The sequence below is a fragment of the Dendropsophus ebraccatus genome, chromosome 4, assembly GCF_027789765.1.
Source record: "Dendropsophus ebraccatus isolate aDenEbr1 chromosome 4, aDenEbr1.pat, whole genome shotgun sequence".
In the NCBI taxonomy this organism is placed as follows: Eukaryota; Metazoa; Chordata; class Amphibia; order Anura; family Hylidae; genus Dendropsophus; species Dendropsophus ebraccatus.
This window is the reverse complement of record NC_091457.1, coordinates 152818499-152937512: the sequence shown is the minus strand read 5'-3', so window position 1 is coordinate 152937512 and position 119014 is coordinate 152818499. Positions and strand designations below refer to the sequence as shown.

General features: G+C 45.5%; 3 protein-coding genes across 8 annotated transcripts; 2 read left to right on the top strand and 1 right to left on the bottom strand.

The window, feature by feature from the left end:
- The first annotated feature begins 13501 nt into the window (after window positions 1-13501).
- On the top strand, window positions 13502-55599 carry WDR47 (WD repeat domain 47). Of its 3 annotated transcripts, XR_011362679.1 has the most exons (16): window positions 13502-13815; window positions 22560-22726; window positions 23836-23919; window positions 24840-24924; window positions 26584-27386; window positions 33352-33481; window positions 35777-35955; window positions 37335-37589; window positions 38838-38895; window positions 41595-41758; window positions 42232-42401; window positions 44648-44818; window positions 45025-45156; window positions 46591-46809; window positions 49090-49434; window positions 55548-55599. XR_011362679.1 is itself a non-coding variant. In XM_069967481.1 (15 exons), the coding sequence occupies exons 2-15, from the start codon at window positions 22569-22571 to the stop codon at window positions 49230-49232; spliced, it is 2748 nt and encodes a 915-aa protein (XP_069823582.1). In that variant the 5' UTR covers window positions 13502-13815; window positions 22560-22568; the 3' UTR covers window positions 49233-49913. The 3 variants fall into 3 exon arrangements, 2 of the variants coding, with proteins under 2 accessions (XP_069823582.1, XP_069823581.1); XM_069967481.1 differs by lacking the exon at window positions 55548-55599 and having other exon boundaries at window positions 33355-33481; window positions 49090-49913; XM_069967480.1 differs by lacking the exon at window positions 55548-55599 and having other exon boundaries at window positions 49090-49913.
- On the top strand, window positions 53691-88082 carry CLCC1 (chloride channel CLIC like 1). The gene is made up of 16 exons (XM_069967971.1): window positions 53691-53741; window positions 56199-56337; window positions 58775-58795; window positions 60837-60916; window positions 61982-62119; window positions 64139-64246; window positions 71250-71360; window positions 74704-74928; window positions 75708-75848; window positions 77263-77353; window positions 78380-78477; window positions 79357-79503; window positions 80235-80804; window positions 81446-81917; window positions 84068-84197; window positions 87258-88082. The coding sequence occupies exons 1-15, from the start codon at window positions 53691-53693 to the stop codon at window positions 84175-84177; spliced, it is 2502 nt and encodes an 833-aa protein (XP_069824072.1). The 3' UTR covers window positions 84178-84197; window positions 87258-88082.
- Window positions 88083-89131: 1049 nt separating this feature from the next.
- On the bottom strand, window positions 89132-118602 carry GPSM2 (G protein signaling modulator 2). Of its 4 annotated transcripts, none has more exons than XM_069967475.1 (16): window positions 118497-118602; window positions 113863-113915; window positions 109948-110226; window positions 103134-103355; window positions 102603-102738; window positions 101491-101633; window positions 100361-100484; window positions 97587-97702; window positions 96735-96890; window positions 95260-95368; window positions 93449-93578; window positions 92252-92322; window positions 91710-91889; window positions 90710-90872; window positions 90354-90571; window positions 89132-89676 (listed from the first exon to the last, which is right to left on the bottom strand). In XM_069967475.1, the coding sequence occupies exons 3-16, from the start codon at window positions 110007-110009 to the stop codon at window positions 89509-89511; spliced, it is 1998 nt and encodes a 665-aa protein (XP_069823576.1). In that variant the 5' UTR covers window positions 110010-110226; window positions 113863-113915; window positions 118497-118602; the 3' UTR covers window positions 89132-89508. The 4 variants fall into 4 exon arrangements, with proteins under 4 accessions (XP_069823576.1, XP_069823578.1, XP_069823580.1 ...); XM_069967477.1 differs by having other exon boundaries at window positions 109948-110024; XM_069967479.1 differs by lacking the exon at window positions 109948-110226.
- Window positions 118603-119014: the final 412 nt, after the last annotated feature.

Here is a 119014-nt window from a genome sequence, read left to right as displayed (position 1 = left end):
CGCGCCTGCATGAGAAGAAAAAAAACAAAAACTAAAGGGTCAGACCTAGAGATGAGTGCAACTGAAGCATGATCGAATCGGATCATTCAGCATTTGGTTACCGGTGACTGAAGAAGTTGAATGCAGCCCTGAGGATTCTGGGAAAATATAGATACAGCCTACGGCCCATGGCTGCAGTCGGGCCCATCTTTTTTTTTTTTTTATTCAGATCCCAATAGGACAGACAGAATACCAATTAGCATCATGTCCAAGTTGTGAGGCAAAGGAAGTGAGAATACAGGCATAAAATCAGGGTGCCAAGAAATCCAGGTACAATACACAGGAAGAGTGTCACACTACAATACATTGGGTCCACCAGAGATAATCTGAAGGCCACCTTTCGGTCACCGCACTTATTTTGTTTAAAATAAGTAAGAAAATATACTATGCACCCATATATGGTGACCCCTCTGTGCAGTCTCCATATAGTAGTTGGCCCCCTCTGTGTAATTTCTCCTATAGTAGGTGGCCCCCTCTGTGCAGTCTCCATATAGTAGTTGGCCCCCTCTGCTCAGTCCCCATATAATAGATGGCTACCCTCTGTGTAATTTCTCCTATAGTAGGTGCCCCCTATGTGCAGTGTCCATATGGTAGGTGGCCCTCTCCGCTCAGTCCCCATATAATAGATGGCTCCCCTCTGTGTAATCTCTCTATAGTAGGGGCCCCCTCTGTGCAGTCTCCATATAGTAGTTAAAAAAAAAAGAAAGTGCAACAGTGCCAGGACTTGCAAGTACCACACATACTTCCTCCAGTGTGTACACGATAAAAACCTGTTCTAAAGATTTTTTTAAAAAATTAGGTTCTTAGCAAACTCTCTGATCAGTGTACCATCTCAACATGTTCCATATAGTAGGTTCCCCCCCCCCCGTGCAGTGTACATATAATAGATGGCCTCCATTGTGCAGTCCCCCCTATAGTAGATGACTCCCTTCTGTGCAGTCCCCTTATAGTATATGGGGCCCCCCCTCTGTAAAGGACCCTATAGTAGATGGCCCCCTTTGTGCATTCCCCCGTAGTAGAAGACCTCGCTGTGTGCACCACGATAGTGGATGGCCTCCTCTTTGTAATCTCTATAGTGGTTGGCCCTCTGGGCATCCCCTATGGTAGATGGCCCCCTCCGTGCATCTCCTATAGTAGATGGCCCCCCTCTGCGAAGTCCCCTGTAGTAGATAGGCCCCCTTTGTGTAGTCACCCTGTAGTAAAAGACCCCTCTTCTGTGCACCACTATAGTAGCTGGGCCCCCCTTTGCATCCCCTGTAGTAATTACCCCCTCTGTGCAGTCCTACTATTGTATTAGCCTCCATGTGTAGAGCACATGAAAATACATGGGGGAAAAAACCTCCATCGCTGTTGCAGCTCTCCTAGCACACTGTCTTCTGTTCTTTCTTTCGGCAAAGACCGTTTTTTAGCGAAGCTACCTGTCCGAAGCACTCAGTCAAGTGCATTTGCATCTTAGGGCCACGTTCACACAATGTATAATATCATTAAACAACTGCCGTTTATTTAATCACTGTGGCTGATCAATTTTCTTACTATAGAGTCCTGGCCGCAGTGTATACACTATGTATAAATTGTGCCCGTGATTTCATGTGGCCACACAGAAAACTGACGTCATTGAATGGCAGCCACACCAAACTGACAGGGCAGACAATGTAAAGTGCGGCTCCGGCCGCACTTTACATTGTCTGCTATGGGTAATTGGAATGCAGGCAAACCCAAATGTGCCCGCATTCCAATTAAAAAGAAATTAAGAAGTAGTTCATCCAGCCGGTATTGCAGTACTTGCCAAGGTGAACTTAACTGCCGTGTCACAGAACGGCCGCTGTCATACCTTGTGTGAACCCGGCCTAATGGTGCGCTCACCCAGTGATCCAGGACAGGTGTCCTGGACACCTGTTGCGACCCCTATCAGGGGCCCACCCACGGATCGGACCGGTGGGCTAGTCTGACACAGTACAGGAATGCTAGTGAAGGTTTACAGAGACCAATTGCAGGACTTGACCAACAAAGCTAAGCTTTGACTGTCCAGGAATTGTAGTTTTAGAACACCTGGAGCGCCACGAGTTTGACATAGGCCTTAAGATCCCATTCACATCACGTTTTAAGCTTGTTGTGTCACTATATGTCGGCGACCTGTCAAAATCAGTGTTACCGGTGGGCCTGCTCACTTTAGTGGGCTGAATGATGACTACACAGTCCAATTACTGATCTGGTTTCCTTGTAAAATCATCAATGAGGTAGACTGGATTTTCCCAGGTTGCCAATGTATAGTTAGATGTATAGCTGAAAATGTGAATGGGGCCTAATTGTAAAACAATTAAGTAAATTATTATTTTCTTTTATTCAGGAATTCGTAAGAAGTGATTTGTTTGAGAGAGATTGAGAAAATTGTTCAGCTGTTAGGAGCAGTGAAGCAATAGAGCGGACTCTATTATAAGGCCTGGATCTCCTCTCTAAAGTGAGTGACAGGCTGCTGAGTATACATGCCTATGTAGCAGCCTGTCAGTCACCGGCCTGAGGGATGGGGGGAAGCGGTGAGAAGCAGGCACAGCGCTCTTACTATGAATACAGCGCTCTCATGCTGGGTTGTAGTCACCTTGCAGACAGAAGGACAAGACATGTATGCTATAGAATAAGGGAATCCATCACAAAGAAGCAATTACTCTGGAGATCTTTTCTCTTTGGCCTAAGGTGAGAACTTGTAAGAACAGTTACTTCAACATCATGACATCACTCACTATGTGCGTCACACCTCAGCATTATAATAATACCACTGAGCGTGCATCGCGCCTCAGCCTCGTGATGTCACCATCTATACACATCACACCTCAGCATTATGATGCCACCAACTATAACCCGTCATACCTTAGCATTATGATGTCACCATCTATACACATTACACCTCAGCATTGTGATGTCATTAACTATACACATCATACCTCAGCGTAATGATGTCACTAACTATACACATCACACCTCAGCATTATGATGTCACTAACTATACACATCACACCTCAGCGTTATGATGTCACTAACTTTACACATCACACCTCAGCATTATGATGTCACTAACTATACACATCACACCTCAGCATTATGTGACTAACTATACACATTACACCTTAGCGTAATGATGTCACTAACTATACATGTCACACCTCAGCATTATGATGTCACTAACTATACACGTCATACCTCAGCATTATGATGTCACCATCTATACACATTACAACTTAGCATTGTCATTAACTATACACATCACACCTCAGCGTAATGATGTCACTAACTATACACATCATACCTCAGCGTAATGATGTCACTAACTATACACATCACACCTCAGCGTTATGATGTCACTAACTTTACACATCACACCTCAGCGTTATGATGTCACTAACTATACACATCACACCTCAGCATTATGTGACTAACTATACACATTACACCTTAGCGTAATGATGTCACTAACTATACATGTCACACCTCAGCATTATGATGTCGCTAACTATACACGTCATACCTCAGCATTATGATGTCACCATCTATACACATTACAACTTAGCATTGTCATTAACTATACACATCACACCTCAGTGTTATGATGTCACTTGCTATACACATCACACCTCAGCGTTATGATGTCACTTACTATACACATCACACCTCAGCGTTATGATGTCACTTACTATACACATCACACCTCAGCGTTATGATGTCACCTACTATACACATCACACCTCAGCGTTATGATGTCACTTACTATACACGTCACACCTTAGCATTATGCAGAGACTAATCACACACAAAGAAAATCTAAACAACATATTCACAATCTATAGCATAAAAATGAAACTCTGTCTGTCTGTCTGTCCCAAATAGACTTCCAAAAGCCTGAACCGTTTGACCCCAAATTTGGCCCACAGATACATTAGGTGCCTGGGCAGGTTAGAGCGAAGGTCCCGTCCCCGCCAGATGTACAGGAGGGGAGGGGGAGGGGGAAGAGCGGCACCCCATAGAGATGAATGGGAAACACACAGGTGATATAATTAGCTGCAGCAGCTTGCCAGCAGAAACGGCAGTTGGGAGCCTTAGCAACCAATAAGATTACTGCTTTCATTTTCACAGGGAGCAATGGTTGCTAAGGCAGCTGCCTCACAACATCCACAGAAATAACTGGTACACCCCCTTTTAACACCACCATATCAGACCTAACCAATACCACCATACTGTGACTGGATAACACCGCCATACCAGACCTGACCAATACCACCATACTGTGACTGGATAACACTGCCTTACCAGACCTGACCAATACTACCATACCCCCCTTCGAAAAGACACTAGATTTTCTGGCAAGTCTGAACAGGAGGTGGAAGACTAGAAAAATTTAAAAAATTAAAAAGTTGTTTCCTCCCCCCTGCTCCCTGGTGCTGCTCCCATGCAAGGTGCTGCTCTAGGCAGACCACAAGTGCCTAATGGTAAATACGACCCTGCAGGTATACAGGACACTACAGGTATACAGGACCCCAAAACTATACACTACAGGTGCACGGGACCTCCACCACCTATATACAACAAGTATACAGGACCCCAAACTATACACTACAGGTATACAGGACCTCCACCAACTCTATACTACAGGTATACAGGACCCCAAACTATACACTACAGGTATACAGGGCCTCCACTGGCTATATATTACAGGTATACAGGACCCCAAAACTATACACTACAGGTATACAGGACCTCCACCAACTGTATACTACAGGTATACAGCACCTCCACCAACTTTATACTACAGCTATACAGGACCCCCAAACTTTACACTACAGGTATACAAGACCTCTACCAACTATAAACTACAGATACACAGAACCCCCAAACTGTACACTACAGGTATACAGGACCCCCAAACTATATACTACAGGTATAGAAGTCCTCCACCAACTATACATTACAGGAATACAGCACCTTCACCAACTATATATTACAGGTATACAGGACCCCCAACTATACAGTACAGGTATACAGGACCTCTACCAGTTATACACTGCAGATATACAGTATTTCCCAAACTATACAGTACAGGTATACAGCTCCCCCCCCCAATTATACACTACTGGTATACAGGACCTCCCTCAACTATACAGTACAGGTATACAGCCCCCAACTACACACTACAGGTATACAGGACCTCCACCAACTATACACTACAGGTATACAGGACCCCAAAAGTATACACTACAGGTTTACAGGACCTCCATCAACTATATACTACAGGTATACAGGACCCAAACTATACACTACAGGTATACAGGAACCCAAAACTATACACTACAGGTATACAGCACCCCCACCAACTCTATACTACAGGTATACAGGATCGCAAACTATACACTACAGGTATACATGATCCCAAACTATACACTACAGGTATACAGGACCCCAAAACTATACACTATAGATATACAGGAACTCCACCAACTATATACTACAGGTATACAGGACCCTCAAACTATACACTACAGGTATACAGGACCCCCAAACTATATACTACAGGTATAGAAGTCCTCCACCAACTATACATTACAGGAATACAGCACCTTCACCAACTATATATTACAGGTATACAGGACCCCCAACTATACAGTACAGGTATACAGGACCTCTACCAGTTATACATTGCAGATATACAGTACTTCCCAAACTATACAGTACAGGTATACAGCTACCCCCCCCCCCCCAATTATACACTACTGGTATACAGGACCTCCCTCAACTATACAGTACAGGTATACAGCCCCCCAACTACACACTACAGGTATACAGGACCTCCACCAACTATACACTACAGGTATACAGGACCCCAAAAGTATACACTACAGGTATACAGGACCTCCATCAACTATATACTACAGGTATACAGGACCCAAACTATACACTACAGGTATACAGGAACCCAAAACTATACACTACAGGTATACAGCACCCCCACCAACTCTATACTACAGGTATACAGGACCGCAAACTATACACTACAGGTATACATGATCCCAAACTATACACTACAGGTATACAGGACCCCAAAACTATACACTATAGATATACATGAACTCCACCAACTATATACTACAGGTATACAGGACCCTCAAACTATACACTACAGATATACAGGACCCCCAAACTATATACTACAGGTATAGAAGTCCTCCACCAACTATACATTACAGGAATACAGCACCTTCACCAACTATATATTACAGGTATACATGACCCCCAACTATACAGCACAGGTATACAGGACCACTACCAGTTATACATTGCAGATACACAGTACTTCCCAAACTATACAGTACAGGTATACAGCTCGCCCCCCCCCCAATTATACACTACTGGTATACAGGACCTCCCTCAACTATACAGTACAGGTATACAGCCCCCCAACTACACACTACAGGTGTACAGGACCTCCACCAACTATACACTACAGGTATACAGGACCCCAAAAGTATACACTACAGGTATACAGGACCTTCATCAACTATATACTACAGGTATACATGACCCCAAACTATACACTACAGGTATACAGCACCCCCACCAACTCTATACTACAGGTATACAGGATCCCAAACTATGCACTACAGGTATACAGGATCCCAAACTATACACTACAGGTATACAGGAACCCAAAACTATACACTATAGATATACAGGAACTCCACCAACTATATACTACAGGTATACAGGACCCTCAAACTATACACTACAGGTATATAGGACCCCCAAACTATATACTTCAGTTATACAAGATCTCCACCAACTCTATACTACAGGTACACAGGACCCCAAACTATACACTACAAGTATACAGGACCTCCACCAACTATGTACTACAGGTTTACAGCACCTCCACCAATTTTATACTACAGCTAAACAGGACCCCCAAACTTTACACTACAGGTATACAAGACCTCTACCAACTATAAACTACAGATACACAGGACCCCCAAACTATACACTACAGGTATACAGGACCCCCGAACTATATACTACAGGTATACAAGACCTCCACCAACTATACACTACAGGTATTCAGGACCCTCAAACTATAAACTACAGGTATAGAAGTCCTCCACCAACTATACATTACAGGAATACAGCACCTTCACCAACTATATATTACTGGTATACAGGACCCCTAACTATACAGTACAGGTATACAGGACCTCTAACAGCTATACACTGCAGATATACAGTACTTCCCAAACTATACAGTACAGGTATACAGCTCCCCCCCAATTATACACTATTGGTATACAGGACCTCCCTCAACTATACAGTACAGGTATACAGCCCCCCCAACTACACACTACAGGTATACAGGACCTCCACCAACTATACACTACAGGTATACAGGACCCCAAAAGTATACACTACAGGTATACAGGACCTCCATCAACTATACACTACAAGTATACAGGAACCCAAAACTATACACTACAGGTATACAGCATCCCCACCAACTCTATACTACAGGTATACAGGATCTCAAACTATACACTACAGGTATACAGGATCCCAAACTATACACTACAGGTATACAGGACCCCAAAACTATACACTATAGATATACAGGAACTCCACCAACTATATACTACAGGTATACAGGACCCTCAAACTATACACTACAGGTATACAGGACCCCCAAACTATATACTTCAGTTATACAAGATCTCCACCAACTCTATACTACAGGTATGCAGCACCTCCACCAACTCTATACTACAGGTGTACAGGACCCCAAACTATACACTACAAGTATACAGGACCTCCACCAACTATATACTATTGGTATACAGCACCTCCACCAACTTTATACTACAGCTATACAAGACCCCCAATTTTTACACTACAGGTATACAAGACCTCTACCAACTATAAACTACAGATACACAGGACCCCCAAACTATACACTACAGGTATACAGGACCCCCAAACTATATACTACAGGTATACAAGACCTCCACCAACTATACACTACAGGTATTCAGGACCCTCAAACTATAAACTACAGGTATAGAAGTCCTCCACCAACTATACATTACAGGAATACAGCACCTTTACCAACTATATATTACAGGTATACAGGACCCCCAACTATACAGTACAGGTATACTGGACCTCTACTAGCTATACACTGCAGATATACAGTACTTCCCAAACTATACAGTACAGGTACACAGCCTCCCCCCTTCCATTATACACTACTAGTATACAGGACCTCCCTCAACTATACAGTACAGGTATACAGCCCTCCCCCCAACTACACACTACAGGTATACAGGACCCCCTCAACTATACACTACAGGTATACAGGACGGTTGTTTGAAGTTTTTAGTTTATTTCTAATGTGCATAAGCTACAATTTACATAAACAGTGCAGAACTGTCTGGTATATAGGGGCATATAGGGCTACTGGCGATTTGCCCTTAAACAAAAAAAAACAAGGACATAGATTGGCCTCCTGGGCACCTTAGAATAAATCTAATTAACACACTGACACTTTATACCCGGGCAGCACCGGGTACATTTTCTAGTAAACAATAAGCAACAGCTTAAAGCGAATGTACCATCAGTACCGGTCTATTAATGAGCACGGTCCAGGCTAAAGAGGGGCGGGGTTTTCCCCTCCCACTGGGGGCAGGCCAGCCCACCTCCAGTGCTTCAGCCCGGGCCTCCCCGCGCCTGCGCCATTCTATTCATGTGCAACAAGCGAATGTACTAATGGTATATTCGCTTTAAAAAATGACTTTTTCTTTTTACAAAACCATTTCATTAGTTAAAACTGGTTAACTACATTTACTTAAAGGAGAAGTCCGGCGAAAATTTTTATTTAAGTATTGTATTGCCCCCCAAAAGTTATACAAATTAACAATATACGCTTATCACGGGAAATGCTTATAAAGTGCTTTTTCCCTGTACTTACTACTGCATCAAAGCTTCACTTCCCGGATAACATGGTGATGTCACTTCCTGGATAAAATGGTGATGTCACTTCCTGAATAACATGGTCATGTCACTTCCTGGATAAAATGATGATGTCACTTCCTGGATAACATGGTCATGTCACTTCCTGGATAAAATGATGATGTCACGACCCAACTCCCAGAGCTGTGCGGGCTGTGGCTACTGGAGAGGATAATGGCAGGGGGATTCTCAGTGTCCCTCCAGTGTCCTGTGTCCCTCAGTGTCCCCCTGTCATCATCCTCTCCAGCAGCCACAGCCCGCACAGCTCTGGGAGTCGGGTTGTGACTTCAGTATTTTATCCAGGAAGTGACATCATCATGTTATCCAGAAAGTGACATCACCATTTTATGCAGGAAGTGACATCACCATGTTATCCAGGAAGTGAAGCCTTGATGCAGAAGTAAGTGTAGGGATAAAAGCACTTTATAAGCATTTCCCATAATAAGTGTATATTGGGGATTTGTATAACTTTGGGGGGGGGGGCAATACAATACTTTAATAAAAAATTTTGCTGGACTTCTCCTTTAAGATACAAACTCAAGACAGATAAATGAAAAGTAATGTGTTCAGGACAATTTTTTTATGTAACTCTTTAAGAAGTTGTAGTGCCAAAATAATACCATAATATAGAGATCATATAAATAATCACATACTTTAAAAGGGGTACCAGGCCTGCCAGAAGGGGTTGTTCACTAACATTTTTTTTCTTTCAAATCAACTGGTCTTAGCAAGTGCCAAAGATTTGTAATTTACTTCTATTAAAAAATCTCAAGCCTTCCAGTACTTATCAGCTACCGCATGCCCTGCAGGAAGTGGTGCATTCTTTCCAGTCTGACACAGTGCTCTCTGCTGTTACCTCTGTCCATGTCAGGAACTGTCCAGAGCAGGAGGGGTTTTCTAGGGGGATTTTCTACTGCTCTGGACAGTTCCTGACCCCAGTACACAGAAATTAACATAAAGACATGGGGGTCTGGTGTGAAGACCTATAGAAACAGGACATTGTCGGCAGAAAAAGACCCCTAGTTTATCTAGTCGGCCCTTTTAGTATTTCCCTTCTTATTATCTTAGGATATATATATGTGTATACCAGACAGGTTTACATAAGTTATTGTGGTTCAGGGATGGGGAATCTTCGGCCCTCCACCTGTTGCAAAACTTCAATTCCCATCATTCCTGGACAGCCAAAGCTTTGCCATCCCTCTTGTAGATTTACCAACCACATCTGCTGGAAGTTTATTCCAAGCATCTACTACCTTTTCTGTAAAGTATTATTTGGAAGTATGCCTAAAAAAAGCGGATAGAAGATAGGAAATATGGGTTAATATTCCTGCAGATGGAGATTCAAATATTGAAAAGTTAAAATAATTCAGATACTCTGTGTTTGCATTGTCAGTTCTGTGTTGTGGTCACAGCAGGTCAGCACTATTGTTTCATAAACCTCCCCCTATGTATTCCACTGTGTATTGAGGTGCGGATTGTATCATATTTTACGGTGTGTAAGACAACTGGGCACATAACAAGACCCCCGACTTTTAGGGTGCCTTCACACACACCGGATCCACATCGCGATCCGCTGCGGATCCAGTGTCAGTGCATCCCTATGAGAATACATACCCGCTGCGTGTACGTAAATTAACCCCTGGCGGCCGGAGCATACATCACCTCCTGATGTATGCTCCAGTCGCCTGGGGGGTTGACTTACATACACACAGCGGGATGTCAATCCCACAGCGAGTATATATTCTCATAGGGATGCACTGACACTGGATCCGCAGCGGATTTCGCTGCGAATCCAAAGCGTGAAATCCTCTGCGGATCCGGTGTTTGTGAAGGCACCCTTAAGAAGATTTTCAAGGGTTCAAAAGTCGTCTTATAGAAAAACACTGGGAGGGTGGACAGGTAATGTATTAACTGCTTGGGACATCGCCGGCCGCGCATTGCTATTACATGTAGCGATGCGTGGTTAGTAGCTGATGATCAGCTGATCTTTGTCTCTGTTACATGGAGTGATAATCAGCTGAATTTCAGAATTATCACTCCGTGTAACAGGGCCCTTACTGACACTTTTCCCGCTCATTCAAAAAGTAACGCTCATAGATTTCCCTACTGTAGACTGTCATCCGGCAGATGCACACACAGGAAGTCCAGGGTCATGACTAAATAATGGGAGCTGAAAACATTGCGACCAGTCTATAAGAAAATCCTTACAGGGGGCACTTGCAATGCGCCTACCCACATTACATGGACACAGACCCACTTGATAAAAGTGTCAGCAGCTATTTCTTGGTCTGTGATTTTTATGAACTTCTAAAAATATGCACTAATTGCACTTACAAAGAAACAAGTATCTTTGAGCATTATTTTGGCAAATTGGGTGGATTATATAGACACCAATACGTTATGTTCCACCTAGCTAACTGTGAAGTGCGATCAGTTATCCCCACAAATTATTATGTTGTATGTAGAATGCAGGGCATACACTATAATGGTAGTGAGTATCGCAGCGGATTTCCTGTGAAACTTACTGTGTGATATCTGCTGCAAACTTGGTACGTGTAAAGGACGTAAGGGTCCTATTCCACGGGCCGATGGGGGCCCGATCAATAATGTAAATGAGTGCCGATCTGCTAGATCGGCGCTCGTTTACTGGGCCTATTACACGGCCCGATAATAGTTTAGCGAGGGCTGCAGGGACATCGTTACCGATGTCCTTGCAGCCCTTGTTTAAACACCATACATTACCTAAGCATGTTGCAGGGCTTCTCCTGTGCTCCTTCTTCCTCCTTTTCCCGCGTGCAGCAGCATCTTCGCTACGGCGGCGGTGTTGGCCTGTGTTTGGCTGAACGGTCTGTTAGCCAATACAGGCCGCGCCGAAGCTGCTGCTGGTTGGTGCCTGATGATTTTTGGTTTGAACCTAAATAAATGATCAGTCGATGACACGATCATCGGCTGATCCTTGTCTCTATTCCAATTCGGGCCAATTTGGCTGATTATCGCTATGTGGAATAGGGCCCTAAGTGTTGTAGTTTTTAGCCACATTTATTTTATGCAACCTTTTAAAAAGTTTCAGCTCAATGGGTGGCGTTAAAAACAAACAAACAAAAACGCAACAAAAAAAGTAAATGTAAAAGAATTTACAAATTCATTATAACCTGTGACAATATGATACCATTTTGATAACTGAGCTGGCATGAAGGAGAAAAAATTGCGGACAGATGTAAGGGTATGTTCACACTGAGCAAAATCGGTGGAAGTCCTGTCTCTATGAGAGAGCTTGCGCACCTCCGCTCTCTGAACACTAACATGTCTATTTTGTAATTCATTGAATAGCGGCAGCATAAAATAGACATTGCAGACAATGTAAAGTACGGCTCTTTGGGTACCTTCACATATTAACGGATCCGCAGCGAGATCCGCTGCAGATCTCTGCCCTGTATACTCTATGGTCAGCCAAACTCGCAGCAGGATGGACATCCCGCTGTATGTCAGCAGCCCGCCCCATTAATGCTTCCCCGCCGCCGGAGTGTATACATCACCTGCTCCAAGCTCCGGCTTGCTTCGGGGTTTCCCGGCACGTACCGCTTGGCCAATCAGTGCGCTGCCCCGCCGCAGTGCACTGATTGGCTGAGCGGGACGTGAAGACGCCGGGAGCCCCAAAACAAGCCGGAGCAGGGAGCAGGTGAAGTTTACGCGGCGGCGTGGGGGTTAATGTCCATCCCGCTGCAAGTTTGTCTGCCCATAGAGTGTACAGGGCAGGGATCTGCAGCGAGAAATCCGCTGCGGATCCGTTACGTGTGAAGGCACCCTTTAAAGCGAAATCTGCTGTGATTCCCCTCTGTTTAAATAGGAGTACATACTCGCAACAGAATTGTCATCCTGCTGTGAGTATGTAAGCAAACTTGCAGCGTGAAATCCGCTGTTATTCCGTTATGTGTGAAGCTACCCTTAATCTGCTGCGGTTATCACGTTGTGGATTCAATCAATATAAACACAGGTACTTTCTTGCAGCTACAGCGCCACCCCTGTCCCCAGGTTGTGTGTGGTATTACAATTCAGCTCCATTCACTTTAATGGAACTGAGCTGCAAAATCTCACACACAAATTAAAGGCACGAGTGACGCTGTTCTTGTAAGTCTGGATAATTCCAGTCTGAACATAAAGTGACTTAAAAACCTTGTTGCTCATAGCAACCAATCACCACCCAGCTTTCATTTTACCAAAGCAGTTTAAGAAATGAAAGCTGAGCTGTGATTGGTTGCTATGGGTAACACAGCAGTTCAGATTAGTAAGGTCTAATAGGACAGGCTAGGGTTTTTGTTGTTGTTGCCCATAGCGACCAATCAGAACCCAGCTACTGCCCTGGTAAAAATGAAAGCTGTTCCGTGATTGGTTGCTATGGGCAACAAAGGCAGTTACTCTTCTACATACACAAACGCTCTGCATCCTCTAGCCTGTGTGTCACGTGACCGCCGCTCCCTCCCTCGTATCCCCATGATGTGAGCCACGCCCTCTCAGGCAAATCTACAGGCAGCTCCGGCCGGGGTCCTCACACAGCGCACGGTGATTGGTTACCGGCGGGATCCGCTTGACAACCGCAAGCTGAGAGAAAAGAGACGCAGAGACAAGGGTGGTGCGGCCCGTGTGTACCGGGAGGAGCGCTGTCTATACCGGAGACTGGCTGGGGGCCCGGAGACCACGGAGCCGCCCGGGAATCTGGGACACCGGACCGTGAGAGAGGAGAACCAGGTACCGGGAGACCGTGACATCCCCATAGAGGGGGATGGGGGATACTCGTCACCTTGTGGGGTGTCATCCCGCTTAAAGGGGAGATCCATTCACAAGGACACTGATATGGCTGGCTGGTTCTGGAGTTCCACTTTAAGCGCATAGATTTGTCACTTAAAGGGGTGATGAGTATCTGATTAGTGGGGTCCAGTCATCAGGGGAATGGGGGTCCCTAGTGAATAGCATCAGGGAACCCCTGTTATTATTGGGGGGGATCCCAGCCCCCTTGAAAGAGTCATCACCCATTGGGGATAGATAAACCCTTTAAAATCTGACAAAATCCTTTAAGGATCTACAAACTACAACTCCCATCATTCTCTAATACAAGCATAGGAAACCTTTAGCTGGCTGGCTTGTTATGGAGTTCCACTTTAAAGCCTTTAAGCGCATAGAGTTGTCACTTAAAGGGGTGATGAGTATCTGATTAGTGGGGTCCAGTCATCAGGAGAATGGGGGTCCCTAGTGAATAGCATCAGGGAACCCCTGTTATTATTAGGGGGGATCCCAACCCCATTTAAAGAGTCATCACCCATCCTGTAAACGGGATAGATAAACCCTTTAAAATCTGACAATCCTTTAAGGATCTCCAAACTACAACTCCCATCATTCTCTAATACAAGCATAGGAAACCTTTAGCCCAGGGATGTGGAACCATTTGCCTTCGGCTGTCCAGGCATGATGGGAGTTGTAGTTTTGCAACAGCCGGAGGGCAAAAGATTCCCCATCTCTGCTCTAACATATAGAGAGCCATAGGGTAGGGGTCCACAGGATTCATCTGTCAGGGACAAGGCATGCTGGGAGTTGTAGTTCTGCCATAGGTTAGGAGTCGTTGTTTCACAAAACATCTGTCAGTGTAGGGGCATGCTGGGAGGTGTAGTTTTTTTCCCCATGGACAAGTGATTTATGACCTTTGACCCCATACCTCCCACTATGTCCTGTCACTTGACAGATGGCCACTGTGTCCTGTGGAGCAGTGATCCCTATCCTGTGTCAGGGTATGATGGGAGATGTAGTTTTGCAGCTGTTTGGGGGGGGGAGGGATACTCCTCTTTGGTTTGGCAGGTTGTGGGGGCACCTGGCATCTCTTTGGCACTTCGTAGGTAGACATCACCGGGCACGGCGCGGGGTTATAGTGCAAACTACGGCGACTATACAGGATGTATGTGAGAGCATGGGCTTCCATATCAATGGTGCTAGAAAGCTCTGCGCTGTACCAAAGGGGTCAGGATGCTGTGTAGAGATCAGTCACCAGATAGATATGTGGATCTCAGACGTATCACATCATCCTTTAAAAAGGGATAGTCATAGCAGAGATGGAAAACCTGTGTCCCTCCATCTGTTGCAAAACTACAACTCCCATCATGCCTGGACAGCCGGAGGCTGTCCAGGCATGATGGGAATTGTAGTTTTGCAACAGCTGGAGGGCCACAGGCTCCCCATCCCTGTCTTAGGGTACGTTCACACTTACCGGATCCGCAGCTGATTTTCACACCGCATCAAATCTGCACCATCAAATCTGCTGCGGAACCTGTAGGTGTGAACGCACCCTTAAAGTGATAAATTTGCAAGGATTCTCCGCCAGATGGGGGGTCCGACCTAAGAATATAGGGGGGGTGCAGTACTGATTCTGTACTGTGGCCCCTTCATCGCTCCTATACATAAAGCATCATCCTGACCACCCAGCTGTTCAGGGGTCTATTAACATGAATGGGGGGTCTGCTGCAACTCCATGCACAGCTCTGTGGTTAGGGGGCGCCGCTGTGCTGGGAAAGGCTGTAAAGGAGCATTCTGGGAGTTGTAGTTTTGCAATAGTTTAGAGACCATCGGTCCCCACTGTACAATTGCCATGATGGGAGATGTAGATTTGTGGTGGCCACTGGTTAGGGATCAATGATCTGCAGGCTAAGGGCCCGTTCACACTACAGAATCAGTGCCGAGAATCCGTTCAGGACCCCAGTGCGGACTTAACGCTGATTCCTGCCTATTAGCTGTTGGAATGGGCGGGCTCGCGCGCCTCTGCTCTCCGCGGGTGGGGGTTCTGCATGGAATTTCGGCGCCGATTCTGTAGTATGAACGGATCCTTAAGGAGTTGTAGTTGTAGATCATTGGTTTACAGCAAGGATGGGGGGGGGGGGTCCTCTGACTACAATTGCCCTCATGTCTGGACATCCAATGCCGTAGTGGTCTACAGACGACCGTGACTGTGTCTAGGCATGCTGGGAGTTGTAGTTTCGCTTCAGCTGAAGATCCACTGGTCTATACAATAATCTTGGTCAGGGAATATAGCACCTGCAGAAGCCGTTGCCTCGTACCATTAGGCATCATCACAGGTGGTCGGCACCTTAGGGTGCGTTTACACAGACAGATTTATTTGACAGATTTTTGCTGCCAAAGCCAGGAACAGACTATAAACAGAGAACAGCCCATAAAGGAAAGACTGAGATTTCTCCTCTTTTCAGATCCATTCCTGGCTTTGGCTTCAAAAATCTGTCAGATAAATCTGTCTGTGTAAACGCACCCTAAGGGAGCTTCATGTCCCCGCAGGTAATAGGAGCCATTCCTGTGACATCTTTCAGAATTGTATTGACGTTAGACTAGGGAACCTTGGCTCTCCGGCTGTTGCAAAACTACAACTCCCATCATGCCTGGACAGCCAAAGCTTTAGCTTTGGCTGCCTGGGCATAATGGGAGTTGTAGTTTTGCAACAGCCGGACAGCCAAGGTTCCCTACCCCTGCGTTAGATGAACACTGGGTTTATATCCCAGACTACCTACAGGGGGCGCCCTGCCAGTCTATAGCACCTCATACTTTGTAGTGAATGATAACCTTTTTCCCACTTAGCTAAGTGTCATTATTGGTCAGGTGGGATGACGCCATGAATATCGTTTAACCCTTCCCCGCCCGGTGTGTACCGTCACTATATAGAATCCCCCTCGCCCCTCTTCCTGATATCACATGTTCCCATTTTTTGCCCCATTATGCTGCTCAGTTCCTCCATTACATACAAGGGAGTGACCTAGCTGCCAGATAGTGAGCTGCTGTTGTTTATGAGGATGAGGGGCCTGTGTGCCAGATAGTGATCACGCCTTCAGATGAGGAGAGGAGGGGGGGGGGGGGGTTTGAGTGATCCCACCCGCCCCCTTATATCTTCCCCCGGCTGGGAAAGGGATCCGGGCTGAATGTCATTTCCTTTGTTGCCTGTGGTTGGGGAAGGGTTCACGGCTGAATAGGATGGGGATGGGGCCTCCTATCCAGATGGGAGAGGCAGCCTGTTCTATTATTTATCAGCCCCCCGTGTCTGGGCGGCAGCCTGCGTGTCTCCCGTATCAGCCCCGGGCACTGAATGTAAAGTGCCGGCTGGTGGCAGCAGGTACTGGAGAGTGACGGGCGCTGGCACAGTGACAGGCGTGCATAGAGGGCTCAGCTGCAGGGGCTGTCCCAGTACCAGAGGGGGGAGTGTATTCATTTACATTACAGGAGGTGGTCCATCATATCCCCTTACACCTCCAGCTTTTGCAAAACCACAATTCCCATCATGCCTGGACAGCTGAAGGCTGTCCAGGCATGATGGGAGTTGTAGTTTTGCAACAGCTGGAGGGCTTCAGCCTTACACTATATGTACAATAAACCTGCCCATAACCATGACACCAGAGAGCAATAGCCGATCCATATATGAGCTAATGGTGATGGGGTCTTATTTATATCATGGGAGAGAGAACATCCTTGTATATGAGGAGGGGGGTATACGGCTACTAAAGATTAGGCAACACAGTGCCACCCATTGGGTTCTAGTTACTTATGTAGGAGAGCTTTGTTATATTCTGGGGTTATTCAGGATTAGACAAAGCGCAGCTGCTCTCTTGCAGAAACAGCGCCACCCCTCTGTCCTCTGGTTGCATGCGGTATTACAGTTCAGCGCCATTAACTTTAATAAAATTGAGCTGTAAAACCTCACACCCAATCTGAGGACAGGACACAGGTGTTGTTTCTGGAAGAAAGTAGCCATGTTATTCCAAGCCTGGATAACCCCTTTAAGGTGAAGCTATGAGATATAGTTAGAATAGTGTGTTCAGGGTTTGTAGGGTGCCCATCCTGGCAGTCGGGGTCTCTTTCCTCCCCTCTCCTCCTGAATAAGCAGAACCATGGTGCGTCCTCTATGGTTTTTGCAGCCTCCTCTGTGCCTCTTGTTTACCAGGTCGCTGCTGTATGGAGAACAACAATGGACGAATTCCTGCACTGTCACCTGTCACAAAGCGTCACATAGCAACACGGGTGGAGAGTACACGGCGCTGAGTATATGGAGAGTACACGGCGCTGAGTATATGGAGAGTACACGGCGCTGAGTATATGGAGAGTACACGGCGCTGAGTATATGGAGAGTACACGGCACTGGGTATATGGAGAGTACACGGCACTGGGTATATGGAGAGTACACGGCACTGGGTATATGGAGAGTACACGGCACTGACTACATGGAGAGTACACGGCACTGACTACATGGAGAGTACACGGCACTGACTACATGGAGAGTACACAGCGCTGAGTATATGGAGAGTACACGGCGCTGAGTATATGGAGAGTACACGGCGCTGGGTATATGGAGAGTACACGGCACTGGGTATATGGAGAGTACACGGCACTGGGTATATGGAGAGTACACGGCACTGGGTATATGGAGAGTACACGGCACTGACTACATGGAGAGTACACGGCACTGACTACATGGAGAGTACACGGCACTGACTACATGGAGAGTACACAGCGCTGAGTATATGGAGAGTACACGGCGCTGAGTATATGGAGAGTACACGGCACTGGGTATATGGAGAGTACACGGCGCTGGGTATATGGAGAGTACACGGCGCTGAGTATATGGAGAGTACACGGCGCTGAGTATATGGAGAGTACACGGCGCTGAGTATATGGAGAGTACACGGCGCTGAGTATATGGAGAGTACACGGCGCTGGGTATATGGAGAGTACACGGCACTGGGTATATGGAGAGTACACGGCGCTGAGTATATGGAGAGTACACGGTACTGACTACATGGAGAGTACACGGTACTGACTACATGGAGAGTACACAGCACTGACTACATGGAGAGTACACAGCACTGACTACATGGAGAGTACACAGCACTGACTACATGGAGAGTACACAGCACTGACTACATGGAGAGTACACAGCACTGACTACATGGAGGGTACACAGCACTGACTACATGGAGAGTACACAGCACTGACTACATGGAGAGTACACAGCACTGACTACATGGAGGGTACACAGCACTGACTACATGGAGAGTACACAGCACTGACTACATGGAGAGTACACGGTACTGACTACATGGAGAGTACACAGCACTGACTAAATGGAGAGTACACAGCACTGACTACATGGAGAGTACACAGCACTGACTACATGGAGAGTACACAGCACTGACTAAATGGAGAGTACACGGCGCTGAGTATATGGAGGGTACACGGCACTGGGTATATGGAGAGTACACGGCACTGACTATATGGAGAGTACACGGCACTGACTATATGGAGAGTACACGGCACTGACTATATGGAGAGTACACGGCACTGACTATATGGAGAGTACACAGCACGACTATATTACACACACCTCTTATTGATGGGTAATGCCACACTTCTCCTATGGAGGCGCTGTAGAGATAAGTCATAAGGAAAGACATCACAGGTGACTCCCCATGGCACAGCTTGGGTTGGAGATCACTTGTTTACATAATACAATGGCCACCTGGTCAGGGCAGGATGGGAGTTGTAGTACTGTAGCAGCCGGAGAGTCACAGATAGATTACTTGTCTAGAGAATACAATGGCAGCCTGTCAGAGCATGATGGGAGTTGTAGTTCTGCAGCAGGAGTAACTCCAGCTTTGGTATCATTATAAGACCTGATGGTTGATGCATTGGATCTTGCAGCCATGCTGTTCTCGTATTCTCTATTCTCTCCAGTTGATGCCCCCCCACCCCCACACCTTTTCTAATACATTCGGCCTGCAGAGATCCAGCCATGTTCGGCACCTCAGGTCGTTCACACCCAGATACAGACGCTACATCAGCGCATCATGAGGCGGCGGGGCGTACACAGCTCTCGGCTACAGCTTCTCATCTTCTCATTTATGTCCTGCGTCCCTGAGCTGTATACACATCCTAATCCTACAGTATACAGACCTGCTTTATCCAATGATCACAGTGTTTTATTATTGTCAGTCATTTGTGCAGGCTATACCCCCTGAGGCTGGGTTCACAATAATTTTTTGCAGTCTGTTTTTTGCAAAAAAAACCAGATGAAAATAACAGATCCATTTTGATCCTTTTTTCCATTGACTTCCATTATAAAAAAAACAAACAAACAAATCAAAACGGATCTGTTTTTTTAGTGTACACAAAAACGTGGTCGACCTCGTTTTTGTGTTAGTTAAAAAAAAAAAAAACGGATCAGTTTTGGAAGTCAATGGAGAAACGGATCAAAACGTATGCACACAATTGCATCTGTTTTTTCATCTGTTTCTCATCCGTTGTTTGCAAAAAACGGATTGCAAAAACGTAGCGTGAAACCAGCCGGTGCTAGAATACAGGTGCTATAAGGACTGTTATCATATTACAGTGTAAATGCATGGATCTTATTTTTAATAATAATAATAATAATAATATTAGGAGATGGTCAGTTTTGTCCACCCCATCTCATCCCGTGGTTACTGGAGCTTGTACAGTCGAGAGGATAGGGGATAACAAGCTGATCGGTAGGGCTCCCACTGCTGGAACACCATCAATTCACACAATAGGGACCATGGTTTACCCCGAATAAATAGTGAGCACCGCGCATGTGCGGCCGGCCCATTCATTCTCTATGGAGCAGCCTATAATGTTTGGTTGCTCCAAAAATATCCCTTAAAAGTGCATAACATCCAGTGCGATACCCAGCAGTATAGAATCACATATTGCTGGGTCTCACTATGAACACGGAGTGGGAGACGTCCCCTGATGCCCCAACACTCACATGATTTGGTGCGGATTTACCACTGCATTATATCTGCAGCATTTCTGCTATGTGGGGACATACCCTATGGGGTGTTTTTGATTTTAATTTATTTTTTTGCACCGGTGAGAACCTGTGTATATGGCTGACTACTTGTTCTAGTCCCTACAGTACTTTGCTGCAGTCAAAACCAAGCGGGGGGGGGGGGGGGGGGGGGGAAGCGTGGCGAATGGAGCAGTGTTTACATTTTTTTACACCTTGATATAAAGGGCAGATGAGAACACCCCTTTAATGTCCCATCCCATCTTTGCACTCTGATATCTGTCTGTCTCTGTCTCTGTCTCTCTCTGTCTCTGTCTCTGTCTCTCTCTCTGTCTCTGTCTCTCTCTCTGTCTCTCTCTCTGTCTCTGTCTCTCTCTCTCTGTCTCTCTCTCTCTGTCTCTCTCTCTCTGTCTCTGTCTCTCTCTCTCTGTCTCTCTCTCTCTGTCTCTGTCTCTGTCTCTCTCTCTCTGTCTCTCTCTCTCTGTCTCTCTGTCTGTCTCTCTCTATCATATATATAAAATCACACACACATATCACACACACACACTTGTGCCTTGGATTATGAGCATAATTCGTTCCGGGACCGTGCTTGTAATCCAAATCCACAAAGCACATTTTCCCATAAGAAATCACTGATATGCAGACAATTGGTTCCACACCCCAAAAATAGTTATTTTTTTTTAAATTCTGAATAACATGTAGAACAGATGAAACAAACATTTAGCAACAGCTGAATATGTGATATTATAAGTTACTGTACACTATAGCAATCAGCATGTGGAGTACAATGTATAGTAACTGCATAAACCTGATAATACAGTTTGTAGATACAGGAAGGAATTGCAGATCCCCATAATGCAGTAGTGTAGTACAACAGGCTAGAATAGAGAAGCAGGGCTGTTGTCAGAGGTCTGTATGGTCACATGACAGCAATGGGGAAGGGTGTGTGTTCAGCATGGACCAAATCAGGAAGTGAGAATCACAGAGCTGTGCAGGAGGACAGTGACAGCAGCAGTGTATATAGGTGAGTGTAAGTACAGGCAGATTATAGCAGCAGTGTATATAGCTAAGTGTGAAGGAATGAGCAGGACATGGGCATATTATAGCAACAATCTCTGTCCAGGGAGAGAGGGATTAAAGCTATGAAGAGATTACCTCCACAGCAGGCCCCAGCCTGAAGTTGATCTGCTATGATTTGGAAGGTGAGGGAGACTTCCTGGGTCAGAGTACAGGGCTGTAGACCCCGCTATGCAGACCATGCCCCTCCACTACTTGCTAATATATATATACATATACTCTGTGACCTAATGTAGGAGGCCGGAACTGCCAACATGTTTGTTCCATCTTGCATTAGATCAGCAGGAAACAATAGACATACACTCATCTAGCTCAGGCCCTTCATGTTTCTGGCCTTTTTAAAAGGCTGAAGGCAGAAGATGGATGGAATTAGTCAGGTACTTGCAAGGATTTCCATGGCATACACCATAGTAACATTACCATGAATGCAGCCTCTTTTTTTTTTTTTTTTTTTTTTTTTGCTTTCTGTAAACCAGAGGTGTCACCTGGCGGCCATCAAGCTGTTGCAAAACTACAATTCCCATCATGCCTGGATACTTGTCCTTCCTACATGACTGATCTCCTTTTCTCCTTTCAGACCACCACCATGACGGCTGAAGAGACGGTGAATGTGAAAGAAGTCGAGATCACAAAGCTGATATTAGATTTCCTCAATGCCAAGAAGCTGCACATCAGCATGCTGGCCCTGGAGAAGGAGAGCGGCGTGATCAATGGCCTCTATTCGGATGACATGCTTTTCCTCAGGTTTGTCACAATATGGAATTGTTTTTTTGTAGCATGATTTAGAAATTGATGTGGATCCCATGTTGACTTAGGGAATCAGCACCGAAATTCTGTGTGTAATCCCCCAGTGCGGAAGGCGAATCCAGCCTTCCATCTGTTTGATGCTCTCCTCATCTCTTCCCGCGCTCTCCATGTCAATTTCTTGAGTGGAGAGCAGAGGTGCGCAAGCTCTCCCATAGACAGGCAATGGCAGACTGAGGTAAGCAGGAATCCGCGGCCGAGAGTTCTGCCCCATTTACTCTGTGGGGCCGTTACAGACAATAATCGTCCTTTATAATAGAAGGCAACGATCAGCCGACATAAATGATGTCGGCTGATCTTTGCTGTCGTTTGTCTTTTAACATGTTGAAAGACAAATGGCTAATATAGCAGTGATCTGCTGCCGTCGCTGGAATAGGAGCGCGGCAGCAGACCGCTGCTATTTGCTAAGGGCTGCCCGGACGATCAAGCAATCACCCGGGAAACCCCCTGCACGCTTAGGCAGTGAGCGGGGAATGAGGAGCAAACAAACACTGACATCACTCGTTCGCTCCTCTGTCGCTTCGTGTAATAGGGGCTTTACAGTAAAAGGTCACACCAGTAGACCAGAAGATAGAAAACACAAAGCTGCTCAGCCTCCCTGCCCTGACCCCCCACCCCCACCCCTGGTATGACTTTTGCAGGGGTCATAGAGGTTACAGAGCATGCTTACAGGTGTGTCCCATACAAAAAATGGGTGTTTGTGTCAGTAATGCTGCAAAAAAAAACAATTTGGGCAAGATGGCAGCCCCTATAATGTACAAAAATAAGATTCTAAAAAAAATTATATGTATTTATTTATTTTACAAATGAGAATGTGTAGTTTGGAGACCCTCTTCCACAGACATGGGAGGATGTGGCTGGCGTTTTCAGGTGAATGGCCGGCTTTAGCAGCGAGGTGTACAGTCTTAAAATGTTTGATTTCTGAGAACATCAGACAGAAGGTACATGGAGATATCTAACCATTTCCTGTAATACGGCTGTGATCAATGCGAATGTAATGTGATGTTTCCTAGCCGGCTGCTAATGTTCCTCTCTTTGATATCCCACAGGCAGCTGATACTTGATGGGCAATGGGATGAGGTCCTGCAGTTTATCCAACCACTGGAGTGTATGGACAAGTTTGACAGAAAAAGGTAATTTCAATTGGTAAAATAAAGAAATGTTGTGTTGGAGGATGTATGCGTGTTCTTATTTACTTATTGTATACCTGTCTGTCTCATTGCCATATATTATAGTCCAATTCCTAGGAACACTCATTTACCCATAGGAATTATTGATGGGGTTAATTTGGTACTTCAAAGAATTTTTTTTTCTTTCAAACCAACTGATTTCAGAAAATTTGGCATTTACTTCTATTTAAAGATCTCAAATATTCCAGTACTCATCTGCTGCTGTATGTCCTGCAGGAAGTGGTGTATTCTTTTCAGTCTGAGACAGTGCTCCCTGCTGCCACCTCTGTCCATGTCAGGGACTGTCCAGAGCGGAAGAGGTTTTCTATGGGGATTTTCTCCTGCTCTGGACAGTTCCTGACATGGACAGAGGTGGCAGCAGAGAGCACTGGAAAGAATACACCACTTCCTGCAGAACATACAGAAGCTGATAAATATGGGACAACTAAAGATCTTTACATATTAGTAAATTACTAATATATTTAACTTTATATATAATCTATATAACTTTCTGATACCAGTAGAGTTGAAAGATTTTCGCTGGAGCACCACTTTAAAGGGGTTCTTCTTGACTAGAAAAACACAGCTACTTTTTTTGCAAAAACAGCGCCCCCATGTCTTAAGGTTGTGTGTGGTATTACAATTTTACAATTCAGCTACATTCACTTCAATGGAACAGAGCTACAAGTCTATTTTTCTATCTACACCTCATATAGCTATAAAAATGTAGGATCTAATAAATTGGTGTGCTCTAGATTTATTTCACCATCCATATACATGTAACTATATACATTTTCAGTGACCAATATACACATTATAAGTGTCTATCTTTTGACATTGTCAGCCTATTTAATAATTAAAAATGGATGTTTTTTTCCCTTCAGGTTCCGGTACATAATCCTGAAGCAGAAGTTTTTGGAAGCGCTGTGTGTGAACAATGCCATGTCAGCAGAAGAGGAGCCTCAGCATGTAAGATATGATGAGCTCACAATGTAGGTCTCTCCTAGAGCTGCCCTTGGGACACGCGTTCTTCTCAGACGCCTTCTGTTCTATAGCGGAGTAATTACTTATGCAATGTTCTATTAAAAAGAGAAAACAGATTCCTATCCCTTCAGAAGCCGAGGAATCAAATATTCATGCTAATTCAGCCCACGTAGTGGTGGAGGTTTTCTTTTTACATCCCACGTGCAGCCCCTTATATACAGGCAATAATATCTATCTATATCTATCTATCTATCTATCTATCTATGTATCTCCTATCTATCTATGTATCTCCTATCTATCTATCTATCTATCTATTATCTATCTATATCTATCTATCTATCTATCTATGTATCTCCTATCTATCTATCTATCTATCTATGTATCTCCTATCTATCTCTTTCTATGCATCTCCTATCTATCTATCTATCTATCTATCTATCTATCTATCTATCTATCTATCTATCTCTTTCTATGTATCTCCTATCTATAAAAATAATAAAAACTTCTTAAACATTCTTCCAAGTTCAGGATCAGATTTTTGAATATTTGTGGCCGTTTTACTGTTCGTTCCCTCACTACATTATGCCTATGAGGAGCTTTAGCTATATGAAGCTTTTACTAATGTCATGAGCAGAAGTTTCCAGCCTGTCTGTTTCCAGTGATCGGGTTTCTTCCTCCAGTTACCCGTCTGCTACATTACTTGAGCTGGCCGTACATCAGGGACTTCAGGGGCTTTTGTTCTATATGAGTTGTTGAGGTTGTCGTTTAGGACAATAATAGAACGCGTAGAGGATGATTATCACTGACGAGCTTTCATTCAGCAGATAACACTGTTCTGCAGCCAAATTGGTTCAGAGATGAGAACAGTTGGACTTAACTAATTTTCTGGAGATGGAAAATATGGGGTTGTCCAGCAAAATGTATTTTCTTTCAAATGAACTGGTGTCAGAAAGTTATACAGATTTGTAATTTACTTCTTTTAAAAAATGTGTCATGTGTAACACTCATGCCTGATATAAAAAGGTGCCAATGGCTGGAGTCAGCCTTTATAGCCAATCAGTCTCTTAAAGGGGTTGTTCAGCGAAAATCTTTTTTTTTTTTTTTTTTTTTTTTTTTTTTTCAATATCTGAGATCAGAAAGTTATATAGATCTGTAATTTACTTCTATTACAAAAACTCAACATTAGCTGCTGTATGTCCTGCAGGAAATGTTTTATTTTCCTTCTGACACAGTGCTCCCTGCTGCCACTTCTGGCTGAGACAGGAAATCTGTCTCGGTTTTCTAGGAATCCCCATAGAAAACCTCTCCTGCTCTGGACAGTTCCTGTCTTGGCCAGAGGTGGCAGCAGAGAACACTGTGTCAGACTGAAAATAAAACAACATTTCCTGCAGGACATACAGCAGCTAATAAGTATGGGAAGACTTGAGATTTTTGAATAGAAGTAAATTACAAATTTATATAACCTTCTGATATCAGTTGATCTGAAAGAAAAAGATTTTCGCTGGACAACCCCTTTAAAGGGAAACCGTTCGCTAGAAATCACATAGGCTACTGCTTGTATATGAATAGTAGCATTGACAGTAATGGCCTCTGGCTTGTCCGTGACTGCAGCAATGTCAGTGATGATGTCCTCTTTTCCTGCAGCTGGAGTTCACGATGCAAGAAGCGGTGAAGTGTCTCCACGCCCTAGAAGAGTACTGCTCCTCCAAGGACGACTACAGTAAGCTTTGCCTCTTGCTCACACTCCCGAGACTCACCAACCACGCCGAGTTCAAGGACTGGAATCCCAGCACGGCTCGCGTGCACTGCTTCGAGGAGGCCTGCGCCATGGTAGCGGAGTTTATTCCCGCCGATCGGAAGCTGAGCGAGGCGGGATTTAAGGCCAGTAACAACCGTCTGTTCCAGCTCATCATGAAGGGTCTCCTGTACGAGTGCTGTGTGGAGTTCTGCCAGAGTAAAGCCACCGGAGAAGAGATCACCGAGAGCGAGGTCCTGCTGGGGATCGATCTCCTCTGCGGGAATGGATGTGATGATCTGGACCTGAGTCTCTTGTCTTGGCTTCAGAACCTCCCACCCAGCGTGTTTTCTTGCGCCTTTGAACAGAAGACGCTGAGTATTCATGTCGACAAGCTCATGAAGCCCAGTAAAGCCGGCTATGCGGATCTCCTCACCCCTCTCATCAGCAAACTGTCCCCCTATCCATCCTCCCCAATGAGAAGGCCGCAGTCGGCCGATGCCTACATGTCACGGTCATTGAACCCGGCCCTGGATGGTCTCACGTGTGGGCTGAGCGGACACGACAAAAGAACAGTGGAGCCTGGGAGTAAAACGTCGCCCATGTCTCACTCCTTTGCAAACTTCCATTACCCTGGAGTACAGAACCTCAGCCGGAGCTTAATGCTGGAGAGTTCGGACTGTCACAGTATCTACGAGGAGTCTTCAGAAAGGTATTCATTAGACAGAGGCTTAAAATACCAGACCAAGAAGAGGCTAGTCACTGCTCCCTGCCTTTTATTACAGTCTCCACGTGTGATTGACATGTAAAGAAAATTATATGTATGAGAGGATGACTAAGGGTGCGTTCAAACATACAGGATCTGCAGCAGATTTTATGGCGCAGATTTGAAGCTGCAGATTTGCTTCGAATCTGCAACTTAAAATCCTGGTGTGATCCGCAGCAGATTTGATGGTGCAGATTCGATGCTGTGTTCAGTTATTTAAATGAAATCTGCTGCGGATCCGCAGCAGAAAATCAGCTGCGGATCCAGTAAGTGCGAACGTACACTAAGGGTGCGTTCACACCTACAGAATCTGCAGCAGATTTGATGGAGCTGATTTGAAGTTGCAGATTCAAAGCAAATGTGCAGCTTCAAATCTGCGCCATCAAATCTGCTGCAGATCCTGTACGTGTGAACACACCCAAACACAGATTTGTAAATGACTATTTAAAAAGCTTCAGTCTTCTAGTAGTTATCAGCTGCTGGATGTCCTGCAGGAAGTGGTGTATTTTTTCCAGTCTGACACAGTGCTCTCTGCTGCCACCTCTGTCCATGTCAGGAACTGTCCAGAGCCAGTAGCAAATCCCCATAGAAAACCTCTCCTGCTCTGGACAGTTCCTGACATGGACAGAGGTGGCAGCAGAGAGCACTGTGTCGGACTGGAGAAAATACATCACTTCCTGCAGGACATACAGTAGCTGATAGGTATGGGGAGACTTGAGATTTTTCAATAGAAGTAAGTTACAAATCTGTATAACTTTCTGACACCAGCTCATTTGAAAACCATGTTCTTTCCCCTTTAACGGAGCGTTCACACCTACAGGATCTTCAGCTGATTTTCTGCAGCAGATTTCATTTAAATAACTGAACACCGCATCAAATCTGCTGCAGATCCTGTAGGTGTGAACGCACCATCAAGGGTTATTCCCACCTATTTCCATCACCTTTTTTACCCATAGGGGGCAGCCACAATATCCAGATACAGAATAAGTGGAGCGTGTGGGGGAATTATAAGACGACCAAGTAAAGACTGTCTGAGAAATAACAAATAGAATCCAGTAGAGAGTTATAGCCTTTACATACATAGTATGATGCCAGCTGGTATTCAGTGAGTATAGCAATGTACTGAGCCGGGGGCACACGAGTATTCTGTCCCTTCCACCCCACTGCCAATCCTCTTTTCCTATTCTTTGTGTGGTTATCCATTATTCCTTATATATGGATTGCTTCTACCCTGCCTGTATGGGAGGGACCAGAGACCGAGCAGTAGAGCCGCAGTATACTGCAAGGCTAAGAAAACTGCATCGGAGGATGGACTCTCATGCTCCAGACTCCATGGTAAAATGATGTGGAGACTATAGTTATGGCTGCCAGAGGAAGAAGCAGAATGAGGCCGCCTTCACACATCAGTATTGTTTTATTTGTCAGGGTCCGTTGTCTGTATTTTGCTAAAAGTTGTTCATAATGTATCCGTATTTTGCGGATCGAGTTAGGTCCCTTTCATACCTCAGTATTATACGTTTTGTGATTTTGGACAGTATTGTACTCGTTTATATTAATGGACCCTTTAGTTGCTACAGTTCCTTAAAAGGGCCGTGATCCATGCCACAAAAATACTGTCAAGCCATTATACTCCATGTAGTTGCAGCAGGGATTACTTATGGCCCTATTCCACGGAACGATTATCGTTCGTTTTCGGACGATATCGACCGCTACGGACGATAATCGTTCCGTGGAATAGAGTGCAACGATCAGCCGACATCGTTCATGTCGGCTGATCGTTGCAGTTGCTTGTTTTTCAACATGTTGAAAAACAAGCGACTGATATAGCAGCGATCTGCTGCCGTCGCTCCGTTGAATAGGAGCATCGACAGCAGACGCTGCTATATCCTATGGGCTGCCCGGACGATCTAGCGCTCCCCCGGGCAGCCCCCCCGCAGCTCCCCGCCGCCCCCTCCCACACTCACCCGCTCGCTGCAGCCGCGTTGAATAGCTGCGGCAGCGAGCGGCGAACGAGGAGCAAACGAGCGCTGACAGCGCTCGTTTGCTCCTCCAACGACCCGTGGAATAGGGGCTTTATTCTCTATCAGTACAGACGGCTGTGGATGTACTTCTGTAGTGCTGTCCATAGCTGGGTCTCTACTGGGGTGTAATTGGGAGCTTAAGTTGCCTGAAAATAAAGGCAAAGGTAACAGATCTACAAATTGCACATACGTCAGGCCATGAGCTTTTTGCAATTTTTGCACGGACCCATTGATTTGTATGAGTTGTCAGATCAACTAATTTGCAGACAGTATTATACTAATATGTGAAAGATACCTGCTTGCTGGTATCGGCCAATATCGGCCATTACGGCCAATAATCACCCTGTAGAATAAAAGGCAACGATCAGCCGACATCGTTCATGTCGGCTGATCGTCGCAGTGGTTTGTTTTTCAAAATGTTGAAAAACAAACGACTGATATAGCAGCGACCTGCTGCCGTAGGCCTGTGGAATACAGTGGCAGCAGCAGACGCTGCTATATGCTATAGGCTGCCCGGACGATCTAGCAATCACTCGGGCGGCCCCCCTCCCGCACTCACCTGCTCGCCGCCGCGTGGAATGGTGACAAATGCTGACAGCGCTCGTTTGCTCCTCCAGTCGGCACGTGGAATAGGGGCTTTAGTGTTGTATACAGTCTTTGAACACAGAAATGGGTCAAGTGACTATGCCCAGCTACAATGTATTTTCTTACTGCTGATGCCCGGTGCAGCAGGAATGTGTATATATATATATATATATACGTTCCAGGCGTGAAGGGGTTTTAGGAAAAAGGAGTTGAAGGAGTTTTAATATGTGTGGGGCCGCGTCGGTGTGATCAACCGAGCACACATTAATGTCCCAGGAGCCGGGCAAAATGACAGGCAGCAGCCATAACATAGCTGCCTGCCATTAACCCCTTAAACACTGTGATCTATGGCAATCTCTACATTTAAAGGGGTTATCCAGTGCTACAAAAACATGGCCTCTTTTGCACCCCTCTTGTCTCCAGATTGGGTGGGGTAAATGGAGCTTAATTGCAAACCGCACCTGAACTGGAGAGAAGAGTGGGGCAAAAGTGGCCATGTTTTTGTAGCGCTGGATAACTCTTTTAAGGGAGACAGTGACAGGAGAAGTACCTGTCACTGACCGGGACCCCCACAGCTTGACTGCTGGGGTCCCATCACTTTCCCTGACAGTCAGGGGTATAATACTTACCTCCATCCTGTCGGTTCCGCATCTTCTCATAGAGTCAGAGTCAGACTCTTATGTCCAGATCGCAGATCATACTGATCAGTGCTATGTAATGATTGCATATATAAGTCCCCTCAGGAGACTTTTTTTTTTTTTTTTTTTTTTTTAAATGTAAAAACTTTTTTTTTTCTTTACAAACATGGCAAAACCCCTCCCCCGTTAAAAGTTTAAATACCGTTTTTTCCATTATACAAATCCACATAGTTGATATCGTAGCGGATGGAAGTGAAAAGCGTAAATGAAAATTGGGGGGGGGGGACAGGATTTTTAAAAAAAATATATATTTTGGAGAAGAATGTATGAAAAGCGACCAAAAACTTCCATTTACACCAATATGTCACCAAAATAAACTATAGATCATGGTGCAAAAAATGAGCCCCAACCAGCCGTGTAGGTGGAAAAATAAAAGCGTTATGGCTCTTAGAAGGTGGGGAGGACAACGCTGCTTCATCGTGACCTGGACATCCGGGCATCAATCACCTTTGTTCATGAAGGGGTTAATAGTTTCTTTTATTAATGAACAATAATGCAAATTGAATGAACACAAGAGAAATGTAAATCGGATGAATATCTGGTGTGACCTTTGCCTTTTGCATCAGTTCTTGGTCATTTTCACATAGTTGTGTTAACTCATTCCCGGCCCCATTGCGCAGCTTTTAGAGGAGAAATAAGGCTGTGGGTGGAGCCTGGGGGGGGCGCTGTGGGTGGAGCCTAAGGGGGCTGGGGGTGGAGCCTAAGGCCAGTTCACCCGGAGCAAAAGCAGCGGAATTTCAGGGCTAAATCTGTGCTGAAAATTTTTCCCATATACATGCTGCAGAGACAATTTCCATGGAGATCAATGGGAATTCCGCTCTGCAGTTCACACAGCGAAAGTTCCGCGGCGAATCCGCTTTCTGCCAGAGGAATGGACGTGTTCATTTTTCCACTGGCAGAATCCTATAGAAATCGACGGGGTTTTGATTTTCCTCTGTGAGATTTTTCAGCGCGGAATTGTTAAAAAAAATAAAAATTCTAAAGACAACTTTGCAACACATGGGGGGAGATATATCAAGCATGGTGTAAAGTGAAACTGGCTCAGTCGCCCCTAGCAACCAATCAGATTCCACCTTTCATTCCTCACAGACTCTTTGGAAAATGAAAGGTGGAATCTGATTGGTTGCTAGGGGCAACTGAGCCAGTTTCACTTTACACCATGTTTGATAACTCTCCCCCACTGTGTATTAAAAACGGCCGATGTTCATCTGGCCGATTCTTTATTATCGGCCGAATAAGCATTACTTCTCAGTCACACTTAGTCGCACTTAGTCAAGCATTAATTCTCAGTCACACTATGGCTGCAAGACAACCACACACTGTGTGTGAACTGTCATTTATTTCTGGCCGCTGTTTGGAAAAAATGGCCGGAAATAATTGACATGTCAATTATTTACAGAGCCATATTGAACAACGCCATTTGTTCAATACACTGTGTGAACGGCTGTTGTTTCAATTGATTTCAATGATGATCATTTAAAAATTTTTTTTTTTTTTTTTTAATTACGGTCGTTTGTTTTAATCGGCAACAACAGCTGCTCTTGTCATAAAAAATACACTGTGTGAACATAGCCTTAGTCCACCGTTACATTGTTCAGAGTAGACAGTGTAAGATAGGGATTTCTTACTGCTCTGGACAGTTCCTGACATGGACAGAGGTGGCAGCAGAGAGCACTGTGTCAGACTGGAAAGAATACACCACTTCCTGCAGGACATACAGCAGCTGATAAGTTCTGGAACACTGAAGATTTTTAAATAGAAATAAATTACAAATCTACCGTGTTTTCCGGCGTATAAGACAAATTTTTAACCTTGAAAAATTTTCTCAGAAGTCGGGGGTCTTCTTATAGGCCGGGTATGGTTGCCGCATACGGTGGGGAAGCTGAAAAATGGCTGCAACCCCTGTAAAAAAAAAAACACAGACAGTTAACTCACCTGTCACCTATTCCCAGCAGCCGCTCATCTTCAGTCCCGTTCCCCAAAGCTCTCCCAGGCAGTCGAGCGTCTCATTGGAGAAGCTCGGAGACACTCGCCTGCCCGGGACAGCTTCGGGGATCTCTGGTGCAGGCAGTGTACGTAACACTGCCTGCAGCGGGAACGGGACAGAAGACAAGTGGCTGCTGGGAACGGGTGACAGGTAAGTTAACTGTTTGTTTGTTTTTTCCTTTAACTATAGTTAACCCCTGCCTGACCGCAGCAGAACTACAGTGAGTAAACCCTGCTGCGGTCAGGCAGGGGTTAACCTTTTTTCAGCATACAAGGCAAACCCCTGACAATCTTCTTGAAAGTCAAGGGTCGTCTTATATGCTGGAAAATACGGTATATAACTTTCTAGCACTAGTTGATTTGAAAGATTTTTCCCCGCTGGAGTACCCCTTTAAAGCATTTTTACTTTGCAGCATCTTTACCACACTTGCCTGTGTTTGCATTTACAGTATAGAAAAAATTAAATAAATCAATCTTTTGAGCCTTTCTATAATCTTGACTTATGGGATTTCCCCTTTAGAAAAAAAAAAACCCTGAAAATCCATCGGTAATTTTGTGCATTTGATGAGATGTAATAAAGTTGAACTTTTCAGCACATTTCATCCTTCTCTCTCATTCCAGCAGAAGTGAAACTCCTCAGGAGAAAGACGCCCCGGGCAGCAGTGAGACAGTGTGCCAGAACCTCAGCTCCGGGAATGATTTCCAAGGAGCGGCAGAATGTGAGGAGCCAAGAAAGCCGGAGAGGAATGAGGTAATGCTGTCCCAGCGCAGCCATTGTATATTGCTTCATGGACATTTTCCATAGCCGGAGAGAAGCTAGAGGGAAATGGTGGCAGGTGTGCAACCACAGAGGTGTCTGCTCTTTTTTTTCTTTTTTTTTTTTTCATATTAGCTTTAGATCTGCTTTTGGCATAATGTAGACCAGGGGCAGTTTATATTGTGGACGGGTCTGGGGCACCTGGAGCAGGCACACATCTGTCCAAACTGCGCACATCTGATCTCATACAGCATACTCAGGTGGGCCCCAAGTAATGTGCAGCCCCCAAGCTGTCCTGGGAATCCGGGAAGCTTGTGGTGAGCACAAGATTTAGTTGCGTGTGCGCCTTTAAGGGGCATGTGTAATTAACAGAGCACTGACAGGCATCCTGCATCTGTGACACGTGCTGCCTGTGCTGGAAGCCAGGGGAGCATGTGGGAGGTGAGGGTTTTTTGTTGTTGATTTTTTTCCTGCTTTCTATTTATCTAATTTAGAGGTGCTGCACAGGGGACCATGGACTAAGGGGGGAGGGGGGGGGGAATGAACAGATGGCCATGGACTAAGGGGGTGACGGACTGCACAGAGGACCATGGACTAAGGGGGGGGGGAACTACACAGGGGGCCATGGACTAGGGGGGGTACTGCATAGGGGACCATGGACTAAGGGGGGTACTGCACAGGGGACCATGAACTAAGGGGGGGGGGGCTGCACAGAGGGGACCGTGGACTAAGAGGGGACTGCACAGGCGGCCATGGACTAAGAGGGGACTGCACAGGGGGCCATGGACTAAGAGGGGACTGCACAGGGGGCCATGGACGAAGGGGGTGACGGACCGCACAGAGGACATGGACTAAGGGGGGGGGGGACTGCACAGGGGGCCATGGACTAGGGGGGGTACTGCACAGGGGACCATGGACTAAAGGGGGTACTGCACAGGGGACCATGAACTAAGGGGGGGGGGAACTGCACAGAGGGGACTGTGGACTAAGAGGGGACTGCACAGGCGGCCATGGACTAAGAGGGGACTGCACAGGGGGCCATGGACTAAGAGGGGACTGCACAGGGGGCCATGGACTAAGAGGGGACTGCACAGGGGGCCATGGACTAAGAGGGGACTGCACAGGGGGCCATGGACTAAGAGGGGACTGCACAGGGGGCCATGGACTAAGAGGGGACTGCACAGGGGGCCATGGACTAAGAGGGGACTGCACAGGGGGCCATGGACTAAGAGGGGACTGCACAGGGGGCCATGGACTAAGAGGGGACTGCACAGGGGGCCATGGACTAAGAGGGGACTGCACAGGGGGCCATGGACTAAGAGGGGACTGCACAGGGGGCCATGGACTAAGAGGGGACTGCACAGGGGGCCATGGACTAAGAGGGGACTGCACAGGGGGCCATGGACTAAAGGGGGGGGGAACTACACATGCGGCCATGGACTAAAGGTGGGGGGAGGGACTACACAGGGGACCATGGACTAAAGGTGGGGGGAGGGACTACACAGGGGACCATGGACTAAAGGTGGGGGGAGGGACTACACAGGGGACCATGGACTAAAGGTGGGGGGAGGGACTACACAGGGGACCATGGACTAAAGGTGGGGGGAGGGACTACACAGGGGACCATGGACTAAAGGTGGGGGGAGGGACTACACAGGGGACCATGGACTAAAGGTGGGGGGAGGGACTACACAGGGGACCATGGACTAAAAGTGGAGGGAGGGACTACACAGGGGACCATGGACTAAAGGTGGGGGGAGGGACTACACAGGGGACCATGGACTAAAGGTGGGGGGAGGGACTACACATGCGGCCATGGACTAAAGGTGGGGGGAGGGACTACACAGGGGACCATGGACTAAAGGTGGGGGGAGGGACTACACAGGGGACCATGGACTAAAGGTGGGGGGAGGGACTACACAGGGGACCATGGACTAAAGGTGGAGGGAGGGACTACACAGGGGACCATGGACTAAAGGTGGAGGGAGGGACTACACAGGGGACCATGGACTAAAGGTGGGGGGAGGGACTACACAGGGGACCATGGACTAAAGGCCCCTTTCAGGATTATTGGGATTAATTGACTGAATGATACAAAAGTCTAAGGAGGGAGTCCTGGCTGTGCAAGGTGCAGACCAGGCAAAAAGCTACAAGTTTCTGTGTTCTCTGTTTTTTTTTTTCATTACTAACCTCTGCTATTACTGCCATCTTGTGTATTTGTTCTTCCTCCATAGATTGACATTTGCTGCTTCTACCATCTTTATAATGTAGTTTTGATGTTTTTTTTAGTTGCGGGACTCTACAGAGCAGTTTGAGGAATATTACCGCCAGAAGTTGCGCTACCAGCAGCACCTGGAGCAGAAGGAGCAGCAGAGGCAGCTGTACCAACAGATGCTGGTGGAGGGGGGAGTCAACCAAACCGAGGAGGCTGAGCACCCCCAGAATCTCACTGAACAGTTTCTTAATAGGTAAGATGAACTAATAGGGGAGTGTCATGGTATTAAGGGGTATTCCACTTTAGAACACTCTTAGCAGATAAGTGTCAAGTTTTGGGGGGGTCTGACTGTAATCACAAGAGCGGGGCCTAAGTCTCACTTTGGTATGGAGTAGAGAGTCTTACATGTGCAACGCTGCTCCATTCATTGTTATGGAGCTGCCAGAGATAGCTGAGTACATGGGGTTGCAATGCACATGAGCAACTTGCCGTGCCATTCGAAAATAAGACTTTGGTTCCCATTCTAAAAATTGTGGGGGAGGGGATGTGCAGTAGGGCGTATTTTATTCACAGAAGTTGAGTAGACTCCCTCCCCAGAGATCAGTGGAGCTGCATACAGAGCGCTATCTGGCCGATAGGTATGAGGTATATGACGGCCTCTTAACTCCTTGTTTTTGCAGGAACAAGGAGACAGTTATTGAAAATGTTTGGGTACTTTAAAGGGGTATTCCATTCATCACCCCTTCTGGAGACCTACAATCAATTCCATACATGTCATTACCTTTTCAGTCTCCTTCCCCTAGTTCTGAGCTGCTGCTTTTAGCTGAAGACACAGAAAACTGTGTGTGAGCTGTTCTCTCCGCTCTGGTTTCCCTCCTCCCCCTCAGAGATGGCTCATGTAAACAGCATCCCTGGCCGGCTGTATGTGCACTCTGTAATGCCGGGAGGGTTAGAGCCATATTACACAGTCTGACCCTGCAGTGTAAGTGAGTGCTGATCCACCACATCGGTGTTCTCTTACCGAGCCTATACAAGACTTGATAATCGTGCAGGTGGGGCTGTATATCTACCATGCAGCCCAGGGTCTTTACATGAAAAATAATAAAGTTTATACTTCTTCTACCCTGTTGTCCTGCAGCCCTCTGCCTGGGTTCATTCTTTTGAACGGACGACGGAATCCGCCCGTTCATAAAATGGAGTCTATGACACGGGCGAAAACGCGCGCTCGTCACAGTCCGCCGGCGGCTGTGAGCTGCGGAATGCACGCTGGGTTATCCGTCGCCATTCCGCAGTGTGCACGTACCCTTAGTCTCCAGGAGAGAGGATGATTCAACATGTATTTTAGCTGAGTAGACTACCCCTTTAAGCCTTTGACACATGGATAGAAAACCTCTAGCTCAGGGGTAGGAAACCTTGGTTTCTAGCTGTTGCAAAACTACAACTCCCATCATGCCTGGACGGTCAGAGCTTTAGCTTTGCACATGTTGAGTAGTTTAGTTTGCTACACATCCATAGATTTCTGTCGGTAACATCTTTAAAAAAAAAAGCTGAAAAAGCACCAAAAACCTTCTAGCAGCTGTGTGACCGTATTCCTGTATCTTTAATACTTGTCTGTCTTCCTTTTCCTTGTAGGTCTATTAAAAAGCTCGGAGAGTTGAACGTTGGGATGGAACCCCTTAGTGAAGAGATTCCGGCAAAGAGCCAACCACACAATGGGCCCCGTGACAGCAGCTCATCCGCCACCAACGGGCCCTCACCTATAGTGAACTCTTCTGTATTAAGGAATTTGCCCGATGGGCAGAATATAAATACAAGCACCCCCAGGAAACGGGGAGTCGCTCCTCATATACCCTTCCCAGAAGAGTCGCCAGTGTTTGGAAGTACAGGGTTAGTCAGAAATGTCAGTATGATAATGGGATATCACATACTGTTACAGAGAAAGGAAATATGACTGTGGATGTCACAGGTGTCAAACTCTGGCCCTCCCGCTGTTATAAACTACAACTCCTATCATGCCTGGGCAACCAAAGCTAAAGCTGGAGGGCCTGAGTTTGAAACCCCTGCTGTATGTGATGAGAATAAAGGAACAATAAGGAATTGATAGCTGGGAAAACTTTTTGGCCATACACAGTAAAATCAGCCAAATCGATTATGTAATGTGTATGTGAGCCTCCTATCACTTCCTCAATAGCAGATGATGGGAGAGAGACTGGTCAGGCATGTCGGCTTTCAGTATGCTGATACTTATGTTCTCGAGAAATAAGCCTACTAAGAACTAATGCACGCTAGGCATGAGTATATGGGATCGGGCTGTGATCTTACGTGTATGACCAGCTTTACAATACTATTAGTTAGATTGCTTCAAGGATTAATGTAATCTCTGAAAATGAAAGCCGCAATAGCAATTTGTAACCTATAACAATGCTGTGCTGATGCCAGGTCTACTTAGACTCCTGCAGAGCTTCCCGCATATAGCATATGGGAGGTATCAGATGAGAAACGACAGGACCCCCACATCCCCAGTAACTACTACACAACTCTTTCCAGATCCCTCCTCACTGAAGTTGAAGTGAGGACTACTACTCCCAGTAGTCACAGCATTGTTTCAACCCATGTACTTGCGTTGCGTCTAGAACATACTCTTTCAGCGCATTGTCTTACTGGTAGACGACCGTAGCCTGTATCAGGCGGCATTCACGTCCATGATGGACGATCCGCAAGTGGACTGTATGTCTTGGAATTAACTCTTAAGCTTTTTAATGGAACTCTGGGCATCATGATTTCTTATGATGATGGGAGCTCTGAAACAGTTAAAACTTCGTGCTACTGTATTGACACTGCCATGTCAGTTCAGCAGCAAAGAAGTTAAGCTGTTTCAGGTCTCTCAACATCACAATAAATCATGATGCCGAATAAAAGGTCAAGAGTTCAGTTGGCTTGCAGACCGTATATCACAGACACGTGGACGCCATCTTAGTTAGCCTCTTGCAGTGAGACCCAGAATGCCCCAGTGTAAAGTGTACGGTGAAATCTGATCGGTGTCATTGGTGCATATACTAGTGTTTGCAGCGGTCAGATACCAGGGCAGTAAAAATTTATTTAGCCAATCTGTGTAACCTTTTCTTTTCCTTGCAGTGGAAGAGTGCAAAACCTGGAAGATCCTGGAAGTGCTGGAACAAGGAAAGGTTCAGAGGTGAGAGGTTAAAAAGAAATGTAAATGCATGTATATATTTCTGTGTGTGTGTATGTGTGTATATATATATATATATATATATATATATATATATATATATATATATATATATATATAATATTTTTATACATACATACAGAGATGGCTATATATAGATATACACATATATACATATACAGTATTTTCCTGTGTATAAGACTACTTTTTAACCCAGGAAAATCCTCTCAAAAGTCAGGGGTCGTCTTACACGCTAGATATCATCTTATTGAGCGGGTGCTGAGAAATCTCTGAACCAGACTGGAGAATCTGCGGTCGCCACATATGGTGGAGCTAAAAAACAGCCGCATCCCCGATGTTTGCGGCAGCTGTATGAAGGGCAGCGCAAGCTGCAGGCATCTGGGGTATCTTAAAAAAGAGATACGGTAGAGTGGTGCTGTGCCCAGAAAAACTCTCCTCTATTACCCATCTGGCCGCCCTTGTATTCTACCAGTATTACTATACTTCTCTGCCTCTCAGATCTCACTGCTGTCTGATGTTTTTTATTAATTTTTATTTGATGTGCTTCGGAATAGGGGTAGTCTTATACAGTCAGTATATCCCAAACTCAATAGTTTAACTGGAAAAGTTGGGGTTCGTCTTATACGCTGGAATATACGGTGTATATATATTTATATTTTTTAGCCTTCATAAGTCTGGATCCTGATAGAGTAGTAGATACTGCAGACTTTTAGCTGATGCAGTAGGTAACTACACAGTATGTGAATGTAAACCAGCCTGGGATAAATATATGGCTATCCTACGATAATAAGGGTACTATTTGGGCCCATTTACACAGAAAGATTATCTGCCAAAGATTTGAAGCCAAAGCCAGAAACAGACTATAAGCAGAGATCAGGTCATAAAGTATAGCCTAAGATTTCTCCTCTTTTCAAATCCATTCCTGGTTTTGGCTTCAAATCTTTGGCAGATAATCTTTCTGTGTAAATGGACCTTTACACAGGCCGACTACAGCCTCGATCATTTTAGTAATTGAGCGCATTCTGCTAGATCAGTGCTCGTTTACTGGACCAATTAGGGTCCGTTTTACACAGAAATATTATCTGACAGATTATCTGCCAAAGATTTGAAGCCAAAGCCAGGAACGGACTATAATCCGAGATCAGGTCATAGTGGAAAGCCTGAGAATTCTCCTCTTTTCAAATCCATTTCTGACTTTGGCTTTAAATCTTTGGCAGATAATCTGTCAGATAATCTTTTTGTGTAAACGGACCCTTACACTGTCCGATAATCGGGCAGTACGGGCTGCATGGACATCGTTAGTGATGTCCATGCAGCCCTTGCCCAATTACCTGACACCTTACCGCTCCCTATCTTCTCTCCTGTGCTCTGCAGCTTCCTGGTCATGGTGGCTGCAGCGTTTGAGCGGCCTGTCAGCTGACAGGGGTAAGGTGTCAGGTGTTTGGGCAATAGTCAGCCACGCTTCGCTATTACACTTAGCAATTCACGGTCTGTGCCCAACAATTTTAGGTTCAAACCTAAACCAATGATCATCGCTCTGTGTAATAGGGCCCTAAGATGGCCACGGGGGGGGGGGGGGGGGGGGGGGATTGTTTTTTTGCCAACAGTCTTCCTATATTTCTATAAAACTGGTGATAATAGTGATCTAATGCTTTTCTATGGGAGCAAGGTCCTCAGCCATTATATCATGTGATGTGCCCATATACACTATGGTGGATTTGGGTGATTGCCTAAGGTGAACAGCAACCTCCCAATCCTCCACAGACAGGTTTTAGTAGTGTAATGAATGGTTGGGTATTTGGGAATTATAATGTCTGACTATTGTTTAGGGGGAGATCAACCAGTATCAGACCAGTCAGGCTGCGGCTTACCCCTCCCCATAGAGAACACAGAAACATTTGACTGTGCCAAGTCTTCATGTGTATGTGGAGTTTGGGAGAGAACAATATTCCGCTTTCAGTTATTGAAAGTGTATGGCAGCCTTTACTGGCATAAAACAATTGGTTGGCCACCAGGTATGCCATAAGTGTCTGATAGATGTCAGCCCTACCGTGGGGCCCTCTCTGTCTTGCTTCCAGCTTTCTAAACAACCCTGGGGGCTGCAATTAACCAAACAGAGATTAACTTTAATGGGAGTTGGGGAAACAGCTGAGCACCACGTGCTGCCATGTGTAGGTAACTCAGGACCTACAGAAACAAGTAACATGTGGTACTGTGCTGTTTACGTAACTCCGGTTTACACCCGCTCAGCTGTCTTCGGCCTCCTGACTAGCTCAGACAGCTGAAGACAACATGGGTGCCGGTCCCAGAGGTGGGATCTGTATCTATCAGACATCCTGTGGATATGACATAAACATCCCAGATGGGAAAACTCTTTAATAATAGATTTCTTTATATGAAAGGTATATATATTTCTTTTTTTGGGGGGGTGGGGGGTCGGGGGGGGGGTTGGGTTGTAATGTCTTTTGTGTAGGATTTGGCAGAAACTTTTTGCTAAATCGCAAAAAAAAAAGTGCTAATTTATTCTGTGTTTTGCATAATATTTGAGATTATTGAGCAACAATATGTTGACTTAACACAATTTTTTGGTAAAATCATTGGTAAATTCGACTTATGATTATAAAGCTTTAAGATTCAGGATTTGCACAATGTTTTCAGTTTCCATTTTGTTGCTTTTACAGCCAGATGGAAAATCAAAGCAGCAATTCATCTGCCTGACAACCCTGGAGGACACGCAGGCCGTCCGGGCCGTAGCATTTCACCCCAGCGGGTCACTTTATGCTGTCGGATCTAATTCCAAAACACTTCGGGTCTGTGCTTATCCGGATACCTTGGATACTACCAGGTAAAAGACTAATCCACTGCAGTGAATGACACTACTAAGGGCCCTTTTCCACCGGATGATTATCGTTAAATCGTTCGAATCTAAACGATAATCGTTCAGTTGAAATGCAGTTAACGATTAACGACCAAACAAGAAATTGTTAATCGCTTTATAAGACCTGGACCTATTTTTATTGTTGCTCGTTCGCAAATCGTTCGCATTGAATAAGACATCGTTCGGCCGTTCGCAATAGATACGAACGCAATAGCGAATAAAGAAAAAGAAAAAACGATCGCAAATACGATCATAAGTAATGATTATCGTTCCATGGAAATGACTGAACGTTTTCAGGTCTTTCGCAATAGCGGTCGTTTGAGATCGTTAATCGTTAACGATTATGCAAACGATAATCGTCGGGTGGAATAGGGCCCTTAGAGTGGCTTACATGGCCATCAGCTCTGTACTCCTACCCACACCTATTACTTTTGTTTCAGTGTCCCAAGTACCCCCATACAGCCAGGGGTTCGGTTTAAGAGGAACAAACACCACAAAGGGTCCATCTACTGTGTGGCCTGGAGCCCCTGCGGGCAGCTACTTGCTACAGGATCCAATGACAAGTATGTGAAGGTGCTGCCTTTTAATGCGGAAACCTGCAACGCAACAGGTGAGACATGAACACTGTATCACATCACACAGTGTGAAACCTCTGACTGTTGTGTACACCCCACACTATGTCTTAGGGCCGTATTACACAGATCGATTATCTGTCGATTTGGGCAGATTTTGCTCTGTGTAATAAAGACAACCACACCAGCTGTTCGTTGAAAAATAATCTGTCGACAGTCGTGCCTTGTTATGTGTAATAGCGATGCGCGGCTGACGGCTGATGACATTGTAAAGTAAAATATTAAAGAATATACTTACCTTTGTGTACTAAGCGGCATCCTCCTGTCTGTTTCCCGCTCACTGCAGCCGCTGCTGAAGCATCTCTGAAGTGACAGGCCTCTTAGCCAATCACTGTCTGCGTTGCCTTCCAGTCTCAGCCACTGATTGGCTGAGCAGCCTGTCACTTCAGAGTTTGGTTATGGTGGCAGCTGCGGTGAGCAGGAAACAGGCAGGAGGACACCAGGGAGTAAAAGGGGTAAGTATGCAGTTTATTACTTTCTATATAAAGCAAGAGCTACAAGGACATTTTAGCTTTTATGGATTCTGTAGAAGAGAAATAATTGTCACATATTTAGCGCTGTAGCTGGGGCCCTGGGGCGGCCATATTGAAAAAAAGACTCCATCACTGTATGTCAGGTACAGCAGAGTGTGTGCACTTGCACTTTATAGCAGCTGACATTAAAAGAAACCAGCTGACATATAGGCTGCAATCTATGGGGCTTAGTCTTCTCTCCCCAAAATGAGGGGGAAATGCATACATAGCTGGGGCAGCAGCTTATTCCCCTCTCTTCATTCATTGAGCAAAGCATGTACAGTGGTGCCTTGGATTACGAGCATAATTCATTCCGGGACCGCGCTTGTAATCCAAAGCAAATTTTCCCATAAGAAATCATAGAAATGCAGGCAATTGGTTCCACACCCCAAAAATAATGATTTTTTTTTATTCTGAATAACATGTAAAACAGATGAAACAAACATTTAGAAACAGCAGAATATGTGATATTATAAGTTACTGTACAGTAATGGAGAGGATGGGAAACACAAGGGCGGACAGAGACTGCAGGGAGCATGGAGGAATGAGCAGGGCAGATGTGGGCACAGTATAGCAGCACTCTCTGTCCGGGGAGAGAGGGGTTACAGCTATGGAGAAATTACCTCCACAGTCCTGTCCCCTGATGTAAGCCCCAGCCTGAAGTGGATCTGCGATGATTTGGAAGGTGAGGGAGACTTCCTGGGTCAGAGTACAAGGCTGTAGACCCAGCTATGCAGACAATGCCCCTCCCCCTCCCACCCAGTACAGGGAGCTCTTACAGCAAAGCAATGCTCTTAAACCAAGTCACAATTTTGAAAAACTGTGAGCTCTTAAACCAAAACGCTATTAAACCAAGTTACTCTTAAACCAAGGTACCACTGTATATGTATGGAGACGGTTTAGGATTTTATAGCTTTTGGTTAAATAAGCAGTTTGGTGACGGCTATCTAAAGTGTATGGCCAGCTTGAAGGGGTATTCTGTAGAATAAATCTTTCATTTAAAGTCCCCAGGGTGCAGTATAGCATAAAATACACTCAGCTACCACGCACTCCTTACGGTGCCTACTGCTCAGGACTTCCTGTTCTGTCGTGACAGTCACTGACTGAGCAGACGTTACCTATATGTCAAGATAGAGAGCCAGGACTTTCCAGTGTTAGGGTATGTGCACACTGAGGAATCCTGGCGGATCACCTTTACATCAGTTGAGCCCTGTCTGTTCTATAAAGAGGGGAGGGGGAGGAGGGAGAAGGGAGATTAGTCAGCAGCAGAGAGCAGAGAACAAAGTATTACACAGCTGGACCTGTGTGAAAGCCAATATTCAGAGGTCAGTGCTGACTTTAGAGGAGATAGACTGGTGATGTAGCTGTAAATTAACTCTTTGTTGTCCTGTTTTGGTTCCTCATCTCCCTCAACCCCTCCTCTCTCCATAAAAGAACCATGGAGACAGGGGGGAGAGCTTCAAATTGCTTTTTCATGATATTTTTTGGATAATAAACCCAACTACAAAGTTTCTTAAAATCACCTGTACTATTGATTTCTAAAAAAAAAAAAAAAAAAAGATTTAAAGGACAATTTAAAGGAACACTCCATACAAAACAGAGGCGCTGTCCTGTTTAGTGCACTGTAGTGGATCTATTCTTGGTGGTATTAAAGTGACTATTTTATCTGTGTATTAGGCTGAAGCCTGTAATTCAGAATCTTCCCTTTACAGGACCGGACTTGGAATTCAGCATGCATGATGGGACGATTAGAGACTTGGCCTTTATGGAAGGGCCTGAGAGCGGCGGTGCAATATTAATCAGTGCCGGAGCTGGAGACTGCAATATCTACACTACAGACTGCCAGCGGGGGCAGGGGCTTCATGCATTAAGTGGGCACACAGGTAAGCGTCACACCTGGATTCTCATTGGTCACATATATATCTAAATGCCCAAGTTTCTGCATACACCACATACCTTATATACGTATAGAGAGGACGGCGGCTTTGTGCGGTCGGATTAGTTATGCACTGCTTTAGTACACACATACATTGATCGGTTTCTTCTTTCGCCTAGTAATGCAGAATATTTCTGACCTTGTGTGACACAGGGCATATCTTGGCTCTTTACACGTGGAGCGGCTGGATGATCGCATCGGGATCACAGGATAAGACTGTCCGCTTTTGGGATCTCAGGGTTCCCAGCTGCGTTCGAGTTATCGGAACGACGTTTCATGGAACAGGTAAGTCATATGTTCATTGGTCGTAAGTTGCTTTGAGCTTGATTTATTTTCTTGGTTGGCACCAATGACGAGGTATAGTTAGGAGACAATGGGAAACATTTGTACAGGTGAGGTTATTCTGATCAGTCACATTTTGTCCTTTAATAAGCAGTTTCTCATTAGTGTCTGCTCAAGTTAGAGGAAATGGTGATGGTTATTAACACTGTGCAAGTTTAACATTCCTTCCTGACCATTATTGGCAATCAGACTGATCTCTCGATCAATATCCTGCATCTAATACCAGTAATGGTGCGTTTACACAGACAGATTTATCTGACAGATCTTTGAAGCCAAAACCAGGAGCAGACTATAAACAGGGATCAGGTCATAAAGGAAAGACTGGGATCGATCCTCTTTTTAAATCCATTCCTGGCTTTGGCTTCCAAAATCTGTCAGATAAATCTTTCTGTGTAAACGCACCCTAAGGCACTGTCATATGCACAGTGATGTATATGTTTAAGTGAGGCCATGACTGATGTCATCCAACACCCACTCATTGGGATCCCATATTGAAAGATATATAACGGTAGTGAGTGGTATATGTTCTTTTGCAGTCAGTGGCTATGGCTTCTTGAAGCTAAAAGCTAGCAATATATCCTTTTAACAGACACCTGTGATGCCATGCGATGGTCTCCTCACCCATCAAGTCCCCTTGTAAAAGACATAATCTGCAGCAGGAAAAATCTGCTGCATCTGTACATGGCTTTAAGGGGTTTTTCACAATTTTTTTTTTTCTTTCAAATCAACTGTTCCCAGCAAGTGCCAGAAATTTGTAATTTACTTCTGTTAAAAAATCTCAAGTCTTCCAGTAGTAATCAGCTGCTGTATGTCCTGCAGGAAGTGGTGTATTCCCTCCAGTCTGACATAGTGCTCTCTGCTGCCACCTCTGTCCATGTCGGGAACTGTCCAGAGCAGCAGCAAATCCCCATAGAAAACCTCTCCTGCTCTGGACAGTTCCTGACATGAAGAGAGGTGGCAGCAGAGAGCACTGTGTCAGACTGGAAAGAATACACCACTTCCTGCAGGACATACAGCAGCTGATTAGTACTGGAAGACTGAAGATTTTTTTTTTAATAGAAGTTAATTCTATGGCACTTTCTGGCACCAGTTGGTTTTAAAAGAAAAAAAAATGGTGAACACCCCTTTAAATGCATTGGCAAAGAACCAAGATGTTGCTGTATATGTCTCACCGCAGTTATAGCTTTAACAAGATCTCCAAACTCTCTAGTGTGTCAAACCTGCGGCTCTTTGGCTGTTGCAAAACTACAACTCCCATCGTGCCTGGACAGCTAAACATTAATTCTGATTTTGTAATGGGTAGCGTGATTTATCATCATCATCTTTATCAGCTGCTTTGTGTTCTTCACTTTGTGGTTTTCCTTCCTCCTCCTCTAGGCAGCGCGGTGGCCTCTGTGGCAGTGGATCCTAGCGGCCGGCTGCTCGCCACAGGGCAGGAGGATTCTAGCTGCATGCTGTATGACATCAGAGGAGGGCGAATGGTGCAGAGTTATCATCCACACAGCAGTGACGTGCGTTCTGTTCGCTTCTCCCCGGGAGCTCACTACCTGCTCACCGGCTCTTATGACATGAAGATTAAAGTCACAGATCTACAAGGTGCGGTCTTTAGTCATTTAGAAAGCCAGATTAAACTATTGCTCTCTGCTCACAATCCCACAATGTGTTGAAAACATGTTTTAAAAACCATGCCCCCCCCCCACCACCACCACCACCACCACCATGTGTTTATCAATGGTGCCTGGACTTTCGGCCATTGGTGAACGAATGGGGATGTTTTGACCACATGTTCGCTATAATGTGAGAAAGTGGCCTGTAGATTAAAATAAAATCTTGCATAGGAGAGGAGCCATATACACATGATGATTACCAGTGTGGGCAGACAGTGGCATTTGTGTAAGAAGTAAAATACATCATATTAACTCCCTATCTGCCATCCAGCTGACATCCTGGCCAGGGTCACTGCCATCTTAGCTGTTTAACCCTATAGATGTTAATAGCAGCCGCAGTTAGACGGGCGGCTTTATTATATATATTGTCACAATGGGGAAGAGCCTTCTCTGATTCTTACACTGTATAAATGTTCTCAGCTTTTAGACACTAGTCCCCTATGCACATGACCCTCACTATTATGAGAACGGGGGTCCAATGCCTCCCCCAATGTGAATGATTTAGAAGTTGGACATATGCGCTGCCGCTTCATTCAACTCTATGGCTTGGATGAAGATCGCCTAGCTGTCCTACCTCCGCTTCTTTCACATGAAGGGGATCCCTGATCTTGTGATAGATGGGGATTCTGCGGATAGGGATGGGTATTGTGTATGCCATAATACCTGGTAATTGCTCTAACTACCTCTCTACATACTACAGGTGTCTCTGGGGAGAGTCAGGTGACAGTAAACTCCACCCAGGGTAGGAAGGTGTTTTTTTTTTTGTTTTTTTTGTTTTTTTTCCCCTCCACTTGGAAATGGTGTATCATGTGACCTCAGCATTACATCTCACTTCTATATCTTCCATCATTGGCGCCTGTTGGTATTATTCTAACATGATGCCAGCTTGTCAAATTATACTTTCCTAATGATGATTTTTTTATTTGCTTGATATACACAAGCAATAGCTAATTCCTGATTCCCACAACAATGAAGATGTCACAGAGATCATTGCACAGGGTGACTACAGGTGAAGGGCGGCACTGGTGGCACATTGTGTGTGGGGAAGGCAGCGTGGTACACACAGTAATGGCAGTCAGTCACTCTCACCATCCACATACTTGTAGCTTAGAGTTTGTAGGATTCTAAGCTTTCTCATAAAAGCAGACATTGTAAGTGTACATGCACTTCTCTTCTCCAGAAAGAAGGAAACTCTAGTAAAGCCTGTAGGAAGTGACCTTTAATTTGATGGATGACCCACATTCTGTGCATGTTCTGTAAATATGGACAGTGTGCAATGGAACCGGCTTCGGAGTTCCTGGCATCATGATTCAAAACTGTTTGAAGGGAATCTGTCAGGTCCATACCAGGTACAGAGCTGCAGACACAGACAGATAGTTGGTAAGGAGATAAAACAAGCGATGCTTTTGTCTTTGCTGATGGACATTCGCAAAGTTATAAAACTGCGTTTTTCCTGTGAAGCTTAAGTGCCACAGCTATCTGCTTGTATCATTTTCCTTGGAAGCTGAAGTGCCGCACCTGTCTGCAGCTCCACCTGGTAGGGAGCTGACAAATTCCCTTTAAATGTTCACACTGCTGTACTGGCATGCTGTGTCAGTACAGTAGCGCCAACGTTTTAACAGTTTTACTCCTGTAAGTTTCAATGAAGGACACCCCCCACTCCCCACAAAAAAAAAAGTGTGCCTAATGTCCCTAGTCATGTTTCTTCCTGGAGGTGAGCTAGTTGGCTATTTTTTCCCTATGGAGCATTGCCTGTACGGCTTGTACGATCTTCACTCTGAAGGAGAGTAAGTTTGTTTGGTTATGAGCACCCCATGTATATTGCCACATAGAGGGGTTATCCAGGACCTGTGATGTGCTGAAAAGACCAGCTACTAAAGCAGAACCTACCCTTATATGAGGGATGGGGAACCTGCAGCTTTTTCAATACTAAAATTTTTATTATGCCTGGACAGCCAAAGCCTTGGCATGATGGGAATTGTAGTTTTCCCCAAAACTGCTATTATTAAAAATAGACACCCCTCCCTTTAAGCTTAAATTGAGAGGTTGATGGTCTTCCTATGAAACGGTCGCTGTTGTGTATAGGAAACCTCTATGGCGTATAACCCTTAGCAGCCTGACTCTGCAGGTGGGGGAGTGGACACGTGGCTATAAGTCTCGCCTATATGATACATGTTTCAGCTCTTTACCTTTTATTTCTCCCCTCCAGGTGATCTTACAAAACCTCTTCCAATCATTGAAGTTGGCGAGCACAAGGACAAGGTGATCCAGTGCCGGTGGCATACACAAGATCTCTCTTTCTTGTCGTCTTCTGCTGACAGAACTGTATCATTGTGGGCTTACAATGCTTAGTCAGAGACTACAACGTTTAGCTCGACTTTCACCGGGAGGCTGATTTGGCTTTTCCTATGTGGCCTCCATTATCCTGGTTATACAGCTGAACCTCTGAACTGCCGGAGAGGTCGCTTACCGAACGCCTGCAACCAAAAATAAAGAGCAAAATCATACATCCATCAAGCTGTAGTAGTGCAGATGAGAGGGGGCAAAGAGGAAGGTAAAGAAGGCCGGCTAGACATAGATAAAGGTCATTTTAAGAACATATATATATATGTATATACCGTCATTTATCTTCTTTTTTTGCCCCATCACTACATGAGTGGGATTTCTCGCCTGTAAGAGCATGTATCTCTGCATTGGCTACGCTGAAACAAGCCGCAGCACTTTGAGATGACGTACACATCAGGACAGGCCGGTGGCTTTACACAAGTCTTTGACAATTGCACCTTAAAGGGGAACGTGTCAGGTTTAAAATGCAGCATTTGCTGAGCAGATTGATATATAACTTTAGCAATTCATTCATTGAAACAGCTTCTTGTTATGGGGCTAGGAGTCCAGTAGGCGATCTTACTGTCAGCCACTGATTAGCACCTCCCATTGGACTCCCAAGCCTGACATAAATAAATAACTAGTTCTACTTTATTCTGAAAACCAGTCTGCTTAGCTCGTCTTGCTCTATAACAGGGATGGGGAACCTCCGGCCCTCCAGCTGTTGCAAAACTACAATTCCCATCATGCCTGGACAGCCGAAGCTAAAGCTTCGGCTGTCCAGGCATGATGGGAATTGTAGTTTTGCAACAGCTGGAGGGCCGGAGGTTCCTTATCCCTGCTCTAGAACATGCCCCTTTATATTTACATTGTTACCAATTGTTAGCCTGACTGAAATAACTGATAGCCAAACGTGCCAAAATGATATAAAATTTCCTTCAATTAGACTGATACAGTGATGGCTACCAAAGACATAAAAAGTTTACACCGCAGATTTAGGATTAGAAAAACATGCTTGCTGTGCAGCACCTTTGTGTGAGGTATCGCAGCTCGGCCCTAAACACTTCCATTAGGCCAAGCTGCAATACCAGTCACCACCTATGGACAGGTGTGGTGCTGTTTTTTGTTTTTTTTTATAAATTTTGAGCAAATGTTTCCATGACAGACATTTGTTAGGCCCATTACACCCCTGTGAAATCCAGCACTGAAACTGCACTGGTCTCCGCTGGTTTAGGGTTATAAGTCCTGCAGTGATGACATCACATACACCCCCCCTAACTGCAACCAATCACTGGCCTCTGCAGTGATACTAACGTGGCTAGCAAAAGACCGTGATTGGCTGCAAGGGTCACATGGATGTATGTGATGTCATGTGGACTTGATAGGTGAGTAATGGTTTAATATGTGCAGGAAATATTAGAAACTTTCATGTATTATACTCTTATATAACCACCCCTGGGGTATAAGTATAAGGAACCGCCCAAATATCCACAGGACATGTGCTCTTAACACTTCTAATATTTTTTTAGAGGTATAACATGTATATGTGATGGGTACACCCCTCAGGTTTGGAGATTAAAGGGGTTGTCCAGGCTTCTATCCAGGTAAAGCACCTCTCTTGTGCTCCGCATTGGTGTGGGGGTTTTGCAGCTCAGTTTTATTTAAGTGAATGGAGCTGAATTGTAATACCTGGATAACCCCTTTAAGGATGTCTTGCAAACTTTAAATTGTAATCCTACATAAGGCTCAAATAGTGCGGTCTATGCGCACCCAACACTGTCCAACACAAAACCTAAAAAAACAATTACGAATGCAAGACCAGTATATATAAATTTACTTTATTGTTTACATATCAAAGAGTGAAACTATTTTAAAAAAAGATACATCACATGGGGGCTAGAGCTAATACAAATCCCCATAAAAACGGTGGATTGACAAGGTTCTTACATGTAAAATATAACATCACAGAGCAAATAGCAATAGAAAATGATGAACCTATATATGTACTGGGCACTGGGCTGGTACAGCATGCAATAAATAAATATAACTCACAGTGAGTATACAGAAATAAATAAATACCATCCTCCTATAATAAAACATTACCCATACGTGTCCTTAGTTCATATATCCACCTCACCGTACACCCGACGCACGTTTCGCTTGTTGCTTTATCGAGGGACCCTAGACAGATTATCTGCCAAAGATTTGAAGCCACAGCCAGGAATGGATTTAAAAAAAAAAAATCTCAGGCTTTCCTTTATGACCTGATCTCTGTTTGTAGTCTGTTTCTGGCTTTGGCTTCAAATCTTTGTCAGATAATCATTCTGTGTAAATGGACCCTTACATGCAGATTTTGGTACAGCTTACCAAATACAGATACAGATTTGCTGTGGATTGGAGCACATGTTGCCCTTTGCAACGTAAAGTTTGGATACTGGGGGCGGTAGTCCTTCATTCATTCATTCATTCATTCTCTATGGAGCCAGAACAGATGCTGACTCCCTCCCCCCCCCCCAACCCCCACCCTCCCCTGCAATCTCTTAGGGTTCTATTTCACAGAGCGATAATCAGCCCGATTCGGCCGATTATCGCACTGTGGAATAGAGACAACAATCAGCCGATCGTGTCATCGGCTGATCGTTTATTTAGGTTCAACCTAAAATCATCGGGCACTGACTGTGCATCGCTGCGTGGAATAGTAATGCGCAGCGAGCGACTGGCGATTTAACAAGCACCATGCTTTACCTAAACACGTTGCAGGGCTTCTCCTGCGCTCCTTCTTCCTCCCAGTCTTGCTCGCAGCAGCAGCTTCGGTGCGACCTGTCTTAGCTGACAGATCGCTCAACCAATCACTGTCCAGGACCGCCGTGGCCAGTGATTGGCTGAGCGGTCTGTCAGCTCAGACAGGCCGCACCGAAGCTGCTGCTGCACGCAGGACCGGGAGAAGGAGCGCAGGAGAAGAAATGCAACATGTTAAGTAATGTATGGTGTTTAATAGAGATGAGCGAACCGGGTTCGAGTCGATCCGAACCCGAACGTTCGGCATTTGATTAACGGGGGCTGCTGAACTTGGATAAAGCTCTAAGGTTGTCTGGAAAACATGGATACAGCCAATGACTATATCCATGATTTCCACATAGCCTTAGGGCTTTATCCAACTTCAGCAGCCACCGCTAATCATATGCCGAACGTTTGGGTTCAGATCGACTGGAGCATGCTCCAGGTTCGCTCATCTCTAGTGTTTAAACAAGGGCTGCAAGGACATCGGTAACAATGTCCCTGCAGCCCTCGCTAAACGATTATCAGGCCGTGTAATAGGCCCCGTAAATGAGCACCGATCTAGCAGATCGGTGCTCGTTTACATTATTGACCAGGCCCCCATCGGTCCATGGAATAGGACCCTTTGTAATTGCCCAAGCCTATGCATACTGTGGATAGGGCATGACTACCCACTTTGCCAGCCTAGACTTTTAACAAATCCATCCACTTTCTGCTATTGTCCTCCTCCTCCGCACTGGAGCCGGGAACTTGGCCTTTTTAGGATTTTTTTTTTTTTCAAGTTTTTAGCATGTGGCACACGTGAACCCTAAGTGTACTTGGAAACTGTAAGGACGTCCATTGAGAAGACGAAGCAATAGCATAAAATCCATAGAAGCAGTTCATACATCACCGATGGGATGCTTGTACGGTGCAGCTGACTGCCCGCCAGCCCCCTCCTCTCTAGTCCGGGCCTTAGACGTCTTACATGACTTGTATTCTTGTCCTCAAGGTGTCTGCATGTCTCACCAGCCTCATACAGGCGCTCTCCACTACTCTATAGTGCAATATAGCGCTCCACACTACTCTATAGTGCTGAATTTTCTTGTGGGTGAAATGCTGCTAGAATTACCCAGTGTTGATCTTGCTGTTTTTTTTCTACATATACGGTAATATATGCAATATCCACCAGATTTCCCCGCACACCCTCTGCTTCAGCCGCCAGTGACATCTCATAGGCAGCAATGAAGCTTGTGATCTCACTTGTAACCCATTAGGTGCCAGAGAGGGGGGCATTGCGTACACGTCTGCATGGCGCACCAGCATGAGATCCGTTTCTTTCGTTTCGGAGCGACCGCTAACCTGGATATTACAGTCTTGCACTTGCGTCGTCGTGTTCTCTATTTTTCTATCGCACCGGTAGAAATCTAGCTTCAGTGTCGTATTCACTAATGTAAATGCTGATATTCTTGGCGTATTCTGTTCATACTGTATATTATTTTTATTATTATTTTTTTGTTAAATTAAAAGAGCCTAAAATTTAGGAACATTTTATTTATTGGATATGGAGTGGACTTTATTATTTTTTGTTCTTTTAACCTACTACATTCTCTGTGCACTGTATGTATCTCTTTTATACCTATTGTTTCATGTGGAGATGTTACTATGGAAGTGTAAACTGTGCTGCAATATGAATAAAGAGATCCCAGATTCATCATTTCAGCGACAATGGCGATTCTGCTGTGGATGTACTGTGACGTGGATACGATGGGGACCGGGGTAAGGCTGGGTAGCTGAATGCATTGCAGGTTCACATTTTTTATAAAGTTGCTTTCTGCCATAAACTGCACCATTCTTGTCCCCAGTTTGGGTGCGGTATTGCAGCTCTGTTTTACTGAAGTGAATGGAGCTGAGTTGCCATACCACAAACAACCTGAAGACAGGGGTGGCGCTGTTTTGGGGAGATAGCAGCTAGGTTTTTCTAATTCTGAGTTACCCCTTTTACTTGCAGCCAAAACCACCAGTTTTAAGCTGCACTATCTGACCATCTAATGCATATAGGGATGTGCCTATTCTTCCCTAACATGAGCTGTAAGATTATAACTTCTTTTTCTACAGTAGTGTAGATTCCCATTGAAAACACAAACTATAAGGAAACACACTATACTATAGGAAAATCACTTATTGTTTAAAAAATGTTTTTTATGTGAAACATTTTTTTAAGAATTTTGGGGACATTTTTCTCTTTATATCATAAGATTATCCTGAGATTATTGCAGTTTTCATTCTCACCACTGGGGTTAAAACTAAGATGAGACTTCCTGTTGTCTCTGTGGTGAAAAGAGGAGGCTGTAGTAAAGTAATCTGTACAGCATTGCAGCATCATGTGACACCAGTAGATAGAGGAGACAATAGCAGCTCCCTGTGGAATGACCTCTACAAAAGACACAGAGCGCGCTCAGTAATGTTTCATATTCATCTCAATGGGACAGTGTCTGTCTATTGCCTTCTATGTCCATGAGTCTTGCTGTAAAGCATGTCACTTAATGCTGTTAAAAACAGCCCAGACAATATGGAAGCCCCCCATGACAATGTACAAATAGTGAAATAAAAAAAAATAAAGTTAAAAGTTAAAAAGAGATTAAAATTATAAAAAATAAATTGAGTATCTAACGCTAATCAGTAAAAGAAAATCTAGGTGACACATTCTCTTTAAGTAGTAAACAAAAAGTGTTACAAGCCAGAATGTGTTGTATATTGCTCAGTGTAGTCCCTTTTGCGTTGATGTTTTTTACACTTTTGACATCCTCTCAATCGACTTTAAAGTGACACTGTCACCCCCTTTGTGCAGTCTGACTTCTCTCCACAGGTGTAAAGGGTAAATTTTAGCGGTTTTCATACCTTATATTATATCATACGTCATGGTACTTGTTGAAGTAAAAAGTGATTTTTTTTATCAACTGCAGATTGTGTTTAGTGGGTGGGGCCTTGCAACATTAGCATCACTTAGCCCCGCCCACCGTGCCGCCGCTGGCCCCGTCCCCTTGACGCCCATTGGTGGGCCGACTTAGAGGGGGCGGGCTAGACCTTTAGGCCAGCCTGTTTCAATGGCCGGTGAGGGGACGGGGGCCAACGGTGGCGTGGGTGGGGCTAAGTGGCGCTAATGCCGCGAGGCCCCGCCCGCTTAACACAATCTGCAGTTGATAAAAGATGACTTTTTACTTGAACAAGCACCATGACGTATGATATAAAATAAGGTATGAAAACCGCTAAATTTACCCTTTACACCTGTGTAGAGATGTCAGAATGCACAAAGGGGGTGACAGTGTCACTTTAAAGTGAATCTGTACCCACCCTCAATCCTCTCCCAAACCACTGGTATCATTGCATAGCTTCAATCCATGTCCATGCCGTGGATGCTCAAGGCTCCGCCTCCTTGACCCTGTGCTGCCAGAATAAAAGATGTTTTTTGCACAAATACCGTCATCGGCAGTCAACCTCTGTAGATTTGTGAAGTGTTGATATTGAGAAAAATTTACGTTACACTACCCTTTTCCTCTTCCTCCTGCCCTTCTCCATTCCCAGGCACCTTACACAATGTCAGGATATTATTTGTGGTGGATGCCTAGAGTTAAAGAATGAGGAGAGGTGAGTATCTGTACATCTGGTCTGGGGTCTCTATTAGGTCTGAGCACTTAAGACAGATTAAAATGTTGCATACTCCATATTAGTATTATCACCGGTTGTTTTGACCTGTTTATATGTCACATCCTGACTGTCTTGTGCTCTTGGAGTGCCATGGCCGCCTCCTGGATGTTGTGTAGATTGAAGAAACCTCCCACAAGGTAACACTATCGATCAGAAGGGTGCTACCATATTCCCCATAAACTGTATAACGCAGTGGTCTTCAACCTGTGATGCTGCAGAACTACAACTCCCAGCATGCCCAGAAGTCATTGGCCAATGCTGTATTGTTCTTAAAAAGGGGGTCTTGCGTCTCATACATGCATGACCACCCCTCCATTCAGATAAGCTACTGCTCCATTCTTTCTCTATGGGAGTGAGTACAGTTCTTGGCTGTCTCCAGCAGTCCCACAGATGAACAATGGAGCTGCATGGTGATAGCCACTCCTTCCTCCATACTTACAGGGATATTCCATTTCAGAAAGATTTAACTATAATCTAAGCTTGTGTGTAACAGGTTTCTATTACCTGAATTGGTCCATTTGTCTGCAGCCCATCCTGACTCGCGCTGAAGCTTCAGAAAATCCTAACTGCCTGCTGCACTCTGTCTTGGTTCCTCTGTCCCCTCCTTACTCGTCAAGTTGTACCACCTTATCTGTAACCCCGCCCATCACTGATATCACACCAATCAGTGAGCACCTGGCCAAGGGGCTGGAAAACAACAGAACAGAGACAGCCTCCTGAGCAGTATAGGGGGGAGGAGATACAGTTGTTTCATCTCTATCTCTTTCTAATCTACCATGTTTTCCCGAAAATAAGACACCCCAGCTACTCTACCCTCTAGTCTAAAATAAGGCACCCCCTACTCTAAACTAGGGCACCCCCCAAAAGTAAGGCCACCCTGGATTTACCTAATCCCCTCATGGTCCATGGCCCCCAAGTCCTCTGCACACTGCCGCCTCACATCATGCCACTGGCCTGCCGCTGACCGGGTCTTTCGGTGAGTATTCCAGGGAGGTCCTCTTATTTCTCTCCCCCCGGGCCGGGGGGTTTGAGAGATGAGACATTCCCCATAAAAAAGATGTAGCGCCAACACTTATAACCTACCCTCCTCCTCCTTCTTTCTATACATTAGACACTTTATTAGACACTGTATTGCGGAAGCCCCTCTGTCCACCACTCTTTGGGATAGCTCCTTACTTACTCTCCCGACATGGGAAATTCCGGGGCCTGCGCCCCCTATATGATTTCCTGGGTAACTTCTCTGACTTCAAAACACCTGCTGCCTTGCAAATGTGGGAAGCGCTACTGGCGAAACAATACACGGCTGAAGAATGGCTTTCAGTTTATAAACTGTCATTAAAGTCTGTTATTTCGTCTGCTCATCGAGAAAACATAATTAAAGTATGTCTAAATTGGTACTATACCCCACAGAAGTTACACTTACTCTTTCCTACGTGTTCCCCGCTTTGCTGGCGTGGTTGTGGACAGACGGGCTCCCTGTTACACATATTATAGGGATGCACACACCTCACCTCGTACTAGTCCGAAGTTTCCAAGCTATTGTCAGTGGTTACTGGGTTGACCATTCCACTGAATCCAGCCCAGACCTTACTATATTTAGAAGTAGATCACATTCCCCCACCGATTAGGCCTATTGTTACTAAGATTCTGACCATTGCCAGGGTAGTGATTACCCGTCACTGGAAAGACCCCGTCGCTCCATCTATTGGGGAAGTAATCGTAGAAATACACCTTGGAACGCCTCATATCGTTCACTAGGAATACTACAAAAACTTTTCAGTATACTTGGACGTTCTGGGAGACCTGTATACATTTTAGAGGTGACACGTGATAATTGTATTCCCTCATTTCCTCTCATTACTTCTTTTCTTTCTCCTTGCGACCACCCCTGTTATTTACACAATCACTGGTCCCATGCCTGGTTCTATGCCCTATACTCGACACTTCAACAAATCTAGATATACGAAAGTTTTTCCTTGCTGGTTTCATGTTTGGCCCGTTGATTTGGCCTGGTTTTATTATGTTTCCCCCTCCCTTATCTTTCCCCTCTCCTGAGACCCCCACCATCATCCTATTTCATTGATGATCTCGTGACGATGGGAATGCCTGGAGTATGGTTTACTTTATACTCGTGGACAATGGACTCTAACCCAAATATGGGTGGACAATTGTGGCAAACCATACTGCTCACATCTAAAAGTTGTATGATGGTTTCAACGACTACCTTTTATGTCAATCCCCCTCCCCCTTTCCCCCCCCATATTTGTTGTATATGTATTCCCTTCTGTGGCATTCCCCCCTCCCTATATTCTATTCCTATATCTGTTAGAATTTCTTATGTGAAAAAAATTATTAATAAAAACTTATTAAGGGTATAAACACACACACCGTATACGCAGCGTATTTACTGCTGCGATACGCAGCAAATACGCAGCAGATTAGATCTAAATAACTGAACACAGCATCAAATCTGCTGCAGATCTTCTGTGTATTTGCTGCGTATCTGCTGCGTATACGGTGTGTGTGCGATGAGGCAGATACTTGGCAGTTGGTTCTGAGGTGCAGTGCATGCTGGGAGATGTGGTTTCCCGATCGGGTGCCTTAATGTAAAACTGGGATTATTTGTATTAGTTTTAATCTGGGGTTAGGAGCAGTGTAGACAAATGAGAAAGGTTTCACATGATCCATAGGGCATCGGTGAGTGCACCTATATGCTTTTTGTACATTTTTTTTTTAACTACAACCCCCAGCTTGCCCAGCCCCATCCTGAGATTTGCAAGAGTAAACTGTTGCCCACAGCAACCAATCTAACAGTACCATCTAAAATGAAGGCTTTGCTGTGATTGGTTGCTAAGGGCAACAGAGAGAGATTTTATTTTCACACACATTCTACGGTATAAGCACTCTGTTATGGACACAGATAGCGTCTCTGCTCCGTCCATATCCCTCCCTGTGCGTACACAGCACACTGAGTCACGCTTTCCGACTGGTGGGCGTGGCTTTTATTGTACGTTGAACTCCGGTCACGTGGTAGTGACGTCACGAACTGCTCCTTCCCGGATCGAATCCTGTGCTATTCCCCCGATAAACGAGGTGACTACCAGGAGAGCCAGACACCGCAGTAGGTGAGGAGAAGGAATTGCCGCCTATTGTGTTACTTATAACGTTAGGCAGATGGATGTTTGCCAACAGCGGTGCTTTGTCCCAGTGCGGCCACCGTACTCTGTAAATAAACAGTGCAGAAGGATTGTAGCCAAGTGCTCTATGTACAGTGCGCCCTCTGGCGGCCGTGTGACTGTAACATGTGGTTGTCAGTCCCTGTGTACATGGTAGAAGCGGTTTCCTAGTCATGCGTTCTCGGGAAGCTGGCGGACCCTCCCTATGGCCGCTGTTCTTATTGTTCCCAGTCTCCAGCTCTATCTGCTTATGTGAGACACGTGCGTGCGGTTATGTGTATGCATGTATGTGTGTATCTCTGTACGTGTAGTGCCAGCAGTACCGATAGATAAACGCTAGGGGTCACCCGCGAGCACATTTAGAATTTAACATAGAAAGTGGCGATAATCTTCATTTGAGTCACTGAGTTTGGCCTTGAGCCATGTTCACACCTGCCAGAAATGCTTATGAAATATAAAATCCGCAGCAGATTCACTGCAGCATCCCCATTACTGGTGTTTTTTGCCTCTCCCATGTAAAATCTCCTGGCTGCTTTCTGTTTGTTTTTTTTTTTAATTGAAATCCCATTGGATTTAACCATCGGATGTGGTTGAATCACTATAAAAGGCAGCATAGGGCTATGTTCAGACACTGTCTCCCTGGCCTCAAAATGGTGGCCGTCAAATGACCAAAAAAAAAAAATTGTGAACATAGAGTAAGAGGAAGAGGAAGGAGCGGGTCAGCGGCAGCTCTGATAGCTTCAGCAGCTAGAGGCCTCCTGCCCTGCATCTCACCACCTGCACCTGGTTATGCCACCCTGCACCTCACTGCGCCGCCTGTCCTGCACCACCCCGCCCGCAGTGATTTTTTTTATATAAATCGAATTTACGATTTTCACAACAAATCTAATTGATTCTCAAATTCTGGGCGAATTAATCAAAATAATTGCCCAGACCTAGCTTAGATACACCCACACAGCAGTGAACATAGCTTACTTAGATACACAGGCTCTGCAGACTGGATCATTAATAATTAAATATGAAAGACAGGCTTAGATACTATTACACTGAATGGACTGGATACAAAGGCTCTGCAGGCAATATCACACACAACAAGATTAGATACACTGGCTCAGCAGACTCATACAGCTTAGATACCCAGATAGAGATGAGCGAACCTGGAGCATGCTCGAGTCCATCCGAACCCGAACTTTCGGCATGTGATTAGCGGTGGCTGCTGAAGTTGGATAAAGCCCTAAGGCTATGTGGAAAGCATGGATATAGTCATTGGCTGTATCCATGTTTTCCAGACAACCTTAGAGCTTTATCCAAGTTCAGCAGCCACCGCTAATCAAATGCCGAACGTTCGGGTTAGGATGGACTCCAACCTGAACCCGGTTCGCTCATCTCTATACCCAGACCTTTACTTATGATAGGCTAAGACAAGCTTAGATACACCAGCTCAGCAGTCATTATAAGTCCCCCTCCTCCTCTGTACCCCTTCTGTGCTGCAGCTTACCATCACTTACAGGGGTTGAAGGGTTAAGGCCCTATTACACAAAACTATTATCGGCCTTATTCGGCTGATATCGGCCGTTACGTTATGACCGATAGTGTAGTGTAATAGAAGACAACGATCAGCTGGCATGCACAATGTTGGCTGATTGTTGTCTTTAAACATGTTGAAACGTGAACGATGAGCATAGCAGCGACATACAGCAGCAGACCACCGATATCTTCTATTGGATACCCAGAGGATCTAGCGATCACCCAGGCAGCTCCCAGCGGCCTCCCCTGCTCTTACCCGTTTCGGCACTCGTTTGCTCCTCTGAATCGCCCCATGTAATAGAGGCTTTAAACTGCGCATCTTTCTTCTGGGTCCTAAATTATGGTCCCGTCCTGCACATTTTGCAGGGAGAGCAAAGGTCACAGATCAAAGTTTATCAGTGCCCTGCCACAACGTCCCGTCTGATAACCTCTTACCTTCGTTGTTGCTGCTGCCGGCAAGTAGGAGAGCAGACCGGACCAAAGTCATCAGAGAAAGAACTGAGGAGAAAGCTGTGCGGTATAACCCTCCCTGCGCTGCAGCAAGTAAGTGATACAGAAGCTGCAGCAAGTACCTGCTATAGAGATTAATCCTGCTTCTGCAGCCCTGGAAGAGGAGGAGCAGGAGGCTGCACTCATGTCCACCCCACCCCCCCAAATTAATTTGATTAATCGCCCAGCCGTACTTATGGTGGTTTTACACGGAACGATTTATCGTTCGAATTTGCACGATAACGATCAAATTCGAACGATAATCGTACGTGTAAGCGCAGCGAACGATCAAGCGACGAGCGAGAAATCGTTCATTTTCATCTTTCAACATGATCTCAAATCGTCGTTGATTGTTCGCAAAAAATTTGCTGATCGTTCCGTGTAAACAGTCTCTCACCGATTTCACCTATGTGTGAGATAGGCAAACGAATTTTTCCGTACGATGTATCGTTCCGTCTAAACGCTGATCGTTATAAAAAAAACATTGTTCATTCAAAATTGTTAATCGTGCAATCGGGCGAATTATCGCTCTGTGTAAAACCACCATTAGTCTAGAATTGCATTTATAAATTTGCAAGCATCAGAGCTAAAATCTCCCAGCATTCTATACAGCCTTAAAGGGGTCCTCCGAGGGTCTTGGCTGTGTATAAAAATGATACTCACCTCCCCTGTTCCCCCACTGCTCCTTGTCTGACATTATCTAGTACTTAGGTATACTTGTATTCAACAATTCTGAAGCTCTGTGCCGTTCCTCTATTACTCTTCAAGGAAATGTATGACTGACTAATCCGACACCTCGGTGTTACCAGTTTGGGGCGCGTCTCACCACAGTCTCCCATTGCTCAATCACTGAATCCTGACCGTATCAGTGGTCAATTCCTCAGTTGTCATAAATTTCCAGGAGGAATAACAGAGGAACGTACAGTCATTCCTGTTTGAGTCTGCAAATTGTTTAAAATAACCCTAAAACCAGTGTACTCGCCCCCCCAGGCTTCTGCTCACATTCAAGGCTTTCCTGGTCCCTTGGCCTCTTGAGAAGACATCAGCGTGTGACTACTGCAGAATAGTGTTTGTTTTCAATACGTTTTATTCTTTTATAAGATTTTGTATCTGTTGCAGGCCTGTGCAATGTTCCCCTTCCTCCTCCTCTCCCTGTGTGTGGCGATGTGCTGCGGACGCTACGAACACGAGGACTGGACCGATCCGACCGACATGTTCAACTATGACGCGGCCACGGGCAAAATGATCAAACAGAAGGTATAAAAATAGAGAAGTGACAACCTGTATAGAGATTGGGATGACTGGTGACAACTAGGAAATACAAATCCAGTTTTGCTGATCGTGCGTTAGGTCTCCTCCTCGAGTAACACATTGGCGCCTTCTGTTTTACGCCAACCGTGACATAATGAAAAAAAAGTAAAAAAATAAAAATTTCGTTTTATGGCTTTTTGTGTATGAAAGAGGCCATACAGGATGTGCAGTGGAGCAGTTGCCCATAGCAACCAATCAAACTGAAAGCGGGAATCTGATTGGTTGCTATGGGCGACGGCTCTGCTGCTCGAGGGTTAATAAATCTCACCCTTTCTTCACATCTGTGTTTAGTTCTATTAAAGTTTCAATCTCAAGGGTCTCAGGATCTGTTTGGCGCCGCTTGCATCCATTCCATTCTACGGCAAATCTGGCACAATGACTTCGGTTTTTAATGGATACCATAGCACAGATGTCAGCACTTATTTTTTATTTAAAAATATATCCTCTAGTTGGTTTGACTAAGAAAAAGACGCATCAAAAGCCACGCTGTGTGAATATGATCTTAACTTAAACATCTGCCAATTTCTTTGGAGCCTGTTTAAAGGGATTATCCAGGTTTAGCAAAACATGCCCTTTTTTTTCAGAAACAGCACCTCTCCTGTCCTCAGTTTGGGTGGGGTTTTGCAGGTCAGTTCCATTGAAGTGAATGAAGCTGAATTGTAATACCATACACAACACACACATCTGATTAGAGTCAGATACAAAAACTTGTTCTTTTATTCTAATCAGTTTCTATTCTCTAACTGTAATTTATTTATTTTTTTAACTTTAATATTGTTTTAACAGCATTTAGTGAGATGCTTTACAGCAAGACTCATGGACATAGACGACAATAGAAAGACACTGTCGCCTTGAGATGAATGTGAAACATTACTGAGTTTGCTCTATCACCTGTGAGGAGGTCATTCCACAGGGATCTGCTATTGTCTCCTCTATCTGCTGGTGTCACATGATGTTGCAATGCTGTACAGATCACTTTACGGCATCCTCCTCTTATCACCACAAACACAACAGGAAGTTTAGTTTTAGCCTAAGTGGTGAGAATGAAAACTGCAAGATGTTAGGATTATTTTATCATATAGATAGAAAAATGGGAAATGAGAAAAAATGTCACCAAAAATTCTTAAAAAATCTGTTTAACATAAAAATATTATTTAACCAATAAGTCATTTTCTAATGACACATTCCCTTTAAGGACTACATGATTGATGTTGTGACGTTCTTGAGAATAGGATGGATCCAGTTGTATGACTGCAATGTATTGATCTCACAAATGGTAAAATTCAGCCGTAAATAAAGGTTTTCCTGTATTCACCGTCTCATCCACTATCATGACACCCTGTATTACTGTGATTATCGCTCGGTGGAATAGAGAAAACGATCAGCCGATCGTTTATTTAGGTCCAAACCTAAAATCATCGGTGCCCCACCGCGCATCGCTATGGTGGAATAGCGGTGTGTGGCGGGCGACCGACGTTTTGAGAAGCACCATACATTACCTAGCAGGGCTTCTCCTGCGCTCCGTTTTCCTCCCCGGGTCCCGCGGCGCAGCATCAGCTTCGGTGCAGCCTGACTGAGCTGTCAGACCGCTCAGCCAATCACTGGCCGCGGCAGACCCGGCCATTGATTGGCTGAGCGGTCTGACAGCTTAGTCAGGCCGCACCGAAGCTGATGCTGCGCTGCGGGACCCAGGGAGGAAGACGGAGCGTATGGTAATGTATGGTGCAAGGGCTGCAAGGACATCGGTAACGATGTCCCTGCAGCCCTCGCTTAACGATCATTGGGGCTGTGGAATAGGCCCAGTAAACGACCGCTGATCTAGCAGATCGGCACTCGTTTACATAGTTGATCGGGCCCTGCTTGGCCCGTGGAATAGGACCCTAAGTTCAGACCCCGGGGTGTGATACATGGAGACGCCTCTAGTACGGTAGATGCAAAGGTCTGAATGCTGTTTTCTTTTCTCAGCACAACACAGAGGAGAAGGTAAAAGGAGTCTGTGAGAAAGAAGCAGAGGAGTCGTGCCCGGGCAGCAGTGTGGCGTTGATGGTGGAAAAAGAACAGACAAGGCAAACAGTAAGGATTCCTGAATTTTCGGAAAGTGTCTCTTATGTTTCAGGTACTAAACGTTCTGAGATAATTCCCATAGTTATACCATGTAAGAATATAAAGCATCACAACACAGGAATAGAGAAAATACACAAAAATGTAAAGAAATTCCAGCAATTCTTCAATTTAATATCCTCACTTCCATGTCTTTAAAGAGACTCTGTCAGTAGGTTTAGGCTGTCCTTTCTCAGGGTAGCAGAGAAGCTGAACAGAATGATGTATCACTTACATTGTTCTGTACAGCTGATCCAGAGATCTCCTCCTGAATAACATGGACAATAAGTAGTCATCTCCATTATGTGCATGTGCTCAGTAGTCCTAGATATTCATCAGGAGAAGCAGAAAACTCCGCCCATCAGCTGCTGATTGGCAGTTATCTATCCATGCTGTGTATAGGCAGTCAACTGTCAATCAGCAGCTGGAGGGTGGGGGGAGGGGTGCAGCAAGAATCCTCTTCTCCTGCATATTAGGAGAACAGCTGAACAGAATGATGTAAGTAATACACCGATCTGTTCAGGATTTGTAATACTAATTTATACTGCCCTTATTTAAGGCAGCATAAACCTAGTGACAGATTCCCTTTAAGACAACCAGCTGGATCCTCCCCACTTATATAAACCTTTCTCGTGCGTCTTATTGGGGGACACAGACACCGTGGGTATAGGCTGCTGCCACTAGGAGGCTGACACTAAGAAAAAACAAAACAAGTCGGCCCCTCCCAGCAGGCTATACCCGCCCATTGGCACTGAGCTAATTCAGTTTAGCTTAGTGTCAGTAGGAGGCAGACGCAGGTCTGGTTGCTCCAGACCAGTTTCTGCTTGTGTTTTTTTCTGTAAATTTAACTCTTTCTTTTTACAGGTCGGGGCACGGTGGGTCATTTAAAGACTCACCCTGATCCCCCCCTCATGCAACCAGGGCACAGACCCTAACTGGAAAGGGGCTGTTTACCCTAGGTTGCCACCGGCCGGACCCAGCGCCCAGGACACAGACTAGCCCTGCTGTCTGTTTGCTCCTTATGCGGACTTGCTCCGCCAGCCCCTGCCCGCCCAGCCCCCCAAAGCTGCGCGCGGCAGCGCGGCACAGTGCCGGCAGAAGATCCATGGGCTTCAGAGGGGTAAGTAGTTCCTCCCCGGCTCTCTCTTCCCTCCCTCCCGTGGGTTGTACGGGTCCCCCGGTCCCCTCCAGCGGACGCCGCCCCCGCCCGCCGCCCTCTCCCGCCGCCCCCTACGGCGGCCCCTCACATGCGCTTCCGGCTCCCGTGTCCCCCGCGTCCTCTTGCGGCGTTCCGGTCTTACTACCGTCACCGCATGCGGGGGTCGGGTCCTGGGATGCCGGTCTTGTAGGTGCCGGGTGCGGGGCCTCCTCTTCTCCTACGGGCCGCGACTTCCGGGGTCCGGCCCGTGACTTCCGGTTTCGCGGCCTCCTCTGTCCGCACGCCGCTCTTCCCGGTCTTTTTTTGTATTTCCCGCGCGCGGTCTTCTCTCCCGCGCGGGCCGACGCCTGACGTCACCACGCACGCACGTGACGCGTCACTCCGCTCGTGACGCGCTCCTGTGCAGCCCGGTCGGTACAGCAGACTGCAGCTCCCCGGTCGCAAGAGCCCTCATTCTGTGGGACTACAGCCCCCAGCCTGCCGTTCCTGGCCAGCTTCTTCTGCTCATCTTGCCCTCAGCAGCCGTCCTGTGCCCTGACCGGACCTCGGCCTTTTTTTGTCCGGATTTGTCTGGTAAGGCCTCTCTGGGACTCTTATGCCTGGTTGTTTTTTCTATTACTGTCCTGAGTTTTTCACTGTATGTTTTTCTGTTATTCTGCAGGCTTTTTGGTTACTTCTTAGTCTCCAACAGCTGCCTGCCTGAAGGAATTCACTAGCTGGCTGGTTTTACTAATATAGATATATATATTTAATTTTTTTCATTATGTCTGACTCAAGATCTGAATCCACACGCCGCCAGCATCCTCCTCCTTCCTCTGTTACCTACTATTTCTGTACGTCTTGTAACACTAAATCTGCTTCTGGCCACTCTCAGCCTCTCTGCGCTGCTTGCTCCATGCAGTCCTGTTCGTCTTTGTCCCCTACTCAGGACCCCCCACCGGAGTCTGAGGAGTCTGCCCCGGCCTGGGCGCGCTCTCTCTGCCAGTCAGTGTCGCAGATGGCTCAGTTGTCTCAGTCTGTGGCGGCCGCCCTCGACCGCCTGTCTGCTACTTCTTCAGCGCCCGCCCAATCCCGACCGGCAGTCAGTGGCGTCCGTCCCGGCAGGAGCCGCTCCCACAAGCGTCCTCGCCGTGCCTCTTCTCGCTCTTCCTCTGGCTCCCCTGGAACTAGCCTGGCCCCCACGCATCTCTCTCCTAACAGGCGATCCCATTCGCCAGGAGATCTGTCGGATTCAGAGTCGGTTTCCAACTCTGATCCTGAAGATGTTTCTCACGCGGCTTCCACTGTGGACAGCCTTGTGGCCGCAGTCCGCGATACCTTCCAGTTGAAGGATGCTCCGGACCCATCGCCTGCTGATGAGGTCTTTTTCCATAAAAGCGGCCACCGTGTCCGCAGCACTTTCCCCAGTCACAAGGAATTTGATGACCTGTTTTCCAAATTTTGGAAGACCCCAGACAAGCGTTTCTCTAAGCCTAAACACTTGTCGGTTCTTTATCCTTTCCCCGAAGACCTCGTGTCTCGCTGGTCAGGTCCGCCTTCTGTGGATCCCCCGATCTCTCGGCTGACCAAGGTCACGACTCTTCCGCTGGACAATGCGTCGTCTCTTAAGGATTCCACTGACAGACGCACTGAGTCCTTAGCTAAGTCAGCTTTTGAGGCCGCTGGCTCCTCTCTCCTTCCCACACTTGCTTCCACTTGGGTGTCTAAGTCCATTTCAGTGTGGGCTAAGCAACTGAGGGACGGCCTTACATCTGGCGTATCGGCCGAGGACTTGGCCGACCTCGCCCAACAGGTTCAGGACGCGGCTCAGTACCTCTGTTCGGCTTCTCTGGACGCTGCAGCCTGTTCGGTTTTTGCGTCGGCCAATATTGTAGCCATTCGCCGGTCCTTGTGGCTTCGGGAGTGGCGGGCTGACAACGCTTCCAAGCGTTCTCTCACCAGTCTTCCTTTTGCGGGCTCTCGTCTCTTCGGGAAACGTCTGGATGACATAATTTCCGATGCCACGGGGGGGAAGAGTACCAATCTTCCCCAGCAGCGCCCCAAGCGTCAGGATCCCCGTCGCAAACCAGGCTCCTTTCGTTCCTTTCGGTCGCTTCCGCCGTCTCGCTCCGGAAAGTCGGCGGCCCCTCAGAACAAAAGGTCCGGTTTCTCTAAGAACCGTTCTTCCTGGCAGGCGCGATCTGCCGCCTCCCGCCCACCCTTTAAGCCTGGCACCTCCAAGCCCTCCTCCTCCTGAAGGTTTTCCTCCACCCGGATCTCCTCAGGTGGGCGGCCGCCTCCTGTTGTTCCGGGAGGTCTGGCTTGCTCATGTTCAGGACGCCTGGGTGCGAGAACTGATCTCACAGGGTTACAAGATTGAGTTCGTTTCCGTTCCCCGCGATCGTTTTTTCCTTTCTCGTCCTCCCAGGTCCCCTGCCCTGGCGGACGGTTTTTTCCAGGCCATCCCTTCCCTTCTCTCGAAGGGAGTGATTGTTCGCGTCCCTCCTCTTCAACGGTTCCGCGGGTTCTATTCGAACCTATTCGTGGTTCCGAAGAGGGACGGTTCGGTGCGTCCGATTCTAGACCTCAAGCGTCTGAATCGTCACGTCCGACTATCTCACTTCCGGATGGAGTCCCTGCGTTCTGTGATCGCATCTCTGGAGCCAGGCGAGTTTCTTTCTTCGGTGGATATTCAGGACGCGTATCTTCACGTGCCGATTTATCCTCCTCATCAACGTTTCCTGCGTTTTGCAGTAGGGGAAGAGCATTATCAGTTTGTGGCTCTTCCGTTCGGCCTGGCTTCGGCTCCGCGGGTTTTCACGAAGACCATGGCGGCTGTCATGGCTCTTCTTCGGGCTCGAGGTGTCTCAGTAACTCCTTACTTGGACGACATACTCGTCAAAGCCCCATCCAAGGACCAGAATTTAGAGAGCCTCCACATCACCCTGGATACGCTCTCCCGCTTCGGTTGGCTGCTCAACCGTTCCAAGTCCTCCCTGGTCCCTGCCCAGTCCATCGTTTTTCTGGGGATGCGGTTGGATTCAGTACAGGCCCGCGTTTTCCTTCCAGAGGACAAGTTGCAGTCCCTTCAGGCCAATATCAGAGCTCTTTGCAGCCACCGCCCTGTGTCCATACGTTCCTGTATGAGGGTTCTGGGGAAGATGGTGGCGTCTATGGAGGCGATCCCTTTTGCCCAGTTTCATTCCCGCCCCCTGCAGCTCTTCCTGCTGTCACGGTGGGACAGGTCACTCCCCTCTCTAGATCGGAGGGTGAAACTACCGGCTCGCCTCCGCCAAGACCTTCAGTGGTGGTTACGGTCTCCGAGCCTCTCTCTGGGTCGCTCCTTCCTTCCCGTTCATTGGCAGATTGTGACCACCGATGCCAGCCTGCGGGGCTGGGGAGGGGTTTGGAACGATCTGACGGTTCAGGGAACCTGGTCGGGCCAAGGAAGCTTGCCTCCCCATCAACATCCTCGAACTGCGGGCGATTCGGCTCTCCCTTCTGCACTGGCAGACACAGCTCCACGGTCTCCCCGTTCGGGTGCAGACAGACAACGCCACTGCAGTGGCTTATGTGAATCATCAGGGCGGGACCCGCAGCAAGGCCGCCATGATGGAAGTGGCGCTGATCCTCTCCTGGGCGGAGGAAACCGTGCTTGCCTTGTCCGCTGTTCACATTCCGGGTGTGGACAACTGGATGGCCGACTATCTGAGTCGTGCACGGGTGGATCCAGGGGAATGGACCCTGCATCCCGAGGTGTTCTCCCAGATCTGTCGCAGGTGGGGGACACCGGATGTGGATCTGATGGCGTCTCGCTTCAACCACAGACTGCCGAAGTTCGTCTGCCGGACGAGGGACCCTCTGGCTCTGGCCTCGGACGCCTTGGTGATTCCCTGGCGTCGGTTCAGCCTCCCTTACATCTTTCCTCCTCTCCCGCTTCTGCCGCGGGTGGTGAGAAAGATAAAGTCGGAAGGACTTCCGGTAATCCTCGTGGCCCCGGACTGGCCACGGCGCGCCTGGTACACGGATCTCGTGAACCTCGCCGCCGACGTCCCCTGGCGTCTACCAGACCGACCGGATCTTCTCACTCAAGGTCCGCTCTGCCACCCGCGTTTAGCCACGCTACGTTTGACGGCGTGGCTGTTGAAACCTGGATTCTGAAATCACGTGGTTTCTCTGATGCGGTCATTAGGACCATGATCAGGGCCCGGAAGCCTGCATCGGCAAGGATTTATTATCGTTGTTGGAAGGCTTTCCTCCGTCACTGTGAGGCCTGTTCTGCGCCTCCACTTCCCTTTTCTCTGGCGCAACTCCTGGCCTTCCTCCAGGCAGGTCTGGACGCAGGCTTAGCTCTGAGCTCTCTTAAGGGCCAGGTTTCTGCCCTTTCAGTTTTTTTCCAGAGACCATTGGCGTCAGTTCCTCAAGTCAGGACTTTTCTCCAAGGAGTGGCGCGCATTGCACCTCCTTATCGGCACCCAGTTCCCCCGTGGGATCTGAATCTCGTCCTGGATGCTATGCAGTCCCCTCCGTTTGAGCCCCTCCGGGAAGTGCCTTTGGCCATCTTGTCCTTTAAGGTGGCTTTCCTGGTGGCGGTTACGTCTGTCCGGAGGATTTCGGAATTGGCAGCCCTTTCTTGCCGTCCTCCCCTGCTGGTGTTGCACCAGGACAAGGCGGTACTTAGGCCCGTGGCTTCTTTTCAGCCCAAGGTGGTTTCGCCTTTCCACCTCAACGAAGATATTGTTCTTCCCTCTTTCTGCCCGGCCCCCTCTCATCCAAGGGAGCGCGCGCTCCACAAGCTGGATGTGGTTCGCGCCCTGCGCATCTATCTCTCCAGGACAAAGTCTCTTCGACACTCGGACTCACTCTTTGTCATCCCTGAGGGTCCTCGAAGGGGGTCAGCAGCGTCTAAGGCGACCCTGGCTCGCTGGGTCCGCTCCGCCATCGCTCAGGCTTACCGGAGTAAGGGTAAGTCGCCCCCGTTCCGGATTGCAGCTCACTCGACTCGTTCGGTTGGGGCTTCCTGGACCATTCGTCATGGGGCCTCAGCTCTTCAACTCTGTAAGGCCGCCACGTGGTCCTCGCTGCACACCTTTTCTAGGTTTTACCGTGTGGACACGTTTGCATCGGCCGATGCGAGTCTGGGCCGCATGGTCTTGCAGGCAGCAGTGGCTTCTTCCTCTTCTTAGCTCCACTCTGTCTCTTCCCACCCAAGGGACTGCTTTTGGACGTCCCACGGTGTCTGTGTCCCCCAATAAGACGCACGAGAAAGGAGGAGTTTTTACTCACCGTAAACTCTCTTTCTCGTAGTCTTCATTGGGGGACACAGCACCCACCCTCTGTTGTCTGATTAAGGTTGCCTGTTGGCCTGTGTTTTTTTTTTTTTTCAGATTTTGAGTGTGGACTGTTTTTTCTTTATGGTTGTTTCGGCTCCTCCTACTGCTTTTTCACTACTGAATTAGCTCAGTGCCAGTGGGCGGGTATAGCCTGCTGGGAGGGGCCGACTTGTTTTGTTTTTTCTTAGTGTCAGCCTCCTAGTGGCAGCAGCCTATACCCACGGTGTCTGTGTCCCCCAATGAAGACTACGAGAAAGAGAGTTTACGGTGAGTAAAAACTCCTCCTTTTAATCCCCTTAGATGCTGTGGACAGTAGTAACTGCAGTATCTATAGGGGCTGTAATACTGTACAATTCATGTCAGCATATAGAAAAATAGCAGAATATAGTTAGCAAGATTTTCATATTGTATGTTGAGTGAAAAAAAACAAACAAACAAAAGACCCCCAACAATTTATTGCAACGCGCCCCCCACTGAGTAAATAAGTTCCTTTGTTTTCTTTCAGGTTGAGGAACCAAGGCAGAGGGAGGTGATGAAGTTACTGGAGGGCAGCAGTAACCCGGTGTTCAGGCGCTTCCTGCGCAAGATACTGAATGAGGCCGAGCGTTTTGGGCTGGTAAGTAGTGATCATGTGGTGGGTGTGTGTGCTTACACCCGCCTGCTACTTTGTTACAACACTGACAATAAAACAAGATCAGCAATTTTTAAATATTAGGACTTTATCTACAAGTGATATATTGTATCTTCTGTATATGTGTAGGATACAGCTATGACTAATGGACCGGAGTGTGACGGACTGGATACTGTTTAGTGTGTGTTGTGGCAGGTTTCTCTACGTGTTGGCGCCTCCTGTGGATGAATACACTTGAGGAGAGGGAAGGAGCCCTGAAACATTGCCGTGTGCCCCAATCCCAATACAGGGTGACTGCCCCACTGCAGACTGCATTAGAGGTGGTCTCTATATATTTATCAATGTAACAATAGTTCCTGTGCAGCCATCCACTGTGACTTTTACACTATTATTAGGGCCCTATTACACGTGACGATTATCGTGCGAAAAATCATTATAACATCGAATTTAAACGATAATTGTTCGCAACGATCGAAAAATCGTTCGTATGTTGTTGATCGTTAATTTAGATCTGAACCTAAAATTATCGTTAATCGTTCGCTTTAATTCCACATTCGTTCGCTCAAGTTCCGCACTTGTTCACTAATCGTTCAGTGTAATTGCACATTGTTCATTGTTTTGCTGGGATCAGCTGAAACAACCGGCATAGTAACGATCGTAACTAACGATTATCGTTCTCTGTAATATGGTGAACGATTTCAGGTTAACGATAAACAATCTCGTTTGTGATCGTTTATCGTTAATCGTTAAAAAATCGCTCCGTGTAATAGGACCCTTAGAATCATGCACTATGCAGCTTATGGGTCTTTGCGTGTCTGGGCAGCCGTCTCCTGCAGTGGGTCAGATGGATTGGCAAACCATAAAGTAATAAAGTGATGTGCTCATCAAAGCGATCAGTAGGGTTCTCAGCTGACAGTGACGTCAGAAGTTTTTTGTTTTTTTTTTGTAAGTGACCGTAACGCTTTGACTCTCTTATTTGTTCCTGTAACCATACATGATAGAATTACTCTTAAAAATGACAATTGACACACACACACTGTGCACCACCACACCCATGCCTGTTAGACACTGTTCTCATAAGGTTTGTGTCTGTCTTAAAGGGGAATGGGTTTTATTTAAAGGGGCAAGGATTAAATAAGGCAGTCTTAAAGTGTACCTGTTTCAAGATAAGCTGCTGTGTGTGTACATGAGCAGCACTTCATCTGGCCATCATATATATTATTAAATTTCTGTTCTGCAAGCTGAATGTGTAACGCTAAGTCCTATCAGAGCTAATGTCTATGACGTCTGTACATGAAGAAGGAGATCCTGCACTGTCTTTATACACAGCCTAAAAAGCAGCAGCAGAAGCATGGAAGCCATGATAAAGCTGTAGTGAGCAGTCTAAACTGTGTATAAAGCCCTGGGGTGAGACCCCAACAGAGCTGTTAACTGCCAACAGAGCTGTTAACTGCCCATCTGTCTCTCCCCACCTCTCTTTCTACCCTTCACCACTCCCCCCCCCCCCCCCCAACTCATAGTACTGATGCTTTATAAGGACGGGCAACTAGTTTTAAAATCCATGATAATCCCTTTAAGACCAAGATGGACTCTTAGACTGGACCTAAGAATTAGGTGCCGCTGGCCTAGGGCACTGATGCTCTCTAGACCATGCCAGTTTGACTGGTCTTTTTCTGCCAACAGTCTTTTATGTTTCTAGGTTTCTAACCATCTCAGCGCACCTGGTTTGAAAACTTCTCAAGAAACACCCCATAACCACAGGTCCTTATGTGCCTTTATACAGATGTGTGAAAAGGACCTTGGAATTACTTTTATCAAGCCACAACTCAGATCCAAACTCACCTCTCTGTGCATTAGACTAAAATGGCTACAAGGTCCTTTCTTGCTGGTACCTGACTTCCTCTAAATTCCACAAATTTAACCCGGCTTACCCAGATGTATGCTGCAGGTGTGGTGCATCCATGGGTTCCTGTATGCACATGTGGCGGCACTGCCAAGACATCTCAAACTTTAGGGAAAAAATCTTTTTCCATGTCAGCGAAATTGTTCAAATTCCCATTCCATGTACTCCCAAACCTCCTTCAGCTACAGCCTACCGCCCTCCCTATAGCAGCCCTGCATATTATCAAGCCTCTATAAGCTGCTGGCAGACTACTTATTGCCGCTGCATGGAAGCAGGCAACCCCCCACCAGAGCAGCTCTGGGTCAAAAAGGTCAACCAACTTTACTGCCTTGAGAAGTTGTTTTTTGGGGAACAGAGGAGCCTTAGCACCTTTACAAGAGTTTGGTCTCCTTGGGCTACCTTACCTGGGTTTCATTTCAGTTCTCTGTTCAGTATGTGTTGCCACCAGGGCCAGAATGGCCATCTGGAAATTCTGGCGAATGTCAGATGGGCCTAAGTCCTCTGTGGGCTGCTCTTCTCATTCCAACCAGGGAATCAAGTATTGTTCTTGACATTCTGTATCAACATTCAAAGCCTACTACATTCTATGTCACCATTCTAAGCCTACATTCTATGTCACCATTCTAAGCCTACATTCTATGTCACCATTCTAAGCCTACATTCTATGTCACCATTCTAAGCCTACATTCTATGTCACCATTCTAAGCCTACATTCTATGTCACCATTCTAAGCCTACATTCTATGTCACCATTCTAAGCCTACATTCTATGTCACCATTCTAAGCCTACATTCTATGTCACCATTCTAAGCCTACATTCTGTGTCACCATTCTAAGCCTACATTCTATGTCACCATTCTAAGCCTACATTCTATGTCACCATTCTAAGCCTACATTCTATGTCACCATTCTAAGCCTGCATTCTATGTCACCATTCTAAGCCTGCATTCTATGTCACCACTCTAAGCCTACATTCTATGTCATCATGCTATGAGAGAATGTTGGCATAGAATGTAGGTTTAGAATTTTGACATATAAAAGTTGTGTAGAATGTAGGTTTAGAATGTCGACATATAAAAGTCACGAAGAATGTTGGATTAGAATGTTGATATAGCATTCTAAGCCTACACCCTATGTCAGCATTCTAAGCCTAAATTCTAAGTCAACATTGTAATCCAACATTCTACGCCTACAATTTATGTCAACACATAGTAACATAGTTGACTCCTGCAAGCTCTGCTGCCACTCATAAAATGATCCCACCTCCCTCAGTGTCATACAGTCTGTTTATGGGAGGGTTCGCGTTCCGTTGAGGAATTCCACCTCTATTACTCTGTGTGAACTGGCCCTTATGCTGCTTCTGATGTTTGTATACATTTTTAAAAGAGAGAAAAATCAGTCCCTTTTTGACTCTCTCCTTCTTCAGCCAGAAGACTCCAGCTCTGAAGTCTATTACAATGCGGAGATGGTCCTGACCAAGCAGATGCTTGTGGAGATTCAGAAGTTCATTGATGATGAGGACTGGAACCTGGGAGCTCTGGAAGAAGCCTTGATCAGGATGTTGGTGAAGTTCAGGTCCCACAGTGTGAAGGAATGGTGGATGCGGCTATTTGAGGACCACATCGGCATTGACCTTCCCACCATTTCTATGGTAAGAGCAGTAATATTCTGCCTACGAGAGTGTGTAATAAAAATGTATCATAAACGCTATATTATATATAGTATAGATCAAGGTTGTCGTAGAGTCCACCTACACTAGTATCCTGAAGATCTCACGCCCACCTAACACTTGAGAACGTCTCCACGATCAATTCTTATGCCTATTAGTGCCTCACAGTATAAGGAACTGACATTTGGTCATATTCTACAACATAGTTCTATTAAAGGGATATTCCAGAAATATTTTTTATTCTATATAACTTCCTATACTTTGCCCAGTTTTCCAATAGACAGATATGACTAGTGTCCGAAAAACATGGCCACTTTCTTCTAAAACTGCACCACATCTATTAAAGGACAATGTACGTTATTGCAGCTTCAGCTCCCTTAAAGTAAACAGGGCTGAGCTGCAATACCGCACACAACCTGTTGGCAGGGGTGGCACTGTTTTATAAGGAAGCAGTCATGTTTTCCTTATCTTGGACAATCCCTTGAAAAACTTGACACTATGACAACCTCTGGTTCACTAGAAGCTGATGTGTTGTAGTATCAGACCATGTGTTAACCAATTCTACCTCTCTACCACATACAGGATGATGTAATGACTATGGTGCCGTGTTTTATTGGCAATGTTTTATATACCTATTGATATGGGATAATTTACACATCCATTATATTAAGAAAAAAACAATCTCCAGATATGTCAGGAAGTTGGGCGTCAGGTGTTTGGCTGTATGGTGTGACGCTACCTCTGAGATTACTCCTCCGCAGATCCTCCTGAGTATTACATGCATTGTGTCAGTCATAGCCACAGAGCTGTGGTCACGTATCGGATGGTTTACACAAGTCAAGAGAATTTGTATGCTAAGCTTCCTGGTCAGCGTGGCCTGGAACTGGATGTACTTATACAAGGTAAGCTTAGTATGGCAAATCACTGAAATCTATGGACACCGGTCCATTCCATCTATTACATGATAGAAAACACTTGTGTAATTGGTTGTAATTGAAAGTTTTGCACCTGCAGCTTTCATGTATTACAATACACTGCAAGCTGCTCAATGCCGTTCAGTCCATATCCTCTGATAACCGGTCTCCAGACCATCTGCCTCCTCTCCTGAATGCTCATCTTAGCTCGGCTCTGAAATGTTACCATATTGTCCCAGGGATTCTGACTTGTACTGAAGGTTAGCACACATCTTAGCTAGAGCTTTATATACTTGAGTATATTCATGTATACAGCAGTGCTGGCTACGGCGAGGGGCAGAACCTCTTCTACAACACTGGCCAACAAATTTTCAAAAGTTGTTGGGTTCGGAAATAAAATGATCCATTTCTTAATGCTTTTTATGTGCTGAATTCAAATATCACAAGGAAAAATGTGAATTGTCTCTAGTTTCTATGATACGGAAGAGTTGTCATGTTACAGTTTTGTGAATTGTATAGAATACAGTATAATAGCCGACATATTCATTACTTCTACAATCATAAGGAAGCAAGTTTACTGTTCATAAACTTTTGAAATATATTCATAGGAAACTTAGTTCTATCTGAAATCAACTACAATTTACAGTCAGATCCAAGAATTGTTACAAATTAATTATGTTTATTGAACTCTGGAATGTAGGTCCTTATTCAATGGCTTCTCGGTGCATTTACACGTCTTTTGTATTCATACATGGGATTGTCTCTGATAACTGTCCAACAGTAATCTGCAAGCATTGATGGGTTCCATTGAGGCTAGGTTCACACTGCGTTTTTGCAATCCGTTTTTTTCATCCGTTTTTTTGCAAACGAACGGATGAAAAAAAACGGATGCATTTGTGTGCATCTGTTTTGATCCATTTTTCCATTGACTTCAATTGTAAAAAAAAAAAAAAACGGATCCGTTTTTTTTAACAGACACAAAAACGTAGCTGACACTACTTTTGTGTCCGTCAAAAAAAACGGATCCGTTTTGATCCGTTTTTTTTTTTATATAATGGAAGTCAATGGAAGAACGGATGCACATAAATGCATACGTTTTTTGCAAAAAAAACGGATTTCAAACACGCAGTGTGAACCTAGCCTTACTCTTGATACCTTTTTTTTTCATATTGGTCATTCTAAGATGATGCAATATACCAGTTGATGATGCAAACTTTTCCCAGTATTGTATCACAGACTGTGAGAAGTATAGAAAGTACGTCTATATCTTGAAAATTAGAGCCAATTTCATCATTTTCAATTTCAGCTCCCCAAAATTAGTTAAGATCAACTGTTTTCATGTCGGAACCTTTTTGGCCGTTGACCAGTACAATCGGTGATATGGTTGCCTCTAAATTTCCAGGTTGCTTTTGCCGAGCGGCAGGCTGAGCTGACAAAGCTGCATAAGTTTGATGGCTGCGGGGAGAAGATGAGCTGGTCGGAGAGTCTGCTCGGTGAGATGATAATAGTGTGCTCTCATTTTCATTCATTCTGGCCACTAAACTTACTAATAAACTGTTCTGGTGAAAGCTGGCACTAGTATAAGACTGGTTTAGACCATTTACAATAGGTTTTCTCTGACCTCTGCACAAGTCACAGAGCATGCCTACAAAACTCTCACAACAATCAATGAGTCCTCTACAGTCTATGGCTTTCTATGGTTTATGTAGCTCCTGTGAAACACATATCTAAATGCTGTTAACAGATCAGAGTTAAAGGGGTTAGCCAGCAATTTTTTTTACAGCAGCTGGTAAGTATGGGGAGACTTGAGATTTTTAAATTGAAGTAGATTAAAAATCTATATAACTTTCTGACACCAGTTGATTTAAAAGAAAAAGATTTTAGCTGGACAACCCCTTTAAAGGTGAAGTCCGGCCACAAGAAAAAAATTCAAACTACAGGGCGGAACATAACAAACTATCCAGACTCACCTCTCCCTGTTCATCATCTCTAAGAATCTCCTGCAGAGCCAACATGACAACCCAGTTGAAGGACAGCTCACTCAGCCAATCAGTGTCTGGGATAGGATGCTGCTCCAGTCACTGATTGGCTGAGCGGACTGTCCATCAGCTGGGACAGGCATTTTCCCCAGAGTTGTAACGTCATCAGAACTTGGGGAAATGCCTTCTGGCGGGGGTCCGAGACCCTGTCAAGACGGCAAATCACGGGCGGGGGAGAGGTAAGCAATGCTTGATATGTTCTCCCCTGCCGCCTGTTACATTATACAAATGGCCGGACTTCTCCTTTAAAGATCAGACAACTTGGCTGCCACCATTATAATGTACCAATAAACAAAATGGAAAATAGAAACAGATGAGAAAAAAGAAACAGGTATAAAGATGTGTGATCCCGATATATACTCCACTAAAGGGTCACGTCTGATGCCGAATGTTTATAAGGAACATGGTGGGCCGCCTTCAGGATAATAGAAGGGATTCCCAGTGTTATTATTACATTGTTGTTATCTTTCTATGTGACAGAATGGTGGAGAGGAGCCGCCACTTTCCAGAATGATCCCTGTGAAGAATATTTTAAGTCTCTGATGATAAATCCGGTGCTCATGGTGCCTCCTACAAAGGTGAGTCCTGATTTTCCCATACAGCTTTAATTTCCATTAAATATGGTCATTAAACGGGTTTCCGAGACCTTAAAGAAGAAGTCCGGCGAAAATTTTTATTACAGTATTGTATTGTCCTCCAAAAGTTGTACAAATCCCCAATATACACTTATTACGGCAAATGCTTATAAAGGGCTTTTATCCCTGCACTTACTACTGCATCAAGGCTTCACTTCCTGGATAACATGGTGATGTCACTTCCTGGATAACACGGTGATGTCACTTCCTGGATAACACGGTGATGTCACTTCCTGGATAAAATGGTGATGTCACGACCCGACTCCCAGAGCTGTGCGGGCTGTGGCTGCTGGAGAGGATGATGGCAGGGGGACACTGAGGGACACAGGGCACTGGAGGGACACTGAGCATCCCTCTGCCATCATCCTCTCCAGCAGCCACAGCCCGCACAGCTCTGGGAGTCAGGTCGTGACATCACCATGTTAGCCAGGAAGTGACATTACCATGGTATCCAGGAAGTGACATCACCATGGTATCCAGGAAGTGACATCACCATGTTAGCCAGGAAGTGACATCACCATGTTAGCCAGGAAGTGACATCACCATGTTAGCCAGGAAGCGAAGCCTTGATGCAGCAGTAAGTGCAGGAAAAAAGCAATTTATAAGCATTTTCCATAATAAGTGTATATTGGGGATTTGTATAAGTTTTGGGGATCAATATAATACTTTAATAAAAATGTTCAATGGGCTTCTCCTTTAAGGGGGCATCCCCACGTCTGCAAATACATACGCTGAGTTGGTGTAACATAACAGTGCAGGAACAATATGCAGATGAGTATATAAGTATTGCTGTTCATCCCTTATGTCTTGTGTCTCCTGCAGGCCTTGGCTCTTACTTTCACCGACTTCATAACCGAGCCCTTAAAGCACATCGGGAAAGCCATAGGAGAGTTTTTAAAAGGTTTGCTGGCTGAGATCCCCGTCTTCTATCAGCTGCCGGTCCTTATTTTTATTGTGGTCATTATCATGGTGAGTTTATCTTCTTTTTTCCCCATCCTTTTATCCCGTCTTTTACTTAGTGCAAGTTTTATAGCCTAAAATATATCCATACATGGCTGACTTGTTGCAGGAAGTAGGTTCCATGAATCCTTATGGCGGTCTGGGTGCAGCATTTACATAGATTTCTCTAATCTCCATCCAGATGAATGGAACTATTGAAAAACTTCTGCAACAGGTCAGACACATGTTTTTTTTTCTAACAGATGCAACTATACACAGTCTTTATGCTGGATAAAGACTGTTTGCAGTTGGAATGTTCCATCTGGTGGAATAAAACTCACTCTTTGGATTTAACAATGTTGTCTCCTTTAAATGAACTCTCGGTGGAGGTGGACGTGCCATGGTCTCTGGCTGGTAAGACGTTCCCTGGGGTCTCCAGGCTCATACTACAGTTATTAGTGGTGCTGCTGCAGGTAGGCATCATGCAGCCATGTCAGAAGTTTCAATGGACCAGGGTCCCAGACCAGGCTAGGCCACAGCTAAGCATTCTCCCTGGATTGCTGTGAGCGCCATCTTGCTGTAGGACATAGTCTCTATGGACTTACAATGGAGTCCATCTCTTGCAGTGGGAGAGAACACTGAGCCGTACATGTCTCCCGGCTCTATCTAACATATGAAGAAAAGACCATAACATCTATTGTCATCCTGGCAAACAAATGCATGAAAATCCACACTTCATTAGATTTTCTTTTTTTATGCAGGTTACTTGTTATGGAGCAGTTGGTCAGGTTCCTGCGCTCAGAAACAATCGAAACCCTCCCCGGGAGAGACTGCCCCCTGCAGAGCCACAGCGGGAGAGACTGCCCCCTGCAGAGCCACAGCGGGAGAGACTGCCCCCTGCAGAGCCACAGCGGGAGAAACTGCCCCCTGCAGAGCCACAGCGGGAGAGACTGCCCCCTGCAGAGCCACACCGGGGGAGACTGCCCCCTGCAGAGCCACACCGGGAGAGACTGCCCCCTTCAGAGCCACACCGGGAGAGACTGCCCCCTTCAGAGCCACACCGGGAGAGACTGCCCCCTGCAGGGCCACATTGGGAGAGACTGCCCCCTGCAGGGCCACATTGGGAGAGACTGCCCCCTGCAGGGCCACATTGGGAGAGACTGCCCCCTGCAGGGCTACCGAGACCACATTATGGCAATGTTGAGGGATGGCATCAGCCGCAGTATTATATAGAACCGGTACCAGTTTACAGCAATCCACGAATGCAGAGGCCTGAGAACCTTCAAGCAATGGATATTCACTATGATGGAAACCATGTGCGGCCACCAGGCGTAAGTTTTTATATATCTTATAGCCCAGAAATTACCCAGAATCTTCTCTATTCTGTGAGATGGTGTAAAATACAACAATCCCATGCCCATGCCATATGAGACCACTGTATGTGATTGTAGTACTTTACACTGTAGTAGGAGGGAGTTAGCGATACTTATGACCTTATTACACGGATCTGTAATCTGCAAATCAGGCCGAATCGGGCAGATATAATAATAATAATCATAATAATGTGTAATAAACACAATAATGAGGCGAGGAGCAAGTAATCGTTCACTCCTTGGCTGATCGTTGTCTTTCAACATGTTTAAAAATCATTGGCTGCCGGACGCTCATCGCTCCATGTGGTGCCTGATGCATGACTGACGACTGGCTAAAGGGGTTCTCGGCGTCTGTATATAGAAAATAATAAAAGTGTTATGCTAACCCCCCCCTAACTCCCCCCAGTGTCCTCCTGCCGTGTCTCTGGGTCCCCCACTAACCATGTCCATGCAGCCCTGCCCACATGGTTATCCAGCTGTGTAATAGGCTTGGTAAGCGGACGCTTGTCTTGGCTTTCTATACTGGCCTGAAGGGGTTACTTTATACTGTTCCCGCACTCTCTATGTAGCTGGATGTGAGACGTATGTATACTTTGTAGTTTACAGATGTGGACTTTCCTCTGAGAGATCCGGAAGGCGAACAAGGACGGAGAAAAGAAGACGTCATTGAGCAGAAACCTTTCCAGGAACAAAGGGGGAATATTGCAGAACCCATAGAGGAGAACCCAGCTAGAACGCATCGAAGAACAGAAGAGCTAAAGGAGAGATCGGACCGTCCGCGACAAATAGTGGAAAACTCCTCTGAACTGCAAAGGGAAGAAGAAGAAACTCCAGAGCAGAAATCTGCTGATCGGGGTGTACCTTACGCTATACAGGAGGTAACTGTTAGCACAGAATATAAGAGATGTCATAGTAGAGAGCGAGCCGAGCCTGGAGACCAGAATGCTGACCATCGAAAGGGAGAGGAACCTGATCTACAGCAGAGGAGAGAGAACCCGATAGAAGAGCTATCCCATGGGGAACCGACCCCGGACAATGGAGCCTCGGGTGACAAATCAGCGGAGAATACAGGTACAACAGAACAACCGCAAGCACTGAGGTCTATCTATCTATCTATCTATCTATCTATCTATCTATCTATCTATCTATCTATCGTCTCAGTAGTCTCAATTAGCAGGGATAGTAGTAAAAAAAAAAAAAAAAAAATAGGAAAAAATTTCTCCTGCTTGGGATTTTTCCTGGATGTCTGTAGGCAGCACATAATGGATTAAAGGCGAAGTCCTATGAACTGTAAAAACAGCAGACTAGGGTGGGTGAGGGAAAAACCTGTTCCCGTGCCTCCTTTGTGCTGATCCATGGTCCTGTTCATAGCCGCCGGCTGTCATCTTCTGCAGGAAACCGAGTACATCACATACCCGGCTCCTGCATCAGCAATATCATGGCCTGGCTGAGCAATTGCCAATCACTCAGCCGGGGTCGTGACGTTGCTGCATGACCCTGGATGATGTGAATGGGACCTGGAAGCGTTGGTACAGAGACACGGGAATGGGTAAGCTTATCTCTCTGAGAACAAAGGGGTCGGACAGTAAAATTTCATATCACACAATCCCTATCTCCACAGTTCATGAAGATGTCTGACAAAACACAGCAATCGCTGAGCTCAGGGACACCAGCGACAAAAAAAATCAAATGGAGTACTCACTGAAGAGTCTCCACTGATGCATTGCCCCCCATAAATTTAAATATGCAAAAGGGTCCGTGGAGTCTCCGTTACGGGTCTCAAAACACGGGAATAGCCAGGGGAAGCCTATTGCCAAGGGGGTGCCTCCCAGTGGGGAGATCACCAAACCACCCTGATATGTAGCCCCTTAAGTCCCACTCGGTTGCGAGTATTGGAACATAAATAGGGAAATACCAGGGTGGCCCCTTTTCGCGTCAAAGTCTAACTCTGTGGCAAGTATTGCGACATGACAAGGGTTTACCAAGGCAGGCATTGCCCGTTAGCCAGAATTCTACTCCACACTGACGAGGGGCAACTACCCCGAAACGATCGTCTGTGGAAAAGGGGCAACCCTGGTATTTCCCTATTTATGTTCCAAAACTCGCAACCGAGTGGGACTTAAGGGGCTATCTGGGTGGTTTGGTGATCTCTCCACTGGGAGTCACCCCCTTGGCAATAGGCTTCTCTCCCCTGGAGGGATATCTGACTATTCCCGTGTTTTGAGACTCGTAACGGAGACTCCACGGACCCTTCTTTTGCATGAAGATGTCTGCTCAGAAGGAAACGCCAATATGCCAATTTAGCTACAGCCAAATCTACTAGGAGCCTGTCTATTTAGAATCCACTCTATAATGCATTTTTAGTTTGGTCCCCAAAATATTTTTTTGTAATATTCAGCCTGTAACCCTTTGAACAAGGGGAACATGCTCTGGGAAAAAATATTGCTTGACCTGAGGGACAAGGGTCAGTTGTGTGTCGGGGACACCTTATAATTGGAGGGACACGGTCAGAATCCGTATTAAAGGGGGAAAACACATCTTCTACTCAGGAAGCAGAAAAAAAATAGAATTCTGGTGCCTTATAGATAATTGAATTGATAGTGTAATTGTTTAATTATCTAACTGTATATTGCTGGTAATATGTCTTCATCCATAGGAGGGTATGTAACCCATTATGTGCTGCTATAGGACGTCCAGGAAACCTTGAGCTGTGGTCATGCAAACAGAAAAACTTTCATCACAGGGGTCCAAGGGCGCCGAGTGGCATCTCATTTTTTCTTTGTGACAGGCGCTCTAAGGGTATGTTCACACTGAGGAATAGGCAAGGAATTTGAAATGGAATCCGTGCTTAATTTTACGCATAGTCCGCTTAAAATTTTGCCTGTAAAATATGTACAGAGAAATGATCCATTGTGTTCCCCAAGAGCTGAAGAAGAGGAAATTTCAACAAGAAAACTTTTCTCTTCAATTCCCTAAGTGTGAACATATCCTAAGTATATAATGATAGGGGTACAGTCCCCCCCCCCAGCTATGCAAACACCAATATACAGTACTCAGATTACATAGGAGGAACCATTGTAGGTGACAAGTTTTACAGTATGATTGAACTGTGAATGATAGATGACAGGACCCTGAACAAGGGAGACTCGGACACACAGAGAGCAGTAGTCGTCCATTGCAGCCAGGTGCCCATAAGATTAATCTCTTGCTTGGTTTTTAAGGTGCCTCGAACCCTACAGAGAAGAAGAGTGAAGGAGAAGAAGTGAGTAACATTTGGTCACTGAACGCTCATTCATCTGCACTGAACACTATTTCTCTGTTGCAGAGCTGAGGTTTTGTCTCTTTTTGCAGGTATATAATGGGACATGTAATAATGTATATAGTTATATAATGGGACACGACATCCTTTCAGAAAGTGTTGTGTATGGGTCACACTCGCTGCTTAGTCCTTCTATGTTATTAAATGAGAGCACATGCTGGCAGCACCCTTACTGTCTGACCCCTTATATTGATAGTGCCACCAATGCCCCCAGATTCCTACAGCAGCAACATACATGGCTCTGGTGGTTACAGGTCCTTTATATGGGAGACTCCTCTACCTCTCCTGTTGCTGATCTGCCTAACGTCCAGAGAGGTAGAGAGGTCTGTGGTGAGAGAGAGAGGGAGCCATCTCTTTACCAAGATCCTCTAACTAGCATTACTGCACCCACCAGGGCAGCAGTCTGTGATCGCCCCCTCCTCCATGTCTATGAGGCTGGAAAGACCCTTAGGCTTAATGTAGTGTAAATGCTAAGAATTCTCCATACTGAAACCCACAGCAGAAACTCTGCACCAAATCTTATGGATTTCTTGGTTTGGATTATGCAATAAAACCATCGCCCCGTATGTAGTAAAACTGCATTTTACTTGATTTTGATGGAAATTGTACCAAGGTTTTTCCCACGTTGATCTTAAAGGGAAACTATCAGCTGGTCAGACAGATCTAACCTGCTGATATCTCCCTATTGCGCATGGGGTGCTGAGGATAAAGGTATATCTGTTACTTTCATCCTGTGCAGTTTGTAGTGTGATCCAGCGTCTAATAATGCTGTTTGGAGCACCAGGGGCGGGGCTACAGCCCTAAGAGCACCGATCCATTCCACCCACTCTACTGAAAATCATTAGAAGGGGTGGGCTGGATGGGGGCATAGCTCCACCCCCAGTGCTCCAAACAGCCTCTCTGGGCACAGGATTACACTGCAAATTGCAGGGGATTGGTGCGGGGGAATAGGGTAAGAGACGTACGTTCTTCCCCAGCACCTCATGTGCAATAGGGTGCTATCAGCAGGTTAGATTAGCCTAGCCTGCTGAAAGTTTCGCTTTAAACACATACATGACAATCTTTACACTTCACTTGAATTGTGTCCTAAAGAAGAGGGAGGAGGAAGGAGTAGTGAGGTGAGCCGGAGTACTGCACAAACACTGAGCTACAACTCGATTGACTCTTCATTACAGTAGGAGTGTGCATAATTCACTGCACAAATTACCAAAAGGCACCATGCGCACTAGGGGACTGCCAGCTACAGCACACTAAGCACCTCAGGCAGGGCCCCTTTAAAGCGACTCTGTACCCACTTTGTGCCCCCCACAACTCCTCATACCTTCCTGTAGCTGATGATAAGTTCTTGCTGGTGGTACGTTTATCATCGCTGGTGTAGCTTTCCAGTCCCGAAAATCATACTTTACTGTAGCTGGAACCCTGTCTAAGAGGCGTGGCCTAGAGAGATCGTGCCCTAGGCCAGCACCGCCTGTGTGGTGGTCTTCTCTGTCTCCCCCTCCGCCCGCTTACCGCCCTCTGTCCGGCGCCCAGTCATCGCATTGATTGCACATGCGCTGCCTCGTAACCTCCCGGCGCTGACGCAATGACGTGTTTGAGTCAGCACCGCCTCTCCGGTGTGGCCGCTCAGCGCCATCCCCGCCCTGTGTTTTTGAAGTTCCTGGCCTTTCTTTGCTTCTCTTGCCTGTCCCCGCCGCTGCATACCATGGTGCTGCCCAATGTCATCATCAGCTGGTCTTCTAGGCCCAACCCGCGCAGTGATGCACGCGGCTAGTCAGAGAAAGCTGGCAGCGTCACTGCGTGTGCGCGGCTTGGAAGCGCAATGGCGCATGGGCCAGGAAGACTACCAGCTGATGATGGCAGAGGGCAGCACCATGGTATGCGGCCGGGGGGGGGGGGGGGTTTGCGCTGAGCGGCCACACCAGAGAGGTGGCGCTGGGGGGGTTACGAGGCAGCGCATGTGCAATCAATGCGATGACTGGGCGCCGGACAGAGGGCGGGCGGCGGGCGGAACGGGAGACAGAAGACCACCACACAGGCGGTGCTGGCCTAGGGCACGATCGCTCTAGGACACGCCTCTTAGACACGGTTCCAGCTACAGTAAAGTATGATTTTCGGGCACTAGAAAGCGACACCAGCGATGATAAACATACCACCAGCAAGAACTTATCAGCTACAGGAAGGTATGAGGAGTTGTGGGGGGCACAAAGTGGGTACAGAGTCGCTTTAAAAGGTGATGGTCGGCCAGGACCCCTTTCTGTAGAATGCCTAGGGAGGGGGAGAGTGAAAAGAGTAACATACATGTACCTCCCTGGCTGCTGCCCATATTCCACTGCTCCAGTTCTTGATGTGTGGTTGTTGGTGAGTGAATGTTGTTGGTTTCCTCTCACCTCCTCTTTGGGCAATCCATAGAAAGGGGCCAAAAAATGCAGTGTGAACCTATCCTTATGCAAACTTGTAAACAGCATTGATAAATGTGGGCTGACTTCTATAAATAGGTACTCAAGGCAAATCAGAGGGCAGGGGGTGTTGGCAACATAACAATCAAGAGATACTTTCCTGTCACTGTGTGCCCACCTCCCCACCACTTCTGTTCCCTGGATCTCCCGATCATGTGACGTCACAACCCAGGGAGGACACCTCCGCAGTCGCTGAATGACCTAGTGGATAGTTCCTAATGGCTTGTGACAACACAGGAACCAGGGGGGACGGGCAAGTTTCCCTCGATATAGTTATATTTCCAACACGCCCTGCCCTCTGTGATTTTCTACATTTGCCCGGAGTTATTCTTTGAGAATTTGTTATAAAATCTTCAGCATCGAAGACTTATTGCAAATTAGAAAAAATTCCAACACCAAAGTTGGCCTTCTACAGATCTGAAGTCTCATCCATTTCAATTCAACTATAAATGTGTAAATTTAGTAGTAAACCTGCTACATGTGGCTCCACCCTAGTGACCGACCTACAGGGGGAGGGTGGAGCTCAGTTATATAATGGTTGGCTCGCTATAACATTTTATTCCTCTACTGTTTATATGGCGAGGGGTTTGTCCTTTAGAACAATTATTATATTCAACTAAATTATGTAATTTACAGAATAAATTGGAAGCCTCGTGAAACGTTGCGACCTGCAGATCAGTATTACACAGGAGTCCAGTGACAGAAATGCGTCCTGAGGACCTCTATGACCCTCTATGCTTTGCCTTTTAAATACTTGAATGTATATATATTATTATATATACACATATGAAAAAAATTACTTCTGTAGGAAGTTGTTTTAATTTATAATAAATTCATTGTAACATGAAGCAAAATGTCCTCATTTTCCTAAGGGAGGGAGCGGTCATTGGTCAGGACCCCATACACACGGCTGAAGTAAAATGAGTGCAGATACACTGCAATCCAACAGTGTACAGGGGGGTGCACAAACCTTTTTAGTCCAAGGGCCACATTTTCATATTGAACCAATAGCTGCTATGATTCAAGTCATTTCAATAGGTGCAGGTTTCATTCCCAGCCCTCTCACACATGAGGAAAATGGGGGTCATCTACCGCCAGCACTGTGGATGTATAGACGCTGTACTCGGCTCTTTCCGTTGCTTCATAGGAATGAATAAATCCACGGGTCGTGGGCTGACCCAGGGTTCTATTCATAACAGAGCCGGCGGGGCCTGATACAGAAACTCTGGGGTGTACAGGGGTCGGACCCCTCCACAATCTCCTACGTGGTCTTCCAGTTGACTTTTTCCAGAATACCTCTTTAATTTGGGCTAATATTGTGTCACTTCTTGTGACTGCATTGGATTAGGAGACAATCCAGTCTATACACAGACCCCACTGTGCCCAAAGAAAAAGTCCACACAGGATTAGTGTTCTAAACTAGGATTTTATTCCTGGTCCACATCTCATTGTTTGGAGAAAAAAAATACACATAAAAAAACAGCAATTAGTGGTGTAGAAAATCAAGGTTCTTTCCCCCCCCCCCCCCCCCCTCTTCTCTAACATTAATATAACATTGAAAACATTATTACACAACCAAAACATAAAAGCCGGACCAGGCAGAACACTGACAGTACCGTCATTTCCCTAAGTAATATTGTCCCTCCAAGGTTTGTATCCTGTAAAAATTACCAGATGGTTATATTCACACCTGTCATAGATCAATGTGACAAGGATTTACAAAAGTATCTGCAGCCTCAGGGTCTACTCATTCAATGAGGATAAGACCCTGACTCTTCCTATGCACATTGATTTTTTTTTTTTTTAAACCCTGTAGTGAAGTAGATCCCCCTACATTACTGCTCCCACCATTCAAATGAGAAATAATAAACCTCCCCATTCAACTGCTTTAAGAAATCATCTAAAAACCACATTTGAAGGAATATCCCCATCTCAGCCTGTTACCACCTATACTTAGGATAGAAGATAACAAGCTGATAAGTAAAAGCTGTTCTTTTTTATTTGAGATCCCTGCTCATTCAGGGATCAGGAGTCCAGTAGGCGGTTCTAGTCAGTGACAGTTATTCCAAGGCTGTCATTCATTGATAAGGACCTCCCACTAGACTCCTAAGGACAGAAGAAAAGAGCAGTCAGACAAACGAATGGTTAATCTTAATGACAGCTGCAGTCCAAATTCGGGTCACAACCAGAAATGCTACAAAGTTGTTTTTTTTTTCCTTTAGCAACGTCAACATCCCTAAGTCAGTACCATAGTTTTGCCACAAGAGGCCCCTGCTGAGCACAGCCCAGCAGGTTTCAAGCCAATAAAAGATTAAAACTACCAGTTAATGCCAGATAAGAATATTTACATGACAATCTTTAGTGCTTTAGATTACGGTCTAGATGTACCAACAAGTGCAATGGTCTGGCATGACGCTAGCCGTACCAGGCCTCAGCCCCACTGATCCAAACCCTATTTTTTTTTTTTTGTAAAGGCATAGTTTATAAAAAATAATAATAATAATAAAAATACACAAACATATATACACTCGCAAAGACAAACTTCCCACACAGAAAGGCTGTACGCTGCTAAGCCGACAGATTCTACTTGGTGACTTAGGAGACGCTATGTACAGTTACACTGTCATGGTGCCAGCCAGCCGATCCACGCTATATGTCCATTGTCCTCGGCTGATATCATACTATGGCAGTGTTTGAGGTTTCGGGTTGGCGTAGACTGGAGGGAACTATAATACTGGAAGTGCCCACACGCAGGAAGTAGAAAGGTAAGTAGTCCTAGAAGTATAAAAATTACAGTACTATGACAAACCCCTGATTATTAGCTTTTGTGTATTTTAACCTCTATCAATAGCAGATTGCAGGAAAGGGCACAGTATGGCGGCTTCCCCTAGCTTGTACTTGGTCTCTTTAGGTGTGAGGATAACGTCACCCTCTGTTCGTCCATACGCTTGGCCTGGGCGCGGAGGATGAGACTAAAGAAGTCTTCGTCTGGGACTGTGGGGCCTTTTTTAGGAGGGGGAGGAGGTGCGCAGCGCTGGTCGTCTAAGCGTGATCCCTATAATAAGGAGAAGAAAAAAATAACATGTCACGTATATGGACTATATAGAAAGTTGCAATAAATAGTGGTTTGTCTCACATAGGAACCATCCAAAGGGTATGTTCACATGTTGAGGTTTTTTCATGGATTTACTATAGAAATCTGCAACAACTTTGCAGTATATGACCATATCCTGAACATCCACAGATGTTAGGACATGTCATAGCTATAGTACACTACATACATAATGGTATGTATGTCCAGGTATTGCATTACTCTTCCAGGTACATATAGGAGTGATAGGATGTCAATAAATAAGACAGATGTTAAAGGGTTCGTCAGGGCTTAGAGGAGGGGAAGGGAACCTTGGCTCTCCAGCTGTTCCAAAACTACAACTCCCATCATGCCTGGACAGCTAAAGCTTTGGCTGTATAGGCATGATGGGAGTTTTAGTTTTGCAACAGCTGGAAGGCCAAGGCTCCCTTCACCTGGCTTAGATAACACTGCCACTTTCTCCAGAAACAGCACCACTCTTTTCTCCAGTTTGGATGAGGTTCTGCAGCTTAGTTCTACTGTAAATGCAAAAGGGGTGAATTGTAATACCACACACAGCCTGAAGACAGGTGTGGAGCTGTTTGTTTTTTGTTTTTTTTTAAACCTGGATAAGTGACCCTTTCCTTCATGTTATGCATTACCTGACATTTGACCAGCATGTCGAAGAAGTCATCATCCGGCTCGCGGTTTTCGGTGGCCATCAGGTGGCCGAGGACGGAGTTACTGTGCTGCTGGCTGATCTTCAGTCCAGGTAGATTGCTGAAGCTGGCCCTCTGATCATCCAACCTCCGGCTCTGGGAGCTGGCTATGAGGTCCAGAAACTCATCTGTGTGTGGGGAGACGGCAGATGCAGACAAGGCTGGAGAGAGATGGATATAGACTTATATGCAACAAAAGAGGCTTATGATTTATGGTCTAAGCAGGAGAATTTCTGTCACTTCTCCCAGCAGACCTAAGTGTCGCAAAGCTTGACAAGAACCTCCGAGAAGGGACTTACATTTCCTCAGGGATTTCGGAGGTGTTGCTGAGGGAGCTGTGTTCAGGCTCAAGAAGTTTCTGCCCTGCAAAGTGCATCTCTGGTCATCCATTCGGTTGCTCTGAAATCGGCTCAAAAGATCAAAGAAGCCTTCATCTCCGATACTGTCCGGGACGGCGGGTTTCTAGAAATAAGGAAAATGAGCGATTCGTAAAGATATTCAGCAGCCTCTATAAACGGGCAAATCCTTTCCAGTTATTTCAAAACTACAACTCCCAGCATGCCTGGCTCCTGATCTATTTGTGTGTCTATGAACAAGAGCATAGTGTCTTAGTGAAAACTGCTGATCCGATCCAGCAGCTTTTATAGCATATGTGTGACATTTAGACCTCTGCTGTGAGAACTGTGTCACAGTAATGTCAATGCCATCCATCCACGTCACACACAGCAACGTGCACTAACATGGAGGTACAGAATTTAGTATGGAAGAGAGAACAAACATTAAAGAGAGAGATTGCATATTCTCCCTGTAGTCAGTAAAAGACGATTGTAAGAAAGGAAATGCAAATATCTCTATCGATCTAGAAGGCCCAAGATAAGATGCGTGAGGCTATGTTCACACTATGTGAGGTCTGCAGGAACCCTGTCAGTTCACACAATAGAGCGAGCGGCTGTGCTGTGGGGAGTTCTGATGCAGGCGCGCACGGATGCTCCCGCATCAGAACTCAGCGGCGCTAAAGATCATCCGGCCGGTACTACCGGGGTGATCTTTTCAGAGACTGGCCGTTCCGTGACCTGGCCGGGTCATGGAACGGCCGGTCTCGCATCTGTTTCAATCCTTTCTTTTTTTTTTAGAATGGAAGTCAATGGGAAAAAAACTGATCCAAATGGATGACACACAATTGCACCTGTTTTTTCCCATAAAACGTATAAGTTAAACGAATTGCCAAAACACAGTGTGAACCCAGCCTTACTAACAGACGTTCAATACACAAGGCAACCATTAAAATGGAAACCATACCCGCTGGGAGTTGGTCATCTTCCTGTTGGCGTCGGATGAGTTGCTGGCGTCCTGCAGGACTTTGGACGTGCCGTTCTTAAGCTTCTTGCCCCTCAGTCTATTGACAAACATGAGCTTAGTGGAGGGCTTGGCGAGAAGAGGTTTCTGCTTTGTGAGGATCTCGCTGTTCCAGTTGGGCACCTGATGTATATTGTAAGACAAATAGAACAAGCGTTATGTATTTATACGGTGGGAGCCACAAGACCTCAGAGAGGGCACAAGTCACAGAGTTCAGTTGTGACGTCACTGGGGGGGTAAGACTAAGCACACAGATATACATACACCATAGCTATTCTGATCATCAGCTGTGATTCTCACTACTACACAAGTCATAACTAGAGTGCTAACACTGTGTGAATTACTGTATATTATCTGTGATGATCAGGAAGCCATTCATGTACAGTGCAATCTGCCTCCTCGCCACACACTCCAGATCCAGCTTATAACATCACATATGACAGCAACATGTATGTCCAGGTATCGGGGGCTTTGAGATCACGAACCTTATCTGGTGTTAGCTTCACAAGTTCCAGGTTCTCCATGCTGTGACGTCTACTTAAACGCGGTCGGGCACCTGCCAAACAATACAGGGAATACAATAAGTTTTTAGCCATCTTGGTCACCAACTTTTTAGGAGAGGCAAATAGTTGAAGATGGTCTGTCACAGCATCACCGCTGACCTGCAACCACCTGTTCTTCTGGGCTGCACTCTATTAGAACGGTGGGAGAAAAGAAGTAATAACTACATATAACTAGACTTTAATTAAGTAGGTTTATGGCGTCCTATCTCAGGGTAGCATAAACTAGTGACAGAGAAGCTGAACAGAATGATGTATCACTTATATTGTTCTGGGCAGCTGATTTAGAGAGATCCTCCTGAATAAGTCCTCTCTATTATGTGTGAGCATAGTAGTCCTGGATATTCATGAGCACCAGCACACCAGCTTCTGATTGGCAGTTATCTATCCACGCTGTGTATAAGCAGACAACTGTCAATCATCAGCTGAAGGGTGGAGCGCGTGGTGCACCACAAATCCTATTCTGCATATTAGGGAAAACAGCTGAACAGAATGAAGTAATACACTGTTCAGCATTTCAGTCACTTGCTTTTAAAGAGGTAGTTCACGAAAAAAATTTCTTTCAAATCAACTGGTGCCAGAGATTTGTAACTTACTTTTGTTAAAAAAATATCAAGTCTTCCAGTACTTATCAGCTGCTGCATGTTCTACAGGAAGAGGCATTCTTTCCGGTCTAGAGAGCAGGAGATTTTATGGGGGAGGGATTTGCTACTGCCCTGGACAGTTCCTGACATGGACAGAGTTGGCAGCAGAGAGGATTGTGTCAGACTTGAAAAGAATACACCACTTCCTGCAGGACATACAGCAGCTGATAAGTACTGGAAGACTTGAGATATTTTTTTTTATAGAAGTAAATTACAACTCTCTGGCACCAGTTGATTTGAAAGAAAAAATTTTTGGATGAACAACCCCTTTAATTTTAATGGCGTTTTCTGATATCCTATCCTCAGGCCATCAATAGAATCAAAAGTGTAAAATCCACATGGATCCTTGTTTTGTTAGCAGATGTTGTTTCCAGAGCACAGATCTGCTTACCTAGTGTGCTATCCTGAACACAAATGTGTTATTATTACTATGTATGAGTAACACTGCATAAGGATGACATTTAGTGGTGTTTCTTACCAAGTAAGCTGCTTTCTGAATCTGGCACCTCAGACAGCACTGATGTGTTGGTGCTATAGCTCAGCCCCAGCACCATCTGTAGGTCGGAGAGGTTTAGTTGTGCCGTCAGCTCTCCATTACGATCCCCCAGCTGTGGAGACAAGAGATAAGATTGTATAGATTATTGTAGAGAATGATAGGTGTAATTTCTTGGCATACGTAAGATCACAATGTTGCTGCACGTCTCCTTCTCCAGCATGTTACATCAGCCAGGCTACATCCCCCACAAAGCTAGCCAAGCATCAACAATACAAAAGGAGGGAACCATCAAAACATCCCATTTGGTAACAATCCCCATAAATCCAAACAAAGAACACCACAATACAAACATTGTGTATACACACATAAAAGAAAAGTACTATATGGCTAGTATAGTAAGAACAAACCACTAATTGTGTGTTTAGACAGATTTTGATGCCAAAGCCAGGAACAGACTATAAACAGGGAACAGGTCATAAAGGAAAGACTGAGATTTCTCCTCTTCTCAAATCCAATCCTGGCTTTGGCTTCAAAAAACGCTCAGAAAAGAAACCCATACAGTGGTACCTTGGTTTAGGAGCATTGCTTTGGTTTAAGAGCTCCCTGTACTGGGTGGGAGGTGGAGTGCGGGACAGTGTGGTCTGCATAGCGGGGTCTGCAGCACTGTACTCTGACCCAGGAAGTCTTCCCCACCTTCCAAATCATAGCAGATCCACCTTCTTCCTACTTCATGCTCCCTGCAGTCTCTGTCAACCCTTGTGTTTCCCATCCTCTCCATTCTGGCTATAATGTGCCTGCACTTACACTCAGCAATTCACACTGCTGTATAGAAAGGTTTCTGTCACTGTCCTCCTGCACAGCTCTGCGATTCTCACTTTCTGATTGGTCCATGCTGAACCCCTGTTATGCTGTCCACACAGACCTCTGACAGCAGACCTGCTTCTCTAGTCTAGCCTGTTGTACTACGCTACTGCATTATGGGGATCTGCAGGTCTATCGTGTATCTACAGACTGCTGCTGTGTTTTTAGGGTTATGCAGTTACTATACATTATACACCACATGCTGATTGCTATACTGTACAGTAACTTATAATATCACATATCCATCTATTTCTCATTGTTTGTTTCATTTGTATTATCTGTTATTCAGAATAAAAAAAAAATCATTATTTTTTTTTATCTGCATATCAGTGATTTCTTTTGGGAAAGTTTGCTTTGGTTTGAGAGTGGATTTGGATTACAAGCGCGGTCCCAGAACGAATTTTGCTTGTAATCCACGGCACTTCTGTATACGGAATGGGATCAGGAGACCTACCATACTCATGCACATTTTGCATCACTTTAGATTTGTATGCACTAAAATGTACTTCCTTATGTTTATGGATTCCTTTGTTAAAACCAATACAAACATATCATTTTAAAAAAAAATGTGTGTGGGCATAGGGAGGGGTGTGTGAATATAATAACCCAACAGATCCTCACAGATCAAGGTGAGGTCTAGACTGTACCTACATGATGTTTAGACTCCATAAGGGGCCAGTAGTTCTCACTCCATGTTGTGCCTGTGCTGTCAGGACAGTTCACTATCATGATTACAGGTGTCAAACTTCGTCCCTCCAGCTGTTACAAAACTACAATTCTCATCATGACTGGACAGCTAAAGCTAAAGCTTTGGCTGTCCAGGCATGATGGAAATTGTAGTTTTGCAATATCTGGAGGGTCCGAGTTTGGGATCCCTGATCATGTTGCTAGAATGATTATGGAGGAAACGCATAACAATAAACCCTTCTTACCTCTCTAGAGATATCCAGATGCCTCTCCGCAAAGTGCACAGCTTGGTCATGGTTCCCTAAGGCAGTGTATGCGTTCCCCAGACTCCAACAAGCCCGACCTTCTCCCACCCTACAATACAGAGACATTGCACTAGTTTAGTTTATGTATATGGACGAAAACAATCTGCAGCTGCTAAAATGCACTACACAAAGCTTTACCAGGCCTCAAAAGTTTTTCAAAGTGACAGGGACACATTAAATCAAATGTTCCCCCCCACAGAGAGACCATTTCTGCTCAGTCAAGGAGCCCAGTGATATGGTAGGTAAGCTCATATGCTGATTACCTGCAGAGTTATATAACCCCCCTGACCCACACTGTATTTTCTCTATGCATAGTCTTTATTAATGTATGAATTAGGGAACAGAAGATCTATATCACTTGCTGCACTTAGATAGGACTAGTGATGAGACTCTGCACCCTCTGCAAAGCCACCATGTATAGTGAAGGCTATGTTAGGAAAGCAGTATAGGAGGGGAAATAGTAATCAACATGGCAGACAACGCATGCCAGATCAATTAAACAAGACATACACAATAGTCTGCACTAACACTATCCTAGGCTGCGCTAAAGCAAATAAAAAAAACCTGCACTTCCTTAAAGGGGTTTTTCATCAACAACATTTTTCATTGAAATGAACCGGTGCCAGAGATTTATAATTTACGTCTATAAAAAAAAAAAAAAAAAGCAGTAATTTCAGTACTCATCATCTGCTGTATGTCCTGCAGTGTTCTCTCCAGTCTGACAGTGCGCTCTGCTGCCACCTCTGTCCATGTCATGAACTGTCCAGAGCAGCAGCAAATCCCCATAGAAATCCTCTCCTGCTCTCCAGACTGGAAAAAATACACTACTGCAGGACATACAGCAGCTGATAAGACTTCTTAATAGAAGTAAAATTACAAATCTCTGGCACCAGTTGATTTGAAAGAGAAAGAAAAAAATGGTGAACAACCCCTTTAATCAAAATAAAATTCCTGCAAGAAGAAATTAAAAATTTTTTTTATTAGATAATCATAAAAAATCATGACTACATTGTATTCCATGACACAGCAGCTCTCACAATTTGCCGATTGCCTGCACTGTGCTGGGATATGTGAGTGTTGCTATGTAAATGGTAAATTAGGGAATTGCTGATACTTTAGTGGCTCCTGTTTAGTAGAGAATGTCGCTCCACACAAAGCAAAAAAAATCCGCCTCCATAAATTATAGTGAAGCCGCATTTATTATGCCGTTTATTTGTCCCAACTCCTAATAAAGCTCTCAGTCCGGCCAGCCCATGATGTTACCAGGTTTTATTACTCCCCGATGACTGCAGGACGCACGGCTGCTAATAGACGCTTCCTGTGATGTGCAGAGACGCCCACACACAGTGGCCCCAATAACCCCGGTGACAAGCCCTCACTAAACGGGTTATAAAGAGAAATGTACAAGCTGTAACCTGTCATTGAGTTCCTTAGCGATGACGAGATGCTTGAGATGATAATCGATGGCCTTCTCATAGTCCTGAAGTAGAGTGTACGTATTGCCCAGACTATAGCAGCTCTGCGCCTCCACAGCCCGATCCTTCAATTGCCGCGCCAGCTGGAGAGTCCGTCTGCAGAGAATAATACACGAGTCTAGGTATGCCTTACTAAAGACTGTATGTTCAGAAAGATTCAGCTCTGTATAAGAAATGCATATATGCAAAACTACAATGCCCATCACGCCTGGATATGCAACACTACAATGCCCATCATGCCCCAGATATACAAAACTACAATGCCCATCATGCCCCAATATGCAAAACTACAATGCCCATCACGCCTGGATATGCAACACTTCAATGCCCATCATGCAAAAACTACAATGCCCATCATGTCATGATATGCAAAACTACAATGCCCATCATGTCATGATATGCAAAACTACAATGCCCATCATGACCCAGTATGCAAAACTACAATGCCTATCATTCCCTGATATGCAAAACTACAATGCCCATCACGCCTGGATATGCAAAACTACAATGCCCATCACGCCTGGATATGAAACACTACAATGCCCATCATATGCAAAACTACAATGCCCATCATGCCCCAGATATGCAAAACCAGAATGCCCATCGCACCACGATATGCAAAACTACAATGCCCATCATGCCATGACAGCCATAGGTGGTCAGGGCATGATAGGCGTTGTAGTTTTGAACACTGCCCTTGCGCCGTCCATAATCTCCTGCCCACCAAACTAGGGAAGCAATAACAGAAACAGATTACTAGGTCAAATCAACAGGCGAAACCCAGTTCCTTACTTATAATACTCGGCGGCCATCTCAAATTCACCCAGGAAGATAAAGGCATTTCCAAGATTACTGTACGCTCTTCTTTCTGCAGATCTGTCGCCAAACTCCCTGGCGATCAGTAGCCGCTGTGTATAAAAGAAGAGTTATTATACATTATTATAGGACGGCTCGTATTACTGCAACAATATAGACATCGAATTAACAATGCAAACCTATTAGGACACACACGAAACGTTCTGGTAAAAAGAGAACCAGTCACATTGAAAATGGTTTATAAAGCCAGAGGAGCTGGGCAAACTGATGTATGGTTCTGTGGAAAAAGATTTAATAGAACTTGTAGCATATATATTGAAACACCTACTTGTTCGGGGCTTAGGAGTCCAGTGGGCGGTGCTAATTGAAGAGTGACAGCTACTTGTCTGCCCACTGTTAGTCACTGAGCAGGGCCGCCCCAATCAGTTTAAAGAGGCTGGTTTATGGTTTGATGCACTAAGGGTAGTATAAACTAGTGACAGAGAAACTGAACAGAAGGATCCAGAAATATCCTCCTGAGCGTAAGCCCAATAGTCCTAGACATTCATGAGCACCAGCAAACTAACCCCCAAGCTGCTGATTGGCAGTTATCTATCCATGCTGTGTATAGGCAGACAGCTGTCAATCAGCAGATGGAGGGTGGGAGAGGATCGTGGCAAGAATCTTAATTCTCCTGCACATTAGGAGAACTGTACAAAACTACGTAAGTCACTAGTTTATTCTGCACTCATTTAAAGGCAGCATAAACCTAGTGACAGATTCCCTTTAAAGTAGCATTACCAACGGCCAAAACAGAAAATACCACAAAAGAATCCTGTAATAGCCATGGGTGGTTTGTCATCTGATGCAATGTATGACAGATCACATGTCACACACCATTGGGTGCTTTGTTGTTTGCATCTGAGTCTGTGTGTGATGTAATGCTATAGGAATCAGCAGACATTGTGTGACACAGTTATACTAACATGGCTTTTCTAATGCCATTTTTTAACACTTTACGATGTAACACTACCCCTTTATCAGTCATCTGTTAACTTTCTGAATGCTGCTGTCTGGAACACAGTGTATAAAGAAGAGAATTGTTATGTGTAACATTCTGCACATGACCCGGATTCTAAACTGGGAGAATAATACTAGCCTTAGTCCACAAATATCATGGCTTCCTCGTGAGTGACATTTTGTGGCTTTCCTCTTATGGTTACTTAGAATTCACTACGTGTTCATGGGCCGCTCATGCATTCGACCATAAAGGCAGAGAAGCTTCCCATAGGCATGTTTACACGCGGCAGATTTCCTTACTTTAACCCCTTAACAACACGGGGCGCACATTTACGCCCCCGCAGCCTGGGCCTTGGCGTAAATGTACACCCCCGCCAGGGTACTGGGCTATGGAGCGGGCTCACAAGCTAATCTCGCCCCATAGCAGGTAAGGACCGGCTATCTGCAGCCAGGCCCTCACCTTCAATGGCGGGCTGCCGCGATCATGCGGCCGCCCGCCATTAACCCCTTAAACTCTGTGATTGTGACATTTAAGTGTAAGTGACCGGAGCATCTCTGGTCACTTACCGATGGGGACCCCCGCAGCGTGTCTGGAGGTCCCGATGGCATGGCCTGACTGCCGGAGGTCCCTTACCTTCCTCCGTGCAGTTGGGTCTTCAACCTTCTGATTCAGTCTGCCACAGGCCACATGCAGGCTCTATCAGAAGATCACAGATAACACTGATCCCTGCTATGCTATGGCATAGCAGGGATCAGTGCATGTAATGTAATGCATCAATATACAAGTCTCCTAAGGGGACTAAAAATGTTTTTAAAAAAATAAAAATTAAAGTTTTTAAAAATGCCCCAAGCCCCTCCCCTAATAAAAGTCTAAATCACCCCCCTTCCCATTTTATACATAAAACACAAACAAATAATAAAGTTAATTAACATATAATACACCATAGCGTGCGTAATCGACCGATCTATTAAAATAAAACAATATTATTCCCGCCCGGTGAATGGCGTGAACAAAAAGCGGTAAAAAAAACAACGCAGATTATTTATTTATTTTTTTAATTACATTTTTAAATGTATAAAAATATGTTTGATCTAGAAAAAAAATCAGAACTAGAGATCATGGCGCAAAAAATGACACCTCATACAACCCTGTAGGTGAAAAAATAAAAGCGCTATAAGAGTCATAATAGGGTTATTTTAAATATACCTATTTGCAAAAAAAAAAGTTTTACTGCTAATAAAAATTTTAAAAATTAGAAAACCTAGTAACCAAGCATATCGCCGTGTTTAGACTGACCGATAAAAGAAAAAATGCTAGTATTATCGTAAAGTGCATTAAGTAAACATGGAATCCCTCCAAAATTTGCAGAATCGCATTTTTTGACCCAAATTCACCCCATAAATGATATTTTGGGGGCTCAGTTATTCATTTTATGGCAGATTGAAAAACTACATTACAAAAGTACCCTACAAAGTACATCTGCTGAAAAAAAACAAGCCCTCACATGGCCCTGTAGGTGGAAAAATAAAAGCGTTATGGGTCTTAGAAGGCAAGGAGGAAAAAACGAAAACCCAAGTGTGACTATTGGCCCGGTTCTTAAGGGGTTAAATCCATCGCATTCACCTGAATCGGGTTGTATCTGCAGCAAGCACATGGATTTCTGCAAGTCCCACTCAAGTGCCATACTGCAACAAATCTGCCATGTGTGCATCCCCATAATACTCTTATACAGAACGTGGTAAGTACATACCTGCTCGTGAGACATGACGGCTTTCCGAAAATTTCCGAGTAAATAGTGAGTATTGCCCAGGTTTCCGTACGCACGTCCCTGCGCGGCTCGGTCCCCCAGCTCTGTCACAATCACTAAGTTTGCCCTATACAGAGAGAAAACAAATGATCATTCTTATGTTATGTAATCCTGGGTGACGGCAATCTGTACAGTTATACACCGCGGCTTCACAGGTCAGGCGCCTCGGGAGATATCTTACAAGGTTTCCTGAATTATTGGATCGTGGAAAGTTCTGTAACTTTCTTATTTGCAATGTATTTCAATTCATCATTATTTTTAAGTTCTCAGTTTGCTCTGGATGAATGAAACAGCTACAGAATCCTCATACAGCTGCACAGTCCTCTCTATCCCATCCCTGCACTCATCTCTATGGTTAGTGAATGGAGAGAAGAGTAAGATGAACCATCAGTGTTCAGCTTCCCATACAGCCAGGACAACACTACAGCCTGGAGAGGATAGTAACCATTGGACGTGGCTATGAAGTATTAACCCTTCTGCTGCCTGGGATCTTACAATTAACCTGCATTTGGCTGCACCCTATACCTTGAGGGATCTTTACATTAACCCTTTGGCCCCCAGGAATACTGTAAGGAACTTCAATATTGTCCCAGACTACCAAGGATTTTGCCTTACATCATACGGGATACTGGATAATATTACCTTCAATGAATGAACCCCTTCACTGCCCTAGACCACCCCAAACATGGACGGTACCCATTATACAGCCCTTGACCAGCAGGTATACTAACTCCTTACATCACTAGGGACGCTGACATATATGCCACTACAATAGGTATTAATTCTATGCAGGCGTTAACCCTTTCACTGCACTATAGATACACTAATCTCTTTGCTACTTAATACAACCAATGATTAAGATTCTAACCATTACTGCACTAGACCTGGATGCTATAGAGCCCTGTATATCTGTGTTATAGAGAATTATTAGAGGGCTGTAGATTAATATTTACATGATTCTATATTAGAGGGAACCCTGGTCACAGTACCAGTGATACATTGCCTTTGGTGAACCTTTACTTCTGCACTCAGTGACTGTGGTGCTGGGTTATGTAAAGGCGGCTCAGACTTACTCGTAATAATCCACGGCCTTCTGTAATGCAACCTTAACCTCCTCTGGGAACTCGCCTGGGTCTCTGGTCCCTGTGCATGCCAGACTCTTACCCTTGGAGTGGTACACATTCCCCAGGTTATATAGCGCTCTCGCCTCCCCAACCTGTATGGAGAAAAAGGACACAATGCATTAAGTATTTTTACACAGTGACCGCACAGAGATAGCTAAATGTTCTGTATAGTCCACACTTTAAGGTAAAAGATCAGCAAGTAAAATAAGTGTAAACAGCGCCACCCCTGTCCTCAGGTTGTGTGTGGTATTACAATTCAGCACACTGAGCCTTCAAAGCCCCACACCCAAACTGAGGACAACAGTGGTTCTGTTTCTGGAAGAAAGCGACCATGTTTTTCTAAGCCTGAAAAACCTTTTTAAGTGCTGGAATAAAGTCTGGTTTACATTACATCTCTGTTAGCAAAGTTTCAAAAAACAGGATGCAGACGTGTCTGTGCACAGACATAGGCCTTATTCACATCTTCCGAAAATTTATCTGCAATTACTGACAAATCTAAGACGCATTGATTTCATTAGGGCTATTCACAGTGTCCATAGTGTTAGAGATCCACAATCTGTGCCGCAAAAAACAAACACAAAAAGAAAGTAACGTTGGCAAAAATATGCACCCCCTAAATTTAACTGCTGCCTTTCGATTTTCTGTGGATCCACAAAAAAAACAAAAAAGAAAAAACAGATTACACATGCACAATACACTGCCCTGAAAACTGAATGTGTGAATAAGGCCATAGTCAAAAAGTGACCAAGTTCAAGCCACTTGTATACGAGTTTTACCCAGACCCAGGTGTGGTTTGCTGCACTTCTGGGTCTGATTCAGAACACGTAAAACACTTGGAGCTGACGTTAGTCACTCGCTGCCTACTGGGATTATTAGTCACATAGGCCACTGGGATTATTTGCATTCTATTATTTAGAGGGGAGTCAGCAGTACTGCTCTGTGTAACATGTGTGGTCCTGTAGGCAGACAGAGTAATGTGATCTGCAGAACATACTGATCATTCATAACACCGGAGATAAGCGAGCTCCTCTATTCTACAGCGTGTCCGAGCGTATCCTTACCTTATCGTACAACTCCCGAGAGATCTCCAAATGCCGCTCGCAACATAACACGGCTTCGTCAAAGTTACCCAAAACTTTTAACGTGTTTCCAAGATTCCCGCTAGCTTTGGCTTCTCCGAGGCGGTCACCGATAGTCCTGAAAATAAACACAAAATCAGAATTATAATTTATTCTATAAAATTTATTCTCAGAAAGTGGTAATGCCCCAACTACACCCAGAATCCATTCACTTCTATGAGCGAACATTACAGGACATCTGGTAATTAGGGGGTGATGTCACACGCCAATGACTTCTGCAATTGTCCCATCTATCTGTATGCGTCTTGCAGATAGATGTGGCTTTGCCGGTTTAACAATTCAGATGTACAAGGTAATGTACCATGTATGTGAATGGGGTTCGCAGAAACAATCCCATTCAGATGTATGGAAGGATACCCAATGTGAGCCACTCCTAGTCAAAGAAGCCTGAAAGGTGATTGCACCTTTTTAGAGACCCCATAAAACCAACCCTATGGGGGATGGCCATCTTACCTTGCTAGTGTCAGGTCGTGGTGGTGGTACTCCAATGCCCTGTTGTATTCGTGCAGGTAGAAATAGGCATTGCCCAGCTGACTGTATATGGCACTGAGAGTTTTCAGGTCTTCTGTGCCCACCTGAACCGCCGCCTCGAAGAAGGACACTCCGGCTCGACAGTCCCCAGCCTTGCACAGGCGTTCTCCCTCCAGGGCCAGCTCCAGACAGGACGCCTCCATTCTTAGGACAGAATAGGGATTTTTGTGAGACCAGGGCAGGGAAGGCATGCTTAACTAGGATAACACCATTTATATACACAATTTAGTCACGCCAGCAACGAAAGGGGTTAAAAGCCACAGTCTAGTGGATTTGTGTAAGGATGTGAATGATTCATGAGACTTCAGCTGTGAAACAGCAGGGATCTTCCCTTACAAAGGTCTCCGCATATGAATTAATAAAGAGGAGAGATCATCCTTCCGAAAAGTAGAACAGAGCATTGGGAGAGGCCGTGTATACAGTGTATATATACACCGCTTAGATCATCTACCTCTAGCTAACCCCTGTCTGGAGTAATAGGCAACCTCCCCTAGGCCGAAGGCTACCAGAAAAACCAACAACTCTTCATGATCTATGAACGCTGTACAGTAGAAGCCGTATCTACAATAGAAGCCATATGTACAATAGAAGCCGTATATACAATAGAAGCCATATGTACAATAGAAGCCATATGTACAATAGAAGCCATATGTACAATAGAAGCCATATATATACAATTGAAGCCATATGTACAATAGAAGCCGTATGTACAATAGAAGCCATATGTACAATAGAAGCCATATGTACAATAGACGCCATATGTACAATAGACGCCATATGTACAATAGAAGCCGTATGTACAATAGAAGCCGTATATACAATAGAAGCCGTATATACAATAGAAGCCATATATATACACAATAGAAGCCATATATATACAATAGAAGCCATATATATACACAATAGAAGCCATATATATATATATATACAATAGAAGCCATATGTACAATAGAAGCCATATATACAATAGAAGCCGTATGTACAATAGAAGCCATATGTACAATAGAAGCCATATGTACAATAGAAGCCATATGTACAATAGAAGCCGTATCTACAAGACACAGGCAGCGCAATGTAAGACATCCAGAGGGTCACACCACCGGCCTGCAGGCAGAAGGTCCACACCTAATCCTTCCATTCTTCCCATGCCATGCATGCTCAATCTGCCCGATGGGTATTGCTACTGTCCTCTTCTCCTCCATACACATGCACGCTCGGTTCAGTAAATAGCCATTACTCCTCACGCCTCCCCCCATACACATGCATACTTTAGTTGGCTATTACTCTTAAAGAGTTCTCCAGAATGAGATTCCTCCAGAAACAGCGCCACCCTTGTCTTCAGGTTATTTGTGGTATTGCTGGATCCACTAGTGAAAAGGAGCAGAAATGTAACACCCCATATAAACTTAAGACAGGGGCAGTGCTGGAAGAATACTTCCTCCTCATACACATGCACGCTCAGTTATTCCTCTCTTCCTCCTCATACACATGCACGCTCAGTTATTCCTCTCTTCCTCCTCATACACATGCACGCTCAGTTATTCCTCTCTTCCTCCTCATACACATGCACGCTCAGTTATTCCTCTCTTCCTCCTCATACACATGCACGCTCAGTTATTCCTCTCTTCCTCCTCATACACATGCACGCTCAGTTATTCCTCTCTTCCTCCTCATACACATGCACGCTCAGTTATTCCTCTCTTCCTCCTCATACACATGCACGCTCAGTTATTCCTCCCCTTCCTCCTCATACACATGCACGCTCAGTTATTCCTCCCCTTCCTCCTCATACACATGCACGCTCAGTTACTCCTCCCCTTCCTCCTCATACACATGCACGCTCAGTTATTCCTCTCTTCCTCCTCATACACATGCACGCTCAGTTATTCCTCTCTTCCTCCTCATACACATGCACGCTCAGTTAAGTCAACAGCTATTCCTCCCATCCTCCACATGTATACCTGTTTGGGTTGACAGCCTTTCCTTCCAACCGTACCATATACACATGCATGCTCTATTCAGCTGACAGTTCTTTCTCCCCATGCACATGCATGCTCTATATATAGTGGACGGTTCTTTCTCCCCATACACATGCATGCTCTGTATACAGCTGACAGTTCTTCCTCCCCATACACATGCATGCTCTGTATACAGCTGACAGTTCTTCCTCCCCATACACATGCATGCTCTGTATACAGCTGACAGTTCATCCTCCCCATACACATGCATGCTCTGTATACAGCTGACAGTTCATCCTCCCCATACACATGCATGCTCTGTATACAGCTGACAGTTCATCCTCCCCATACACATGCATGCTCTGTATACAGCTGACAGTTCATCCTCCCCATACACATGCATGCTCTGTATACAGCTGACAGTTCATCCTCCCCATACACATGCATGCTCTGTATACAGCTGACAGTTCATCCTCCCCATACACATGCATGCTCTGTATACAGCTGACAGTTCATCCTCCCCATACACATGCATGCTCAGTTCAGCTATTGCTCCTTACATATGCACAGGACATCTTTTCCTCCCAGGCCTCCTCCATAGACATGTAAGCATGCATGCACTTAACAGGCAGACGGGGAGAAGCCCCTGCCAGACACTCCTGGCAGCAGTTTATCTCCCTTAAAAACAAACAGGATCAGGTGTTGATCTTTCGTTATCTTGACAGAATCGGGGACACCCTCATACACATAAGGTCTGATCAGCTGCCTCTGCTGCCTCCCACTAGGGGAACCTCTAAATATTCTCAAATGCCAGAAATATAGCAACAATCACCACAACAACAACACAGAAAAAGCTAAAACTCCCACCACATGCCATGTAATACCTTGGAGACCTTCTACAACCTAAACAGAAAGTCATGACAGACATTGTCAGCAGGACGGCGAGCCGGACGTTTCTATGGAGAAGCAGATGGCGAGGGTCCCCAGGAATCCGGGTGAATTCTCCATGCCCCCCCTGTAGATGCCAGTGGTCAGCAGCGCCGGCGGGCAGCCATCCAGCAGATGTTAGCGCTCGCGGAGGAGACAAACGCTGGAATGGCTTTGGAGGTATGCTTTGCCATTGGGAACTGGGTTAAGATTAAAGACACAACACGGGTAATCTGGGCTAATCCGCTCCTAGGCCGTCTGCCCTGGCCACCACATGTTAGGTGACACGCTCAATTAGCATCAGGATCATTCACCTCCTCGGTCTCTTATGGACGCCTCGCCCTGCGGGGGGCCCCCGGGGTCTGCACGTATCAGGGGCTTTGTGGTATAATCGGTCGGTGATACGTTCTCTGTGACACGGCGTGAGCCTTGTGCGAGGGTGACGGGCTCAGACAGGTGTCAACTGGTTTCACTATGGATTCACTCCTGTTACATGGAGGAATTACACAGTGTAGCATCCCATTCATATAACAGTAGAAAAATGTGGGATAGGACATTACTACAAGAAGATTAGTATTTATAAGCAGTGTTTTCTAAGGCTTGGTTCACACTACGTCTTTGCTATCCGTTTTTTTTTTTTTGCAAAGAACGGATGCATGTGTATCAGTTTGCAAAAAACGGATGGGGGGGGGGGGGGGGGAAATAAAAATTCAAAAACGTAGTGTGAAACCAGCCTTACCTTGCAAAACTACGACTCCCAGCATACCTAGATGTGCTGGCATGATGGGACTTGTAGTGCTGCAGACTCTGTAACATTAATCCTTCAAATTCAGTCCTTAGTGTTTCCATCCCAGTGTGACTCAGAGTTACATCATACACTCCACCATCATCATCTTCATCATATACTGACCTTTACTTCTCTTGTTGCGGGGGAAGGGGAGGGGGGGGGCAATATTTGTTCCATTTACATTGTAATATATAATGCACTATGTTACATAGCACCTTCACATATCTAGGATTCACACAGGTCATGTTTGTTTGAGAGCGGGAACCTGACTCCCTCTCTCCATCACCGCTGTAACCAGGTCATGTCAATGCAACATGGCTGGAGTGGGTGAACAGAGTCTGACAGAGACAGGGAGGCTTCATCATAGGAGCAGGTAAGAAGAGGAAACCTCCATATATAACAAGTGGAGAGTAAAGCATGGGGCATCTGTCCTCCCTTTCCTAGGATCTGACTTGCATGCAACTGTCAAGCTTGACCTTATTGGTGAGTGCCCCATGCTTTACTCTCCACTTGTTATATTTGCATTCTACCTCCCATTGGGAGAACCCCCATAACAAGCTACCTGTGTCTCGTCCTGTACTCTACATCAGAGAGATTGCAGTGCCGGCTGTACTCTACGGACGTCCAAACCTCCATATATACTGTAACCCTTGTACACAACATTTGATCGTGTTTATCTGCTTATACTTAAGATAATAATAATGGACGTTCCCTCGCTGTAGGTCACAGTGTACAGAGTTTCCTAGGAGTTCATAGAGTCTGATACCTATTACTACAGAACAATATAATAATAAATGGGCCGGCCTGAATACAAGCCTCATTCCCTATCATTATCTCCCAGACATAATATGGGCAACCTCCACCCCTACCGGTTTGATAACCTGAATATATACCAGGCTACCATTTTATTACACCTGCAAACCTGAGAGGACAGCCGTGTAGAGTGTAGGCCCTCGCGGGCAGGGGCCTTCTCTACCTCCATACCGTCTGTTTTACCTTCATTGTAGTTACAGCAGATGCTAAGCCGCTATTCCATTCATCTAGCACAGATCTTATAGCTCCAATATACAGCACGTGGTATCCAAGGCCGGAGCCCCAGCAACCCTACATGTATCACCTATCCACAGGATTGGGCCCAATCCCTATAAATTGGGTCAGACAGTGAAATAATGCAGCACACTGCGCTATTCACGGCCCTATCAATACCAGTAAACACGTTAAAAAAAAAAATGTTCAAAAAACACTTTTGACAGGTCCAAGGGTTTCGATTGGTTGGTGTCTGAGTGCTTAGACTCCCCCCAGTGATGATCTGGGAGAAGACCACACTGAGAGCATGAGATGGACTCATAGTGTAACTCTATGGGGCCATCCTGGGGCGGCTGCAAAGAGAGTGCGGGAGAAGTAAGAGGATATTCCCATCTGAAACATTTATGGCATATCCATAAGGATAGATATAGGTGCTAACTCTGGGATCCCCTCCCACACCTCTCAAGAACAAGGCCCCCCAGCTCTGTCCTTCCTAGCTGCAGCGGTAAGTCGCTTGTCTGTTCTGTTTGGACATCAGAGAAACGGGAATAAACCGACATGTTTCAATCCCAACAGTTTTTAGTTATTTGTCTCCGTTTCATCAGTGTGAGGCAGCTCTGTCAGTAAAAAAAAAACAACATGCCCCAATTTTTTGCTATTTAAAAAAGCTAACAAACGTAAGTTCAAAATTCCTCATGTCCGTCTGCGGTGATGGAAAGTAATGGAGAGGCGTTCTGTTTACCTCACGCTCTTGTCTGTTTGTCATGCATTTTTTAGGATCCGTTCAAAATGCACACGTGAATTTGGCCTTCGGCAACTGATGAAAGTCCCAGAGACGTCAATAGCAGTAGTGCAAACAGTGCGGCGATCCCAAGTAACGGAAAAAGTGTTGCTACACGATTCCTTTTCACATATAAAAGCCCCATTACACGGGCCGATGCTGAGAAGGAAGCGAGCGCTGACCTGTCAGATTAGCGCTTGCTTCCCCCTCGTTCCCTGCTTGCTGTCTAAGCTATTACACACAGACATCTAGTGGGTAAAAGCCGGGTGAAAGGGTTAGGGGTTCCGTGGGAAGCTGCCTAGACGATCTTTAGGTCATCCGGGTGGCCCATAGGAGAGATAGCGGCAGTCTGCTCCCATTGCTCCTAGTACACGGAGTGACGCGCAGCAACCCGTCGCTTTGATGATCGTTTTGTTTTAGCTTCATATTCTGGTCTTGACTGTTTCTGACGTTCTCTGTGTGCATATTATTTGTACTTTCTACAAATTTTCAATAAAACTTTGAGAATTAAAAAAAAAAAAAAATCATGATCAGCCGGCATTGTGCCTGTCCTATACATCAAGCGATTATTGTTGGGAATGGTCGGTAATCGACCAAGTATGGCCAATAATCGCTTTGTGTAATAGGGCCTTAAAGGATGTCAGCTACGTAGAAACCCCCCTGCAATTTGCCTCCTGGTCACCTCACCAATCCTGGGCTCTCGCTGCGCATCTATTAGACATCCTGTGGACATGCCCTATAGATTGGGGATGGGAATACCCCTACTGTAATGTAACGGAAAAAAAAAAATGGAAACGTACACAACTGCGCACTATTTTATTCCGTTCTCGTAAATTACTAACATTACACTCTACATTTTCAACACACAACCATGAAAAAAGTCACATATTTTAGCTATGTCGTGTGATCTTATTCAGTGCAAAAATAAAAAAATAAAATAAAAATTTCTTTATGCATATGCCTGCCACTTGTAGAGTCACAGACAAGTATTTGTGTAGACCTGTAGACTATTTGTGCTTAAGGGTGTATAAAAGCTTTGCTGTCTCTATAGACCAGGGATGGGGAACCTTCTGCCATCCAGCTGTTGCAAAACTACAACTCCCATCATGGCATGGGAGGCATGATGGGAGTTGTAGTTTTGCACCTGTTGCAGGGTCCAAGGTTCCCCCATCCTTGCTATAAAACCACAGCAAAGCTTTGTACATTCCCTTTTCATACATCTAGGTGACTTCTACAACAGAAGAGCGATGGTCTTACCTGTAGCGCACATGAAAGCTGGGGTCCTCGCGCATGCTTATCAACACGTCAGTCCCCTCCATCGAGAAGCATTCTCGCTATTACATTGGATAAGTAAAGAAACAAAAATATGCAAAAAAAAAAAAATGTTTTTTTTTACTCCCCCACGATGGAGGACTATATCCAAAGAAAAGAAGAGAGAGAGGGGTCCGTTGTGTAAAGCCTCAGAATCTTCTTTTACTTAGGAGAGGAACACAGTCTGAGCTCCTGAACCTCGTCCCGCTCCGTTCGGCTCCCATTCTGCAGAAGGAAGACAAGATGCTGTGGCTTCAGGTCTCACTTTCCTCCCCCCCCCCCCTCCTCAGACCAAAGCAGCAGCAGCAGCAGCGCTTACAGGAGAAGCAAAGTGATCCATGCTGACGGAGCAGTCGCTGACTTACAGAGAGACAGGTGTCGCGCTACTGTAGCTATGGTGACTAAGGCAAGCGAGACTCGGGGAAGTGGAATGCAGTCATTGGCGGTGAGGGTAACATGCCGGCCAAGTTTTAAAGGAGGTATCAGATTGCATCAAAGCTCTTTGGAATCACCTTAGCCGTGGATTATATCATTAACGGTGATGTCATGACGTATTATCGCAGACACGGGCCCCCGGCGTCATGCAAACTGCTTAGCGGCCCCCTGAAGTGAGCAGGAATCACAGAAGCGGATGATCGATTGGAGATTTATTACATGGAAATGATAGTGAGAAGCGTCTGGTCACACACAAACAAACACACATACATACATATATATATATATATATATAAGTGATTGGGAAAGGAAGATTTATTTGATCCGTGCATTAGATTACAGTAGAGAGATCGCATTTCTGCACATACACATGAATAATGGAAGGATACAACCCTACTCCTACACATATAGACACCCCCAACCTCTGGCTCTTCAGCTGTTGAAAAACTACAACTCCCATCATGCCCTGACAACCGAAGTTCTATATGATGCAATAAGATCATTTGTAATAAAAAGGGCATGATGGGAGCTGTAGTTTTGCAATAGCTGGTGAGCCGCAGCTTGGGGGAACACGGTACAAAAGTGTTCTCTACTCTGGTTGATACAAGAGCCTCCCTTATGTTACAAAAGAAAGTCCGCCATGTAACACCACTTTTCACCTGTAGTGGCCACTGCTGAGCAAACGCAGAAGGACCCAAAGCGATCAGTGATCGTCGCGATGATAAAACCTTGCCGGGAGGGGTTTTATCGAGTATACAAGTAGTCAGACTGATACGCTGTCTGACTTCATCTATTTTTGCTGGGACATGTGCTTTATTAGTCAGTCTCTACCATCTGTCTGCTGTGCGGTGTTACATAACTGCTTACAATTACTTATTGTATAACTATGCCGAGATCTCAGAAGTAGTGAGGACGGGACATCTGACACCGGGTCGGGCTCTGTTCACATCTGTGTTGGAGCCTCTATAACAGGTTGTCTTATACTTGACACCATGATGGAAACCATTGTCAGTCAATGGGGTCCACAGAGCACTGTCTGTGTCCATCATTCAAAGATGAACAGAAAAACAGAAGTGACTGTGCAGATGTTGAAGCCTTTAAGAGGTTTTTCAGGACTCACAGCCATCAATATCTGATCGGTGGGATGCCAAATCCTGGCACCCCTGACGATCAGCTGATCACCAGCATACACTGAGAACCAAGCAGGAAGCAGACAGCGCCGTATATTGTATAGTGGTTAAAATGTGTTACTGCGGCTCTGCTTTAACAGACTTTTACTACCTACCTTGCACCATGTCTATCTTATACCAATAAAGCAGCCACTGAGCTGTATGGAGCCATCCTACAGCAATGATGGAAGTCAATGGGAAGCTCCACATGTCTCAGATTACACACAAAGTCCATCAAAAAGGTAAAACAAACCATGACATGCTCCACCACATACAGAAGCATTGTGCAAGCCTGTACACCTAGCTCCTACATATATGGTACAGGACTAGGTGCACCGCTATATGCCTAAGACCTTATAGTGGTCGCTGTGCTAGTTATACTCCGCCAGACAAATCTCTGCAGTCAACGCTCGCTATATAGGTGTTCTATACATATTCATTCACGCCACCCAACAAGCCCATATGTAATATAATAAAACACATATGAATCATAGGCTACTATAGCTATAGTTGCATATAATGTGATACGACATATGGACTCGAAAACACCTTGTATGTAAAGTATAATCGTTCCGTCTAATAACACTGTAAAGTCAGAATTTTAAGTGCTTCCTCCCATCAGTAAATAAAGATAAATGTGTGAGTTATACTCTGTCAATGACAAGGGACGACCCTATGGAAAAAGCTGAATGTGCGGCCGTCAGCTATATCCCAGCACCAAGCTCCACCAGTGCTCCCAGTATACTGCAAGCAATTTCTCCATGTCCTTATCAATTCAATCCGCCAATAGAACCCGGAAGGGACAACATACAGAAATGACTCTTTGGTGCAGGTGTGTTAGTAATAGTAATGGGAAAATGTCTGCCCTAGAGAGCCCTGTTAGGACTACAGATGCTAGTGGGGGGTACGGTGGACGCGACACTGGTGATCCTATAACTACATATCCATCCAAGATACAATCACGTACAATAGATTTAAAGCAAGGCGTCACATTTACACCATTAACCTTGTATGTCTGAAAACGCCTTCTGAGTCTGCAATTACGGACGGGATCACAGAAGTGTGAATAGAGCCTAAGAGCCCATAAAAAATTCTTAACATGTGACCTTTGTGACATGTTCAGCACTGGAAGCCCCTCCTGATTCCTAGTCATATATTCCTTTTACAGTAAGTCAATGTCCCCCCCAAACCTGTGGCCGCAAAACTGCAACTCCCTGCCTGCGGCTGTCAGGGCATGCTGGGGGCTGTAGTAGTGAAACAGCTGGCCAGCCACAGGTTGGGGAACACAGCAGTGACAAAGTCCTCTAAATAAACCTAATCTATAAAATATCATATACACGTGGTGTACACTGATCAGTTATAACATTACAACCACCCGCCTGATACTGGATGGGGCTTGTTCCTCCAGCACATTTCACAGATGATGGATGGGATGAGATCTGGGGAATCTGGAGGATGAGTCACCACCTTGATCTCTTTTTCCTGTACAATGTCTGCAATGCGGCCTACGGAGCATTATCCATTACATACATTAGGGGGTCCCACTGCCATGAAGGGGGGACTTGGTGTGTACGATGGTTAGGTAGGTGGTCGGTGTCACAGTAACATCCACATGATACCAGGACACAAGGTATGGGCCTCATGACACTCTCCCCGATGGCTTTTTCTTGGAACACTACACACAGGGAACCTCCTCAAAGGGCAGACACCTCTGCCAGAAAATAATCTGTGTTATTCATGTCACCTATCAGTGGTTTTAATGTTCTGACTGACAGTGTACATAGGAGACAACAACCAAGTGCAAGTAGCAATGAATCACAGCCATGAAGCAGCAGATAAAGAGGAATCAATGAAATCAATGTTTGCACTGAAATCGGACGATTGATCATAATAGTGATCGGAGACAATGAAGTCTACACAGAAACAGTGGATGGGGAAGCTATGTGAATATTGTATATACTAGTGATGAGCCGACCCTGATCACTGCATTTGAATCCCTCAGCCCTAGGTCTGCATCAATGTTTTCCAGGCTGAGGGATTCAAAAGCCGAATGATCAGGTTCGTCCATTCACAAACTTACTGTAAATTCGCTCATCTTTAGTACACTCCTTTCCATTCCAAAAATTACACCAAAAAATTACCGAACTTCCAATTAAACTGGTTGCAAAGCGGGTATCTGAGATGGTAAATTTCAGCTCCACCCGTGTACAGACAGGTACAAGAGAGGTACGGCTTTATAAAGTATGGAGGGTCATACCTGGACTGCGGAAACTCCTGTTCTGCTCCTTCCTCTTCAGATTATAGATTAACCTTAAAATTAAAGACATAAAAGGTTACTTAACATATGTAATCCATATTAGATGGCAAGTAAAAATGGTAAATCATAGATCTTGCTGCCCCACATAGTAAGACATTGCACTATAGCACTATAGGGTATAGACAGGACATGGGCATAAGATGTGGATGGGTAATGATGGACATTGTGGTTGGCTGCCATCTGGGTCATCAAGGCCGGATAATATAACAGAACACTTAAGATGTTTGTGGTAACCACATGAGCTTTACGACTAATAGCTATGCTTCTCCTGTAGCGCAGCACTTAGCAGTAAAGTGTATGTGGTTACAGCAGCTGCTCGGGACAATAGTCCAGCTTTAGCATTATGATGAACGACCACCGTATGTTATGTCTGAAGGTGGCCATAACACAAGTGCGTCTTACCATTTGCTGTGGATGTCTGGCTTATTCCTTCTTTCCACTGACCTTTGCCCTGATGGCAGAGGTCAAGCATGATGTCTTGCTTGTTGTCTAAGGGGTCTGGTCCTGAAGCTTACGTATTTGAGATAAGTAAACAGGCTGAAAATTTGGGTTTGCACGAACCAGAACTTTTGGTAAGTTTGCATATTACTATTACATATCCATCATGGACCCTGTATAGACGGACCCCTGGACGTCAGTGTGAATACAGCCAGATGCACATCCTTATACTGTACATTGTAATATGTAAAGTAAGTAAACTACAAAGTCATCGCCTATAAACCAGTCGTACAAGCCTTACACCCTGCTTGGTGCAGCTGCTCCATGGGATGGGCTGGATGGTATGTGTATGTATATATATATATATATATATATATATATATATATATATATATATCAATCACTAGATATTTTGCACAAGCAAAGCTAAAAACAAACTTTTCTTTATCTACACAATACAACTCACTGACTTTGGTGGGTCTCAGCAACCCTCCTCCTCCACCCGGCGGTCAGGACTACTACTGCTGGCGATGCAAAGGTTCTCTATGTGAGTGCCAAGTCTGGATCAGCACCAGATCGGATGCCCTCATCGGCCCTATGTAATGCACGCCTCATGTAGATTTACTGACCGGACTGGGGACCGTCATCCTTAGCTATATGTAAGGAGTGGCCTCACAATACAATGAGAGCACTGCAGAGCTCAATGCGCTTTTATACTATGGGACTATTGTGACATGATAGATGATCTCAGGTCTATTCATAAAAGTGTCCGAAATAGAAAGCCCGAGTCATAAACCCAACATGACGCCATAGCATCACATCTCAAACAGCCAGATGGGTTTAAATTGTGCCTGTCACTTTAAAAACAAAAACAACAACACGTCGATGAGAACACATGTATGCTCAGATAAGTGAAGCACGCATGTGTGGGGGAGATAAGTGTCCACTGCCTATCAGCTATAGCTCAGTGTCTGTGTACGGCAGCTAGAGGCTTTATGATAGATAGATAGGAGAGGGGGTCACTGCTATAGGCCATTGTGGTTGGCCCCGCTCTTACTGCACTGGGGTCCTGGGTTTGATTCTGCATGGAGTTTGCGTGTCCTCCCCATGTATAGTACATTTCCCTTCGGGATGTCTGGTTTCGTCCTATATAGGTTTAGTGGCTTCCTATGAAGTTGTGTATGACATATGAGGAAATTAGATTGTCAGCTCACTGTCAAAAGTGACAGAACAACCAGTGGAGCGTCTACACATAAGACGGGTGACCACAGCTCCATTCTACCAGGGGTGGACGCCTATAGATCAGATGTTTATCCTCCACAAGGGTATGATAGGAGGGTATGGGGTATGATACAAGGGTATGGAGTATGATAGGGGAGTATAACAGGACGGCATAGGGTATGATAGGACAGAATGGGGTGTGATACAAGGGTATGATAGGAGGGTATGGGGTATGATAGGGGTATAATAGGATAGCATGGGGTATAACACAAGGGAATGATAGGAAAGTATGGGGTATGATACAACAGTATGATAGAACGGTATGGGGTAAGATACGAGGGTATGATAGGACAGATTAAGGTATGATAGGACTGTATCGGGTGTGATATAAGTGTATGATAGGATGGTATGGGGTATGATACGATGGTACGATAGGATGGTATAGAGTATGATAAGTCGGTATGGGGTATGATACAAGGGTATTTCGTATGCAAACCCTTTAAATAACTGCCTGCATCTTCTTATAGGTCACGTAGAACAGAAGGAATACAAAGGCCCCTTGTGAAACCTGAGGCTCCTCCACATTGCTAAACAAACACAGGCTGAATAGAGGCGGCATGAGGTAACATGTAGGACGTACACCTCAGCATTGTTCATCTCTCTTCAATAAATTGGCCATACCACTTGTAGCTTTGCATTAATACAGAACTGTAGGGGTGTAGTAGTAGTACAGGTATAGATGAGGGGTGTAGTAGTACAGGTATAGATGAGGAGTGTAGTAGTACAGTTAGAGATGAAGGGTGTAGTAGTACAGTTAGAGATGAAGGGTGTAGTAGAAGAGGTATAGATGAGGGGTGTAGTAGTAGTACAGGTATGTATGTAGTAGTACAGGTATAGATGAGGGGTGTAGTAGTAGTACAGGTATGTATGTAGTAGTACAGGTATAGATGAAGGGTGTAATAGTAGTACAGGTATAGATGAGGGGTGTAGTAGTACAGGTATAGATGAAGGGTGTAGTAGTAGTAGTACAGTTAGAGATGAAAGGTGTACTAGTATTACAGGTATAGATGAGGGGTGCAGTAGTACAGGTATAGATGAAGGGTGTAGTAGTAGTAGTACAGTTAGAGATGAAAGGTGTACTAGTATTACAGGTATAGATGAAGGGTGTAGTAGTAGTACAGGTATAGATGAGGGGTGTAGTAGTACAGGTATAGATGAGGAGTGTAGTAGTACAGGTATAGATGAGGGGTGTAGTAGTACAGGTATAGATAAGGGGTGTAGTAGTACAGGTATAGATGAGGGGTGTAGTAGTAGTACAGGTATAGATGAGGGGTGTAGTAGTAGTGCAGGTATAGATGAGGGGTGTAGTAGTAGTACAGGTATAGATGAGGGGTGTAGTAGTACAGTTAGAGATCAAGGGTGTAGTAGTAGTAGTAGTACAGGTATTAGGGGTGTAGTAGTACAGTTAGAGATAAAGGGTGTAGTAGTAGTAGTACAGGTATAGAGGGCAGACAGGGGGTGACTGGGGGCAGGAGGGCACATCCCCCTCCTCCTCTCACCCCGGGCACACTTGTTATCCTCCTGACAGCACACGGAGGTCCCCGATCTCTTAAATAGGAGGAGGCTGCAGGGACAGAGGTGATAGCGTCGCTGCAGGTGCTGGAGCTGTACAGCGGGATCGATCCTACTATACAGCTCCAGTAACTGCAGTGACGCTATCATCCTGCCAGTCACCCGTACTCAGTTGTCCCTTCGGCTTCCTCCTACTTAACAGACCGGAGACCCCCATGTGCTGTCAGGAGGGGAGCTCGTCCGACACCTCGCCACACAACACCACCAGCCCCATACCTCGCAATGACTTTTTGTGAAAATCGAATTTTCGATTTTTCACAAAAAAATCTAAATCGATTTTAAAATTCTGGGCGAATTAATTTGATTAATCGCCCAGCCCTACTATGAAGATGTGATCGATCAGCGGTTACCCAGTTCTCAGCTGATCCCTGATACTTTTTACATGGAAGAATGAGGCTGCAGTCACACGTTCAGTAGTTTTCAAAGTCGGTGGATGAAGTCCGCTATCTACCTCCGTGATCCGTGAAAAAAAACCCCATCCGTTTTGCATCTGCGTCCATGTTTTACACGCATCAGTTTAAAACTTTTTTTTTAGTTACACGGATTACATCACATCCGTGTTTTTCAAGGATGTCAGATACGTTGCAATCCGTCAAAAAACACGGATCTCATAGTCATCTATGGGGGAATCTTAGCCGGGATCTCGTCCGAGTTATGACCTGTCCTATTCTTTCACGGAACGGAGAGCGGATCCCTGAAAAAACGAACCGTTCGAATAGCCTAATAGAAAGCAATGGGCTATAAAATTGTCCGTGATCACGGAACGTGTGAACGCAGCCTGAACGTTTCCAGCAACGATCGTTATTAGTTATTGTTCCTCGTAAAAGCGGCTTTAGTCACATATCCTAACTCAGAGACTTTGGTTATGTTCACACTACGGAATCGGCGAGGAATTTCAAGCGGGATCCGCAACGCGGATCCCGCTTGAAATTCCTTGCCGATTCCGTATGTGAACATACCCTTACTGCTGTAAAGTTGTTGCCCCTTTAAGAGCTGCAAAACTACAACTCCCATCATGCCCCAACAGCAGGAGAGGTGGTAGTTTTGCAGCAGCTGTAAAGCGAGCACTAGTATACAGTATACACTCTCTGTGTGTGAGGTGGTGTCCTCCATGCTCCTGGCTCCACCTCGTCTTGTTATGGTGTGCACCGGCACTGAAGGGGTTACACAGCCCGTCCGCCCCCACCACCCCCGCAGCTAAAACACTACAAGAAGTATAAAAAACTGTAAAGTAACTTAATAAAAGTCCTCAAACAAGTCTCCCCCCCGGTGCCGCCACTCACCTCCGCCCGGTAATCACCTCACAGCTCCGCCGTCCCGGCCGCCGCACTCGCCCTCTGTGAGGCGAAGCCACGCCCACCGCCTCAAGCCGCGCCCACTTCTCTAGCCACATTTCAAACATCAACCGCCGCCTCGTCGTGAGAAAAGCATGGGGAGGGCGCGACATTTGTAACAGCCAATCACAAGCTCCGGCTGTGATTGGCAGAGGCCACGCCCCTCTAGTGGGTGATTGTGATTGTGTGACGGCTCGCCGCTAGTGTAGAGGAGACCACGTGACGTCTCAAAACTACAACTCCCATCATGCCCACTGTCAGAAAACACAACACAGAGCCGTGAGGGGGAATACGGACACGGATAGAATAAAGGAGAAACTGTAGAATCATTTCTGAATGTGCTTTGCAGCAATTTAAAGGGATTTGCTGATTCTCCATAGCAACCGAACACAGGGCAGGTTTCATTTTGTAAGAGCAGAATACAGAATTAAAGCTGCGCTCTGATTGGCTACTATGGATGCCGCTTT

Excerpts from the sequence above, each read along its gene's own strand:
- WDR47 (XM_069967480.1), top strand. The coding sequence starts at position 22,569 with ATGACGGCTGAAGAGACGGTGAATGTGAAAGAAGTCGAGATCACAAAG. Across the intron at positions 24,925-26,583 it reads CAGAAGAGGAGCCTCAGCAT|CTGGAGTTCACGATGCAAGA; the intron begins GTAAGATATGAT and ends CTTTTCCTGCAG. Across the intron at positions 35,956-37,334 it reads ACTGAACAGTTTCTTAATAG|GTCTATTAAAAAGCTCGGAG; the intron begins GTAAGATGAACT and ends TTTTCCTTGTAG.
- CLCC1 (XM_069967971.1), top strand. The coding sequence starts at position 53,691 with ATGGCGATTCTGCTGTGGATGTACTGTGACGTGGATACGATGGGGACC. Across the intron at positions 74,929-75,707 it reads ACCTTCCCACCATTTCTATG|ATCCTCCTGAGTATTACATG; the intron begins GTAAGAGCAGTA and ends ACTCCTCCGCAG. Across the intron at positions 78,478-79,356 it reads TCATGGTGCCTCCTACAAAG|GCCTTGGCTCTTACTTTCAC; the intron begins GTGAGTCCTGAT and ends TGTCTCCTGCAG.
- GPSM2 (XM_069967475.1), bottom strand. The coding sequence starts at position 110,009 with ATGGAGGGGACTGACGTGTTGATAAGCATGCGCGAGGACCCCAGCTTT. Across the intron at positions 96,891-97,586 it reads ATGGCCGCCGAGTATTATAA|ACGGACTCTCCAGCTGGCGC; the intron begins GTAAGGAACTGG and ends TATTCTCTGCAG. Across the intron at positions 91,890-92,251 it reads TGAAGCTAACACCAGATAAG|GTGCCCAACTGGAACAGCGA; the intron begins GTTCGTGATCTC and ends AATATACATCAG.